The sequence below is a fragment of the Corvus cornix genome, chromosome 1A, assembly GCF_000738735.6.
Source record: "Corvus cornix cornix isolate S_Up_H32 chromosome 1A, ASM73873v5, whole genome shotgun sequence".
NCBI classification, from domain to species: Eukaryota; Metazoa; Chordata; class Aves; order Passeriformes; family Corvidae; genus Corvus; species Corvus cornix.
Window position 1 is genome coordinate 13336481 of NC_047057.1, and position 102483 is coordinate 13438963.

Sequence of the window (102483 nt, forward strand, 5' to 3'; positions counted from 1 at the left end):
AAAGGATTATGGTACATTTTGGGAATATTTTTAAGAATAACTCCAAAATTCCTTTGCTTATGAGAATGTGTATCAAGATACAAGTAAAAATGTCATATAGATCTTTTTAGGAAGGGATATGAAATTAGAGAATTAGAGTCCTCCTTAATCTTTTTTTTCATGTATCTTGAGCTGAGTTGTGAGCAGAGCATGTGTTTGAAAAGTTTTTGTTAATAAAAAGCCTATTTAGTTTAGCTTTTCCCCTATGAATCTCCATTCCCTCACACAGCTTAAATAAAAGCAATAAAATCATGTTTACATTGGGATATTTGCCTTTTTTTTCCTCAAGAGGTAATTTCTTTCACCCTCTTTCTAGCACTGCTATGTATGCAAAGCCTAAGTATAGAGTAAATTTCCAGTTGAAAATGTAACTTCAACTTCAACTTCAACAACAAACAGCAGATAACTGAGACCTTCCCACAGGCATGGCCTTTCAGGAAAAGGATCTTCAGATGCTCTTGTTGAACAGTGAATGTGCCTGTGGCCAGTTTGGGGTGGAAAAAAGATAAATAAAATGAATAAGAAATACGATAACCCCACGGTGTTGCTCCAGTTCTTTGGGAGGTTCCTGATGTTGTTGTTTCACAACAGAAAGGAACAGAGGAGGTGAAATTCTCACAGTGAGTGTCAGGGCTCACACTGCCTTCCTCCAGTCTCATGAGCTTTTTGAATTCTAGGTAAGCCACGTGCCCAGTGCAGACGAGAGGCAAAGAGGGTTCTGATGGGAACAGTTGCTGCTGCTCTCTGGATCTCTGCTCTCAGCACACCTGGACCATGTGTGCTTCAGGCAGCCAAGACAGCACGTGTCACTGGGGGAGCAGGAACAGTGACAGCTACAGCCAGGATTCAACAGAACATGGAGAGCAGAATTTTGGGTACCAAGATGTATATCAAAATAGCCAGCTTTGTAGGAATCCCACCAATGCCAAAGCGGAGTAAATGAGCTCAGTTCAAGCTGCAACACCACAGGCCTGGGCTTGGGAGCAGGAGGTACTGTACCCAGAGAAAACAGGAGCAGCAAGATTCAAAGCTGGAAATTCAAAGCTCACTTCAACCATGTCTTCTTCAGCTCTTGGAAAACAGCCTTGGTAAATCTCTAGTCACATCATCATGACAATTTTCCCAGCTTGTTGGCTAAACAGTACCAGTACTAAATATAGGCCTCTTTGGCATGCCAGCAGGAGCTTGCCAAAGATGAAGGAGAGCAATTTGTCCTTCCTGAGAAGACACATGCCACCCTCAGGCATATGGTACCGAGCCAGAAACAATTCACCCCAGAATGGCAAACAGCCTGCTACTGGCTTTGGCCTGATGTGTTCCCACACTGCCATAGAATCATGCTGGATACTGTAGCATGGAGCATAACCAGGACACTCCAGGGTGGTATTTTTCCCAGGTAAGAGTCACTGTTGTAAGACAATGCACTGAAGCACAAAGTTAAAAAGTAATGTCATCATTAAAAAAACAAACAAACAAAACCAGGGAGTAATCTGATGAATCTTCACACAATGTTTTAAGGTTCTAAACCCACCTATGAGACTGCTCCACCTTCAGCTACTTTTAATGTATAAATTGGTATGTACCAGTAGCTCTGTGACAAACAGACTGTCACAGCTGTCAGAGTGAGTCAGAGAAATCAACTGCATTTGAGAGGAAGTTGGCTTATCCTTTAAAGAACAGGCCTGCAAATAAACAATGGTGGGAGACATATTTAATGTAATATATGAGTTTACTTTGCTCAGAAAATTAGCTAATCTAAAGAAAAAAGAAAAAACCCAATTTATTTGTGAATCTCTTCTGATGGATTATATTCTTGTAAGGTCAGACAGGCCAGTTCAGTTTTTAGTAGCTTAGTCACCAACAAGGTCCAAGAACAGCCTTTGAACTAACACAAAAACATGACATTTCCATTTCTTTGTGACCTCTGATCTTTCCCCCAGAAAGAAACTAATCTGTTGCAGTCTTACACTGGAAATGTATTATTTACAAAAATGCTTCTGAGCAATAAAATGTTAGACCTTCATCCAACAGTGAAAGCTGGCCAGGCACAAAGGTCCATAGGCACACAACTGCTTACGAAAACACAACCAAGAACAACAGAGGAAACCACTGAGATCTGGAGATGGTAAATGCTCTGTTATTCCAAATACAACCATTAAGCTCAGAGACAACCAAAAGTAAGGAAGGAAATCAGCATTGATTAAAAGTAGACCTACCCATACACAGAGAGGAAGACTCTCTACAGAACTTCCCATGTAAGAAGCTATATTAGATCTGTTCAAAGAACCATTTTTTTCCAGTCGAAAAGGTGGAGAAGAAGGAGAATCTAGTGCACTGAGACAACAGAAAGGATTTCTGTATTGTCCATTACTTTCTCCATGAGAGAACCACCAAGATGTGCTAAGCAAAGAACCTTGCACTAGAGAAGTGTTTTCATTTCCAACATACAGCTGGGGAGTGTCTGCCACAAACAACTGAGAAGAAGCAAGTTAGAAAGTGGTTAATTACTCATGGGATCATCATCTCTCAGAGGGAAAATCAGAAAGGTCTTAAAAGGAGAAAAGGGCGATGGGACCAGCAATTGAAAAGTTTAGGTGCCTGTTTGCAGGCTGAGAACTCCTAGCTGAAATTACATTAGTTGAGATGTTTTGAAGAATCAAGAATTATGGATCTTCCACCGTGGTAAATGCCTTTTGCTGCAAATGACTTTGAAACTGTCCAGGTGTGGCAGAGACCTCATGCAGGGTCTGGTCACACCAACTGGACCATCCCAGAATCCTGGAAGTGGGCTGCTGCCATTTCTGGCAAATTTCAGTTGAAGATCAGCACAGAGGTGCTCAGAATCAGAGGAGATGGTGGTCCAGGTAGAAAAGGGCCAGAGAATAGAAGATTTATAGATTTGGGGAATTTTTTTGCCTTTACTTGTTGTAGTGAAAGAAGAGATAGAGTTCTGTGGCCTATTTAATATTCTTTAACCACTCCTGAGCTATGAGTAATGTTCCCCTTTAAAACCTCCTTGACATGTACCCTGGTTCTTAACTGAATGCTCTTTGTTTGGAAAACAGCCATTAGGCACTCACCCTTATCTCAAGAGTCAGAGAAACCATATTGTACTGCCATGATGTGTTCAGTCTCTTCAGGTTTCATATGGACAAGCTGGATTCCTTGGAATAAAAGTGGCTTTTCTGTCCTGCTGTGTCAGAAAATAAAGATATTTCTGACATATAATACTATTTTTCTAAGGATAAGGTCATCTTACTGTGCCAAGGAGACTCTTTTTAAGGCCATACAATGAAGTAACTCCAAAAATGCACTGTTTTTTATTTATGTAAACAAATAGTTTTCAAGCTTTCTGTCTAGCCCAAGGCATTATTAGTAATGACATGAATACATAGTTGGCTTCCAAATAGGCCTGAAATCCCTGTAGCTCATCTATGTTCAATACAAAAACCCTAAAAAGTCCCAGTTGTTGAAACATCCCTGCAGTCTAACAGCTTAGCAGGAGGTTCTCATCTGTTTTCAAAACAGATTTCCAGTGAGTTTCAACCCTGGTTGGTTCTTTAAAACTTACAGATTTGTACAGCCAGGCTCCTTCTGTTTCATCGGAGAGTGAATAATCTTTCCCATGTTTGAGTTATTACCACTTTAGTAGCAGAGCTCAGCCTCATTTTGTAATTTCTGCTGGGTAATTCCTCCTCACCCCAGTAGTGTCATTGAGTTTCCATGTGAGCAAGAACTTGCAAGATCAGGACCTTTCACCCTCAGCACTGTCCCTTTTTTAGAGTGTAACTATTTTTATTCTCCAGCTTCCAGGCATAGAAATGTTGACATCTAAAATGAGGAATGCCAATGGTTGAGACACAGAAAGAAAATAAAAGCCATCAATTAATTTATTTAGAATATTTTCAAGAGATTGCACTATTAAGCAAGGATTTGTTTACACAATGGAGTTATTTTAAAATATCTACATGTTCTAAAAGTCCAAGTCTTAAATGCTGCACGTTTAAAATGAAATGATGTTTCATGCTCTACTAAGTAGTAGATATTTTTAAATAATAGACATTTCAAAATAAATTCTAACACATTAGTCTGTCTCCAATAAAGTATGTTCTTCCATAAACCTTTAAAAGAACTCTTCTTATACATCCATATATTGACCTGCAGAAATTAAAGCCTTCCAGGCACAAAATCCTTCCCTGTTCCTTTAGCTTGGGTACTGTCACCAGTGACATATCCCAGGGGTCACCCTGTGTTAGGATGCAGCTGTGTTAGTGGTCTGGGTGGTGGGACAGAGAGAAGCCTCAGCAGGTTTGCAGAAGATACAAAACTGGGAGGAGTGGTTGACACAGCAGATGGCTGTGCTGCCTTTCGGTGGCACCCTGGCAGGATGAAGGCTCTCCAGTTGTACTGGACATGCACATACCACAGTGAGTCCAGTCAAGGGCCATTGGTTAAGGGCTTGTAATGTCTGGCATACAAGGGGAGGCTTAGAGAGCTGGGACTGCTCATCCTGGAGCCAGGGCCAGACTGTTTAGTGGTGGCCAGTGACAGGGCAAGAGGCAACAGGCAGGACTTGAAACACACAATCATCAGACGTCCCTGCCAGCCTCAGCTGCTCCATGATTCTGTGGTTTTCTCTGTATTTTAAAGACTATGAGACATAGTCTTTTAGACTGGAGACATAGACATTTCTCAACTCTCATTAACTTACCACTTCACAGGAGGACATAATTTGAATCCAGTAGGGCCTGACCCTAACACCATCTGTAGTGGGCAGCAGCTTTCTACCATCTTCAGTGAGCTTTGTACTGGTTCTGTACATGATGCACTGAAACACTGGCAGGACATGAAAGGTTTTAACTGCTTGTAAAATGTAGGCATAATCAAAGCCTACTGTTTTCTGTGAATGCAAATCTTTTTTACTATGATACAGTCAGTATTGGGTCCACACTGTCCTCCATCACTAAGGAGTGTTGTGCCATTTCCATAGCATGAAGGAGTGTGCCCATCTCTGTACCCAAAGCTTCCCCTCACAAAGGGAGGGATGTGGTGGCTGAAGGTTTCCTTGCCAGCTTTCACTGAGACCATCTCCATGGCAGAAAGTTCACTGCTTTCTGGCTATCAAATATGAAAAATTTCAGTTACTAAGAAACTGAAATTTCCTTTGCATCTGGGCACATTAGAGCCCAGGGTATGATTAGTTACAGTTCTCCAGGATGGCCTCTGCTCGGATATGATGTCTTTTTGTCTCAGGAGAGCCAGCACACTGCTGACTGCTTGCCCTTCTCTGCCCTCCCTCCCCATTCCTGTCCTCCTGACCTGCCATCCAGCTGGGCCGATATCAAGCAGGGACACAGTGCTGCCCACACCAGATATGTAACAACACACAGAGGTGCAGACGAAGAAAACGTCTGCAAGGAGTCAGCCCTTCTTCCTGGCGTGTTATGGTGCTCCCTTCTCTCTCCATGTGTGTTGAAAGAGCAAGAAATGGTAGAGATTCACAAAGAACTCTCTCATTTCTGTAAGCACACACCAGATTTGCAGATGAGCCTGATCTGGACATTCCCAGGACAGGCAAGGAGACCAGTGCAACCCCAGCCCAGGTTCCTTCCCTAGCTGCAGTGATGACTGGGCTTCTCCATGTATCTTAATCCATGTGGAATTGATTCCATGGAGAGGACCATAAAACTAGGCTAGCAGTTTATGGATTAAGTAAAAGATCTCAGCCTGGTGAGTATCCCTCTGGAAACTGGCCAGGGCAGTGTTGTGGCACCGATCACACACTGAGAATCTCTCTGTGTTCCCCATAATCATTATCCTATTTTACAAAAAGGATAAGATCAGCTGGACCTTGTTGCCAGTTCCCACAGGACAATCTGGCTGTGTAATGTTAGTAAAGGAGGCTATCTGCTGTCTGCATCTTCCTCTTCTATTTCTGTTCAGGGAATCTCTGAAGTATCCATATTGCAGTCTTTCCAGACGCATCTTGGCATTTTTGAGAAGGATAAAAATTTGAGGACTTACTTTGAAAGATGACTGGTCCTGTCAGGAAAATGACTGGTCAAGGAGAATTTTCTCACCCAAAAATCCCCCTACTTCTGTGTCTGCATTCTTGCTGCATTACTTCATCATCACCTTTCAAAAAAGAACATCAAAACAAGGACCTAGTTTTCACAGACAGCCAGATGGATGCTTCATGAGTGACTCTTACCTTTCAGAGTGACTGCTCTAGGGCAACTACACTTCCCTTTCTTTCTTATGGAAAGGGCAGATCTGCTGTTTTGAAGTTCTGCTGCTGTTTCTACCCTGGTGGCCTGTTACAGGAACCTTTAGAACTTTTACTGTGGGGCTACCAGAGAAACCTGGATTTTAAACGCACATGCTCATGAGAAGGGAACTCAGGAAAGTGAGAGGATATGATTCTGAGAAGCATGCCGATCCATATGGACTTTGTAAGCTGTGCTGTCTGCACAGACCCGTTTCAGCCCAGGGGTCCTAGGATGCCTTAGCTGATTGCTCATAACAGCCTATACAAATTGTGAGAAAGAAAGACTTGTCTTATTCTGAGAATCCAAAACTTCGAAGTATCTGACAGCCCAGAGATGCTACCAAGGACAAGCCTACAGCTCTTGCAGCTCTTGATTATACAGTTGTTTTTTTTTCTTTTTGTTTTGGGAGAAAGAAAGCATTCTGCAATTTATGCCTAACATAGATTTTTTTTTGGTATCATGATCTTGGTAGATGATCTTGGAAAACAGTAATTTTGAAGGCTGATTAGAAGTGCAGCAGTGTCCCTTTCCATGGTGGGAGTCCTTTGCCTTTCACGGAAAGATGTTTTTGTCACAGTGAAGTCTGTGGAAGGACCTGGACTGAGGCTTCTTTTCACACTGCCAGTTTGAGAGGCTCCACTTCCATGCCATTTCACGGAAATTTGGCTCCCCACAGGTGCCCAGTTTCAAAATATTTCTCTCTCCTTCATGAGTTATAGGGCTTTGGCAGGCTATAAGGTTGTCAGACCTTGAGAGGGCTGCTTTTTGCCTGTTGCCTTGCCAATTATAAGGCCTAAGCAGTTTGAGGAGACTTGCTAAGGAAAACGTGTAACATTTGTAACCTCGCAGCCTTTCTTCCTGACTCATTGCCAGCAATGGACCATAGTTTCAAGGTTTAATCATGAGCTCAGACCCATGGAGAACCTTCTCACCTTCCTGCATCTCGGTAGTCCATGTGCCTTGCCAGCTGCTACCAAACCCATCTGCTCCTTGTCCAAGTCCCTGCAGGACAAAGCTGTGCCGTCATCTAGATGGCAGGAGGATGATGGAGAAATCCACAGGGCAAGGGAAGCACCCTGACCCTGGATCCTTGCTCTGTGTGTTACAAGGGGTTACCAACCCTCTCTGCAAGCAGTCAGGCCAAACCTCCAGGAACAAACTCACATTTGAGCTGCCAGGTATAAATTGGGGCAGATACAGCCGAAGTAGGAAGGACTACTGACCTCAGTGCCTGGTCACAAGACCACATTTCTTCCTTTCCCTATTTGTCTGAAGGCTTTATTGGAGAATGCTGTGAGATAAGAGTAGGGCACTTATTTATGCAGATGTTATGGTGCAGGGTCTGTGATGTTGTACTGCAGATAAGTCAGGGTTGGGGCAAGTATTAAAATGTCCTTTAAGCAGCACTGCAAGGGAGTTTTGGAGAGGTCTTCTTCAGTGGTGCCCTATTTAAATGCAAAAGTGTCAGTGGTGCTTTTTAAAGGAGTGGCCTAGAACTGCAACTGTGTCTGAACATGAGAGCCCTTGACCAGGCTTTATGGCAATTATCTAACAGGATGGTTTGTAAGAATGTGAGGACATTGTCAAGTTGATTTCGACACAAAAATGAACCCTTTAAAAAAAGTCTATCAAGTCAAAGTGACCTTAGGACAGAAAATTATGCTGACCCGGAAAGCACCATGCAAATTTTAGTGGACATGTTGACTAAGGACCGTGTCCTCACAGAGGTAAGTTGTCCTTTTGGGGCAGGTTCTACAGCAAAATCTGATCTGTACATCATCATCTCGAACCTCTCCATTGCTCCTCAGGCAATGGTTGTGTTGTGAACCAGGCTGAAGCTTGATCCATTCCGGCTAGTCCCAGCTCCTAGATGGTCCCTAAGGATTAACCTGCTGTGGATTAATCTGTGGATTTAGGCAGCCTCCAAATTGTCCTGCAGGGTAGGCCCAAAGAGAGGGATTTCAGCAGGCCAGCACCATCTCCCCAACAACCGCTGGGCTCTGATACACCCAGCAGAATCTGAACAAAGCAAGAATTCTGCCCCCAGCTCCCTGCATGCAGCCCTTAGGTGGAGCGAACACAATTAATGGGAGACCCCAAAAAAGGAAGGAGAACCAACCACTATGGCCAGCGTGGGAGGTTTCTGCTAGTTTATGTGGCTGCCCTTTCAGGTCCACATATTGTCCTCACCAAATGGGTTCAGTATGAGCAAGGAGCACTTACATGATAAAATGTGAAAAAGTGCTGTTGCAAAAGCACTTGAATCCAAAAAAAGCACACTTTGAAATAAATAAGGGGCATTGGGAAATTACATTCTGGCAACTGCACAAAGTGTGTGCATTTCCCATAGAACTGAATAAAAATAGATTGTGTCGAAAACAACGATAAAAACTCATGGGAATGCATGTCTGGCACAGTTTATATTCCACTCCTGGGGCTAAAGTTGGAATATTGTAAGGGTGGTGCAATTATGAATTGTACTTTAAAAATGTAAATATTTCTGTTCCTTATAAAAGTATAAAAAATAATCACATACTTTCTTTGATGATCCATAAGTCTACATTAAATAGCCAGTTTTAATTCACTGCAAGTCAACTGCATTCATAGATTAATAGGTTGGGGTCTTCATATTCTGCCAAAATAGAAACAGTAAGTCATATACAGACAAATGCATGTGTGTTTATTTATACATCCATACATATACACTTACAGAGAGATAAAAAACAGTCTTTCTGTTCCTGAATCTGTAGAGGTCATTACATTTTGATTATATTTTAATCAAATGCACATCCACAACTTTGTATAAACAAAACACCCTAAGACAAAATGGAGACTTGACACTCCAGTGCACAGCTCCAGCACATCCACATTTGTCCTTTAGGGTCTGCTAGTTTGAATTGAGGTTCTGCTCTCAAAAGTAGCCCTTCCAACTATAGGCACGTCTTCCCTCTCAGACTAGGCAATACCTGAACCCACCTTGCCTGATGCCTTTGGGACACTGAAGTGTCTGTCATACAGTCCAGTGTGTCTACCTACCCAACCCCATCTGTGTGTAGGTGTGCAGAGATGTCCAAACTGAGAAACACGCTAGGGTCAGAGTAGTGCTTTTACTCACTAATGCTATTCTCAGTTTTTCGCCAACAAAAATCTGCAGGAACATTACCACTACATTAGGGTTCAAACCAAAGGAAATATTTCAGCTGGTGCTTATGTGCCCTCTTTAATCAATACTTATGCAGATGCTTTATTCTTCTTGCCAAGAATAACTAATAATTTCCTCAAGAATATAATGAGTAACAATTAAATCTAGCAGGGAAAAAACAAAACAAAAGAAAACAACAAAACAGACAAGCCAAAACAACCCTACAGAATAAAATCCAAACCCACAAAACCAAAAAATAATCCAAACCAAAATGCCAACAGTTAATGTTCTCTGAAAAAGTTGCTTCTTCCCTAGAAGATATCACTTAGAACTACAGACTCCACAGCTCTGACTCCCTCCTTCTGGAAATTAGCTCCCAAGAAACGGAAGTTAATTCTCATAATGACTTTTTTTTCTTAGGAACACTGACAGTTAATAAGAAATGCAAGGCATGGAATTATAGGGTTGTTCTCCATCCAACAGCTATTTCTACTTCTTTGCTCCCTGTTTTTGCCACAAAGTAGATACCTGAATATTTCATATCTAAGCTCAGGACTAATAGAAGAAGATTTGCAGGGAGAAAGTTCATTTTTCAAAAATCATCAGATTCCTCAGCTGCCTCAAGGAAAATGAAGCAAAACTATCCATTCACTAACACTCTTTTTCATTTAAATAAAACCCAAGCATCCATGGTAGTGACTGTAGGTTTTTAAAAGCATATATGTATTATGATTTTTTCACTAGTGCTTCATATTTCAAAAGATCTAAGAATTACTGCATCTTTTGGGATATTTGTGTGTTCCTCTAGTGACATGAAAGAGCTTGACTTTCCAAGAGAAGATGTTGAGCCATCTCTGATAAGAAAGACTGATGTTATTCTTTTCCATAAAGGTGCTACTAGACTATATAGACTGATATTCTTTATCACTTAGATCATATAAGCCTCTTCTACTGAGCATAGCAACAAGTGCTTAGATAAGGCTGAGAGCTCTCCCAGTCTTTTCACCTCAAGACATTTCCTTCAGCTTATGAATAATTTCTATGTCTCTTTTCTGCATGTCACCTACTTCTCCATATTCTTTTGAACATATGAACACTAAATCTGTACCTTTTTTTTTTTACTGGTCTCAGGAGTGCTCGACAGAGGGAAGATCTCCCATTCCTATTTTCTATCTCCCTCTTGAAACAAGCAAGAATCTCGTTAGCCCCTTCCTCTGCAGAATTATAGCAGAAATTGGAGTCAAGCTGTTTCTCCATTCTGATGCCCAAACTCTTTTAGAAGCGCTGCCTTCCATGATAAAGTCCTACCATTCTGTAGAAACATCTTGCACTCTTTCTTCTGAAGTCAATGACTTAATAAGGAGCTTGTAGAGTAAGATTTTCTTTAAATGGACAAGTCATCCAGATCACTCCATGCTTCCCTGAGCTCAGTGACATCACTGCTCTACTGGGTTTTGTGTCATCAGCAACATTTATACTTGCTCCCATGTGATTGCAGGAGGTGTTGAACATAAGCAGCCTACTGTCAATTCCTGGGGAACTTTTCCATCTGATGATGATTTTCTGTTGTCAGCTATTTGGAGAGATGTCTCTGTTAGCCATTTAACAGGTTGTCTTGACAGTATATAATGCCATTTTTATAAAAAGAGTAGGGCATCAAACAAAGTAAGATCCTCAAAATAGATGAAGTCTGCTACATCTACACTGTCATTTTATTTCATTTCTTTTAGGAAGAGAAGGTTTACTTCTAATGACAAATTCAGCACTCACTATATTGACTTTAGAAACTCTAGTCACACTTTTCTGAAATTACAGGTGATTATGAGAGCCCAAATTGAGGCACATAAAAAGGAGCACTTTTCTAAGAGACAGTATCCTGTAGCTCCTGAATATCAAGGACTACAAACAACAGATTTCAATGGAAATCAACAGCTGTGCATTTACTGAATAGTAACACTTGTAAACAGAGCTTGCAGTAAGTCACAAAGCTCATACTCCCTGGAAAATACAGTTTGGGGTTAAAAAGACTAGGGTGAGTGGAAAAGCAAGGGACTTGCGGTTAGAATATGTGATACTCTACAATTCTTTTTGAACATGTTATCTCAGTAGATGAGGTGGATGGAAGACTTGGATTCAGGACCAACGTAAGCCAACTTGAATTTGAATTGCGGATAATCTGATACTCCTCCTCCTGAGCCACCACTTCTGCTCTCTTCTCCCTGACAGCATGATGATTCATCTCAGCACTAATCAGACATTTAGTTTCACTGACTACAGCACTACAAGTGCCAAAAAGGTGATACAAGGGAGACTAAATGAACACTTGTTCTATGGCTAGCAGGTGCCCTTTTGTGGGAGGAAACTCCTCAAACTGTATTTCTAGTTAAACTGATTGTGAATTGGTACTGAAAATGGCAGGGGGTACTTCATGTATACTGCTTTCCCGCTATTCTGTTTCTTCAGGTGGATTCCTTCCATCCAGGTTTTGAACTTGGGCTTTCTGTTTGCTCAGAGAAAACCCTCATTGGCATAAATAACAATTTTACTTCAGTATGTAAATGGCTACTTGGTTCTTGCCATTCTAGATTTACAGTAGGCAGGGGAGGAGTTAAGTTGAATCCACAGAACAACAAGCACAGGTAGAGCAAAGACTATGAGACAGAGGAGATTCAATTGAAGGAAGAATCATGAAGAATGTGTTCAAACTTGATTAAGACATTATAGGCACTAGTTTCTTATATTGTTTATGGAACCAAACATTTTTCTGATAAATAGATTTGGGTATGGTAATGGATTTTGTAATACAATAATGGTGACATCATTCTAATGAGAACAGGAAAGTGTGAAACTATGGATCTGCACAACTGCAGTTTTGTTATTGCTGGCAAATTCATGGCTGAATGATTGCCATTAAAAACAGTTAGTAAAAAAATTCTGTGAGCCAGATTTGCCTAGTAAGCCAGAAGAACTTGAGAAGGACAAAAAGAAAGTCAATACATGTAACATTTTAAAGGTATTTTGGAAGATCAGAAGTTGGTACATGATTATTCTTATGAACTGTGGTTGTTCCAAACTTACAAACCAGCTGTCACTTGATCAAGAGCCAGCTAGAAAAAACATTACCATATAACTGAAGAGATTTTGAAGTAAGTATAAAACATGTAGGGATTTGCAGGTGCCTTCTGAGCAGCAGCTTTTTAGTCATGCAGTATGCAAAGTGCATCTGCATTTAAAATTTCAAAAGCCTGGACAAAAGATTTAAGATAACACAAACCAATGATCTTTTAACCACAGGAAATATAGGGAGCAACATCTCCCGAACACAAGCGTGAGTCTTTTCCTACTATGCTGCATTAGGTAGAGGGCCAGGCTTTGCCCTGTGTTTCTCCAGTACAATTGTCCCAAGACAACAATATGAACTCTTTCCATGGAGAACCACTGTTGGGAATTACTAGGCTGCCAAATTGAGAGAGACTGTTGCAGATGATGAGATCAGGATCTCTTTCTCTGCTAGCTGTGCAGCTGCTCCAAGGACACAGTAATTACAGTCCCTCTTGCCTGCAACACCGTAACAAAGAGCAGGATTTAAAAGCCTGTACTCCACTAGTGCGCTTGCTAAAGTTACTTTCCACAGGGGAGAGAGGGCTTTACCCTGGCTTACACCCCGATGTTCAGTGCACACTTCTGCCCCTCTGCACGGCACCTACGGCATTGCAGGCTTAGCCCGGGCTCATCAGGAGATGGCTGTTCCAGAGCATGTCTTCAGAAGGACTGGAGAAGAGTGTTCCTCTCAGGCAAAACATTGAAAGCTGGCAGAAAAAAAAAAGGCTTATAGTTGGATGTTGGATGGACTTTGACAGGCAAAGTTTACTAAATTTACTAAATTTGCATTTACCCTGGTAAAGACAAGTCTTGAAAGTCTGACTCTTCCCTTTGCACTCTGTTCATTGTTCTCCACATGATCAGAAAAGGTCTCATTCTCTGAGCTCTGGCAAAGTATTCCCAACCACTGTCTGAAGCATGCTGTCTGGAACTGTCCTGTGGGAGGCACAGTGCTTGCTATTTCTCCCCTGTTAGCTCTAATCTCCCCGTTTTTCACTGCTGCAAACCAGGTGAAGGGACAAGAACGACATGCAAAGCAGATGAGCAGTGTGTTATGAAAAGTGCATCTGTTGGCTGGGAGGAGAGGAGACAACAAAGTCTTTAGATTATTTCCTTGGGAATTGTGAGGGGAATATTCTGCCCAATCCTTTTTCAGTACAAAAGGATTTCTGTAGGTTGTATATTCTCTTTCATTTCAAGAAGATATTTACAGCTGAACTAGAATGGCACACAAAAATTAGTAGCAACTAATAAAACTCATTGGAGAGGTGTGAACCAATACTCCATCTAACTGTTCACTCTGCTAGACATATTTTTGACAGCTGTCCTCCTTATGAGGATTTAAAAGCAATTTAAATATCAATACAAGGTCTTTGGAACAGAAAGCATCTGAGGAAACCAGATGACACCAACTTGAACTATAAAGTTTGCTGCCATCCTTTGAGATACACAAAATTCGGGATAAGTTTCACTGGGCACAAACATTTTGGGCTGTTTTGAAATTCTTTTTTAAAAGAAGCATTCTTTAGAGTTCTGCCACCTAGGAATCTCTTATTCAAATTATCCCAGTTTTGCATAGAAACATCAAAGGCTGGATCTTGAGGATGTCCTCAGAGAAGTGATCTCATTTTACATCTGGGAGGATGGGAGTCTCTGACAAACAAGGGGAGTCCTTGATTAGATGGCAAAAGACACTATGCTGCTAGTAAATTCCTAGAAAAAAAGACTGCCTTGTCTGGCTAAGACAAAACCTCAGGGGTGACAACCCTTCTAATCCTGGAAGACTCCATTAAATGGAATATTATATGCTCACAGAACACCTAGTGCCTGGAAGGCACTAATTACTAACACTTCCCTTCCTGGGGGCTTCCTCAAAGCTTAGGTATCTCTCAGCCTGGTCACAACCAGATCAACCCTCTCAGTGGTGTAAGAAGGTTTTTAAGCTCCTAAACTTGTGAATGAGCCAATCTGGCATTTCTAGCCAACCCACCCTCCAGAGAGACTAAGCTATGCAGCTGTCCATGATGTACAGGTGTCAGCTCTCCTGCTGCACTTGATTCTCAGCCATTTTAATGTATGTGGCTCCATGCTGCACCAGCAGTGCTTCCAACAGGCAGCTGTGATCAGGGTGTGCCAAAACTGGGGCATGGCATGAAGTGGGGGTGTGCTGGCAAGGCTGGGAGCCCCCTGGACACTGCAGCAGTTCTTAGAGTCTGATGACAGAGCAATCTTCTGCAGTCCAGAGGGAACTCGTGGTCTGCCCCCTGATGACTTAGCTTGACCTTGAAGAGGTTCCTCCGGCAGGACAGTGCTAAACAACAGTGAATTTAACTTCAATTAAGTACTAGTGGCTAGCTGTAGGCTTTTCCTGCACAGTAAAATGAAGCCACGAGATGTTGCTCGAAGGTATTCCACAGCTTCACTAGCAGAGGTGTCTCCTGCCTGCTACAGGACAGCAATATCACCCACGCAGGCATGGTTTACTCGCTTCACTAATTTGCCTGGTCTATAACACTTTGAAGATACAACTTGTGAACGAAGCTCCATTTGAAAATACACACACAAGGAGAACTGGGTTCCACTTGGAAATTGACTCAATTTAAAACTGGCTTTGAGATCCTTATCTGTGTGAAAACTGTCATAGAGATTGCTGTATTATGCTGTCACATTATTTTTTTGAGGTCAGGTGTTTCAGTATCTTGCTACTACAAACTCAGATTTTGACTGCTGATCTTACCCTACGCCCTTATGAAGCTCATTGCAAGGCCATTTGACTAATGCTGAATGTTTAATGAAATCAATTATCAAACAGCCATGTTGTCCCAGCCTTAGACGTTTTAGCAGTTAATTTGCTTGCAGCACAAAAATAAGACTCCAAGAGATCTTTCTGGAACCCCAAAACGCTGGCCAACATTCAGAGGCGATTACAAACCGGGGGGGATGCAGTTTTCATGCATTCAACAGACCTCACTTTCAAGAAGTGTTTAGTGAAGCATTGAAAAACATGGCACCCGTAATTGCTACTTACTCTACTTAAAACATTTAAGCTTCCTGGTGATGACAAGCAGCACCCACTTACCACTGTGCTAAGTAGTCTCTGCAGCATGGCTTGGAAGAGAGTCTATGCTGAGCGTTGGCACTCAGCAGTGTTTAAATTGGACTTCTCCCCCATTTTTTAACAATTGTTTCTTTCTCCAGCTAAATTTTTTGTGGACCTTAAACAACCAGCTGGCAAACAGGATGTTCTTGCTAGCACCACAGCACCCCTCCCATCCTAAATAATATAGACGAATGTAAGTAGATAGCACATCTATGCGTATGAATGATGTGGAGAAGAGCTTTAAGGTGACGCATGGCCGTGAAAAAGCACAGCAGTAATCGGCTATGAAATGCTACATGCACTGCGGTCCTTCCCTGAGCGGGGACATGTCCGCTCATCAGGAATCCCCGCTGGTCGCCAGCGCGGATGCCTGGACGCCTCCGCAGGGAGAAGGCACTCAAGGCTTGGGTCCCCGGGAGCCCCGGGGTGGCGGGGGGCCGCGATGCCCGGCGAGGCCGCGCCCCGGCAGGGTAGCCCGTGCGGGGGCAGAGATGCCCCGCGCTGCCCCGCCGTCCCCTCCGCGCCGCGCCGCCGGCTCCCGCGCTGTGGCGGGCGGGGCGCGGCGGCCGCAGTCCCCGGCGGGAGGTTGTCATGGTTTCCCGGGTCACATGTGCGCGAGGTTCCCCCGGCGCGGGGGGAGGAGGCGCCGCCGCCGAGGCTGCCAGAGCCGCTGCCCCCCGCGGGCCCGCCCCCCGCCCGCTCCCACCTGCGCCGCCGCCCGCCCCTTCCCGCTGCCCACGGGCGATCCGCCGGGCGCGCCTCGTCCCCCGGGCCGCCGACCCCCGGCCCCGGGCTCTCTCCCCCTTCTCCTCCTCCTCCTTCTCCTCCTTCTCCTCTCCCCTTCCCCTCTCCCTCCCCCTTCCTGGCCGGGCTGTGCCCCCCCGGCCGGCCCCGGCATGAGCATCTCCATCCCGGCGGGGCTGACGGAGCTGCTGCAGGGCTTCACGGTAGAGGTGCTGCGGAGCCAGCCCGGGGACCTGCTGGAGTTCGCCCTCCAGTACTTCGGGCGCCTCAAGGAGGAGGCGGCGACGGCCAAGGCGGCGGCGGAGAAGGAGCCGAGCGGCCGCAGAGCGGGCACCGGCCATGACAGGGGCACCCAGCCGCCGCGCCGGGGCCCCCCCGACGCCCGCGGGGTCAACTTCGCCGAGGAGCCCATGCAGACCGACTCCGAGAGCGGCGAGGACGAGCAGCCGCCGCCGCCGCCGCCGCCGCAGCAGTTCCCGGGTAAGGCTCCCCCGCCTCGCCGGCCCCGGGGGTGGGGGCGGGGGGGCTCCCGCAGCCGCCCGGGCTCAGGTGCGCGGCCGGAGGGATGGGGGTCCCGGCCCGGGCCGCTCGCCGTGTGGGGAGCCTGGGGGTCGCAGGGGTGGCGGGAGCGCGCTGGCCTCGGTACGCGGACACGGGCAGCGGGCAGGGACCGCCTGCGCTGACGCCAAACAGCGGAGCCCGCGGGAGGTTTCCCGTATCCCGCGGCAAACTTTAACCTCCCGGGCTTTCACTTGTTCGGCGGTGCTGGGTATTTGGCATACAGGTAGCACCAGCTGCCTCGCTTGTAGCGTATGAGCCTGTAACAGTCTAGCAAAGATCTGTATGTTTCCGTTTTATAAGAGCAGAAGAGAGCAAATCTGCATTCTGTAATTAGTAGGTATGTCTACCTTAGAAAACACCTCTCATGGGCATGTTGCTGTATTCATGCACTTGATTAAGCATTTTACGTAGATGTACTTATATGTGTTTTAAAAAGTAGAGCACAATTTAAAGATTTCTTCCTGAAAGCCAGGGTGAAATTTTCTGCGTTTAGAAGGGCCTGTGGAACAAGTGTTGCTGTGACAGCAAAGAACATATGCAGTATCTTTGTGTTTGAAGGTAACACCGATCTGCACGCAGCTAATGACACCTTATCTTTGTGTGGCTGACAGGTTTTATTTAGAGACTGTGTCAATCTATCTGCTGGTGTGGGTTATGGGACGGGTAGGAGCTCTCTCTGAAGAGTGCGTAGTGCTTTGCCTTTGTTCCATGAGCAGGCTGACTGAAGGGTCAGTCAATACGGTTAGATGGGGAAGAGGAAAGCATCCAAGCATCTTTATCTTTTTTTTTTTTGAGGATAGCTTGAAGTGGAAGCGTATCTCATCAGATCGTCAAAGCAGTCATCCCTCCGAGTCGTGCTGGAGGTAGATTTACTTAGCAGAGTACAGGAGGCAGTTGTTTGCTTGTTGAATATCAGTGCATCTAAAATGATGTGTTATGTGCATTTTATCAGGAAACGTAGATAAACAAGTAGGCGTTTAAGAACTGGGTAAGTTTTCAAAATGCTTCGTGTTACCCCATAAGACAGTCACCATTCTTTTCATCTGTTCTTTGCAGCTATACCCTCATGTATTTAATGAGAAATCGAATCTGTCAATCAGATTCCGCAGATTTATGTGGCAATTTAAAACTCTAATGCTGATTGTGACATTAGTAGAAGTTTGAAAATTTGGTGTCTTTGAAAACTGAAATGGTTATAGTATGGAAGAAAAAACGTATTTATTATCTTAATTCACTAACACTAGGTGTGTTTTTTCAAACATTAATTATAACACCAAACAATCTCATTGATAAATGGAGAACTGGAATGTTGTATGGAGGGAAGTGCAGAAATGTAGTTTTATTTATTAGTATGTATTTGTTACATACCTGTAACTTTACAAGGTGCTTTAAGAAGCTTTCTAAGCTTTTCTAATGAATACCTGTAATTAAGATTCTTTTGACAGTCTTTTTGTTGTGATTGTGAAGAGGGAAAGCCGTTATTGTCAATATTCTCATTAAGGGACATGCTAGAATCTCTTAGTTTGACTAATTGATTTATTTGCTTGACAAAAACCCTTTAAAATATCACATTTTTAAGCTTAATATATTTTGACTGTTTAATTGTATTATGATTTGTAATTTCTGTCAGTTCAAATAATTATTAATTAAAAGAAACAAAAATGAAAATATTTGTGAAGCCATATGAAGGTTAATAAGAAGTAACTCATAGTAAATGATTACTAATAGTGTGCTTGTGTATGTGTGCATTATGCAGGAGTGTGTATTTTAAATTCAAATTTTATGTCTTCTCTGAATATATTCTTTTAAGGTAACAATGCATCCACTCAGCCTTTTGTTAATAACTGGAGGCATAAAGTATTCAAATATTTGTTTAATGGGTTTAAATACCAATTTAAAAGCATATTTCTTTTATGCTTTTGCTTTCTGTTTCTAGAAGTAGCAATTCTTAAGAACTTAAGTTTGGGGCAAATTTTTTAAATTTAATTTTTCCTTTTGCCTTTATGAATGATTAAACTGCTTCTGTATAGCTGATTTGTCCTGTTTGCATCCTTAGGAGAGGACAAGAAATTTGTAAAGGTGATGAGCAGATGTAAAATGAAAACCCCTGTGAAAGAGGTCAGACCTGGTGGTGGTATCTTTTCTTTGGTAAAGCACTACACTTGAAATGTCAAATTGACAGTGTTCCTCAATTAATTCAAACAGAGCATTGTTGAGCTCTCAGTCTAAATGCTCCAAACCTATTTTTTCCCCACTGAATATTTCTAAATACCTACAAGCACTGCAGTTGAACTCTTTGTCAGTATTAGTTTTGTCCTTGAAATGTATTTTGGAAGGTACATGAGCATTATCCTGTTTCAGAAATGATGAGATGAGGCATAAGCTGTGTTAAAAAGAAAAAAACCCTGTACTGGGGATTAAGAGTTACACGTGAACCTTGAATTAAACTCTATTCAGATCTCTGCTGTGTCCATTACCTCAGGTGCAGAAACCACATAAAGGTAAAAGCAGTTACCTTGTCTGGAGGGACAACTTTTTGTATCGGTGTCATAGTTTTGAATTGGCACCTGGAGTTAAGGTGACCTCAGAAAGGATATTCTTTATGTTCAGAATATTTAGATTATCCCCTTCAGAACTCACAGTTTAATTTGGGCATGTTTTTTAGGGCTTCTATTTGATTTGTTTGTTGGTTTTAAAAAATATATTAATTGTCCTGCATGGGTGTATGTCATAGGTTAGCAAGCATAGTCCCGGAAGGGACGTCCTTGCTAAGGGGTGCTTACAGTTTCCTCTGGGAACTGATAGAACCTATCAGCTGGCCAGTTTGAATATGGACAATTCTCTAAGCCACTTAAAGTTGTGACCACCTCTGTGATCCACATTTAAGAATAGGCAAACTCCCCCTCCAAGCTCTCTCTCGTTTCCGGCGCTGGCACAGGTGGCTGCGGGCCCCGTGTGGGGGCCAGTGGGCCCGGCCAGGCCCTGCTTGGGCCAGGCCGGGCCGGGCCACGGCCATCCTGGAGCCATGGACCTGTTCCAGTCATGGAACCCCCCCACATCCCTGCTGTGGGCAGCCGGAGCGGCTCGGCTCTCCCCCCTCTCCACTTCGATAAGAAAAATTCAACATTCCAGCTGCAAAGCTGCAAGGCCGAGGTGAGATTAACCCTTTTACTGCTGTGAAGAGCTGAAACCCTGAGGGAAGAGAGAGAGGAGATGCTTAAAGCTGAAATTCTGTTGTGAAGCTATGATATATCAGAGTATCCTGTTGTAATTTCATGAAGATCTGGGGGGTGGAGTGTTCAACTTGTAAGCAAAAGCACCTGCGCTGAGATAGGCAGATGCTGACACAGCTGTAATTTCATGAGAAGTTTGGACAGGGAGAGATGGACCAGATGAGGACTTTTGCTCCAGATGGGAAAGGAGAAACCTCAGTTCCTAGAGATGCTCCCAGGGATAGTCCTAAAGATGAAGATGATGAAGACCCTTTGCTCCCAGGGAAGGAGAAGGGCCTCTGTTTTTGTTTCTGAACGGCTCAACCTTAAAATTGTACCCCCAAAAAACTTCAAGAGTGGACCCTCGAAAGCAGTTGCGGGAAAAGCTGCAAGTCGGGGGAAGGGACTCGCAGGCAGAGAGACTCCTCTTCCTAAATGGACTGAACAATATTTGGAAGTGGGCGGCTGTCTCGTTGTGATAATGTTTTCATAGCATGAGCAAGAAGAGACTTCTCTTTCTAAATGGACTGAACAAGGTTATTATGGAAGTGGTAAACAGACTGAACATCTTAAGGGTTGTCTTTTCACATTGTCAGTGGGAGAAGGGAGGAAGGTGGGGGGAGAAGGAGAGTTCTGAAGGTGGTATAATTTTTTTTTCTTTTTTTCCCTCTTTTAGGTCTGTTAATAAACTGCTTTATATTCTTTCAAGTTTGGTGCCTGCTTTGCATTTCTCCTAATTCTTATCTCACAGCAGATAAACAGTAATGAGTATTTCGGACCAAACCACTACACTAAATTGGTGTTTCCGCCCGGTTACAGTGTATTAGCATTAACCAGTTACAACTAATTCCTACTAATACTAATAGCAATTACTAAATTGAATAGGACATACACATAAAAATGAGCCCCATTTTAGAAAATTTGTCTAACTTTTAACAGGTCTAAAGCACATATTAAGATTTATTACACTGTGTCTGCAAAATTTGAAGATGTTCAGTAAAGTATTTGTTCTTTTTACAGTGACTATGCTTTTCTTTTGATGTTACCACTTACATGTTGATTTGCAACTTATTTTGGTGGGTAATAACCCATGTAATTTGTAACAGCTGTTTTAAAATATTTGCTGTAGCTAAAAATTAGTATTTCCTCTAGCCTTAATATGAATTAGTAGAGGAGTTTTTAGAGGTAACATTGCTGTTCTTTAAACTCAAAAATTGCAGTGCTGTATGTATAATTTGGCACTACATAGCCTTTGTTTATTTTTCTTTTGTTTTGTTTTACTTCAGTTTGTTTTGGTGTCTTTCTCAGATAGTGGTGTATTTTAACAGGAAAATACTACAGCTGTCCCTCTCCTCCCCCGTGTGCTTCTGTTGGTGTGTTGGTTGCTTTGAGTTCCTTCTTTGAAAACTTGAGCTAGAAAATGCAAGTGCATATCTCAGCTTAACCCACTGATTGCACCTAAATAATATGAGATCACTGTGTAGGTAAAACATACATATTCTACATTACAATACCAATTTTAAAGGCATGTCTTTATTTTAGTTCATTTATTCAATCTGAAGTGCTTTACAGATGTACTGTTGATAAAAATTTTGAAATAATAGATAAATTGTAGAAACAAGAGCATCAGAAAAAACTTTGCACACAACTACTTTTGTGCCAGCTTTGTGATGTTAAATGGTACTTCACCAGTTCTGTTAAGCTTTTTTATTGTTTTCTTCCTGAAATTAAAGAAAACCAGAAAGCACTGATTAGTTTGTAACTTTCCTGTAAGTCTATTGTGTGTAGATAACGGGTAGATTAGAGCAGTGGAAGGGGTCAGTGAGAGCAAGAGAGCAATATAAAAATACATGTGGTTCATAGTGGGATATCATTAAATCAGGGGCCATATAGAAAAGCATGTGAATTTCTTATAAATGTGTATATTCAAACTGAAATCTGGGGTATGATGCGTAATGGCTGAAAGCACTGCCATCTGATATGTACTTGGCCAACCTTAGAAATGAAGTTTTAATCATTTCTACAGTCACTCTTTTGAAATACAGAAAGAAATAAAACATTATTTGTATTATGAGGACAAACCTGATTAGACCCAGGCTGGAGCAGCCTTACTGTGGATGCAATTTAGAAGAGACAAGTTTCCAGCTGCAGACGTTGTGAGCATGGCATTGTTGGAGCACTCCTTGGCAAGGCTTTGGGCCATATCTCTTTGCAATTTTCTAGACTATGCCTACTGTCATTCAGAGAATAACGTGTGTGAAGAGTAAATAATGTGTGTAAATAACTGTTCAGGATGGGTGTTTGGGAAGAAGACAGATTCTGGGAAGGAGAAGAATTCAGCTGCGTGAATTGGGTGCCTCGCTCATCCAGTAGGCTTTGGTCAGGGGTTGGCTACTGGCTGCTCTTTTCTACTAGTGTACAGAGTCACAAAACCACAAAGCTTTCTATCCTTGCTGTACGTCTTCAGAATAATGCAGATTTTTGAAATAATGGTTTCCAGTGTTTTTGACAGGAGCAAACTAAAATATTTTCTTTGTGCTAACAGTTATTTTAGAAAGTAAACCCAAGCAAGTTGGCTATTGTCTGTGGGTTTTTTGGTTTTTTTTTCAGTTCCTTAATCTGACACAGATGTTTTAGTCAAGTGGAGAGATTTGCCATCAAAAAGCTTAGTTTGACAAAATTATAAGCAACTCGAAATGTGAACTTGTAATATCTACCATTTAGTAGCCTTTGTAGTAAGGAGTATGGTTCCCTCTCAGACATGCATCTACTTGTGATTGTAGATGAAAGGAATACTTTTGACATAACCACTTTTTAAAATAATAAGTATGTTTAAATTAATAACTTAGTTGAAATTATAGCAGCCTCCACTCAAAAGTATTTATGCATCTGTGCTCAAAATTAAGCATGCACGAGTGGAGGTGTCTCTGCTGGCTAATATTTTGTTTAAGTTTGTGTATTGAAGAGAGGCAGGAGAAAATTCCAAAGAGTTATGGACAGAAAAGTAGTAGAACTATACCAAAAATATTTGAATTTGTCTTCAGCTTCTTTTTCGCTAAGGAGACAATGTAGAGGTGATTTTGGCTGACTGTTCAGCTTGGAAAAGGAGAACAGCATTAATTCAGTGCATATAGGAAGACATAAAATTTCGCTGGCATGGGTTTGTAGTGATTGCATTAGGAGTTATAACCTGTAAGCAGTGTCAGTACTAACATTTGCACAGCAACTCTCAGTTTTTTGCTTATATCATGTCTGTTTCAAAGGAAAACTTGCTTCCTCAGGAACTCTCTAGGAGTATTATTTCACTTGCTGACTTCATTTCAGTTTTCCAAAGAAACCTTGTATTTTTCTTTCCCTGTGTTTACTCCTGTTTATACATTTAAGTGAATGGAAAAAACAATTTATTTCCCTGATTGGTGAACAGAATAAAGATTAATCTCTGGACACTAGGAGAGTGTGTGTTTTTAGAATGTACTCCTACAGCATAATGACCTAGTGTTTGTAACCTGCACAGAGGTGCTTCTTGCGTCTGTCAGGAAGTTAAGCTTGGTTTAATACATGTATATCCCAAGTCTGTTATGCAAAAGTATTGCATTATGTTCTCTAGTTCTGTCCAGTTCCCTCAGTCTGCGTGAAATCTACCTAAACAATCAAATCTCTGCAGACTTATTGGCCTTAGCTCCTTCTGTAAATCTGGAACATATGGTTTGGAAAACACACATTTAAGTCACAAGGTACAGATTAGTCAAGGTACAGGCTGCTGCTGCACTTCCGATTTTCAGATATCAAAGATGACCTCTAGATTGGGAAATTTTGTTTGTTGGGACAGTGATGAAAGAAACAAGAAGGCAAGGTGGAAGGCAGGACATAGAGGTAGAAAAGGAGTCCGTGTGTGGCAAGGGAAATACAAAGGTAAAAACAAGAGGAAGGAGGAGATACAGAATTGAAGTAAGGGGTGAAAGATAAAAGAATAGACAGCATATGTGAGGGAGAGAGAGCAGGTTAAATTCTCTGCCCTTATTTTTCTACCCAGATACAGCCCTCGTCGCCCAAATTTATGTCCTGAACTTCCTACTGAAATTCTGTTTGGCTTATAAATATATTTCAGAAGAGCATAAATGTGAACTTAACTAAAATCAGTGGCCAATGCATTGTATGGATGTTAACTTGGTTATCTGATGTTGAGAGATCTTTGAAATGTTTTGACATGGTCATCTCATATTACCATGTCTGGAGCCTCATAACACTTGTATTTTAATGAAAGTTTCAACTCAAGTTTTTATGGAGAATTCAGATTGTTTTCAGACAATTTCTGTTTTAAAATAACAGTAGTGGTCATCATCAAGAAAGTAAACAGGCCTATGGGTACAGCTGCCATCTTCATAGGCAGCTAAGAGGGTGCTGATGAGAAATGAAATATTGAACAGTACATAATAAACATGGTGAAACGTTCCTTCTTTTAATGCTTAATACAAGTCACAGTGGTTATTTCACCAACTGTTATTTTAATGGAAATGCCTTAAAGTCATGCTGCAGTGAAACTATTCCCACCCCAGGTTTGAGCTCCTATTGTGAGCTTTGAGCGAGTGTAATTATACAGAAGTTCTGTGCTTTAAAAAGGTGAGAGATTTTTAAAAAGTGAATGAAGGAGGGAGAAGAGTTTGAGAAAAAGAGCCATTAAAAGTGGCTCAGTGTTCTCTGCTGCTGGAATAGGTCTTGACATTCATAATTAGAGGAAGAAGAGGTGATTTTACTTGGGATGATACATTTATCACATAGTCTGTTTGATACTGTAGGTTGTTTTATGGGTGCATAAAAGATGAAGTCCATGTATACATGAACTACTACATGCTAGATAAAGCTGTAAAAGAAATAAGCTTGTCTATAAGTAGGTATTACTATAAACATCCATCAATTATGGTATTGTTTGAAAGTAGTCTTATGAGAATATTTTCAGGGAAATATACATATTTTTCCTTTTCTTTGGGACAATGGATGATGATACTGGTAAGTCTAGATAGCTTTATATAGGGGTTTTATACTGAAACCCCGTATCCTTTCAGGGAACCTTTTTAGGCTCACCCTTTCATGTGCTGTGTAGGAATGATAACCCATTTACTGCATGGAACTGAACAGGATGTTTTGATCATGACAATTATAAACTTGGGGTTTTATTTAATTTTTTTCATTGATGAATACATTTTTTGGCCTGTAGATCAGTTTTCACTCATAGTACTAAACAAGACTTCGTCGAAGAGGGTGAAATTTGGCTCTGAGTGTGCTTTGTTTTCTCTTCTTTGTTTTACTGTTCTAATTGACTGGTGTTATTACATTTTCCTTGTAGAAAAACATCATGTTTGTCAATATGCTTTTTCATAAAAAATTTTGAGGAGCTCTGTTTCAAGTTTTTGTGCACTTGGTGATAAAAATAGCAGAAATATTCACATAGAATTTCTATTTGCAGTTTCTAGGTGGTGTAATACACAAATCCGGTTTTAAATCAATGCAGCAAGTAGCCTAGAAGACATACAGTTTTGGGGTTACATCAAAAAGATTATGTTAATCAAATGCCCAGTGCCTCATTCAGTATTTCAAGTGATACCATGTCATACAAAAACATGGGAGGTCTGAAATGACAGGGGATGGAGACAGGCAAGGGTCCCTGAAGTACGTAGGAGTAAAATGCAGATTATAGGTACAAGGTATCCTCAGAATGAACTATACAACAACCATGTGACAGTTTGCCATCCTTTCCATAAATGGCATCCTTTTAGCATCCTTTTGCTGCTCAGAAAAGTAATTTGTGGACCACAGATAAAATTATAAAAATAATTCAAAATTATAAAGAATGGAACAACAAAAAAAATCCAAATTTTAGTCAGCCTTGCTTTATTGTGCTATAACACTCTGGATAATGGAAGGTTGAGTAGTAAAAAGCATGCTGTAACAACAGAAAGTGTTTTTCACTTATGTGTTTGACTCTTAAATTACTCTGCTTAATGAGATTAAGAAAAAAATCATCAGAGCAAGAATTTGAAGCTGATAGCTTGACCAGGTAAAGGCTGATAATGAGAATAGCTTCCTTACACATACTGTTCCAGTTATATGACTGAAGTGGTTTTTGTAAAGCTGGGCTAAAAGGGACAATTAGTAAATATTATGAAGGCTTCCTTAATGGAGGGTCTAGAAAATTGCTGTATAAAATAGATTTTGAAAGGAGAAGTAATGTGATCTTTCCGGCTCAGTCGTTCCAGATACCATCCTGCTTGTATAAAGATTTTTATAACAGCATCAATCCCTTCTGAATCCCTGTGATGCAGACGTCAAACATGTTTTTATAAATAGTAGTAGTGTTTTCATATTACAACTTTTCAGCAGACATGTCCATTGTAAAGCATACCAGACAGGAAGAAAAGAAATCCTTGCCCAACACTGGAAAGAAAACATTCCTTGCAAAGCCTCAGTGTAGACTATAAATAAAAGATGTACTGAATTCTCAGTGTTGGGATGAATACAAGGTGGAACCAAGCATAAGCATTCAGATTTGCCTGCCCAGGAACACAGCCTGAAAGGCTTGGTGTGTTTTCCCATTTTGATTTTAATGATAGTTTGTAATGCTAGTGTGAAAACCAAAATTCATTCCCATCAGTTATAAGGCATTTGCAAGTGTTGCAGGATATGGGTTAACTTGAACTCAAACTCTCCATGACAGCTTTGCTATGGCCTTTTTTTGGATGACCTCGCATATGAATATATATTTGTTATATTATCAGACACTGATCTGGTCCTTCTAATCTCTTTCCCATTATTTTTACCTCCGAAATTGTTCCCTTTTAGATCCTCTCTCTGAAGCTGTCACACTTTTCAATTGATGCTGAAGAACTCCATCTTTGGGCCAGTAATTGCCTTTGCTAAAAAATGCAGACTAATACCAAAAGTCCTTGAAATACACGTTGATCAAGAAATTTGCTATTTAACATCTTGGAAATGAATGTCTAAAAGCTGGTAAATGTGTTTCAGTATTCCTCCTGTATTAACAATGGTTAATGGGGCAAAAACATCTAATAGAGGGCTGGAATTGTCCTGAGATTTCTTGTTCTCCTCCAAAACAATGTTTGTGATACTCATCACACTTGCAGTCAGAAACAATTACAATATGTTCTATAGACATATATTAAAATTTTATTCAGGCTTCAAACATAATGTTTTCTACTATTCTTATAAACCCCTTTTTTCCTCATGAATGAGTTTTGAAAATTGTATATTCTTAATAATTGATGATATTAAACATTAAAGGGAGAGGTTTAATTTTTTGTTCCTAGTTATGCCTAATTTCTACTGAAATTGAGAAATTAGGACCCAGTAGCTTTATTGATCTGTTTCATCATGAGTCTCTTTAGTACTAGACCCAGTCATCATTTTATCTTTAGTTCTATTTTGGGGGTTTTTATTTTCCAGTTTTCAATGCACAGTGCTTTTTCTTTCCAGCCATTTTGTTCAGTGCCTTTGTGTAACATTCAGGCATCTTTCTCTAAAAGCCATCTTCTAGCTGATAATTTATCTCTCTCTACTGATTTTTAATAGGTAGTCTAAACAAGAGAAACTTTGATCTAGCCTTCACCACTACAATATTTAAGCATCTGTGAGGTAATTTAAATACAAAGTTAACAGCCTGCCTTCCTTCCTGTTGCTTCAGCCTACAGGAAATACTGTTTAATGCCTAATGCACATATAAAAAATTGGTTTAAAAGAAGATAGATGGTTATATATTCTTAGGTACTAGTAACTTCAATTCTTGTTAAAAATTTTATCTGCAGTATTTTTCTGCACGTCTCCCTTGCTAAGCTGTCAGTTTTCCCCTTCTATTGGAATGTAGCTGCTGCTGGCAGTTGAGGTGGGAGTAGATGTAGATTTATTTCCATTATCCACCTTGCAAAAAGAAGTAATTTGTTCTTCTGGCTTTGCCTTCTTAGTATCAGGAATAAAATGGAGTCACTGATTTAAGTGCACCTTAGTTTGCTGTCTATCTGGAATATATTGTCATATGAACATGGCTCATCAGTAATTATTTCAGTTTATGGCCTCAAAAAAAATTGCAAAAAGAAGAGGAACAATGTCATACTTTCTTCAAGTCCATTCTTCAAATTATTTCATTAAGCACAGATGCAGGGTTTGGAAGGCATAGGGAGACTGGGAAGTCTTGGGATCTTGGGAAGTCTAATCAAAGAACAGTTCGAGCTTGTGAGAGAAAGTTAGGCTTCCCATTCAAATATGTAGGTGTTTGTCCTCTGACTGTTTTTGGAAATTCAAGGTGTTTCTCAACAAGAACTTCTGTGAATACTGCTAGAACGACCCGAGTTTCTTGCTACTGCCAAAATTGGATGTCATTGATCCATTTCCACGAAAGAGGTATTTCCTGGGAAGGTTATATGGAGCACAAAAGTACAGCAATGAGTTGCAACCTACTTCTTCCATCTCAACCTTCTTTTGGCTGAAAGATCTTTCTCATGCACTGGAATAAAAAAACAAAAACCAAAGAAATGACAAACAACAAAAAGAAACAAATGGTAGTAGGAGACAGTAAGAACAATTCCTGTTTTTCACCTTTTGTTGCTGTTAAGAGGGTATCAAGTGTTTCATTTTCCTTCTTTTCTTTTTCTTTTTCTGTTTTTTTTTTTTTTTTTACAGTATGTGAAATTAAGAAGGTTGCTTGACCTGCTCTTTATCCAGAAGCTCAATCATGGGCTAAGATTCATTTCCCTTGTTTTGAGATAAAGTATTATTTGCGTTCTGTTTTACAGTAATGGGAGATAAATCACAGAAATGTGTGTGATCACCCTTCTCAGTCAAAAGGAGTCAGATTGATATTTACAATTCTAGCATGACACTCACTGTCTCCATGGCTGTAACACCACATAACATAAAACCATCTGGGACTGAGCTGATGTCAGGTGCATGTATAGGCCTTTCAGAACAGGAGACAAGTACTCTTGGATCCAGATCAATGTAGCCTTGGTGTCAGCCTGTACCTCATTGGGGCTTACTGAAATATGCTTTTTCCTGTTAGAAAAATGTTTTTGTGTCCAACTCTGAAAGAATTCTGTTACTATAGCATCTGGATCCTTGGCAGAATCAAAACTAAACATGTAAATGAGCTTCAGAAAGACATCCTTAAATCCTACAGGTTAAGAATAGTAGTGCTTCTCCCTAATAAAGCAGGTGATTTATTGCCTCTTCTAGCTTGGAGGTGACAGACCCAAGGTCCCTTTTCTGGGAGCTGGCCTGTGGTCCCACCCCTCAGGAGGGGTCTGTCCCAGAAGGCACTGTTAGGGGCCCCCACTGGCATGGGCACAAGCAGGGCATCATTCCACTGCCATGGGGATATTCAATCTTCAAGCAAAATTATTTTTGTTCTTTTTATGAGCCTACAGTTTTCTGTGCTTGCTAAGATGTGTTTAGCTTCTGAGAAAGCAGTTATCATATGTGGTTGTGGTCAATACATTGCAATCTGATGTCTCACCTTTGCCATCTATTGCAATGTCCTTTTCAGTGAATTTCTTTCTTTTTTCTTTTCTTCTTTTTTTTTAAAGTTTTGATATTTAATTTGCTGAAGTTATTACACAGTTGCTTGTGAAGAACTAATAAAACTGACTGTGCAGCTCTGAACATACACACTGGCACATGCCTTCTTTGTTTCTTTAAATCATAGTGTGAATTTATTCCAGCACTCTGGTTGATTGGTATGGATTCAGTTCAGTTGGAGTGAAAAAAATCCAGCTTGATGGCCTGAAAGGGGCAGTGGGTATATGGCATGGAGTGTGTACTGTACCATTGCAGTGCTGAGTCTGATTCAGGAAGAAGAGGATTCTAAAAGTGCGCTGCAGTGTTCAGGTGGAGGAAGCACCTGACTGGTTCAGAGCCATCTAATACTGATGTTGTGAGTGTCTAGTACTGATCAGCTGGAAGGTCAAGACTGAATCTATGTGACCTATCCTTCATGGTAGGTACTAGTTTGGTATCAGCTTCTATTTTTCACAAATTACTGGAAACTCCTTTCCTTTGAGGCTTTTCTCATTGTTAAATTCAGTTCAAAATTGTAGAGCAAGTTCAGTTTTTTCTTTTGTTAAGGAATTTGTGTATCACTTGAAAATGAAATTGCCCTTGCTTGTTCCAGTGTTTGAATGGCTTGTGCTGAAACCAATTTAAAATTGGCAGACCAGGTTCTGTGGAACAGCACTCTTTCTTCCTAAATATCCAGAATAGAAATGTAATTGCTGCAACACTTGGAGCAGTTACCCAACTGTGGCTGACACTCGGAAAGTAACAGGAGCCTGGTTATTGCTGAAAACTATTACTTAGAAGTTTTTGTTTTGTTTTCATTTGGAAAATGTACAAAGATCAGAATATAAACATGTGCTGTTTTAAAAATGTAAAGGCAGAGCCAATAAGATGTACACATTTATTCTGGAAACCCTACTTTATATTTATTTCTGGCTAAGAACTGACATGGTTTAATTTGTGTTCTGCATTCCAGGACAAAACAGTTTATAGAGCTGTAGAGCTACCTTTTTTTTTTTTTTTTTTTTTTTTTTTTTTTAGATGAAGGGATGAATTTAGCTTTTGTCTTAGCAAGAGCTTTTAATGCAGTACATTTTAAGTAGAATTTTTTCCCCCTGAAACTAGCCTCATGCCTTTCTTGCACAAATTCTGTATTAGAGATTGAATAGCTGCAATGTTTTCTAAGGGTAACTTCTCCAAGTGTAGCTATTGTTTGACGTGGGATTCTGTGTTCCTAGAGTGAGGATTAGATGCATATAACCGACTGTGCCTAAGGGAGTGGAAAGAAGAGTGAAGCTTTGTAGTCTGTAGTTGGAAAGTTACATAAATTCCAGTGAGAACGTGACGTGAAATTTGGCACAGGATACAAAACTGTCACTTTTTTTTCTGTTTGTATCAAAAGAAAGTTTAGTCATAGGTCTCAGTTTTAAAATAGTATTTTTGGTGATCAGTAGTTTTGATATCTAAGATAATACATATTACTTTCATTTGACTGCTGTTTTCTATTGTTCAGATCCTACATATTTTATGGAAGTAGTTTGATTTCTAAGTAACTCTTTGTTTTAAAAGCAAAAAGCAGAATTTTGCACTGGAGGTGTGAAACAAATGAAAGAGGCATGTTAATCAGAATTATTGGCGTGTCTGTAAAACTGGGTAGTGTTCATCTGTAATACTTCCAGAAATTTTAAGGTCATGATACAGGAACACCTACAGTGCCTGTGAATCTATGTGCTTTAGAAAATACATACATGTCTGTTTTTAATAGAATGACCTGATGAAGCTCTTGTAGTACATCAAATTAGTGATAAAAACATCTTAAAATGATTATATATGGTGCAGTATGGCAACTAAGGGTAACTTCCCATATCCCACCAGTCATAAGAGATACTTAAAAACTGTGGGGAAAAAAATCTATTTTAATACCCCGTGGATCTGGATGAAGTCTGGAAAACAAAGAAATTTGGACTGAAGGCTAAGGTTTGGTCTATTCTAATCTCATGCCTTGATAACTATCTTTTAAGGAAGAAGAATTGTCCACAAATTAAAAATAGGGCTCTGAGAGTTAAGACAAATTAGGTTAAATCTTCATGCATGTCACAGGCGTGCTGTGCATCTTTGAGTAGTTTGCACTGGTGCCTGTAACTTGATGAAATGGAATATTTTCCATTCCCAGCTTGCAGCAGTAGCAGTATGTGTGCGAAGGGCGTGAAGGGCTCATGTACCATTGTTTGCCTACAGTACGTGAAAAAACTTTTATATCTTAGAAGCCAGGGCCCAGCTGATGCTAGAAGTTAAGAGATTTTTATCTGGTGCATCATTTTTTTCTGGCCAGATATAGAAAGTAAGGGTCTGTCTTTGAAAAGTGCAGGAATACATGAGCAATCAGCAAAGCCCTTGTAAACAGAGGAGACTTATATGGTTTGGTTAGGCTAGATTGCCCTTCAAAGTGTAACAAACTGAGAAAGCTTTAGAGAATTTTGCCATTGTCCTACGTAGATTATATCTGGGCCAGCTTGACTTCTTCCTGGTTTTCCCACAGAAGAGTACTGGTAAGATTGTTGGTAACCATAGCTGTAGGAACCCAGAGTGCAGAGAATATTTCTCTGCCTGTTTTGAAGGGTTTTTAGCCCCCTGAGCAACACTGTTTTGACCTTTGTCCATGGAAAAATTGCCAACTATCAGACAAGAACTAGAAAATACAGTGGTGTGAATTAGATGATAGACTACTGTGTAAGATTGTCACAGGGTGAAAAATTTAGAGGTTTTGGGCTTCTCTTTGTAGTAAATAGATAAGAGTAAAAACTATCAAAATGGAGGATTGTTGTTGTTCTCCAAACCTTCTTCATCTTCTTCTTCATCTTCATCTTCATCATCTTCTTCTTCTTCTTCTTCTTCTTCTTCTTCTTCTTCTACTACTACTCCATATTCTGCAGTAAAAGTAATTTGGGATGATTGGACAAAAAATTCCACAGTTCCTGGCTGTGTTGCTGAATAATTGGTAGGAAAGTGAAAATAATATACATTTTTAGTAACCATTGGTTAAATTATCTTTAAAAGGCTGTGTAAATCTTGATAATTGGACACTTTTCTCCATTCTCTGCTCTGTGTTATGTTTGGGTCATGCTAGTGACTCTTTTTCTCTGATAAGACTTAATAAACAACTATCTAGCAGCAGTGAAGGCTGAAAGTCTCCGTTTGTCTCTCGAACTAACTCCTGGCAAGGACTTTAAAAACTCTCTCCCATCAGGAGAGATTTGATTTATGCCACGGGCTGTGGCACGTAGCTTTGTGCTCTAGTGGAAAGAAGAGCATGTCCCCAAAAGGGCATGAACCCTCTGCGGAGTGCGGGGCAGAGACACAGGGCACACTGCAGATGGAAGTTCTGCATGAGCCTCAGGGAGCAGCAAAGGCAAAGCTGTTTGCCTGGCCAGCAGCTGCCCCAAATGGGATCAGCCTTTGTAGGGAGTGGGACATGCTGGGGATGGCCTTGGAGAGCTGCATCCCCAACAACCAGTCCTTCTCAACCCAACGGGCACCAGCTCAGCCTTACAGGAAGGAAATGCAGAACGGTCTGGACACCGAAGAGATTGCATTCCTTGATAGTCCTAACTCCTACTGTCGTTTACCAAATTGTTTATACAAAAGGCACTTGTTGTATTTATATGGGATCCTACCATATGACTATTACAGAATCCTGCCTGAAACCATGTGCTCTTTGGGTCACGCTTAACATAAAGGTCATGCATTGACTCAGCTTATAAAAGGTGAATCAATTTTTAGTCTTAAGTCACTGTCTTTTTAAAAAAACAAGAAAAGTTGTCCTTTTTTGTAACTTTATGGGGTTTTTTTTGAATCTACTATTAGGACAAAAAGTAGAATTAATTATCTTTTTCTTGCCCAAAATAATTTTAAACTCCTCATCTTCTCTTGTAGTAACCTAATGTGAATGCTGGGAATGTAAGTGAAAAGTAGTATTTATCCTGGTTTGTGAATTGAGTGTCCTTTAATTTCAGAAACTTCCTAAAGCAGTCTGTGTGGGTTTTGTTTTGTTTTTCTTTTTTTGAGAAAGCAAAGCAAAAATGTTAGAAAATTCCAATTTAATTTACAAAAATGGATTGGGTTTCTTTTCCGCTGAGGGTTTAATGTAAAGCATGCATGTTCCAGTAAGTTAAAAAAGAAACTCTAGCCTATCTTTGTGGACAATTGAATATCCTGATCACTAGGCCAGTCTGATTTTTAGCATGTCTGTTTGCACATTGTCTTGGCTTCAAGAGAAGAATTTTTAGTGCTTGTCCTTGGAATATGGTATAGCCTGGAAAGTAGGGCATTTTTTTTTCAGAGGTGTGGGTTGTTAGTCTGCCATGTACCCAGTCAGGCAGGCTCATCCCTTAGATTTTTGTTTTCCGTTTTTAATGCAGTCTGGACATTTTCTGTTTACCTGCTCTAAAAGAAATAGAATTTCTTGAAAGGCAGTGTAGGTTGGGGGAAGACTGTCAGGACAAGTAGCACTTTGTCAGACACAGATTAAAGCATTTCTGCCATTTCCCAAAGCAGAGAGTCTGAGCAAGATTCCAGATCTTCTGCATCTGCTAGTCTGCCTTTATTCTGGCTCTGTGTATTCCTAATATCCAGAAAAAAAATCTTGGATCATCTTCCCAGGTAGGTAAGTGTAAATAGACAATGTGAAAATGTGTGTGTTGGACTTCTTGGATGGGCCTAGAGGGAAGGCGTCTTTGGGTCATGACCCGTGACATTTGCTGTGGTTGGTTTTAGCTGTATTTCAGGTAATGGTGTCACTGTCATATGTAATTTTGCTATGGAATTCAAAATGGGAGAAAAGTAGGTTTTGGTTGGTTTTGGTTTGTTTTTTGTTTGTTTGTTTTTTAAAGCCCTCTGTTGGAAGACCATTATTTTATGCCAAGAATTATTTCATTGCCTGATGATTAATCAGCCTGCTGGAGAGTTTTGCTGTCAGGAGTCATAGAAAGTTGGCCCCTGGTAGGAATCTCACAGATAGTTACTGAAGAAAGTCAGGACAATGTTCTCAAGCATTCCTAGCCAGGGAAAGAACAAAATGGGTGTGAAAGTGACTGTGAGTCTGAAGTTTACTTACAACAGATGCAACTTTTCAAGTGCTACCCAAACTATTGAGTAAAATGGAGAAGTGCTGAAAAATCCACTACTTGTCATTACTAGACATTTCTGAATGTGATCCACAAGTAATGGAGCTGAAAGACATAATGGGATTTAGTTTGACATTGTAGAGTGCTTTTAATGCTACTGCAGTATCAAGAAAATAAATTGTAAAAGGTGGATCTTTGTATCTGTACTTTGACCACCCCTTTTCTCAGGGAATGTTGTTCAGATGCTGCCAGTACTCTCTGTTTCACATTAACACAGTAGAAAGTAGTGAAATAAATTGGTGTCTGCAGCTTCCTTTGGCACTCCTCAGCTCACTTGTATGAGTCGATTCATTCAGGACAGAAAAGACATGTCATATTAATCTGTCCATAATCTGTCCCTGTTCAGCTGTGGGATCTCTTTGGCCTCTCCATTCGCTTGAAAAAATGAGTTATTTGGCCTCAAAGATTCTATAATTGGGGCACAGGTAAAAAGCCATTTAAGAATAAAGGCGAGGTACATAAAGGGGCTCAGCTGGCAATATTTGGCATGATTATACACAGATTTTACCTTTGGGGCACAAAAATCTCCTCACCAAGCTAGGCACCTGATTCTCTGTAGTCTGAATGTTCTGGGGATGTTCTGTGTTGTTACTGTGGAAGAGAAAAACAGTTTGATATGAGTGTACACCTGGAAAATGATGCTAAATGAAGGCAGTATACCATATATGCACTAAATTACTTGCTGTTTGCCTCTTGGCATTGCGACAGTCACATGCAGCAGCTTGAGTGTTTGTTTGATCGTTGTCATATAAGTGCCAGCACAGCTGTATCATGATTGAGTACAGAACAGAAACTGGGCTGTGCAGCACATTGTGCTGTGAGTTGCAATGTGTTCTGCGTGCCTACATTTGTGAGAAGAGAGCGAGCGACAGTGGGGTACCATGTTTGAGAACTGAGGCCTAGCCATTCACGGGGGAGTTTCAGGATCAGGAAGGTGTGATCATGGAGGTGAGGTTCATGCTCTGCCATTTGTTCAGTTGTTGCCATCACAAGGCAATGGGTCTATGTCCTGCCTGGTCACTTCGCAAGTAGTTACCCCAACTGCCACTATTCTTTACCTGCCCAGTTCAGGGGAAAACAACAGCCAGCTGTTCAGTTTTGGAGATGCCATTTGTAAGATCCTCAGTTCATTGTTGACAGGATGATATGTCGATGTGGTGCCTTTGTGTTGTTCTTTATCAATAGAGAGAACAATATTTTATTGTGAGTCACAGTAGCTCATTGTTGAAGGATTTTTTGTTGTTATTTGCAGTCCTTCAGTTGCCCTGGCAGATCTCACATGTCTTCAGCAGCACCTGATTGCATTGCTGCTGAAGCAACGTCAACAGGTCAGCATGCAGCTAACTCAAGATTAAGCCTGTGAAGATTTGTGGAGTCACTTAGGTGTCACTGTCACCAGGCATTCTTTGGTGGATTTCTCTATGCCCTTCCATGGCTCATACAGACATTCATGAAGGTCAGCCTGAATCACACCTGGGGTCTCTGTAGTTAGGTCATCATCAGTGGTCCTGTGGATGTGGATAGTAGTTCTAGTTGTTGGAAAGGGAGGTAGATGCTTGTATTATTCAAGCTGAATCTGTATCTCACCTTCTCCTTGGACTCATGTTTTCCTACGTGTTCACAAGAGTAGACGAGAGCAGGTATTGCCATGGTCTCCAAGGCCTGTGTTGAAGTGAGTGCAGCTGCCAGCACCAGCTGTGCTTCATTCACTTGCCCCTGAGAACTGCAAAGGCCAAATCGCGAAGGGTGCTTTGGCCAACAGCTTAACAACAAAACAATCCCCAACAGCTGCTTGCAGGAATTTAGCATTGCATGTATGTGGGAAGGGAACAGTGAAATATTTTGGATTTTGTCTTTTGTCTTCCCTCCTCTCTTCTACCTTTGACTCAAGGTCTCAGATCTCTATGCTAGTTTTTTTAGTCTAGGCTTTTGTTGCTGGTGTTGCCCAGGTCTGCAGCCTAAGAGTACAGGCATTAAATAGAAACAGAAGAACAAAACCCAGAAGTATCCCAAACCTGTTCTCAGAAGCCACACTCAGACCTGTGAGGTCTCAGCTTAGGGAAGGCGTCAGCCACCAAGTTAAGTGATTTCAGTAGATGTGTTCCTAGCTGGTGGAAGGACACTGGGACTTGTTCATTTTGTCTTTTCACTAACTGGTTTTGTTGTCTACCAGACATTGAACAGTTTGTTTAATGTGGGAATTATGTTATTTGTTGTTTAACCAGTGGGACGTCTGACTAGGAAACGGGCGATAGGCTTTGCCTGTGGACTGTTAGGTGTTTCATTAGTCAGCATGCTGGAGTCAAGGAAGAACTATCCTGCCATCAGTATCACCCGCAAGCTTCTTTTATGTGGTAGGAGTGAGGACAGAATATTCCTTAAGAGCTTCTCTTTTTGGTCATGACTTTTCTAGTTAGATGCTTGTATTTATTTTGTTTGGTTGGGCTTTTTTTTTTCAATTTTTTTTCCTGTAACTGTCTCAATTCCATTCTTCTCATTATATAAAAGCAGTAACACTTGGGGTTTGGGCTTTAAAATTTTTTTTCCTTTATAGTCACTGTGCTTTCTAATGAGGTACTTCGCTCAGCCTGTCTCTAAAACCAAGTGTGGAAAATGTGCTTTGCCTCATAATCTGAAAGCGAACAAAATTGTCTATTTTAGATCTGAATAGCTGAGAACAAATTATCATGAATGCAAGAGAAACTCCCTTTAAGTACGTAACGTTCTTAAAATATGCAAACTTTAAAATATGCATCAAGTCCAAAATCTTACATTTCACCAGGAAGTGAATAAGCAGGCAATGCAGATTGCAAGTTATACATATTCATATACTTCTTCATCAAGGTATTTTGTACCACGCATTTCTGCCAAAGTAGTCCTAGGAACCAAGCAGTGTCTCTGTATAAAATCTTTGCTTCAGAAAGTTTTAATGGTGTTTGCCCATGTAGTATTTGTTGTAATAACCTAATAGCAAAGTGACAAAAACATGAAACATAGTAGGAAAGCCTGAGTCTTAAAAGGTTTGAGGCTTTAGATTAAACATGGGTAGTATAAATGTGTATGGGAGAAAGAAGTTATGTTCACCATTATCAAATGATATAAAATAGATGAGATAATTATAAACTCTACATAAAGGTGCACTCCCTCAGAGAAGAATACTGACATCTTCTCCAGCCCACTTCCATCAGTGAGATTGCAATGTTATTCCTTTGTAATAAATATATCTTGAAGGTACTGTCAAGAGACAAAAGTCATAGGCCAAAATTTTGCAAAAAATAAACCAATCAAACAAACCAACCCCTTCCTCCCTCCCCCCCCACCTCCCCCCCCCCCCCAAAGGACCTAAAGCACTGTTATCTAATGGTTAAGGGAAGGAAATCAGGAGAACTGGTCATTCATGTAAAATCTTCAGTGCTCTAGTTTTCAGTTTGACAGAAATATTGGTTCAAGGACAGGTACAGTTTTTTTATTTTATGAGATGGTGAACCTGAAGCAATCATGTTTTACAGGATCATGATTTACAGGATCCCAACTGATTTGGGCATTGCTAGTAGAGCTTTGGCAGAATGACCAGTTTTTCTCCTGTTTTGATAGGGAACATGCATACATTAGTATATGTCAGTTCCAGGCAGCAAAATTAGAAAGCAGAAAAGAACGTGAAACGGATCTAAATGCCTATGCAGCAGTGTTAAAAAGCAAATAACCACAATATTCTTAAAATAGCTTATGAAATTTCAAGTGAAAAGAAGCCATTTAGAGATGGTAAGAAGGTAAGCATTACTGACATTTTATGTCAGATTTTTGGTAGCAATTGTAAAGTATGCTCTGGGTATAGCATTATATTATTATATATTATATTATATTACCTTGGAGATGGTAATAACTTAGCAAAGAAGGATGTTACTGCAAGTGATGCTGGGTGTAGTGATCATGTTAAAAAAACCCCAACCTAACAAACGAAAAAAATCTAACCCACTCTGCTGAGGCAGAAATAGGCAGTTCAGCAAATTGTATAAAACAGAATCTGTAGATGGTGACCAGCTGAAGCAGGGCTGCAGGTCTTGGGTCTTGCCTCTGTGGGAAGTATTGGGTCTTTGTAGCTCAGGGTGATTTACCAAAATCTGAACATCGATCTAGTATTGATATCCAACTGAGACGGACAAAACCTCTCTAACAGTTTAAAGTTAGAAAGTGCATGTTTATTGGCACCAGACAGCTGCCTAGAATAGCTTCCTAATACGCAGTGTCGAAGTATGGACAGTTACAGAGTCTATTTATCCACAAAAGTTACGAATATCCAAAATACAAATACATATTTATAACAGTGACCCCTCCTATTCTCTGCTTCGTATGGAAATTAGCTTTAATGTCATTAAGCATGTGTAGTATAGTTTTTAAATTGGGTCGGTGGTCATTATTAATTGAGGAGTGGTCTTGAAGAAATAATATTCTTCCTCACTTGAACTTTCCACCTCTCTGGGTTTTGACAATACAAATGGCCTCTTGGGGAACATCCAGTTTCTTCCTTATGACTTCTGAATAGTATCTAGATAGGAAAAATTAGCAATTGTTTCAGATTTCTTTAGATCTATCTATCAATGTTTCCTGGTTCTCATTTTAAACACAGTTAAGCAAATATAGAAAGACGGTTAATTATCTGCAACTTAAAAGCATGTTTCTAACTTAACTCTTATTAACTCTTAATTAGTCTCAGGTGGACCTACTTCCTCTAACTAATTCTAGCAAAACTTATCTTTAACTAAAATCTTAGAATCTTAATGTTTCCTTCAAAATCTGTGTTTAAAGGGCATGGCCTAGGAAGGCTGATCTCTCTCCTACATTTATTCCGTTTGTATTTTTAGGCTCAGTTTTGCTTTCAAAAGGTATTGTCTGTGGTGGGTAGAATTCTTCTCTCATCCACACTACTACTTTTTGTCATGTATCCTGAGTAATCTGGGGTTGAGGGCAGCAAGTACTCCAAGCCAGGATTTCCACACAGGTACACATCTTCAGCTTGTACCTAGACAAATTCTAACACAAATTCTAACACAAATTAACTTTTTTACCCTCTGGTATAACAGAAGATTAGAAATACTGCTGTAAATTTTATATTTATTTTTTTCCTCTTAACTAGATCACTGATTACTTTTAATGAGATAATAACCAAACATACTGGTCACAAGCAATATCGAGGATGAATTTCTAAGGGCAAACATGCTAAGTAACAGGATGCACATTTAAGATAGTGTCTTGGTTTGAAAGACAGGTGTCTGCCAAGGAAGGCAGGAACCTCCCTTGAAATGAAAAATGCAGCCCCCTTCCCTCTGAATTATTATAATTTTGAAATTAAGGGGCTTTCAGGAAAAGATAGAGGAATAGAAATAACGGTTATTTACTAATATGTGTGTATATATATATATATATATATATATAGAGGTATAACAAGGCAAGCAAACAGCAATAACTATGGCAGTTCCAGCAAACAGAACCACAAACCCAGTCCCAGCCCTCTCGGCTGTCAGGCCCTTTCCCCTCGGGTGCAGTTCCGCTCGCAGCCGGCAGGGGCGCTGGCGGCTCCCGGTGAGCAGGGCAGGTGCGATGGTTCCCCCGCGGCTGCAGGGGGCGCTCCGGAGCGAGCTCGGGGAGCACGCGGCACTGGCGGCCCGGGATCCCGGGAAGGGATGGAACAAAAGCTTCACAAACCCCTGGGCAGCCGATCCCGGTGTCTGCCAGACCCTTGGGAACAGCAGGCTGGAACGGCAGCGACGAGCACAAATCCTGGGTGGCAGATGAGATGTATCAAACTCCCCAGCTGCAGTGGGAACCCCCGGAGGTCTGGGCAGGCAGGGTGTGCGGGGCTACAGAGTAGCGAAGGCTCCAAGCAATGGCGGGGGCAGGGTGGCTGCAGCCCGGCTCCCAGCAGGGCCGGGAAAGGCGGGCTTGGGAATCCCAGGATTTGCCCTGAGGCACCCGAGCAGATGGTGAAAAGGTCCCTCTTTTTTAGTAAGGTGGGGTGTTAGGGTCCCAGTGCAAGCAGCCACTCCAGTGAGCAGGCTCCACTCACGGTAGAAAGAAGGCAGCCAAAAGCAGAATCCTGCAGTGCTGACGAAATCCCTCTACCTTGATGGCAGCCTCTCTCCGTCCAAACACCAAGAACGACAGCCCACAAGCCCCGGTGAAAGAGAGTAGCCAGTTCGACCCCTCCCTCCATGGCCAGGTCTTTTGTTTCTCCCAAGCACTCAGCAATTTGTCACTCTGGCAGCATATACGGGAAAAATTCCTCAAGAGAAAAAGGAAAACAGAAGGGGAACTCCCAAAACCCCTGCAGATAGAAAAACTCATCAACATCTTCCCTTTGTTGTTTTAATATGGGACATTAATCTGAAAGAATAGATATAAAAATTAAAAAAAAAAAATCTTGATCCAACTGCTTTGGTGGGAAAAGATCCGTTTTTGATTTCCAGTAATGGGCTATGACAGCCCATTTCACTGTGTTGGGTCATTGGTCTAACATATCAGGCAGGCATTTAATGCTTTTATTTTCAGTGTTTGTAATTATATACAGCATCAATTATTTGTAAGAGCTGAACTCTCTAACTGATAAAGTAGGAGAGACTTCTTTCCATCTCTTTAAAGGTTTGTGTTCTGACAGGTTAAATGAACAACTTGCAGCATAATTCCAGCCAGTGAGTTGCATTGGGGACCTGACTTCACTGCCCCTGTGCAAGCACACACGGCACACGGGGGGTAAACAAGAGGAATCAGGGACGTGTGCACGCCTGCAGGGCAGTGATTTATGTCCTGGGATGGCTCCTGTGACTGGAGTGTTGGAATGGAAGGACGCAGCTCTTTAGGAAGGACAGGCAGGAGAGATGAGGGGAGGGGGTTACCCTCTATGTCAGTGACCAGCTGGAGTGCATGGAGCAAAGTCTGGAGGGAAAGAGGAGCCAACTGAGAGCCTGTGGGTCAGGATTAAAGCGAGGACAGGGAGAGGTGACATTGTAGTGGGGTCTGCTACAGCTGCCAGGCCAGGGAGCACATGAGCTCCTCTAGGGGCATTCTCACATTCAGAAGTGCTGGTGTTCATGGGGGACTTCATCCCCCCCGATATCTGTTGGAAGGACAGCAGAAGAGAGCATAAGCAATCCAGGAGATTCCTGGAATGCATTGATGGTAACTCCTCCAAGTCATAGAGGAGCCAACAAGGAGAGGTTCTCTGCTGGACCTTATTCTCACCAACAAGTAGGATCTGGTGGGGAATGTTAAGCTCCACGGCAGCCTGGGCTGCAGTAACCATGAAGTGGTGGAGTTTGATAACCTCAGAGTGGTGATTAGGGTGCACAGCAAGCTCAGTACCCTGGGCATCAGCAGAGCAGATTTTGGCCTGTTCAGGGATCTGCTTGATAGAGGGCCATGGGATGTAGCCGTGGAGGGAAGAGAAGCCTGAGAAAGGTGGTTAATATTCAAGAATTATCTCCTCCAAGCTGAGGAGTGATGTATCCTAACAAAGAAGAAGTCAGGTAAAAACACTAGGAGGCCTCTATGGATGAACAAAGAGCCCCTGGACAAACTTAAACACAAAAAGGAAGCCTACAACAGGTGGAAGCAAGGATAGGTGGCCTGGGAGGAATACAGAGGGATTGTCTGAGCAGCCAGGGATCAGGTTAGGCCCTGAAAGAATTAAGTCCGGCCAGATGTCAAGGGCAACGAGGAAAGCTTCTATAGATACGTTTATGATAGAAGAAAGACCAGGGAAAATGTAGGCCCTCTACAGAAGGAAATGGGAGACCTGATTATCTGTATATGAAGAAGGACAAGATACATATCAATTTTTTTGCCTCAGTCTTTGCTGGCAAATGCTCCAGCCACAGCACCCAAGATGCAGAAGGCTTTGAGTCCCAGAAGGAACTGGGAGAATGAAGAACCACCCACTGTAGGAGGTCAGGTTCAATATTGTCTGAGGAACCTGAATGTGCACAAGTTAATGGGACCTGATAAGATGCATCCATGGGCTCCAAGGCCACTGTCCATCGTATTTGAGAATTCGTGGCAGTCAATGAAGTTTCCACTGACTGGAAAAGGGAAAACATAAGCCCCTTTTCTAAAAATGGAAAAGAGAGGAAGACCTGGGGAACTACAGGCCAGTCAGTTGCACTTCAGTATTTGGCAAGATCATGGAGGAGATCCTCCTGGAAACTATGCAAAGGTACATGGAAAATAAGGAGGTGATTGGTGACAGCCACATGGCTTCACTAAGGGCAAATCATTCCTGACAAACTTGGTGACCTTCTACAACAGGGCTACAGTGGTGGATACAGAAAGAGCAACTTTGGATAGATTTGTGCAAAGTATTTGACACTGTCCTGCATCACATCCTTGTCTCTAAACTGGAGAGGCATGGATTTGACTACTCAGTGGATAACAAACGGCTGGATAATAATGGCTGGATGCACTCAAGAGTTGTGACCAACAGCTCGATGTCCAAGAGGAGAGCAGTGAGGGCTGGGGTTCCTCAGGGGTCAGTCTGGGGCCGGTGCTGTTTCACACCTTTGCCAGTGACAGGGATCGAGTGCACCCTCGGCACGTTTGCAACAACACCAAGCTGTGTGGTGTTGTCATGCTGGAGGGAAGGGATCCAGAGGGACCTTAACAGGTTTGAGAGGTGGGTCTGTGAGAACCTCAAGAAGTTCAACACAGCTGAGTGCAAGGTACTGCACCTGTGTCAGGGCAATCTGAAGCACAAGTACAGGCTGGGCAGAGAATGGATTAAAAGCAACCCTGAGAAGGAAGACTTGGGAGTCTTGGTGGATGAGAAACTCAACATGACCCCACAGTATGTGCTGGCAGCCTGGAAATCCAACTGCATTTTAGGACTACAATCTCGTAAATTTAGTTTATTTTGCATATAAAGAAAAATGGGGATACTGAGATATTCTGGTTCCTGTATATTTTAATCCTTTTATAGTTGTATTGATGTCTGCAGAGACAGCAATAATTATGTATGTATTTGTTTTGGTACAGATGGTTATAAAATCTGTAGATGTCATTTTTAATTAAAAAGTAAATAAATTTTAGGGCATCCCATGAGATGAAGCCATTTTTTCTTGCCAACATCTACTCTTCTTGCAACAGCCAAATTATTCTTTCTTTTTCTCCCAGTAGCACATAAATGCTACCACTACAGTGTTGTTTCTCTCTCATCTTTGGCTTCTCAGTCAGTCTACAGGATTCACTGAAAGCCTGCATTGCCTTCATGCCTCACTGCCTGCATTCTGCTTTGTATGTGAATGCACGTGTCCATGTGCACTCTGTCTCGCCAGCTGCAGAGAAGTCTCGACTCCTTAGGGAGCTCTTTCTTCCTTGAAAGTGTGTACTTGCAATGCCTTCCAGCAACGCACCTTTCTTTGGATGGAGCCAGATTCCTCTGTGTGCAGATCTTGCCCTTTGAGGAACTGTGGGTATTCCTCCCAGAGGTAATTCAGAGTTTTGGAGTGGGCTTCAGATATTTTTGAGATACTGAGATTTGTTTATTGGGAAATTTGGTGGCAGTGTTGCTGTCTAACCTGTCAGGTTCCTTGGCTGACTGGTACATACAGCTTGCACCTGTGTGGCTATGATTTACCCTTTCTCTTTATGTAAAGGCCAAGCTTATGTGCTTCTTCAGTTTTGTTTTTAATAAAAAAATCATCTTCTGAGGCTGACTTATTTGGTGAGGGAAATAATAAAACATACCTCACGTATTTCATTGTTAAAATATTACTGTTGCTGTTAAACTTCCAGAAATTGAAAGAGAAATATTTTGAAAACTATGCTCTAACTGCTGTATTGCTAGGACTGTTTGTTTGTCTTCCAAATAATAGCTATGTATTTGCTGTGCACATCCCTTCTTCTCATTCCTCAAGGTTGTCATAGCTTTTCACAGAGAAAAGAACCATTCTCCATAGACCTGACAACTCCCTTCTTTGTCAGAGTCATTTCTTCAAACTGTCAGTGAGTTTGTCATGCTTTCCTTGAGATTTTGTGAGGTTTTATCAGTGTGAAGGTACATTAACATAACTGTATTACCTTGTGTTAGTCTGAGCCTCTGAAATAATCGTTCTACCTGGAATAATCCTGAACTAAAGTGAAAGTTTTCTGTGATGGAGGGAAATTAGAGGGGCTCCAAATTACTGTTATTATCCATGGTGTCCCAGCCTATCACTGTCCTGGGTAATGAGGAGTTAACTGTATTTCCTTCATTTGGCACATAAAAACGTAAGTCTGGCTAAAGCATGTATTTTAGAGAGGCATTCATTTAGATTTGATTTTGCTCTTGTTCTGATTAGGTCATTCTAATTAATAATCTGTTTATGAAAGAAGACAAGTGAATATTAATTAGCGTAATATAGGAATGTGATTGCAATAAGCATAATTCAAAGTTTTTCTGAAAGTTGAGACCTCTGAGAAATAGGTAATCTTGGAACTGAAAAAGTGGAATATATACTGCCCATGATTCTGATCGGTTAAAATTTAGCCTGGGATTTTGAGGTATATGGTGAAAAGACCATAGTTAAATCAGGAATAAATCTACTGAAAACACTAGAGTTAAATGGAATAAAATCAGACAGTGTGTTCAGAGCAGGTTCTCAGTCTATTGTTCAAATTTGGACTAAGTTTGACCCACTGACCTCAGTGAGGTCCTTGAGAGTTTTAACAGTTTTGCCCTCAACAGGATAGAAAAAAATGTATGATTTGGATATGACACTGTTTCCTAACCTCGCCTGGGGCATTTGTGCTTTCCACACAAGGAAGGCACACTATGGTGTGGATGTTTCTCTTCGTCTATCCATTAAGCTACATTAGCAGTATTCCTGCTTTGTAAATAAGAATGGGGTTTGGGGGGCTATGGGTTGCCAAATTTGAAGGTTTTAAACATGTAATAGCTTAGTTTATTTTTAAACTTGTTTTTCTTTTTTTTTAAGGGGGTTTAGTCCTTTGCCATATGAAGAAATTGCAGTGGCTGATTGAAAGTGAGGCTTGTGGAAAGTGTTCTAATTTTTACTAACACTGAAGATTAATCACTAATCCCCTGCCAGCCCTTGTCACTCCAAGCAGGCATTTTGGCTTTGTGTGTTTTTCTCTGAAAGAGCATTACCTTGGGTTGCTGTAAGTGTGGCAGGAGACTGAGCAGTCTCCTGTTGGCCTCTGTCCCCCAGAGCAGCTGCAGGGAGCGGGGTGTGCTCACCCTGGCTTGGGAACACACAGGGTTCTGTGCACTCTGCAGCACACCTGGGGATGTGTCTTTGCTGTGGTTTGCACACCTGCAGGAACCACCCGTTTACAGGTCTGGTTTCACAGTGCTCAGGCATGTCCTCAACAGCCCCTGATATGCAGAACCTCTTGTTAAATCCCTGACTTCTTAGGAAGGCTGCATGTCTAATGTCTATGATGTGTTTAGCTTCTTATTCTAGGTGACATTAATGGCACAAGAATCTCTGGCAGTTTCTGAAGCAAAAGCATTTAAAACGTGAGTTTGCAAAAAGGGACAGCTCAGGCTATTAGAACAGGTTAACCATCTAGAGGATGCCAAGGTAGGGATCCTTTCTTAGCATTATCTTCTTAGTCTTGCTACTCTGCAAACCACCCCACAGACTCCCATTTCCTCCTCTACTTACAAAGTTATGCTGCTCTTGATCATCTACCAATTACTTCTGTTTATTTGCTTGATCTGTATTGCCAAAACATTTTAGAAGCTGTACTTCTGTACAGTTCTCTGAGCAAGGATTTTCAAACATGAATTTCAGTTGCTAACAAGTGACAGATGGTGGAATTCTCTCTTATGTAGTGCTAACAATCAAACTACTGGAATATGTCACATGAGTTTGTGCACTTTCAAATGGTAATTTAATCAAAACTTTATCAGGATACAGACCTCTGTAATTTCTCTCACACACACCCACCCCACCCCCTGATAATTTCCCCCTCTGAAGTTTGTAATGGATTTTGGTTGAAACAAAGTAGAACATGAAGAGTCATGTTCAATATCGGAGTGACACCATGTTTGTAAACAAGATTCTCTGTGCACAGCTGTACATTATTCGTTGTGGTGCAGCACCCTTTCTGATACTGCAAAAAAATATTAAATGTCACTGGACATGTTCTGAATCTATCTGCATATCTGTTTACCTTTTATTGGGAAAAATCCCTGCCTTTTGCAATGGTGAGGTTTTGCAATCCATGAGTTTTGTTCCTTCTACATTTTGCACAGGTTAGTGGGGATGTGTGTGTTCCTGTAAGTTACTGTGGTTTTTTCTAGCAAGTTGTTTGATTGAATCATTTTGAGCAACCAGCCCTCAGCACAATGTCACTATAACTTTTATGTGTATTTTTTCTGTAGAGTTAACTTCAATGGCTACATAGGTATTACCTCATGCCCAGTCCCTTCCCACATTTAGCCCTGCTGGAAAACTGGAGCTGTGAACTGGTGTGCGTCAGCAGTATTGCATCCAGCATGTTATTAGGGATGGAGTGACCCTCCAACAAGGCTGCCTGGGTTTCACATTGTAGGGAGCAGTCCTTGGGCAGCCTGCAGAGCACAGAGCCAGCTGCTTTTTTTCTGTGCCTGCAGGCAGGCACTTAGAGTCCTGAGAACCTGCTTGTGAACATGGCTGGGAGGGGAGCAAAGTGTTGGGGAGCAGCTGAAGCAACAGGGTGGGAATCACAATGCCTAAGCACCACTTCTATGTGTGTGTAGCTTGCAGCTTGAACCTGTGGATTTAAGTGCAATATTCCTGTGTCCTGTGAGTGGGATTTCAAACCTACCTTCATAATTCAACCTGGATGCCAAGACTGTCTCTTGGCATCCCTGTCTCTGTGGGTACCACTTTCACTTGAGCTGTGTGAATCGGGACAGTCATCTCAGTCCAAACCTAAGAGTCAGCCTAACTCAAAACTCAGTAAGGATGGTGGCTAAAAATAGATATCCAGGGAGGATGATAATCACAGGCAGAATAAATAGTGTTTCTTCCCTGGGAATCTCTTTGCTGTTCCTGATGCTGTGTGGCTCCAGGAGGAGCATTTAATATCCCTCATTGAATATTTCTGCCATTGATTTGTCCATTTGTTTCTGAGCCAAGACTTTCCGCTCCTGACATGTTTGCAAGATATTTTAGTATTTGTTTTATGCCTCAAGCAAAATGCATCTTAGAGTTTCTTTTGCCCACATTACTATTCTTATCCTGCCAGACATTGTAGTGACCTGGTTGACCACACATTTACTTTGTGCTGAAAACACCAGCTAAATTCCTGTAGGCCTGATTATTATTTGAGACCTTCTTGTATGCTAATGCTTCCACCTTTCTGGACAACAAAAGTATATTGTGATTTGCTACCAGAAAAAGAAAGAGCAGTCCAACTTGCTCCATAACAAAGAACTGTGGGTTCTGCTTTTACATCTCCCAGTAACATATTTGGATGACCTCCGTGAAATCCCAGTCTGGGCAGGAAGGCTTTGTCTGGTTCCTGCTGAAACACTAATTATTCACATAAGCTCAAAAATAGTTGCTGGTCAAGGTTCTGACATTCTTGCTATTTTTTTCTTTTTTTTCCTAACAGTAAATAATTTGTAAAATCTGTTGCACAATAAGTTAAGCTTATTGCAGCCAAATAAAAGAGTGAATTTAGAATTATCTAGCTGGAAAAAACTTTTTTCTTTGACAATTCCAGTAACTTGTTTCAAATTATGTTAGTTTTGTGCTATATGTTCCTTTTTTTTTTTTTTTTTTTTTTTTTTAAATGTGCTGAGGTAGCTGTCTGGAGGAGTTAAACCTTCATATCTACAGATTATGTACGGAACTGACAGCCAAAGCCCTCCCTGAGTTTGGGGAAAGCTTTTGAATGGGAGTGAAACATTGTTTTATGCTTTCTTGTTAGAAATATGTCAGATTCCATTTTTTTTTATATGAGCACATCTGCTGGGACCTGCTGCAAAGTTACCTGCTTGAGGAAACAACTCAGCCATCTGATGGTGACAGTCATGACTGATGTCCTGAAATGAATTTGGTCCATAAAAATAGTGACAAAATAAACAGTTTTGAGGAATCAAACAGCCCCCATGTTACAAAACGGCGGTTGCATAAAATACGGTGTCTGCTTTGATAAAAAATATGTCTACATTTTTTTGTCTTTTTATTTAAAAGAAAAGTTGTTGGGGGGAATTAGAACTCATGTTTCAAAATAACTTTGCTGGTTATGTTACTCTTGTGCTCATCTATATATATGTTTGGGGTTCATAACAGCTTCTTGACCAGAGGTTTCCTTCCTTGTGACTAGCACTCCAAACCTCTGTAGTCAGGTTTCCCAGTGTATTTTTTTGCCACTTGGACCTGTCACTCCTGTATGTGCTTGCACAAACCATCTGTGACTGTGGTTCAGAAATTGTAGCTTTGCTCTGGTTTTTTGTCCCCAAAGGAATAAAAAGTCATTTTGCATCTGAGGCTGTTGCTACTGTCTCTTCTTTTTTCTCAGCAATTTTTTTCTCTTGTCTTAAGTGTTCAAGACATGATGCATAACTCCCATGTAAAATTTAGTGGGATAAAAAAAAAGTTCAATATTTTTCATTTTTCAGTTCTGTGTAAGCATGAAGAGCAGTTTTTAAGGTTGAATATTAATAAGCACTGTAAGGGCATACATTTTTAATGTAGCTGCTGCCCACATTTGAAATTAGGTCATTCAGATTTTCTTCTTGCTGTTTATTCCAGCAGTTAATACATCACACGAAAGTAGAGTTCAAGACCAGTGTTTTTTACTAATTAGGAGAAAGCTGAAGGTTCTATTTGGAAGGCAAAACATAAAACTATTTATCTATTTTGTCTGTAGTAACTCTTGAAGAAGCCAGTAAACCTAGAAATGAAATGGAGGCAAAGCCATGTGGTTTAAGTTGTATTTTGCAGTCTCTCCCAGTTGGAAACAAGACAGGAGTCTGATTACAAATGTTTGCAGCATGCAGTTGGAGATGTGCCAGGATGGCACTATAAAACATTTGCACTGGGGTTTTGGTGGGGGTTGGCATTGTTATTGACTTACCCAAGGAGTTTTAAAGGTTAGTCAAAGCAAAAGTTGATCTTTTAATGGGATTACAAATTAATCTCTTTCTCTATAGGAATATCTTTAGTTCCAGATTTCCAGTAGGTATATTTTGTAAAAGTAAAGTAAATTTTTTTACATTTTTTTTTTAATCCCTGCTTGCACTATTGTTTGCAAGGTGCCAATTTCTGTGCGCTCAATGAATAATGGAAATGCAGATCTGAATGTTTCACATCCAGTCATGAACAGCAGTAACTCTTAGAAAGCTGAAAATGGTCTTGAAAGCTTTTTAGTTACTATGTGCTATCTGTTGCGAAGATACTTAAGAGTTAAAGTGTATACGAATGGTGTGACAGGTTCCTATAAAGATACAAAAATAATGCTTATCAGGTGTTTATAGTTGTCACACTTTGAATGAAGTATAACATTGTTATGCTTAAAGCAAGTCAAACTACTACAAAAATAATCAAAATGTTGTATTTTCTTTCAGCTCCAGCGGTAAACCGATTCACTAGACGTGCATCAGGTGAGTTGAATGAAGTTTCATTTGTCTACGTAATAGTTGAAACATTATGCTGACAGTGATTGTCATGTAGAACATAATATGACATTAGTCAAACTTCTTTAATGATGATGGACTTGGGCTAACCTCTAATTTGTTACCTGCTTTACTGAATAATGTAGCCAAGGTTTCAGGTCACGGAACTTGCACGAACCTTTCTTGTTGCTGTGGAATTTGTTAAAAACCTGCATGAGGAAATGTACAAGTGTGTTGAAAATCTCACTGTTTTCCAAACCCAAGCTGGTTTGTGTGTATGGTGTATTGTTGTGCTGTGCAGAGCTAGCAGATTGGGTCTGGAAGCATCATTCCCGTGGTCGTGGTGTGTTGTGCTGGGTGTGCATCTGCCTCAACTGGTGCTGGTTTGTGTATTCTTCAAGTTAACTTGGTTCTTGCTGGCTCAGAGGACTCTTTACCTTATTTCCATCACATGTAACAGATCCCTCCAAATTATGTATCATTAAAAGTTAATATTCTTGGGCTTTTCTTATTGTTCTGCTGTGTCATGTCCTTTAGGCTTCATTTTTGAGGTCTTTTTTCTCTTGAAGCATGGGGCTCAGAACCTGAATCTCATTTGTTTAAAGTACTATGAATCTGAAAATGTGGCATAAAGTCACCATGAAATGTAATGAGACTCATGACTGACTCATAAGAGTCAGGCGAGCAGGAGGTGTGAGATGTTCCTAGTCATTTCAGTATGCCAAGTTTAACAACCAAGTATAAAATGCTCTTTGTTTTCAACTTCAGGTCATTTTTAATAAATGTACTTCATAATGCAGTAAGCCTATCCAGACTTGTAGTTTTACTAGTTTCAACCCCAGTCAAGTAGTTCCTTGTCAATGTAAAAATACTAGTGAAAATCCTCAGGATAACTGAGGAACTGTACAGAAAAAAGGAGGTTTGCAGGGTTGGTGCATAGCATATCACAGAATCACACAATGGTTTGGGTTGGAAGGGACCTTAAAGATCATTGAATTCCACCCCCCTGCCATGGGCAGGGATGCCTTCTACTATCCCAGGTTTCTCAAAGCCCCATCCAGCCTGGCCTTGAACACTTCCAGGGATGAGGCATCCACAGCTGCTCTGGGCAGCCTGTGCCAGGGCATCACCACCTTCATATATGTAGCACAAAGTAAGAAAATGTAATTAATTCCAAATATTCTTATGCTTTAAGTAATGATAATACTCCATGACGTACTGTACCTTGAGATGAAAGGAAGGATTCGTTAACTAGTGCTCAGTAACAGTGAGCAGGCCTCTATGCAAATCACATTTCATGTTTTAAGGAGAGTTCTACTGTGACTGATTGATAGCTGACGTTAATGAATGCAGTCCTTCTAACAGCTGTGTGATAAGCTTTTGCATTCAGAGAGTTTGATTGTTTGAAAAGCTAATACTTGCACACAAAACCCACCCAATCAGTTATTCTTAATGTTTCTTTAATATTAAATTAACTTTTATTTTTAAAAGGAAACTAAAACCATGTTATAAGTCTGAAAATTTTGTGCATTTATTGGGGAAATAATTTCTGTGGGGAATTAATATTTCATGTATTTTGGTCTTGTTGTGGAGAGATAAAATAGTTAACTTATTCAGAATAATGAGTCGGGTGGTGTAGTATTGTCCAGATGTAAATCATATGAATACATTTCAAGCTAGAACAAGGTAATACTGCAGTCTATTATGTGTACTATTTTATTAAGGTAATAAAACTTTAGTTTATTAGTAGCTTTAGTAGTTAAAATAACTATTTTTCAAACAAGACAGCCTGTGAAAGGTGATAGTTCTTACTTTTCTTCTCAAATGATAAATGACTATCAGAGAGGTATAGTACGTTTAAGAAACTTGATTGAAAAAATATAAAACTAAAAATATAAATCAGACTATGCTGATAATATAAACATTTCACAGGGATGTTTGCAGTCCTAGCCATATTTTTAAATACTTTTTTTTAATTGAACAATTGTTTGTGTAAACTAAGGCAATCAAGATAGCTTGCAAGTGGAAAAGCTGGTGGATAGTAGCTGTCAGGTTTGGGGTTTTTTTATGCTTTGTAGCTTAATAGCCTTCTGTAGTCAAAGCTGATTCTCATGTTTAGGAAATGCCATATGTATTATGTAGGCAGACCAAATGAAATGTAGGGGTTTTTTTTTTCCTCAAGTATTAATTTATCTTAATTTTAGGCTGTTTGGCTAAGAGTTATTTAAAAATTTGAATGTGCAAGATTGTTGAGGGTTTTTGAAGATTTTCTTCTGGTGGATATTACTCCAAGCTAGTGGTGAATATTCAGAGAGTTAGCTGTAGAGTGTGGTTTCATGTTGCATCTAGTTAATGATGCTGCAGACTGATTCTGGGAGTGTGGGACTTCAGGGTCCCTTTTTGTCATGCCTCCGCCCATAGGTTCTCTCTACTTCTCTTGCCTACAGCCTAGGAGTTGTGCTGCCTGAGGGTGGATTGATTTTAAAAAAAAATTAAATACACGAGGTTCTGATGTGTTGATTTGCATTGAGTTTCCAACATTTTCTCACAGAGAACAATAATTCTCTACAATGAGTATTTTGATGTTTCTGTTATTCTTTGGTAATTCCTCGTATTTTACTTGGTTGCATAAGATGCAGTTATTTTTCCTAACTGAGCTAGAAATTAAGCACCCAGAGTTTAATTGCTGAAGCACCTACTGAAAATAATACAGTACAGCATTTATTATTTAACAGCTGTTCCTGGTAACATGCTGAGAATGTATTAATGAACTGTCATTGGTATGTAGAGGAAAAAAGCAGAAGTAAGCTAGGATAAATTAACTGTTCCTGAATTCCAGTTCTTAAAATTTACCGAGCTACCTAATTTGGTATCTCTGATGTGTGTTTATTCATATGTGTATATATGCAATGTGGGCTCTATACATAAAATATACTTATACCATAGTGCTGGTAACATAGCTACTCACGGGCTAGTTAATAATGCACTCCATTGTTCTAGGCTATGCACAAAGAATAATAGATATCACACTCTTAAAAAGAGGAGTTTAGCAAGAAGAGGAGATTAAAAATACTTTATAGTGCTAGAATGAACGAGACAGCTGCAAGTAGTTAATCCTTAATTTTTCTTTTAAAATCTGGTGGCACTAAGACGAAAAGAAAGGAAAACAACTCTTGAGGTGATCAAGAGACTTGGATGTGGGAAAAAGGGGAGCATGGAGGTAGAAGCAGCATGAAGTGGAAGAGAAAGCTGTGAATATTGTTCATGAGGTGAAGAATTAGTAGAAATTCCTGAACAAGCTGAGGTGGCCAAGAGATGCACTTTCTGAATATAGACAGATGCTTTCTTGCAATGGATAAGGTACTTATCTTGCTATGATAATTTTAATTTCCATTCGACCAGGACCAATAGATAAACAAGTAAACTATCTCATTAAACACTGTCAGGAGCTTAGAATAATGCAACAAAACCAGCACGGGTTTGCTGCATAATGAGCTTAAATTTAGGTGTTTCCTAAACTAAAATACTGTATACACACAGTGAAACACTTCACAAGCAGGTTGGCGAGTACTTTACAGCACCACTATGAATAGTGATTACATCAGTGGTGGGCTGCCTGTCAGACCTCCAGCCTTGTGGTTGCACAGCAAGACAGTGTCACCGTATCCGACCCTGGACACACACCTGCACACTTCATCCCACACAGGCCAGGAGCAGGGTTGTCCCTACGGAGTGACTGGCCCTTCCTGCCCTAGTTGGCTGCACCTTCATCCCACGGCTGTGGAGATGGGTGTTCTCAGTTCTCCCCGTGTCTGACACGCAGGGCTCATGCCTCTGCCTGTCATATGAGAGGTGCCTGCATTTTGTCACCCCTTCAGATAGGACGAGGGAGGTTCTGTGCAGTCTCATTCAGGGTAAAATCTGGGAGCAAGTTTGCCAGAACAGTTTATTATTCTTCTTTGTGTAAGATGCCATTAGGAGGAAAGTGACAAAATAAAAGTTTCGGTCTGCAGTATCCTGAACCATTGTGTGGACTGGATTAGTCATGCCCACAGCAGCATTTATATATATCACTGCTACTTTTCAATTTAATAATTCCTACAGGAAGCATGACAACGTACTTAAGAAACACAGTGAATTTTACTGCATTTAGACTATAGGAGTCCTGTTAGTGAAGGAATGGCTAATTGCTTTCTGAAATTATGGAAGAGCATAGGTGACATTAGATTCAATGGTTACATAGGAAGATCAAATTGACATTGCTGGCCAAGAATAGAAAATGTCCCTAGGAACAATATTTCACTTGTGGTTTTCAATCAACTCAACTATATTGAGTTTTTCTTAAAAAGATTGGCACCCACTTTCCTGTGGCATATTAAAAATTGTCAGAGAAAGGCAGCTTACTGAAATGAAGTACTATTCCCTTTTATAGAGTAAGGCAGAAGCTGGGGTTGTACCAAAAATAATGGTGTGGAATTAAGTAACTGTAAAGTCCCCTTTGAAATGCTTAGGTAGGATGCAGCGTTGTTGTAGAAGCATATCAAGTGACAGAAGAAAGAAAAATAAAGGACTTTATTGATGAACCGGTAATTCCAGTTCTTCAAGAAGAATTCCTGGTTCTGCTTGTTCTGAGTGATAAATAACGCCCAAACTGAATTCAAGTGATGTTGGATTCACCTCTGTTCATAACACACATGTAGTCAGTCTGAAATTTCAAAATGCTCAATATGTCACATTTCTCAAATAAGCAAGGACATAGCTGACATACAGTGGTATCTAATGCTAAAAGTCAATTAAGTGCTAAGGCTGCCATTGTCGTGGTGAGGAAAACCAGAAGAAAAAGTGCTGTCAGAATTTGAGAGTGTATCTACATTGCATGAACAGAGCACCGTAAGGAAGGCATGTTGTGCCTTGTCAGGGTCCTTCTTAAAATTGTCACACTCAAATAATTTGCTGTATAACAATAAGGGTGTGGTGTACCGAGCTGTAGGCACCTTAGAGCCACTTAAACTCCATCAGACTTGGTGCTGTGACCATTTCCCTAGGGAACCTGTTCCAGTGCCCAATCACCCTCTGCGTGAAGAAAGTTTTCCTAATGTCCAACTTAAACCTCCCTGGCACAGCTTCATGCTGTTCCTTTGGGTCCTGTTACTGGTCACCCGAGTGAAGAGATCAATGGCTGCCCCTCCCCTTCCCCTTGTTAGGAAGCTGTAGACAGCTTTGAGGTCTCCCCTCAGTCTCCTGTTCTCCAGGCTGAATAAGTCAAGTGACCTCATCCACTCCTTGGCTTTCTCCTTCAGACCCTTCACCCTTCATAGCCCTCCTTTGGACATTCTATAACAGCTTTAAATCTTCATTGTGTTGAGGCACCCAGAACTGCCCCCAGCACTCAAGGTGAGGTTGCCCCAGAGCAGAGCAGAGCCGGACAATTCCCTCCCTTGCCCGGCTGTCCATGCTGTGCCTGATGCCCCCAGGACACGGGTGGCCCTCCTGGCTGCCAGGGCACACTGCTGACTCTTTAACTCTTGAAGAACTGATTTCAGTGATCTGCCCACAACACTTCTGGGTCTGTGGAAAGTTAGTGATAAAAGCTGTTTCCCATGCAATCCATAATCAAGTGATCCAGCTCCATTTCTTTAGTTTCTCTTGCATAATTATCTGCTGTGCACTTCTGCAAATGAGACAGTCACAGAAACAATTTAATTTGCTCTTGTCTCCTCTTATATTTTCTGGCAATTTGAGAAAAGTTCCTGTAGAAAAATGAAATATTAACATAGGCCTAGAGATGCCTAAAGAACACACACATTTGCCTCCACTCCTAACCACTGTTTTCATTCAGAATGTTTGATAAATAACGTCATGATGTTAAACTTGGGAGTACTTGTTCCTGTCCTGTTGTTACCTTGAGATTTGTTGCTTTTGATGCAGGTCTGAAGAAGAGTGTGTGTGCTCAGAAGCTTTTCTGCTTCCTTCCAGGTTCAGTTGTTTTGGCTGTTCTAGTGACAGATTCTGCCCATGAAACTTTTTCTTCTCTCGATTCCATTGCATGTAAATCAAAACTCTTCCATACTACAGTGTATAGTTGGACAGTAGTATTCTTGTTCAAAAGAAAACAAAGTTTGGGCTATCTCTGCATTACTTCAGGAAGTTTTTAAGTGGTTCATATTCAACATTCATTTATTCCTCTTTTAAAACTCCAAAACCTGAAACAGATTCTAGCAGGTTGTATCAACTTGTTTCCTTGTATGCATGATCAGCAGAGGTTGAATATGAATTTTTCAGAGCCCATTGATGGAGCTGAGTTACAGAAATAGGCAAACTGTTGCAAATTAATGTCATGCCAGGCTTTAGATACAGATATGTTTAAGCTGTTTTGTCATAACACATTAAGCTTAAAAAAAGAAGAAGAGATTTAGTAGATGCATACTATAAGGCAAAATTTGAGGTGGTGGAGGAAGGGAGGAAAGAAGGCAAGAGAAGGGAGAGAGGGAAATGGTAGCAGTAAGTACATAAGCCTTGTGCTCTGCACTAGGTTGCTATAGAGAGGGCTCTCAATATTTGTCCCAAAGAGGTGGCAGGGGATGAAGGAAATAAACAAATAGTGATTAGCCTAATTTTTACACACACAAATATTTGTGCTATGCTTCGGGGAACTCTCTGACTAAATATTTAGTAAAGCAATAGACTAAACTGCACAGGAATGTTGTGTTATCTCAGAAGTTTTCAGGAAAGGTAAGACCTTTTCTTGAAGGAATAGAGGTGTAATTCATACTGCAGCAGTGCATAGATGATTTAGGCAGATGGTTTAGATGATTTATTGAAATTTCATCTGTATTTCTGTGTTTGTTTAGATGTCCTTGCAAACACGTATTTCTTGGCTGCATTTTATAAACTGACTAAAATGTACAGAGTAATCATTTTAAAATTGTACAAGTTGGTAAAGCTAGACAGCAACTGTTTCTTTAGAAAATAAGGGAGTTGTGTTTTGAGCTCACAAATTACTGTGTATCCCCCTTTATGGGAAATTGTAGTTTTTCAGTTTTTCCTGCTGTCTTTGTATTACCTTTGGAAAGCATTCTGCATGTGGTTTTGTATCAATAAAATCAATAATTGTAATTTTTTCAGCTATTTGTCTTGTTTCAGACATATGAAATATAAACCAGAGATTGGTGTTGAAATATGAGTCAAATTTGTCTTAATGGACTGTTGCCCAGCCAGTTTGAGGAAGAGCTCAGATATCCTAGCAAGGTATCAAATTGTTAGACTGACTGACCAATACCTTTAAACTGATTTTATTTGTCTTAACTTGCAAATAAGATGGGTATGGGAAAGTGTCACAGTAGAGCTTGTATTTATATGCCAAGCCCTTCCTGCAGCCAGCAGTGTGGCATCAGCTGTACCAGTGTTTGGGAATGGTCCTGTTTGGGACCATGCTGGAGCCGGGTCTGGGCGAGTAGGTGTGGTGGTGCCGGTTCCGAGCCGGAGGGGTGGTTGGGTACCGCTGGCTCCGAGCTGGAGGGAGTGGTCAGGGTTAATGTGGTCAGGTCGATCTCTGTGGTGAGCATTCTTTGCATGTGATTCACTCCCTCTTTTTTCTGCACTTTTGTTATTAGTGTTGTTGCTGTTACTGTTCTTTCCTTATCTTAGTGCTGTTTCCAGTAAATTGTTCTTATCTCCACCCATGATTTTTACCTTTTGTGCCTCCAGTTCTCCTCTCCAGCTCGATGCAGGGGGAAGGGAGATGAATGAGTGGCAGCATAGTTTGGAGAATCTCAGTGGGAGCACTAAATTCTTAAACCTCAACAGTCATACTGTGTTCTGTTTTAACCCACTTCTAAGTTTGCATTCATTATTGATAATCTCACAGATCCCAATAATAAATGATCACATAAGATAATAATCTTCAAATACTTTTATCAGGATGCTCATAACTCATGATTTTAAAACAAATTAAAAAAAAATTTTTTTTGAATGAGAATGTATCTGTTTTGGTAAAAGAAAGAGGAAGGATTTTAAAATCAATTAGGAGCAGGTGTGTATTGATAGTAATTATTTAATAGTTCTGATCTTTCTTCTCTAAAATATTTCAGTATCTGTGTCTACAATAAGCTCCTCTTTGGTTGCTGTGCTATGTTGCTCTTCCACACTTATGTTAGGTGAGGGAGGTATGCTCCCTCCACTGTAACTGATAGAGCATGAATCTGTAGGCTGTCATTTCTGCTTACCAGTTTTCCAAAACAATTCCATTCCATCTGTGACTTCATGTGGTTTGACTTTCATGCTATAGAAGATTTCTCCTGAAGGATAAAAGATGAGTAAGACAAGGCATGTTATACATAGCAATTTGTTCAAAATGGAATAACAGTATTTGTTGTATTAATGTGAATGCATCCATAATGGGTTAAGGTGAATAATTCCTTTTCTTGTTCTAATAACAATTTGGTATGAAAGTGAGAAAGATGGATTTCTGGTGTCTTCACAATTATTGTGAAGAATTATAATGGGCATGCCAGATTGAAAAATTGCTACAATTTTTCTTTGCTACAATGCCACAATCTACTCGTGAGGAAAATTGTGTGTATTTATTACATAGAATAGGAAACAGAACTCCATGAGAAAATAAAGAAAAATGAACTTGTCAGAGGAAATATTAAATGGAAGTGTTAAAGCCTTGTTTAGTTTTCTTGTTAAACCTGAGATTGCATGGACACACTAACTCTTTTCCCTCTAGATACGCAAGGAAATAACAAAAATGTGGAGATTCAGTTTCAAATAACCTGTCACAGAAGAGGGACCCCTATCAGCCTAAACTCAAAGCTTCAGTCAGTGTTTGAAACCATCTTTCACACTGAACATCAGCTACACACTGCAAGAAAATTGGGAGTTTATATCCTTAACATTGTTTTGCGAGCAGTCTAGTAAGTGATGAGTGCATTTTTTAAGGCACAAATTCAACGCCTACTTGTCAGCCTTTTTCTCTCCTGCTATCACAGCCTGAGTTTTGGAAATACAGCTTCAGATTGGAGCAGTACTGTAGCAAAACTGTGCTCTCTGAGCTGGGGACTTGGAACACTGAAAGGGGGAAGTCCTACATAATAATTACTTTCTAGTCTCTCATATTCTTGCCAGTGAGCAACAGGAAGAGACGTCTTTCTTTCTCCTGCTGGCACTGGTTTGGGGACTACTTTCACACTTATTGGTTGGTCCAGAGCTGAGTACACCTACTCTTTTGTTCATTTTTTTTGTCTATCCCATTATAGTAATATATTATGTATAGTAATATATCATCATAGTAATATACCAATATCAAAGGTAGTCATGCAGGTCACAATTTAATTTTTTTAGGCATTTTCCTTACTGAGAAGATAAGCACTAATCTTAATCTTTATTTTGAAATAACAACCCCATTTATGCTATCCATCTGGGAATAAGTTCCTGGAGGATACCACACATCATGAGTTTGGGGTTTAGGCTCAAACAGATGAAGTCAAAGAATCAGCCAACAGCAGACAAAAATGTGTGTGTATGTATTTATAAAGAACATAGCAGAAATATCTCCCTATATAATGCTTACCTACTGTTCTGTAGGATTTTTAGACATATCACAGAATCAATCACATTTTCTCATGGTTAGTGTGAAGGAATGCTTCAAATTCAAGACAGCTAAGATAGAAAAAGAGAAATACTGACGCCTACTGCGTGGCATAATTACACTGAAAAAGATGAGATCCTAATCTAAAAGATCTTCCTGAGGTGTGCTCCTGGGATCAGTTTGTTCGTGAGTAATTACAGCATAGAATCCAAATTGTCATTGTGGTTCAGTATTGCCTAATGACATGAATATGTTAGTGCATGTTGGTGAAGACTGTACATTTCATTAATTGAATTTCGTAGCTGTACAAGTCAAACTGAGTGGGAAGAACAAGTATGGAGTGCCCCATAGTTCATCCTAATATGTATGGGGCTTATTAGACCGACACAGTTGGCTTCTTTAATATGCCATCCAAGAAAGTGGTCTGTTGCAAGAATGAGGAAGGGAAAGTGGTACAGTTCTTATGGGTCAGTTCAAGAAACGCAGTCCGCATGTGAAAAACACTAAAAGGACTGTTGGAGAACTGGGGGAACACAGCTGTCAAGTAGCAAAGCAGAGGAAGCAGAGGCAGGAGTAACACAGTGTGACAGAAGCTGATACACTGATTAGTAAGGGCCTAGAAGAGAAGAGTAGGAAGCCTATGCTTGATGCAGTCAAAAAGAACAATTAAGTGGGATTTCACATCCTTTGTGGTACGCCTACCACCAAGTGCCCAGCAGCAGTGCTTGTTGGGTGTGAGACACCCTCACTGCCTGCACTGTGCACATTCCCATCTCTGCAGAAAACCTGCCCTGAAAGGGAAGGAAGATTAAAACACATGATGATATAAAATCTGTGCTGCATAAAGGAGACAAAGACTGCCTGCTATTAGAGGCTGGTTTGCTGCAGTCTGACACAAATGTTAGCTGTGTATATTGCCATGCTAATACCCTGTTACCTGCTGATGCAATTGTGCAGCTCATGGTATCCTCACACCTGACACAGGATGCCAATTACTTAAAACCTTCTGCACAGAACTGGACTGTGGAATGACAAAGAAACTGTAGACTTAAAGTTTAAAGTAACAGGAGTAATTTAATTCCTGTAGATGCTCTGGCCCCCACAATGATGAACTATTACTGTCACTTAACATAGAACATAAAGCTGGCCTCAGAAATTTGCATATAAGGCACTTAGTTAAATGTTTTCTAGGTTTTTTAGTTAGGTAAATCTAGCAAAATACAGTGTGTAACTATTGGTGTAGAGAGATGCTTTAAGTGGAACATGATGTTCATGATTTTGTTAAAAAAGGAATTAATTTGGAAAAAATATTTAACAATAGGTGCAACCCACTAAGTAATGGTATTTGCTATATTTGCCTGAAAGTCATAAGCCATTTTGTTACATACTATCATTCATTATGTATTCTAACTTTCCAAGTAAAATTTCTTACACGTTTTCTTTCTGAGTAGACCTTGTGCAGACAAGGTCTCAGGGCTGCCAACTGGCTTTCTTTGTCAGTTGTTGTGGCAATGATTTCCCAAATTATTTTTTAATTTTTATTTTTTATTTTTTATTTTGGTGATCAAATTGGGGTGGAAAACACTTGAAATTGTGATATAGTGCACTGACACTTGTTTGAAATGCTTGGTTTGAATTACAAATTTTTCAAGAATGTGCCAGCTTTACTTTTCACAAAAAAAAAAAAAAAAAAAAGGTAAAGTTTATCAAGTTACAGAATGTTTTTATTCTATTAAAAAACTCTTTTCTCCTGTACTTAGCACTGGCAAGAACACACCAGTGTTCAGTTTCGGGCTCCTCACTACAACAAAGACATGGAGGTGCTGGAGTGTATCCAGAGAAGGGCAATGGAACTGGGGAAGGGTCTGGAGCACAAGTCTGATGAGGAGCAGCTGAGGGAGCTGGGGGTGTTCAGCCTGGAGAAAAGGAGGCTCAGGGGAGACCTTATTGCTTCTACAACTGCTTGAAAGGAGGTTGTGGCCAGGTGGGTGTCAGCCTCTTCTCCCAGGTAACAAGTGACAAGGGGAAATGACCTTCAGTTACACCAGGGCAGGTATACATTGGATATTGGGAAAAATTTATTCACTTAAAGAGTGGTGAGGCATTACAGAATCACAGAATAACGAGGTTGAAAGAGACCTCCAAGATCATTGAGTCCAACCCATGCCCTAACACCTCAACTAGACTATGGCACCAAGTGCCATGTCCAGTCTTTTTTTAAACACATCCAGACATGGTGACTCTCCCACCTCCCTGGGCAGACCATTCCAGTACTTTTATTATTCTTTCCGTGAAGAACTTTTTCCTAATATCCAACCCATACCTTCCTTGACGCAGCTTGAGACAGTGTCCTCTTGTTCTGTCAGTTGCTGCCTGGTGGAAGAGACCATTGGAACAGGCTGCCCAGGGAAGTGGTGGAGGCTCTCTGCCTGTAAGTGTTCAAAAAGTGAATCGATGTGGGACACTGTGATATGTTTAGTGGGTATGGTGGTATTAGGTCAAAGGTTGGACTGATGATCTTGGAGGTCTTTTCCAACCTCAATGATTCTATGATTCTTTAGGTAACTGGACTTACATAATTTTGATTACTGAAAAATGCCAATAATGCCCATAATTCTGGCATATCCATACATTTCTGGCAAATAATAGGATGTAATATTTTGTAGTTCACCTCTCGTCATTCTTGTTTGGTGCTGGAGCAAAGTTCTTTCAATATCTGTGACATTTTCAAGGCTGGAGCAAAATCAGTTTCAATGTTAGGTGACTTTCAGTTTAAGGACTGTATATGTGACAAAATAGCTTTAAAATCTATCATTAAAATCTTTACATTAAGATTGAATTATTAAGTAGAAAAAAAGTACACCAGAAGTTAAAACTGACTGATCACAAGTGACATTTTCTGTCATGAATTTTTAAACCTTTGTATTCAGGACTAGGCCTTATTTTTAAAAAGTACTGAATATGTCCCATTGATTTGAATGAGAAAGAAGGTGCTCGGTTGGGTGGAGGTTGAGGTCGCAAGTGTTTGTATTGTGCAAGAGAGGAAGCGAATTTCAGTGGCATTTCTGTTCATTTCACACTTCTCACACAGGGCTCTTTAATCAAAACACAACATGACTGAGGGATCATTTGCAAAGGCATTATTTATATGAGCAATTGGAATTGTCTCTATTTATAGACTGGTTGCAATCACATCCGACGACTGGGTTTCTTAGTGCATTTATCATTTGAGTGGTGCCAGCAGGAACTCTGCGTTTACATCCCCATGCTGCCATTTTTAATGAATACTTCTTTTTAATGAAATTTCTCAATTTTTCTTCCTGGTGTTGGTTTCATGACTGCAAAGTTAGACCTACCACCGTCCTTCCTTCCTAAGGTAAAATCAGCGCACTTTAATGACTGGGTTATGAAATTGCACATCGATGCAGTGGGTAGAGCATACGTAAGTGACTTAACGGAAGGGAATAATGTAACTCTGGGCTGGCTGGATTAATAGAAGCAATTTGTTACTAGCCACCAGGGATGAGCATGTACACTTCTTCTAACAACCCAATGCTTAGCATCATAACTTCTGGAGGGTTTTAACCCACGTTTTTATTTTGTGTTCTGCACAAAGTGAACTGGGAGTTGCATGACTTCATGTTGTCTTCTTATTTCTGGGGCGGATTGTGTCCAATGAAGACTATTCTGTTCTCCAGTTGAATCATTGATTAGTTGGTACAGACACAGACATGTATTGGGAACTGTCTGCTGTATCTCTTTACCTTCTAACAGAGATACTAGGGGGGACAGATGTACCAGCATGAGGGAGCAAAGTCTCTATCTCTGGTATATCTGCCATTCTCTGTGTCCTACAGGCTACCCGTGCTCTCTGTACAGTGCTTTTATGTGTTGTCTCTAATTCTTACAGAGCCACATAGTCATTACTTGGCTTCACCTTTATGGGTGTATTATGTTAAAAACATTTAACTTCATGAGGGCCTAAAAATATGCTGTGGGCCTTCTGCTGTGCCCACTGAAACCTGTGGTAATGTTTATACTTTTTTTAAATGAAGGTTTGATTGATTTTTAAAAGTTTTTTAATTTTCAAAGGTGAGTGTATTTTGCTTAGAAGTTATGAATGGATTTATATGGTGAGGAAGATCTTGAAATTTCATTACTAGCTCGCTGAATTTTTTTTATCTTCCCTCTTACACTGTGCCTTTTCTTAGATTTTCAGTGGTGACAGCATAATAGCAAATGCTTTATTTTGAACTGTTCTTGAAAAAGAATAAAAGAAAATGCGAAAAGCCTGTTTCTTACAAGGTGTAAGTGTTTCAGTAGGAATTCATGTCTCTATTAGAGAGTTTTGTTATCATCAATAAATTATTGTGTTTTTCTGTGAATGATACTCTACATGAATATTGACAGTGTCATCACTACATCCTCCTCCTTACTGCAGATCACACATTATTTTCCCTTGGCAGTATCTGTAGGGACCTGATACCTGATGCTCCCTCATCCTTGGAAGGAGGAGTGGGTTACAGCGTAAGCTGTAACAAGCTCAGAGATGTGTCAGATCCTTCAGCCACTCTGCAGACATGAACCACTTTCTGCTTAGGCAGATTTTCTTCTGCATGGTGGATCCTGTTTTTTGTTTAAAACAGTAATGTCTTTATAATTTATGTCTATTGCTGTGAGACTTGAGAGGTTTGAATTCCACCTTTGATCCATATAAGAAGTATTTTTATTGTTTAGAAAGCGATGCATTCCTGATGAATGCTATATTTGCTGTTCTCTTAAATTCAGCAAGGGAAGGGATCAGGTGCGTGTGTTGCACAGGAGTAGAGCCATGAAAGCCACCAAGGCCTCACCTGGGTCAGGTGTCTGAGGTTTAAGTGACCCTCTCAGTCACTGCCAGGGGCAAGCACCACTTTGTGCACCTCTGGGACAAAACTGATTGGGATGCCGTTCCTAAGATGACTTCTTAACAAAGTGTCTTTTTCCAGACTTGTCATGATTAAGATGAGACCAGTGGAGCCCATGGATCTTCAAGTCTTGTGATATGGATGAAGCTTCTGTGTTTGACACTTTGTAGCACTGGCTTACCAAGATGTTAAGCATATATCAGCTTTCAGTTTCAGGCCCCTCTCTACAAGGTGCTGGAGCGTGTCCAGAAAAGGGCAACGGAGCTGGGGAAGTGTCTGGAGCACAAGTCTGATGAGGAGCAGCTGAGGGAGCTGGGGGTGTTCAGCCTGGAGAAAAGGAGGTTCAGAGAGACCTTACCAGTCCCTACAACTGCCTGAAAGGAGGCTGTAGCCAGGATACAATCAGCCTCTTCTCTCAGGCAGCTAGCAACAAGGAAAGAGGACATGGCCTCAGGCTGTGCCAGTGGAGGTTTTGGTTGGACATCAGGAGGAATTTCTTCACAGAATGGGTTGTTAAACGCTGGAATGCGCTGCCCAGGGAGGTGGTGGAGTCACCATCCCTGGAGGTGTTCAAGGAAAGACTGAACATGGAACTTGGTCCCATGGTCTAGTTAACAAGGTAGTGACCAGTCACAGGTTGGACTTGATGATCTCAGAGGTCTTTCCCAACCTAGCTGTTTCTGTGAAAATAGTTTCAAATGAGCTACACAGAAGTTTCTTTACCATGAAACAGTAATGAACTCTGGTGCCCCTAATGTTAGAGGCATTGGGGTACAAACACCAATAGCATGCTCAGAGCTACAATCAATAGCATTTTTGTCTATTATGCATTTGGCTGTTTGCAGTTGCTGGAGCTTTTCCATGTTTTGATGATCATTCTCCTGTAAATCCCATTATCCAGACTTTTCAGTTTCTTCATATTATTCATTTCTCTTTGTGCATGTCTAAGATGGAAAATGTTCACCAGACTTGAATGATCTATACACTGGCTTGTGTGTACTGTGCAACTTTGAGAGCTTCAACTAGTTGTAAATAACTTTCCCTTTGCTTTACTGGTTGGCCCACTGAAAGGCCCCTGAGTATAAAAAACCCACACTGATTTATAGGTGTTTATATTAAGTGTAGTACCTCCAAATTCATTTGTCACAATATTCCAAGCCTGGAACTGTTTATTTTCAACACTTGTAGCTTTCAATTTTTATTACTTTTTATTGTTTTCTATGTCTTTATAATTAGAATAGCTTTATTTAGCATACCAGCTAGTGGTACCAGTGGGTACCTCAGCAGCCTGATTCATTCAACTCAGTGTGGTTCATTCAGCTGGAATATTTTTGTTATCTCCTAGCTGTGCTGTTATCTTGGTAACTTTTACACTGAATGATTATTTAATCATTAAACCTGAAATTTCTAGAAGTCTCGAGGGAACTGTATACAAATTAAATCAAGAAGTTCTTTAGCACTGCTGCTTACACACAGGGCATTTATAAAAGAATACAATTTCCTTGGGGTACCTTCATCTTTCTCTATGGCCTTGATTATTCCCTCTAAGTTTGATCTCTAAAAGAACATTCTGTTACAAATAATTGTTTTGGCTGAAGAAGCTAGATGCCACTCTGTCTTACACTAAGGGTTCATTTATTCTTTGATAATTAACAGAGTTGTTGCTGAAAAGCAGCTGTAGGTGTCTCGTTTCCTGGGAGAAACAGATTGAACTATAAGCCAGAATTCTAGCACCTGGCAAAGTGAGATGTTAACTCTTTGTTTAATTTGTGCTGTAATTCTAGGAGCTTTTGTGAAAAGTGGTTACCTGGGATACAGGATTTCTTAGGATATTGGTTTCAGTAAATTCTTCATTATTTTGCCCTTTCAAATTTAAAGGAATTTTATCTTACAGAAGCAACGTGTGTTATTCTCTTCTCTCATGAAATAAAAATAGAAATAAAAATATTTCCTCCCTTCCATTCAGTAAGAATAATTTCATGTGTATATTGTTTTCCTGAAAGTATGGATCTGTTTTGCATGCACAGCACAGTTTCAAGAGGAAACCAAGTTAGAAGCACAAATTTTTAGTTTTCAAAATGGCCAGTCCACTTTTTCAGAGGTTTTCTGATATGGATTCAGTTGCTGAGAAATTCGCTGTATTTGCACTCATGAACTTTTTCCTGTTGTCTGACAGTTTAATTTTCTGCTGAAATGATGTGAGGTCGTGGTTGTGTAGCAGAATGCAAGAGCTGGTCCCAGTGCAGATCCTGTGTATTAAGGCAAGAGACTAGGAGCTGAGGTTTGTGTAAAACAAGGAACTCTGCAGAAAATGGAGAATACTGTAACAGGCACTGGAATACAGAAGCAAAGTATTTGTGAAGATGTGGTCAGCTTTTTCCAAATAATATGATGCAATTATTAAAAACTTGCTGCAGAAGTCAGGAGGCCGTTCATGCAATTTAGTAATTTCTTCTTTACATGGAAAGAGCTCAATCTTTCTTGATCAGCTGCAGGTGGAGAAGGATGCTTTTGTGATCACAGTCATTTAGGTATGGAATAGACTGGGAAGTCCAAACCAACTGTCTTGTCAGTCTGATGCTGTCTGAGGTCATATTGTCAAGTGTTCATTAGTGAACTCCTCCTGCATGCATAGGTTAGTTTTCATGGGTTCATCTTTTCTTCAAGTGCAGTGTGGTTTTAAGTAGGTACTGAGAAAATGGAGTTAAATGATGGTGACCAGCATAAAAGAGTAAAACACCTTGCAGCATCCTATGTGTGCTGATGACACCTCATCCAGCCATTCTGCATCCTCTTATAGTCGTATAAAACAAGAAGGAGTGAAACAGAACTTTGGAATTCTGCAAGATCCATAGATAGAAGAAGAAGAAATAAAACTGGTTTCACAGTATGCAGGAAAAAGATAGATGTGTTTGTGTGTTTACCCATTTAGTCTTTTGAATACAGTAGTCTTTAGCATTATTCATAATGGTACCAAATGTGTATGTGTGGGAGGGTTGGAGGGTGTTTAGAAAGCTGAAAATAAAAAATGCATTTTTTTTAAGTCATCAGAATGCATTGTCTGCATTTAGCATTGACTAAGGACTTTCTGAGAAATATTAGTTTCAAGTAGTGACAGGTCATTAGCTGAATGAGTGGAGGCTTGGGGTTTTCTTCCTCTTAGAAAAAGATTAGTTCTGAGTGGTAAGTAGTCGCACAGTTATGGACAACTTCTCTTATTAGGGAATGTAAGTGTGGTAATCTGTGTTTTCAGAGTGATTATTGTCCCTGTTCTTGGAATGATAATCTTTGTAGCCCATCTTTTGGCTTGTTATGGTTGTCTGCACCATTACAGATGAAGGTGAGCATGTACTGATTGCTATGTGGGACTTGCTTTTTTACCTTGGTGTGTAGTTACCAGTATTGTTTCATAACTACTTTATATTTTGACTGTGAAAAAGTAAAACAGCATATATATTATTTCATAGTTTTGATTTGTCTTCTAAACTTCCTTTGGCTATTTGAAAAGAATCCTGTCAGCAAAACATCTTGAATTTATTTTTTGGAATTGTTGAGAAAACAGATGTTCAAAATCAACCACTTCAAAACTTGGCAGAAATATTTTCCATAATGTTTTTTGTCTACCTGTCTTCCTGTTATATCTGGAACCTGTTTAGTAAGTTTGGTTTGTCATATTTCTTATAGAGGATTATGTGAGCATGACTTAGCCATTCAACCAAAGCCAACATACCTAAAATCAGCATGCTAAAATTCCAGGACACAAGCTCCGTTAGCTTATTCCCTCATTTCATTTTGCCTAGCAGCCTGGGCCTGGGAGGAATGAGGAGCATCTCATTACAGAGTACTTTGGAATGTAGAATGTAGGGCACTTCTGGAAAATGGGAAGGGTGGTTTTAAGCTTCCTTCCCTTGGTCCCACAGGGTGAAAACCAAAGGTAACTTTGCTATAGCAACCATTCTTTCAAAAGGATGATTCTACCTCCTTTTTAGGTGCCTATTCTCAGCATGCTATTCTGAATCCCATATGGATGCAGGGTTTTCTGTGAAGCCTGTTTGAGATGGAATTTTGCACTCCCTTAGCTGCCCAGACCAAATCTTCACTGTGTGTGGGATCACAGGCTTTGACACATGCCTCTGAAGAACTCTTGTATTCATGACTTAGACATCATTCCAAAGGTTCATAGGAGTATTTTAGATTTGGAATTATGTGTACCTTCCCCATTTTGCTGGATGTTAGATTGTACTATATACCGTACTACCAAACTGTAATACCTGCTATTGGCAGGTTTTTCACCTTGTCTTGGTTAAATCAGTTTAATCCCCTGGCAGGACATTAAGACAAGCTTGTCAGAGTCAATAGTTTTGGCTTTGTCTCTACTCTCCCTACAGTCACTTTTTACATGAGTCTTTGTCTTGGAGGTCACCTTCTGTTGTCTCCCCTTAATATAATTTTTTTCTGCTTTCGTGAATCTTTTCATATCTTTAAGTGTCCAGTCATCACAGATTATTTTCTTTGTCACTCCTAACCCTTTTTTTCCCCTCACTACATCCCTCCTATAGCTATCAAGATCTTGTTTTAGTCTTTAAACACTAGCATATAAAATAGCCATAAATATGTGGTTTCATAGAACAACCACCACCTTTTTGTTTCATTAGTCTTTGTAGCTCTTTGCAGGTCTTTAACACAGATTTTCTCATGTATTTTCACTCCTGTCTTCCAGCTGCTGTTACACAGCAGGTTCTTTTCCCTTCTTAAATATGTTATCCAAGAGGTGCTACCATTGTCCCAGACAGTTTTTGTTTTTGACCCTCTTTAAGTGGGTTAACAAAATAGGCAAAGATTAGGTTGCATTGTTCAGAAGGTGTTTTTTAACAGCTGCAGTTTATATTTACTCACATTCTGTGTAAGAGATGACATTTCTAGTGGGAAAATAATGTAGTCTCCCTGACATCATCCTAATGCTGACTTTTCAATAAGAAAAAATATATGTGATTGATGTACTATGTGATCACGTCACTGTATGATTTTATATAAAGTACTAAATATGGCAGGAAGAACTGGGTACAGTTCTGTTTCTATTATGTAGTATTAGCAAATATAAAATTGAAATGTATGCGAAGACCTCTGTGTCTGCTCAGACTTTGTCAGATATTTATGCATATTTTATATATATCCCAAATAACACACTGTAGCACTGTGAACTGCTGGACTTGTATGAGAAAGGGAACAGAAGGTTACACAAGTCAACACCAGAGTACAGTATGTTGCTATATGCTGTGCTACTCTTTATGCTGTACTGGAAAAGCTTATAGAATAAGTACTGTAGTACATGGTATATATTGTCAAACTCTTCTAGTGGAAATACATCCTACTTTTGTGATGACTTTATTGTTTAATAACTACCTGCAATGTTCTGGACACTGTAATGTGTGTTTGTGCTGGTTTTCACTAGCCAGACAAGATGAAATCAAGCATTTCCTGAGACACCAAGCAAAACTGTCTACTACCATGAGCCAGAAGCCTGGCTGGGGTTGTTGTTGTTTTTTTTTTAGCTCCATCTTGATAAATTGCACAATTACTGAAATAGGACTAGAAAGAGGACTGAGTACTGTGGAAGTCCTTAGGGAAATTCAGTTAAAGCTCCCTTCTGGTGCCCTATTTAAAAATAGGGAAGTCTTTCAGCTCCTCATGCTGAAATTTGAATAGATAGTTTCTGTGAAGGGGCCTGCTTAGTGATTCAAACCCCTATGATTTCAGGGAGTAGTGTGCATCTTTGACCCAGCAATGAGTGTGCTAGCTGTGATCCAGAGTGCTTTGAAACAGAGGAAGCTGCTAGGGTCTAACACATCACAATTATCACTTTTGCATACTAGATAATATTAAGGCACTTGTGCAAAGGTGTCCACACATGAATAACTCAACTGGGATAAAGTTATCCAAAAATGTCTCTTGGGGGGCTCTCATGTTTCTTCAAATGTGCTTTCATAGTGATCAGTAGAATCTTGATGAAACTTCTGCTTCGTTGCAAGGATTTTTGAAATATGAATAAACTCCATGTGGACTTTTGAAGAGAATCCTTGCGAGGTTTTATGACTCACTATAGGCATGGACCTCATTCAAGATGCTACATGTTTTATTAGATACTTCATGTTTTTTAGAAATGCTTGAGGAAATAGCTTGTGAAATAGCACATTAGAAATAGCACTGGTAGCAGATGGCCAAGACAAAATGCTGTAGAAAAGTTGATTGTGTGACTCTGATTTCTTGCAAGCATGTAGTGCAGGGTGAGCAAGGTCTTCCTTGCTCTGGCAAAATGAAGGTTTTGCCACTGAGCTGTGTAGCTGAGCACAACCCTGGTATTTGGTAGGTGCTCATGACTATGAAGGCAGTGTTTGGAGAATTGCAGTCTGAGCACTGACAGCAAGAGTAGGTAACTGTCCTTCCCGAGCAGCTGATCCTGAAACAGACTGTATTGGCAGTGCTCCCAAGACTCTGATTCAGTCAGTTCCTGCCTAATGAACTGAAGACCACCTTCCTGATAATTAAGAAGAAACAAGCTGCCTGGATTTTATCCAGCTTTGGATTTTTAAGCTAACGTTCTGAACACTTAGTTATTTGTGTTAGGTAGTCGACTGCTCAAAAGTTGTTATCTCCTAAGTCAGGTGGATTGGAGGGGAAATTTCTTTAATTTTGGTTTGTTGCCTATGAGGAAGTCCCTACAATATGCACGTCCCTCTGATTGCCAGACCATTTTTTCTGAGTATACATACTTTTATTCCAGCTTGGATAGCATCTCTAAGGTAAACATTCTATGTCTAAAAGAGTAATAACACAGAATTGCAAGGTTTCAAGCATTCTGTGTATTCACCTAATTATGCCTAAATAAAGTTTCAGTTTAGTGACTCCCTCAAGAGTAGGCACTTCACAGACTTTTGACAGTATCATGGGAAGTGATAGCCCCAGTGATCGTGCTTTGTTCCAAATTAGCTCATATTTAAAGTAATCTTAACGTCTTGAAATAGTTCCAGGGTTTGGAACAAATTGTGGGTCTCAGCAGCAGAGCCAGTTGGTATTGCCTTATATCATGCATGGAAATCAGATAAATTTTATCTATCTCATCTCATTTTATGCTCAGATGAGAGAGTTGAACAACTTTTCTCTGCACTGTTCTTCAGTCTTATGTTTACTTACAGCTCTTCAGTTGCATCTTCCATGTGGAAGATCTTTCCAGTCAAAACCAGGAAGACAGAAATAATATGGTACTTGATAGTTGTAAGCTATCAGAGACCATGACCAGTTATTTCTCACTGCTACCACCCTCCAAGGATTGCTTTTGTTTAAATAAAAACTACTTATGGAATTGGAGTTTTGGAGTGCAGGGCTGTCTTGCTAGTTCTTTCTGTAGTGGAAGGAACTGGTGAGATGTCACAAAATAGGTTTCCATGTTAGAAACTTTGGAGGTCCAGTAGTATTTGTCTAATCTAGTTTGGAACTACCACCTGCTCTGCAAGGAGTCTCTGTGTACTGTATTTCTCATCCAAGAGAAGTAAATCCTGACAAAACAGGAAAAATCTCACACTGTCATTAAGTCACCTTAGCAATTTTCATACAGTTAAACCCGGGAAGTGACGTTTTTGCTGTATGAGGGAATGGGCATAGCTGCCATAGATCGGGATGTTTATAGGCATGTATGACATGCTGGTGTAGCTACAGCAGCTAGAAATGGTCTGTTTTCATGCTCCAGCCTGATAGTCATGCTGGCCAAACTTTAGTCTTGATTTGAATGGGATGAAAAAATGTTTTCACAGCTCTTCTTCTCTCGAAAAATTCTTTCTAATACAATTTATGACTTGGGGGTTCTGTAGTTTCAAAAGAGTACACACATATTGATTGGTTTTCCTGCCATGTTTTGAGTAAAATACATCATTCAATGATTATATATGAATTTTCATCGATTTCTTTATTGATAGCTTAATTTTCTGATGCATCAAGGGAATGAGAGAGCATGACTAACATGTTTTGTGATCTTACAATGCCAACTGTATGTTAATTTTCATTTTAGAATTCATCCATGGCTGAAGTGACTGTATTGCTGATTTTGAATATAAAGCATATTTACTAGGTGAAAAGCAGAAAATTGATTTTACTTGGAGTGATGAATTAGAAATTATCAAAGCTTACCTCTGTCTTGCTGACAAAGCAATCCATCTAGAGTAGTGTGCAGATTTCAGTGCATGTGTATTTTCATAATACACTGTCTTTTGACAGTTCATTTTTCCTACAAATACTTCGTGTTGATGTATTTGGGTTTGCTCGTGTTTGTGTCCATCTTGGGGAACTATATGTGAAACATAACCCTCAGATGGAAAAACTGAAACAAAAAATAGTTTCACTTAGTTGAGCTTAGCAACTAGCGGAGAAATATATATGGTGTTTGTACCACTATTTTTTAATGCTGTAATTATGTATGGGATGAAATAGGTCCCCAAGAACAGTATTAGGACTGCTTTTTGAACAACGTGAGCATTGCACTCAGCAGTGGCACAGAGCAAAACATGGCAGGGCATCTGAGCATGGTAAAGTCAGCATGCACTGAGTACTGTTGGGATGTGGAATGAACTAGAGAGGTAAAAAAATAAAATACTGAACACTATGAGTATTGCAGCCACCAGCAGTGCAGTCATTCAGAATAATTAATGTCTGTGGTGCCAGTCAAGCCTTAGGCAAAAGAGATGGGGACCACAGAGTGTCTTCTTGGGATACATGAAATGAATACAGGAGGTGTGCTATTGCATGAGCAGCCTGTCATCGTCATCAGATGATGAATTTCTTTGTTTTCCAGGAAATACATACTAAATGGAGAAGTGGGGAAAACCAGGCTTGCAGCTTTTTATAACTACTAGGACTCATCTCAAAAGGGATTGGATTTGCCTCAATGAATAAACCACATTTTTAATTAATCTCATCTTAGTCTGGGCATATAATATAGGTCAGAAGAATCACTTTGTAAAAGGGCTGGTTTCTCTCCATTGACTGTAATCGGAATCCAGATGACTTGTGCAGGTTATGGATGTCTGTGTAAAAGGCATCTCAGTTTTAGATGGTGGGATTCTCATGTGGCAAAATCCAGTGTTCATGTCATAAAATTGAGTGAACCACAGTAATGTCAGAAACGGTATTTTAAGAACCAAAACAAAATGTATCAACTTTTTCCATGAGACATCTAGTGGTATGCACTTAGAAATGAATGTGTTACTGAAATAAGCAATAAATGAAAGGAATTTCCATATTTAAAACAGCAGATTCACAGCATTGGTATTGTCTTTCTGACCCAAATGAAGGCAAAATAAGTACAGATTTGCAACCAGAAGAGTAAGTTTCTCATCACAGATGATAAGAGTAAGTCCTCTTAGAATTTGGGCCTATGGGCACTAGCCAGGAGAAACGGCAGTTCTTAAACATATTGTCCATAACCAGTGATAAAGAAGAAATATATAATGAAGGAACCTGCTGATAGTAGCTACTGAGACTGACTGAAATGAGTTTCTAGCAGAGAAGAGTGATGTTAGAGCAGAGAAACAAGATGACTGAGAATAAATACCTCAGGAAAATACTCTCTTTCTGGACTGGTCCTCCTACATGAAAGGGACTGATAAGGTGATTCAGGATGGGCATGAACGAGAATAAATTCAGTTTCTTTTGTGTGTTCTGGAAGACTGTTGTTCAGCTAGGCTCTCTGAGACCTGTCTGTTCTGGCTTAACAGTATCAAAGCTGTTAAATTTAATTCTTGATTTGTTTTAACTCTTTTCACTTAGAGGTAAGGACAGGATGGACCTGTAGGTCAGGTTGAGACACATTCTTCATACACCCAGCAGCAGCACGCTGTGCTGTAACACAGGTTGTTGGCTCCTGTGTACACATACGTGCACTGGGGCACAGCTGAAACAACACAGAGATTTACATTATGAGGGGTTATATGGTGCTTATTTGGCATGTTATTATTGTTGCTATTTAAATAAAATCCCCCGAAGTTTATTTCTGACAAGATTGTAGTAACTGTAGTACCATTAAACAGTCAGTAGGAACATTTTGTTTATGTAGAGGCAAAATATTATAGTTCAAGAGATTGCAGACTTCCTTTTGTGGGCATTTGTAATTGTTTGGGACCAAATCCAGTTTCCAATAAACTGGATAGGAATCTCAGTCAGTTCCAGAGGGACTTGTGTCAAATTTCATTAAGTTTTTGAAGATGCCAAGTTTTATAAAATCGACGTTTTAGTTATGCGCCTGATAGAGTGGGGACCAAGACTTCCTTTGGGACTCTGCTTAATATGTGCAATGATATGCTTTACCATGAAATCTTTTCAATTGGATGTGGTAGTGAGGAGATTGATGGGTCTACCTGGTCCCTGGTCACTAGTTCATAAGTTGTTTGTATAATAACAGAGGAAGTATGGAGAATAAACCAGAGGACACCAAATCTTAATCCATGGGCAACACTGTGACTGAACTGGCATAGCACAGACCTGGTGAGAGGACAGGGAGGAGGAAGAGGCTGTTGTATATTTTGATTCCAATATCTGTGCTGTGATCCAGCTGTTCAGGGAGTTGGATATACAGATGCTCTATGAGTAACAATAATAGGAAAAAGCTCATGGGCTCCATTGTTATGCAGGCATTGCACAGACCACCAAACAGATCAGGTAGGTGGGGATTTTTATTGTCAGGGTAGAGGTGATGGTGAGAATGAGGGATTTTAATAAATCAGTCACCTGCTGGAAGCCAGTGAAGGAGACTACCAACATGCTTTGCAATGCACTTACAACCAAATTTTGAGACAGTGGGAAAAGAATTCTAAAGGGAAGCTATATTTGATACCAGCTTAAGGGAGAAACTGTTAAAGAATAGGGAGAGAAAAGGCAGGTTGGGTGAGAATTACCCTGCAATGACAGGACTCACAGATTTCAGGAAAGGAAAGAGGTAAAAGAATTAGAACAACAGGTTTCAAGGGGATATGAGAGGACTGTGGGCATAACCTCTTCAGAAAGGAGTCTGGAGAAAAGAAGTTAAAGAATTGTTTGTTCCCCAAAGAAAAATTACAGATAAAGAGAAAAAAATGCAAATTGAGACAGCATAGAAGGAAAAAATGCATAGTAAAATAAATCTGTCTAAAATATAAGCAGCTCATTTATGTCAAGCACAAGAAGGAACCATGTACAAAATTAAAACTAGTTTGGATTATTCAGAGCAAATACAAAAGAATAGCAAAAGATGTAGAGAAAAAAATCCCAAAACACATCAAAGAAGCCAAGACCAAAAAATGTGTACAAGAAAAGATTGTGTACAATAAGTGTACATGAGGAGTAACAGAAATTGTTCTGGAAGTATATTTTTGGTAAGAGCATGTTCCAGGAAAGTGCTGCTCTACTGCTTAACAGAAGCACATTGGTCTTCACTGGTGTTATTTTGAGTATATGGAAAACAGCCTAGAACAGAGAAAGGACAAATCATGCAGTACTTAGTGTGTTAGGTGTTCCCAGGTTAGCTGTGCCTCAGATTTGCTATACTTGGAAACTGGAAGAATTTTCTAAATTAGTCTCAGTCCTGTTAGCAGTTACCATTGAGAATCTGAAGAAGAAAAATGAGTGTGAAAAAAAATCCAGAAAAATAGAAAAACACATCCTTAAAAGGAGGGGGAAGCTATGGATGGAAGAGTCCTGTCACAGATTTGCAGATCATTTTTGTTCCTAGAAAAATTACAGAAAAATATTCATTTTGTAAATACCTGGAGGAAAATAACAAACAGCAATCAGCATGGATTTGTTGGAACTATCTAATACCCTGTAACAAGAGATTAAAACTTGTGGATAAAAGAAAAGGAGCAGATGCCCTACATTTTCATTTTAAGAAACTTCTGAATGCTGTCTTACAAGACTCCCCTATAAACGAGCTAGGGAACATCAAGCAGTGTTTATATGCAAGTTGCATGGGATATAGTTGCAGAACTGGTTGGATAAGGTAAACCCCAAGCAACTACTGCTGTTTAACTTGTGTATTCCACAAGAGTTTATTTTAGACACTAATCTGTTTTTTCAGCAATAATCTGGATTATGTTTTAGAGAATATGCTTCTTAAATTTGCAGTTGTCACAAAGTTGAGAATGAATTGGAAGGATGCCAGAGAACGGGATTAGAATTGAAAATTATCTTGAAATGGCTTTGAAAATAAAGATACTTAGCAGGTGTAAGTGTATGGTACTGTACTTGGGCAGAATAGCCATATACAGGCACAGGACAGATGGTTAAGCAGTGGGTTTTGAAAATGATATATGTCATAAATATTACATGAATAAACATAGTCAAGCTGTTGTAAAGAAGGCATGGATAGATGTATGAAAAAGACATATAGCCTGTAAAATATATGGAGTAATTAATCTGATGTATTCAGTACTCTGCTCAGTTCAAATACTGGGATCAGTTTTGAGCATCACATTTCAATAAAAATATAGCTAATTAGAGGGAGTTTAGGGAATGGCAATAAAGATAGTTAGCTGAAAAACATGACTTGTAAGGAAAAAAAAATGAAGAACCAAAATTACTTAGCTTCGAAAGTAAAGGGTAGGTAGGAGCGAAAAGTTTTCAAGTATGCAAAAAAAACCCCAGCAAAACAGCTTGAGACAACCAACCAACCAATCAAAGAAACACACCCTAAACCACCTTGAACCTACACAGATGAAGGGAATTATCCAATATCTGCATCCTGTATGGATAGCTTAAATTCTAAGAGAAAGAATTAATTTAGACATCAGAAAAAAATGACAGTAAGGTAAGATACTTAGAACAAGTAAGGTGAGAATTTGGGAAGTGTATTAGCAGTCTTTCAAAATAGGGAAAACATATCCAAAAATGATACAAGTGTAGCTTTGTTTTGTCTGCAGTTTGGAGTTGACCTGCTCTGGACCCTCTAAGCAGTGTCTTCTCGATTGAGTGTGTGGCATTACTGTGTATTATTGCTGTGCCACACAATGAGTTTTCTGTTCTGTAAATCTTGTGAAACACTACTGTAATTTGAATTAAGATTATCCTTTTTCTTTTATTTCAGTGTGTGCAGAAGCTTACAATCCTGATGAGGAGGAGGACGACGCAGAATCCAGGGTACTTCATGCTTAGAGTCAAATACTTTTTCAATTCTCAGGCATTAAATTTAGGAGGAAAAATGTAACCAGCTTTACCATTCCTTTCCAAAAACATCCTTATTATAATATACTTTAGTAATCTCTTGGGGTTTTGTGTTAAAGAAACATTTAAAAATTCTCTGTAATAGTCACCCATGCAGGATTTGATGTATTATTCTTAATTACCAAACCTGTGGTACATGGTTAAGAAAACATTTTTGTGCAATTATATTTACCCAGAGAGCACCTGCTTCTAAAAACCCTTACTTGATGTCCTCATAATCTTGCAGTAGTTTCCTTTTTCATAAGGCAGAAAAAAGGTAAACTACAAAATTGCTAAGATTTTTCAATGTACAATGCAATAAATAATGAACTGTATTTATTTCTCTTATTTATGTCACCCTTTTAAAGACATTTACTTAGCTTTTAAGATGAAATAGCATGACTTTCAAGAGAAATTTAATTGTTTATTCTCCGTAATTTTATGGCTTGTAACACTGTCCAAAAGGTTACCCTATGGTATTACAGCTATACATAGCATATCTTTTGAAGCATATGAGTTGAACAACTTGATTGATACTCAGACGAACCAGATACTGGTAATTTAGTAAATCTCTGGCTCACTCAGATAGTGTCAAGTCTGTTGTTTACTCTGTGAAATTTCTGATACAAATTTAACACAGATACTATTTACCAAAATATTCTTTAGGAAGTAGTGATGGCAAATGGCTGAATGTAACAGTGGTGCCTTTTATAAAACATGCATGTCCCAAACATGATTAGAGAATAGTAATGTTTATGTAGCAATAGTGTAGATAAAGGTGTCCAGAATGGCTTGCAGAAATGAAATGGATTCTACAGGTGTAAAGATCTTGTGATCTTAAATATAGCAGTGTTCCATTTGCTAATGCTATGGTGATACCATTTTATCACTGAGTGTTTATTCAAATCCTGAAGGTTTTGAAATGAAAGAGTTATGAATCATGGCCAAAATATTGTGTAAAATGCTTAGTTGAATTAACTCAGTCCTTCAGCTGGTGCTACTATATGATAATCACTCTAAGAGCTTTTGTATTATATCCCTCAGATTATTCATCCCAAAACAGATGATCAAAGAAACAGACTGCAAGAGGCGTGCAAGGACATCCTTCTTTTTAAGAACCTAGACCCGGTAAGAAATTCTTGGTAATGAGCAGCGTTTGCCAGTGCTGCTAAGAATTATTTCTCTTGAACTTTTGAGCAGAAGTTTACAGATTTGACTTTTGTAACCTCTTATGTATGCTTTCTTGACCATTTAATAAATTCCAGAAATGCCATTTTTTTAAACTGATACATCATGTATAGATGGTGGTAAGTGGTAATATTGAAACACATTAATATGAATCTATACATTAATAAAATGGATACATGAATAATATTAATTCTTGTATTTTCTTATTTAAATCTTCCTGTACACTGATGTCTATAAACACATCAGTTAACTGGAATGTTTAAGTTTTTTCTATTAGTTACTTTTTAGCATCCAAAAGGTGCTGAGTGCTCCATCAAAAGAGAAAATTACCCCCAAAGCCTTCAGTTTAGCTATAGATGTAGCTGAACAAGTGAATTATGAAATAGAGGGAAAAAGAAAGGTATTAATGATGTGTTTACATTATTATTTCACTTAATGCAGATAGCATAAAAAAGCTTCAGGTAATTTTCTTCCATGCAAATAATTTCCTTCTGTTTAGTATAAAAACAACGATGAGCTTTTAAGAAAGCTTAAGTGCACTGAATGAATGATCTGGATCAGACAAAGGTGATAACGCTACCAAAAAAGCACACAGAATTGTTTAAGGGGAAAGGTGAGTGTATCAATCAGAACATGCATACTGAGGTTGGGATGACTCACAGCATCCCAAATGCTTTCTCAAGAGAATTGATTCAGTGCTGTCAAGGGAGGGAGCATGAGGGAAAGAGAAACAATTATGTAGATTTTGAAGTATAAGAACAGAAAGTTTAAAATTTGATTCAAGAGGGAGCTAATGGAAGGACCAGCCTGCAGCTCTGTTTGGAAGTCAGGTGCTATTACAGAGAATGCACATTAATTTGTGCTGCAGGTTTCCAGCTCCTGCTTATGTCTGGCACAAAGACTGAGTCCTGACCCTGGGTACTTGTTCCCAGAGCAGCCCTGAGGAGCAGTGAGCCACAAAGCCCCAGCTTAGCAGAAACCTGGAGTTATTGTTATGGAAGGGCATCAAAAGTCTCAACGTGGGTGCTAATGTATGTGCATTCTTGGGACAGTAGGGGTCCTGACACAGGTCTCCTAACTCCCTCGTGCTGTATGTTTAATGGGTAGTTAATCAGCTGTTCCACTGTACTTGTTCAAGCTAAAGCCATGCAAACCTTTACCCTTCTGCTCCTGAATTATTTTTCTAAATAGCTTCAGGGAATCAAAATCACTTGTGGGCGTCTGCTCTGGATGTGAAATTGTTTTATTATATATTTTCCTTATTGTTGCTGTGCCCTGGCTTCCACTTGGCTGGACCATCATTACCTTACCCTGCCAATGGCATTTTGGCAGACCCCTCTTAATTAAGCTCTGAATCTTTCTCTTATGAGCCCTGCAATACGATGGATTATTGTGTACTCCTAGAACCTGCTGTGATATTAATAGTGCTTACAGTGTCAGTCCTCTGGATGGGATCTGCTTTGCCTTACAGTCAGAGCTAGATAGTCTGTCTAAATACTCATCAGCCACTTGGTCTGCAGGATAGGGGTCTGTTGGCATCTTATCAGCTGTATTGTACTGTTGTGTAGACATAGAGCATTAAACTGTTCCAGTGTGGGCACTTGGTGGACTTTTTCCAAGGATAAATTCTTCAAAGGAATACTGAGGGATTACTTCCTCTCTTTGTGCTGCTCTTCTCAGGACTGTGCTTGCTGTCTCGATACTGATGTTTTGAAGTATTTTTTTCAATTCTTCTTCTGAATCAGTTACTTGTAATTGCTAACAGTTCCCACAGTCTGTTCCAGGTGTTTAGCAGAAGACTTCTCAGCAGAGCTCTCCCTTTGTGGAGGTTTGCAGTCCAAAGTCTCAAAATGGGCTCTGGGGATCTCCCAAGTCTTGTTCACCCTCCCTTTGCTCAGATTGTTCAGTGGATTAAGAACACTTCCTCCTGCTTGAAATCCTTTACAGGCAGCATCCTGGAAAGTTGAATAAGATAATTTTTGTAAAGGAGTTTTTCATTACAATAATTTTATTCATAAAAGACACTGGAAAACTACTGAGCTCTGAAGGGAGCAAAGATATTAAAATGTAGCCTTCTTAAGTCTGGCTTGTTCCTTCTGTGGAGCCAGGATCTATAGTCCCTAGGGGCTTCTCCCACTCCTCCTTCTTGTTCTGCTTCTGAGCAGCAACTCAAGGGCTCTGCCACTGTAGTTGCAGTAATTAAATGTTCCTGTGCCAGCTCTCTTCCTCACCTCTGCCTCTACATGAGAGCTGCTGCAGTTTACAGTGTGCTGTATTAGCAAAAACATTATTCATCTTGAAGAGAGATAATATCTTCTGCTGCTAAAGCTCAAGTCTCTGGAACAAAAGTCAAGCTTTGTATTGATAGCATATGCCACTCCCACTGCTGTGTTTTTTGGTTGGGTTTCTTCTTGTACTGAACTTCAGCTTCTTTCTGCTGTAGTTCTGTGTGTGAAAGTCACCATTTCAAAGGTCAGTTAGAGGGGAACAGATGATGTAAAGGGCTTAATGGCTTTTCCCCGATGGCCTTTTAGCAGGGTGTCAAACACCATTTTCAAATACAGGAAAACATGTCTTACAGTGTGATCAGAATTAAATTCAGTAGATGATGCTCAGTGAAGTACACCTTTTCTTAACACTTTATCCCACCCTCACACACTGTATTTTAATTTGAATGGAAGGATAAGATAAGGCTATCATTAAAGCCAAAGGAGAAGTTGCAGTAGTTGGGAGTGACTTACAGTTCTGCTCAGCATGTTAATTAAGTCCATTTGAAAAGACAAGAGCCATCACATAAAATTAAAACCCAGCAGAACCATTTGAATATTAGGCTGAGAGAGGAGAAAAAGATAACCTTCAGACTTTGAGACAACTTAGGACTTGCTATACACACACAACACTCTCTTGAGCCGTCATTTAACTGTAGTAGTATTTGAATATCAGGTAAACTTGCACATATATATTTATAAATATCAATATTTCACATATTGTCTGTGATTAAAAATATAATAGTGTAAAGGAACACCAGTTCTCATACATTTCCCTGGGCAACATTCTTATGTTTTAAAGGCCAACTCTTATAAATTTCCTGAAGTCTGTGAAGTTACTTGAATTTTATGGAAATTTTCTTTAACTTTGTAGATTGATGAGGATGTGACCTGTCAGTGAATGTGAGTTCAGCAACGTATTCCTTAGGTAACTCCCTTAAATGCAAAATACTTTTAAAGAATTGACATGTTAGCAATATTTTTGCCTTTCTGGATGCTTAATCATTTGCCATCTAGTTGCTGTCACTCAATATCAGTTTTACCTAGCACATCACAGTTTTGAAAAAATTACTTCAAGAGAAGAATATGAATTGAAACATGCATGTGCAACAAGATGAATGAAAGAGGTTTTGCAGAGGTGCTTGGTTATTTTTAGAGGACCAGGTCAGGACAGAATCAGGAGACAAATATATTCAGATGTTTGTTTTCTTCTCCCCATGCTATATTAGGTTAACTCATTCCTCTTCTAAAGCATCTCTTCCTGTTCTTCCCAGGAAAACGTCTTTCTCTTAGAATACTGTTTATTGTCCTTCTCGGTTGCCTGCCTCCCCATTGCCAGAAACCATAATAAAACTTTTTTGCTTCCAGGATTGTCATGGTGTGCCAGGCTAGTTACTCTACCTGCATGCACAAAGACTGTTACCAGACCCTCTCCTTCGTGCTCCAGGAGCTGGAGGTTACTACAGAGGGCTCTGAAGCTGTCTGCTTTTCCTTCCACTTTCACTTTGCGTAAGCCAGCAAGGAGAAAACCAAGATGATGACCAAATGTTTTCAGCCCTTACAGAGGATAAGCCTGAAGCTGCTATCACTGAAATTTCTCTCTGTTCAGCCTAACGGTTTTACAATCACCAGGAAGAATAGCAGCAGCAGCTCATCTAGTGGCACATGAAGCCTTCTACACTTCCTTTTCACAATGCAATTCAGAGTTGTTCTTTTGGTTTTGTCTCTTAAGAGGAAAATTTTCTGGGGTGATTAACAACAGGCTATTTGGTTTGGCAGCTACGGCCCATAGGGCAGCAGTTAAAAAACCTGATGAACCTTTAATCAGAGCAAGAGGTTGGCTCAAGGGACTGGTACCATCAAAGCTGAGCCGTGCCTTTGCACTTAAAGTCTGAATCCTTTCTTTGGCAAAAATTCACAAGCAGTGTTACATCATCTATTCTCTTTCAGAGAAGCTGAATATTGGAGAGCTTTGCCCCGCTAATGCTTGTACAGAATACATAAAATAGGTCTTGACCTTTTTCTAAAAAGTAATAAATTATACATATTGTTCATAAATATGCAAGAGCAATTTCTGGCCATATTGCCACTCATGTACCTGGAGAATTAGTATAAGAGAGCACAAATATTGATTAATCAATTAGAATTGATTAACTTGAAGGAAGATGAAAGAGAGCATAATGTAACTGTTTTATGAACAGTGGAATCTTATACTTAAGGCCAAATCATTCCTTGAAACTAACTGAAGATTCTCATGGTGCTTTTAGGTTCTTAAGAATTTTGGTGAAGAATTAGAACTACTGATTTTAGAGCAATTAATGGGAATATACCCCCCAACCCCACCCCCCATACATACATACATATATATATATACACACACTCAAATGCATAATAATATATACACACATATATACATATATAAAATGTATGTATTATATATATATATATGTATATGTATATATTATATATATATATAATACTGAACCCAGAATGCCTGAACATATTAATACTCTGCTCTCTTAGATAACACAGAGGTGATGACATTGAGGTGCTCTTCCAGAAAAAGGGCAGTGGAGCTGGGGAAGGGTCTGGAGCACAAGTCTGATGAGGAGCAGCTGAGGGACCTGGGGATGTTTAGCCTGGAGAAAAGGAGGCTGAGGGGAGACCTTATTGGTCTCTGCAACTGCTTGAAAGGAGGCTGTGGCCAGGTGGGGGTCAGTGTCTTTTCCTAGGTAACAGGACCAGAGGAAATGGTCTCAAATTGACCCAGGGGAGGTTTAGATTGGATATTAGGAAAAATTTCTTCACTGAAAGAGTTGTCAAGCATTGGAAGAGACTGCTCAGGAAAATGTTTTGGTCACCATCCCTGGAGGTATGTAAAAGATGTGTAGTTGTGGCGCTTGGGGTAGTTACAAAGTATGAAATGTGTTACTGAGCCTGTCTGATGGGCGTATGCACGATATTCCAGAGGCAGAGTACTAATTTAGCATGTAACTGTGTGGAAGACGGTTAAGGTATATTCTCAAGGAAAATAGTATTGCTTGAAAATATTGATTGTACATTGAAATACAAATTAGATTCTTTGAGAGTGAAGAAATAAATACCTTTTCATTAGTTTAAAAGTGGATATTACACAAGGGAATTAAATATGTTGAATTGGATCAATATTGCTGCTAACATTTTTATCAGAGTTCCGCTGGAGTATATGTGCATGGTTTTGTTTTGAAAAACAAATGCGGAGAGGTGTAGACATGAATTCTGTAATTTATCTTCCTCTACAAGTTTCTGAGTTGATAATTTAAGAAGTCCTTTACTTCCCATGGTTTTCTTGCTTGTGTTTTGCTAACATTTGCTACCTCTCCCCCCCTCCCCATCCCCAGTCCCCTTCCTTTTCTGGTATTGTCTGCTTCATTGACTTCTTAATACCATGTTGAATATTAATTTGTTGATATTTCAAATTACACAAAGTGAGGAAAAGGTGGCCAGCAGGATGCCATTTTAACTGGGGCTCATTTTATGAACTCAGGGACAATAGGAGAACTGTCGATTCACTTTGTTCACATGATAATCTTACAGCTGTGTCTCAGAATGTTTTTACATATGAGACAAGCAAGTCTTGTTGCTACTATTTTGCTAAAGTGCAAGGAAGTCTTCTGCCCACTGGATTGTGCAGGCTGTCTTGGATCTAAAAAGGAAATTAACTGAGGTTTCCTGTCTACCAGGGAGCACTCCAGCAGCACGCTCATTCTTTTGTGGGATTCCCAAGCATATATAATCCCAACATACCATCCATTACTTTAGAGATTTAATGCACACAGCTTGATAGCTGGATTTTACCAGCTCCTGTCAAATGCCAGATTAGGATTGGCTCAGTTTGCTGTTAGATGCCACATCATTTTAATTGTAAAAATGTAGCTATGCCTTCTGTCCTCTGAATACCTTTTCTAAAAGTCAGGAAAGAAAATTTTCAGAAGTTACTTTCTGCATTTGTCATTGTCATGACTGCCAGTGATGATCACGCCCTACTTTCCATTTTATCTACAGTGCCTTGATTGATTCAGGTAGTACTTTGTCAAACAACAAACATTTATATCAGCAGTTTAAACATTGATGCTTCTTGGAAACCCCAGTGTTTGAGTTTAGTATGGAGAACTTTATCCTTTTTCCTTTTACAAAACAGCTCACAGTAAATTTATAAACTGATATTAAGAAGACACGTACCTGGCACAGCAGTAGGAAAGCACTTGGTAGTTTGGCAGTTAAAAGAGCCTTTGGCATTTGGGAAGGACATGCCATGGTCTACCAGCTCTCTTGAATAAAAGCTGTCTTGCAAGGACATACAACTGACTGGATTTTTAATCTGTGTGAGATGTGTACTAAATATAATCTCAATTATACTTAACATCTGTTACCTAATTGTTGACAAGGAATTGTGTTGAGCTGGGATTGCCATGTTTGTTTTGTTGACTTGAGAGAAATTGACGTTAACATACTGTTTTCAAACACAGCAACATGCATCTGGAGGACAGTACTTTGTGATACAAAGTCTATGAGAGGAGAGTTGTGAGTGTTTAGTTGTAGCTTTTCACTTGACCTGGCAAGAGGGATGGAATCACACACTGTGTCAGGGGAATGTCCTTGGTAAACCATTTATCATTCCTGTCTGGGGCTTTTTTCTTCTAAATCCCATCCTGCCTTTTGTAAGCAATTGTAAATGTGTACAAAATTCTGTGCATTTCCAATATGGAATGGCAATGCAACAGGCTTGCACACACCTTACTAATGCAGGACTTACTGGCATCACAGGAGCATGGTGGGACAATTCCCATGACTCCACTGAGATGGAAGGATACAGGATCTTTAGGAAGGACAGGAAGAGGAGACAAGTAGGTGGTGTTGCCCTCTACATCAATGACCAGCTGGAGTGCATGTAGTTCCACCTGGGGATGGATGAGGAGCTGACAGAGAGCCTATGGGTCAGCATTAAAGGGAGGGCAGGGACAGGTGACATTATAGTGGGGGTCTTCTACAGCTGCCCAACCAGGAAAACTGAGCAGGAGGTTCTCTACAGACAGATTGGAGCAGCCTCACATTCACAGCTCCTGGTCCTCATGGGGGCCCTTCAACCACTCCCAACATCTGTCAGAGGGAAAATACAGCAGGGCACGGGCAATCTTGGAATACATTGATGTTAATGTCCTTCTCCAAGCGACAGAGGAGGCAGCAGGAAGAGATGTTATGTGGACTGTTAGGAAGTTAATTAAAGCATGGACAGAAGTAAATCTCGCCAAGGACATCAAGGGTAATAAAAAAAGCTTCTTTAGATATGTCAGTGATAAAAAACAGACTAGGAAAAATGTGGGTCCTCTCAGGAAGGGTGTGGGAGACCTGGTTACTCAGGACATGGAGAAGGCTCGGGTACTCTACAACTTTTTTGCCTCAGTGTTCACCAGCAAGTGCTGCAGCCACACTGCCCAAGCTGCAGAAGGTGAAAGCAGGCATGGGGAGAATGAAGAGCCACCACTGTAGAACAACCCCAGCTGAGTTCAAGAACATCTCAGGTGACTGAAGGAGCACAGGTCCATGGGACCTGACGAGATATGCCCATGGGTCTTGAGGGAACTTTCTAAGGATGTGGCTAAGCCACTACCCATCTTATTTGAGAAGTCATGGCAGTCCAGTGATTTGAAAAAGGGAAATATAATTCCCATTTTTTAAAAAGGAAGTGAAAAGGACCCAGGGAACTACAGGCCAGTCAGTCACAAAAACCCCCCATCCTATTTTCATTTTACATGTATTTTTGAAGGTAGAACTGCTTTAAGGAAAAAAAGCATTTAGACTGCACCATTTTACAAAATACTAGAATTAATTCTGTTTATAAAACAGATCTGCTTTTTAATTCTAAAATTACCTATCTTTATCTTTTCAAAGTAACGACAGAGGGTGCCAGTAAATTGAGCCTCAGTCTGGCAGAGATTCAAGAGGATTCACATAGAGCAAACTGGGCAAGCAAGTTATGTAATTCTCATTGTAAAAGCAAAAACCATGTTCCTGGTTTGGTTACTGCAGTCTGCTCTGTCTTAATTTAAAGTGGAAAATTTTAGGAAAGGGACCACTTGCCTTTAAGTTAGTTGCAGTTTATTTAGGAAGTTAAAATTCATATGCAATGCTTCAGCAGTTACTAGACTGCTCTCAGATGTATTAAATATCTTCATGTGTTTTAAACATTTTTAAAAGGGAATTGGATTTGCAAATTCTACTCAGTTGCATTAAAAAATTGTAGATTTACATACTGGAAAAGTTGTGGTTTGGTGAGCTGGATTCATAGTTATGAGATTGAAAATGTTTTAACCAGAAATCCAAGATGAAGCACACTGAATAAAGATTTTAACTATATGTGTTATTCCTCCATTGCTGGAAATAACTGTCTTTTTGGTTTAACCTTTTTTCCCAAGGTATCTTGGAAGTATTTTAATTTCTAGGGTTCAATGCCCATATAATCCATTTTTCTTGCATTGCTTGCACTTAGATGATAACGTGGCCTCTAGCCTCCCATGAAGTGTGGAGTATTCTGTATGTTCTCACTTGTCAAAAGGCAGACAAGGGCTGTTGGTTGGGGAGCCACTTTGCCAATTCAGATGTAAAGCCAGAGGAAGGGAAGGTGCTGCTTCAAGTGCTTCAGACAACAAGCTGACATTGGGTCAGTTTTGCAGATTCTGTAGGAATTTCTTCTTGTTTACATAGAGAGGACTGAAAAGAATGAAGTAATGTTACCTATTCATTTAAGCATGGAAGTTTTTAAAAGGCAACTCCTGTACATGATTTTCAGTCTCTCCCAATGGCACCCACTCACACTTTTCTTTCTCTGAAATGAACTATAACACATTCACTGATATCTGAAATGATCCATCTTTTTTCAAATACATACCTGTCTATACTAACAAAGGTACTGAACAGAGACATAGTTAAATGATCCTTTGCTGGCCTGCTGGCCAGGAGGGCTGCCTGATGTCTCCCTGTACTTTACCATGATCAACTGCACTAAAGATGGATACTGCCATTCTGTTGTTCTTTGTGCCCACACACAGCCAACTCTGTGAAGGAAAACTTGTATTCAGCTTCCATTTTTCAAAAAGGCTTGGGTAACATGGTACTGCTGGTATTTTTAAAAGCTTTCAGTAAGTAAAAAATTCAACAGCATAAGGATGGAATTCATTACACCTAATTTATCTGTCTAAAAATTGTGTGTAACTGGGAGGTACAGTAGATCTCTCTATCCTCAGAGGAAAGAAAGGGAAATTTCTAGAGAAGTATTCTGAACTATCTTGTATGGTTATCTCTGTCCAGGGGCTGCAGGAGGATTCTAGAGGACTGACTTAGGCTGGTGTTCTTTGGAAAGGCAAATGCCATCCATCTTTCAGTGGCTGGAAATGCTGTGAACCAAACCTCTGCAAAATGCAAATTTACGGGCTTTTTCTACCATGGTTTTCACTAGAATCTGCCTATTTCAGTATGATACATACTTAATAAGTTTCAAGAAGTAGAGTATAGAATTCTAGGCATATTACAGAATAAACCAAAAATAAAATTTAAATTTTTAATTTATCTTTTTAGGATTCTTAATCCACAATGAGCTGTGTTTGTTTTTTCTAGATGTGAATAGTCAAGTTTTAGGAGATTTACATTAAATAAGACAAATTAAGTAATTAATGCTTTGTTTTTGTTATTAGACAGTCATAATTAAAATGATCACATTTGGTTAGTCTGTTAACATTTCTCTCTCAACAAAGTAGTTTTGTAGCTGTGTGTAAATTCCTACTTCCCAATGAGTCCAGCATTTACTTACTCAGCCAAAGCACTGCAGACCTTTATAGTTGCATCTGGCCCAACATTCTGCAGGCATTGTAAACTTAGACTTTCAAAATACTTCACAATTATTTTGAAACTAAATTCTATAAGGAAGTTCTAAAGACAAAATCGGGTAAATGTATCATTTAGAATAATGGATACAGGTTTTTTTTCAAGGGTATAACGTTACTCACTTGTGAAGGGTGAAATTCTGTCTTTGGATGGTCATGAGCAATTTACGTTGCAAGGAAGATCTATTTTATCATTTGCAGTGACAAGTGGGAAGCTGTGCTCTGAACACTGGAAGAGGAAAACCTAACACTGAATACTAAATAGAGCTGTCTTTCTATTATTGATCCACGCATTTCTGTAGCATGAATATTTTCCACCATTAACATTTTTTATCTGCATATTGGGAAGCTGGCCAGTTAGTTAATTTGAAGAGTAAAATTTTAAAAGCAGATAATTTCTTGTCTTTGTGTTCTTTTAAACAGGAACAGATGTCTCAGGTGTTGGATGCAATGTTTGAAAAGATGGTTGAAGGAGGGGAACATGTAATTGATCAAGGGGATGATGGTGACAACTTCTACGTCATTGACAGGTGAATTGCTGTGTCTTATTATAACACAAAATATTATGCAAAATTCCATTGAGAAAAGTCTGTATTCTATAAAGTTGTATTTAACACTTACATTACAGCTTTCCTCTTGGTATCCAGTGACAGGACTCATGGGAATGGTTCAAAGCTGTGCCAGGAGAAGTTTAGATTTGACATTAGGAAGCATTTCTTCACCAAATGAGGTCAAGCACTGGAAAAAGCCTCCTAGAGAGGAGGTCGATGCCCCAAGCCTGTCAGTGTTTAAGGGGCATTGGGACAATTCTTTTAATAACAGTGTTTAATTTTTGGGCAGTCCTGAAGTGGTCAGGTAGGTGGACAAAATTATTGTTGTAGGACCCTTCTAACTGAAATATTAAATCAGATGATCATAAAAGTGTGTCAGGATTCTGTGCTGGAAAGACAATATTTTTCAGCCTTCTGAGGTTACAGTTTGTCATCTCTTACCCAAAAGGCTGCAGGGACTTTACAATATTCTGTCAGCCTTGTGATTTTTAGGTGTAGGGTTATCACCTCTGTGTCCCCTATCAATGAAATAAGTACACAGATTTTTGCATTACATTCACAGGATTTATCAGTGCATACCATACAAATATTCACCACTGAAGAAAATGATGGCTCAGCGTCAATGGGCATGGCAACTTGATGTTTTACAAGATATCAGATTTTTCTGCATTCCCAAAGCAAAAAAAAAAAATAAAGCTATTAAATTAACGATGGCGAGAAGAAATGCACAATATATTAGAAAAATGCATATATTTATTTCATGATCTTATGTTGCTCCTCAGATACATTCCTTCTGTTTCCTACATCTGTGTTGTTTGTTTCATTAGAAATTACTACTTTAAAATATTTAAAATATGAAATAACTTGTATAATTATTTCAGTGATCCTATCATAGCAATTTTTGCAAAGACTTGTGACATTTGTATTTAGTGTGGTTAAAATGAAATTAAGAAACAGATACTAAGTTAGATCTTAATTTTTAATAAGTTCTAGTGATAGATCACTGTACATCCATTCTATCTTTAAACTGAGTTAATGTAAAAACTAATAACCCTTTCCTTCCCCATAAAGAGGATTATTTATATTATTTATTCTTTATAGAATTCATTGAGATGTCTTTACAAGGTATTTAATATCATTTAAGCCAGCAAACGTATATATTTCAAATGCTTTATCTTTGGAATTCACAGTATAAAAAATACCGTGAGAGGCTGCTTAGCAAAGGCCAGGCTGGATTCAACTCATGGTATTTATATATTTTATTAACAGAGGTACATATGATATTTATGTAAAGTGTGATGGTGTTGGGAGGTGTGTCGGAACCTATGATAATCGAGGATGTTTTGGTGAGTTGGCCTTAATGTACAATACACCCAGAGCAGCTACAATTATAGCTACCTCTCCTGGTTCCATCTGGGGTTTGGTAAGTAGAGTGCTTCTTTTAAGCTATCTTTTAAAAAATATATTCTATATAGATTTCACTGGCATGCTATATAAGCAGTAAAAAAAAAAAAAAAAAAATTATAATTTCAGAAAGTTTAATTCTAGAAATCCTGAGAAATCCCAACAAAATGCTATCTTTTTCCAGAATCCACAGATGCAAATCTGAGGATTAATAAAATACTGACTTTAAAAAAAAAAAAAAAAAAAAAAAAAATTAATTATAATTTCCCAAATTGAAAACCACTTGATAATTGCATATTAATTTTTTTCCCCACGTCTTGATTGGAAATGCCTTTGTTTCCAGAGTAAAATTCCAATATGAGGTTATTTACTAGTGTTATACTACCTGGATCTTTGACAAGAGTAAGCTAATTTACCACAAAAGTAGAACTGGGATGGCCATCATCTTCAAGATATACGTATTGATCCAATGACTGACCTCAGGATTGAAATGAAACATGTTTTTTCACCAGCTTAATCCATGTGACTTTTGGGATTGTTTAGGAAACTGTAAGAATGGCTTTAAATTGGATTGGATTGTGTTAGCCAGTAAGTGCCCACTGTAGCAGTGAAGGCTTGCAATGCATTTCCCCTCTGCCTGTCACCAGGGCACAGCCACACAAAGTTAAGAGAAGAAAACACAATGTGTGTAGTTTTTCCATCTGTCTGGTTCACTTGCATGGCCAAATCCTAAGGAATGTTCAGTTGGCTGTTTAGGGCAGCAGTGAGTCTTGTTGTGCTGAAATAGCAGAAAGTGGACTGTGACCTAAGACCCAGATTCATGTATTTTGGTTTTGTTTATATAAAAACCTAAAAGCCTCTTTGAGTACATACCAATTTGTGATTGTATGGGACCTCAGGATAATGAATTAACTTTGTAAATTAAACATCTAAATATTGAGGATTTCTTAAATATCCTAAATTGCCCACTCAGTGTTCACTGCTGTAAACTCTATCCTCTGTACGTGAACTCAGTATGTACTCTCGGCAGAGATTTTCATAGTGTGATCACATCAGGAGCTTAACTTTAGCAGCTCTTGATTGACCTCTAGAGGAATCTTTCTCAACTGACTGTAGGGAGAGACCAGTCAGGTTGACAGCTACACTGTATGACTAAAACTGGGTAATTTGATCATATTCAGCCAGGTCTAAAGTATTTTCTAGCACATATTTTCAGTTAGTAAACTCTCTTTTTCTCTTTGTGTTTACAGGATAGGGTAACATTCCGAAGAATCATTGTAAAAAATAATGCCAAAAAGAGAAGAATGTATGAAAGTTTTATTGAGTCATTGCCATTCCTTAAATCTTTAGAAGTAAGATTTTTATTGCATTATTTTAATGGTTGTATTGGACCTACCTGATAAGATTCTGCTTTTGAAGACTTTAAATTTGGCATTGGAAGTGTCTGCACGTTAAAAGTTTGCATACTTTTTTTTGGAAAAGGACATTTAAATTTTTTTTTTAATTTAGGATAAATAATTATTATTCGTATTGTATTTTAAAACCTAAATAAACTTTACTTTCAGTTTCCCTAAACTTAGTTTTACGAGATATTAGCCAATAAAATTAAACAATGACTTGGGGAATTTAAAAATATTTTATCAGCTATATTTTTACATATATTTTTACATGCATGCTTTTCTGAACATAATTTTTGAAGGCTTCTTACAAAAATAGAAGCATATCAGAATAGCTGTTAAATATGTAATATACCCTCTGGAACACTATTCAGCAGTTCTTTTTTTAATTGTAATCAAACCAGGAAAATAAAGATACACTATTCTGTGCAAAGATTCATGGAAAGAAATACGAAAGGGCTTTCTAAATATATGCTATCATAATGTTAACCAAATATTTCTTACATTTTCTTTTTTTAAATGAAGGTATCTGAGCGTTTAAAAGTGGTTGATGTGATCGGTACCAAAGTGTACAAAGATGGAGAACAAATCATTGCTCAGGTACAGTTTCTTCCCAGTTTTAGTTTTTCTTTCATAATAGTTAACAATAATCATGTTATTTATAGACAATGCATACTTTCAAACCCTATTTTTCTTTCTCACATTAAATCAATGAATCTTAAATGTAAGAGGTGGCTATTTTGTTTCAAAAGCTCACTTTTCACTTACGATACTTTCAAGAACAACCCTCTTTGTTGGCATAAATAAAGGAGTCAACATTTTTAGTATACTTAGAAATTCAAACTTTGTAAGTATGCTTCCAATGAGGAGCACTGAAGACTCACCTTGGTCTTGTTGTTAAAATATGGTAACCTTTTCAAGAAGAAACTCTTCAGGATAGGCAACTGTGATTGTCTTGCCCCAGAATATTTAGTGGATATCACACAGCCCCTGAGGCTTTTTATATTGGAAACTTGGTAAGGAAAATAATTTGGAAGGAACACAGAAGTGGATAAATAGTCGTAAGGATCCTAAAAATCTTCCACAACGTTGGTTTTCTCTGCTTTTTGTGTAAGGCACAGTCAGCTATGTCTTTTCATAAAAAGGCCTTGCTGACAGTTCTGTATAGATGTTTTGATTGCTATGTGTCTAGAGTATCGTTTTCAATTTAAAAGTGGTTTCTTTTGCAACAGGTATCAAAAAGAGGAGCTTCAAGGCACTGGTTGCAAATATTATGATGCTACCATGAAACTAAAAGGAAATTTTACACTTTTTTTACTCACTTTATTTTTTTTCTTGTGCAGGGTGACTTGGCTGATTCTTTCTTTATTGTGGAATCTGGAGAAGTAAGGATTATAATGACAAGGAAGGTAAGCATCCCTAAAACAACCTTTTTTTTTTACCATTGTCACTAAAATCCTGAGTTCGGCAAATTTCTCCTCTCATCCTCTTTCTTTCTCTTTCTTTTTTTACATGGTATTTCAGGGTAAACAAGATCTAGAAGAGAATGGAGCAGTAGAAATAGCTCGATGCTCAAGGGGACAGTATTTTGGAGAACTTGCTCTTGTAACCAACAAACCCCGAGCTGCTTCTGCTTTTGCTCTTGGCACTGTCAAATGTTTAGGTATTATTCAATATTATTTTATATATAATATAAAATGACACATAATCTGTTTGGTTGTTTCTATTGTGACTCTGTCTTTCTCCAGAATATAAGATTTAAGGTTGTTTCAGTAATCACCTATTATTGTGCATTACTATTTGCATTACTTACCTGCAAAACTTACTTGCAATTGATAAATACTATTACACAACATTTCTCTAACATTTCTCTAATTGTATGGAAGTAAACATTGTTTTAGGACAGTACAGAGTATTGCTGCAAACCACTTATAACTATCAGATAAATGTCTAATACTCTGCAGAAAGGTGAGGTGTTTCTTTTCTCAGTAGACTGACTCATCTAAGAAATAATTCTGTTAAAAATCCTGTGCCTTTTTATCCCCATGACTTAAGCTTTTAACAAATTCTTTTGTCTTCACCAGCTGTTAATTTAGTCATCCCATCACACTGTAGTCTCAGGCACAGGAAGAGTGAAGACTGTAGGAGTTGTGTTCATAGACAACCCTTTGCATCCATTGTTTTTCATGGTCGGATGTTTAGCTCCTAATTATGGGAAAACTGTAAACTGCAAAATAGATTTGGCATTCCTGCATAACAATTTGATGACCAAGCCAGTGACCAAAAAGTTTCTCTATTTTTTTAAAATTCTTAACTCCAAACACACTGAGATGATCAGGCAATAGAGATCAAAGATAAGACACGTGGGAAAGAATAAGAGGCAGTGGTGAGGAAGAATGTTATTATCCATTATGGATGAATAACAAAGATCTCCGGTACTTCCCAAACAGCAGACATCTTGAACATTTCTCGGGAGACAAGAGATTACAGGCCAGCAGGTTGGAAGTATATGAAGTTTCCTCCCTGGCCTATTGGCTGGAACTATAGAGGATCACATTATGTGATCAGATAAAGAAAATACTCTGGTTGGCCATGCACTGACAGTGCATGTGAATTACTGTTTTCAACTTTTTGCTCATTTGCTGGGAAAATGAGTATTCATTACCATTTTTACTTTGGGTGGAAGCAAATAAAAAGAGCAAGGAAATAGGCTGTTAGAACCCAAATAGAGCCAACAACATCACATAAGGACGTGGCTTTTTGAAATCTCATGGGTTTTAAAACTTTATTCTGTGGAGGAATCCAGGCCCCTTCAGACTTCTTCACCAGCTTTTGGGTAACATAAATCTTACTATGAAAATATTTTCAAAACAAGGAACAGAGAAAGTTCAAGTTTATTTATGAAGTTTCAAGACAGCAATGTGGTGGTTGATCTTGGTTTTGCTAAGGTAAGTGGTTCCTTTTTGTGCAAACAATGTATATGCCTCAGTAGTATATGTTGTCATTTAAAATCTTAAATTGGAATATCATAAATACTAGGATTAGTGTCTGTAACTGATGAGCACATCATATTCTTTCTCTTTCTCTCCCTTTTTATCTTAGTTATGGATGTTCAGGCATTTGAAAGGCTTTTGGGACCTTGTATGGAAATTCTGAAAAGAAACATTGCAAACTATGAAGAGCAGCTAGTTGCTCTGTTTGGAACAAACATGGACATTGCCGATACCAGTGCATGAACTAAACATTGGAGCAACAAGATCTGTTATGAGAATATAGCACAGTAGTGGTTAGTCCACTGAGAAATTGTCTCTCTTCCTATAGATGCCAAGCATTTTCTGTGATTTTAAGAATGGGATTGGGGTTTTTTGGTTTGGTTTGGTTTTGGTTGGGTCGTTCTTTTGGTTTTGTTTGTTTGTTTTTTTACTTATTACAGTGGAGAAATAGTAAAGAAAATAACAATTCAATAAATGGAGGGCTTGATTTTTAAAAGTGCTTAGAATTGATGGTTCCATCTGATATAAGGGCGACCTGTAGTAGCACAGCACCTTTGAAAATCAAGTCCTTTAACACAGCATTTCCTTAAAGAATAGATTTTAAAAAAAAACCCCACATGTGATGAACTTGTTAAACCAGCTTCTGTTCTTCAAAAAGGTTACATCTTTTCTGGAAAGACTGTTAGTTTGAATGTGATATGTTGAAAGTATTAGTGCACACAAAGTGTTTATATGTATTAATACAGAAGATATACAGTAGATATTACTTTTTGACTATTGCAGTTGTCATGATTTTATGTTGCATTTATCACAGATGTAGTGAATCACAAGATTAATCATAAGATAAAGCATGACAATGCGTTTTGTGTAACGCTCATGACCCAAATCTGATTTTTAACATTTTGTAATTTGTTTTAAAGTCCTCTTTGTTTAATATGTCATGTTTCAGCACGACATTGTAATATCTTATGCAATTTAGAGGACTTGTATATTTTTGCAATAAACTGCATTTTTATTAGTTACATGAATTCTGTACATGAGTGAGGACAGCTGACAAATTAACCTTAATGCTTTCAAAGCAAAGGCATGGGTCATTGTCATGTTCTACCTAATCATACATAATCTATATTGTTTTCCTTCTCCCTTGTTTTATATTTATGCATTTTGTCTTCTCTATTTATGCTTGTTCTCTAGTTAATTTTTTTTTGCATCTCACCTTTTTTATTGTTAAATCTGTTTCAAGTGAAATGATCTCTGTATATCTCTCTTCTTGCAGTCTAATCTTAGCTATCAGAGTCAATTACTGAAGTGATTGATATCAAAAGCCATGCTAAACTAAGCTTGTCCTTGAAAATCCTTAACAGGAAGTGCAAAAATATTTTTAATTTGAAAGATCAGTACTTCCAAAGCTTTGCACACATCTGTCATTGTTAAAGCTAACATGTCTTGCTTTCAAAAACCTGTAGGTCATCATGAAATAACATGTTCAGCCATAATAGCATGGGATACCTTCTGAGACTGAGGAGAGAGAGTATCATCTTAATTAGGAGCACAGGGCTCATTGCTTACGAGGTTCTGTGACTGGGAATTTCAGGCACAGTCCAGTTCAATCCTGCTTACTGACCTGTCTGTTGATGTTCATGGACAGCCAGTGCACATACTGGCGATGGGCAGTGCTGCCAAAATGACACTGCAAGAGTTGTAGGAAGGCTGCTTGTGCCCTGGTTCAAACACCTGAACTATAACATCTTTCCTTCTTAGATAATGACTTTTCTAATGCCATATATTTGTGTATGTTGATGTAATCATTATGCTACAGTTAGTGATACGTTCTGACAATTTATATAATCATACCTGTATATGAAATCATGATTATATAATATAATAACAGTATATAATTTATATCATATAGTATGGTATAAATTATAAGTCAGATTCCTAACAAAATAAAATCTGAGCAAAATTTATAAATGTAATTTTTTTTTACCTAGAAACCTGGTATGAATAATTACACATATGATAACTTGCCTTTGTACTTTTGATTTATGGAAAAAAGAGAAGCCTGTTATACTAGAAGGAAATATCAGGTAACCAAAATCTACACTCTTGTCATTCTGTACGCTAATCTCTAAAAGCTACCTATATTTTGCACTGGCTTGATGTGATTAAGAAAAATGCTAGAAATTACTTGTATGGCAGTAAACTACAATCAAGGCCATAAATGCCAGTCATGATATTTTCAATATTGCTGGTTATATTTAAAGTTTCCTTACAATAAACAACACTTTTATATATAAAAATCTATGTTTATTGATATTGTTGTTGTCTTTTAATTCTATTACCATAAAGTTACAAGTGACCTATTTATATTAGTTTATTAAAAAATTCATAATTCTTAACACTTTCATGCTGATTTTCATAAATGACATTGTGAATGCTCTGTCTACTCAGAACAGGCAACATGTTGATGCAGTAATTGTCATAACTATTTGATGATTTGCATGTAGTTTATAGCTGGGAAAAAGCTGTGGAGTAACAAATCTAGGACAATCAGAGACTTTGGATTTTCTGATTCCCAAAATACAGCTTTATTGTGTTGCTCTTGGGCACTGGATGATTTCTGGAGCTTTCTTTGTTGGTAAATTCAGGGGAGCTTAACCAACAGTAACAAGTTATCACTTTTTACGTTTCATCCAAATCATTATATCCTTCATTATATCAATCATTATATCCAGGATTTCTCCTGGATCTCTTCATATGTACATTTCAAATGTGCCAGGCTTCATGTCATGAATGTGGTGAGTGTTCATCCCAAGAATGAAATCATACCAAGTTACTGATTTTTTTTTTTTCAGACCTTTCAATAAAAAGTAAACAATTCTAATAATTTTAAACAACACAGTATCAGATTTACCTTATTAGACTCTGTGTCCATGCTTAAGTTACCTGAGGCTTCTGTTATTAAAGATTTTTGTTGAGTTTGTTGAAAATATGCTCCACTGAGTGAGGACAGAAAATCCTGAGAGAAATCCTGTATGAGAGGCATTCACGGGTTCACACGTTTTACTAACCAGAAGAGAATCGACATGGCAGTAAATGGTTGTTTATAAATGCCTTAACCATGGGGAAAAAAAATCTGATTGCAGCCCTGAATTTGATCACAAGACACCCTGAGGTGAGCAAGATTCCTTGATCCTACTGCTGATGACTTTTTAAATGTCAAATGACATTGTGCTCCATGAGATTTAATGCAAATTAATCTGAAATAAACACATATGAAGTCATTCCCTTCTGGATCTCCTGTTTAAGGACCAGAAGTGACCAACTGTGGAAGTCTTGAGGCAAACCTCTGAAGAGTATTGTGAAACCATTTACAGCCTAAACCACTATCGCTCCATCTTCTTCCCTTGTGTTGTCTTTTCTATTCAATAAAGACTATTCTGCTCCTTGCTGGATGGAATGGTGGGTTTAGTTTTGTTTTGGTTTTGGTGATTCGGTTTTGTTTTGCTTGAAATGTTTGGTGCTTCAAGCTTTCTGTAAGGTGACTCTGTGATAAGTTGTCATGATTGTGCCATTTTGTAGTCCATAGCACACTTGCCACGACAAAAATTATTGTTTACTCAATATCAGAGTTACCAGATGTGCAAAATCAGTGTCTTCTGGCCATCCTCCACAGACCTGGCAATTCTTAGTCGTCTTTTTTTTCAGATGTTTTCTGCATCTGATAGCGTTTGCTGAACAAAGTGCTTTGCTGGAAGTCAATTTGCCACAGGATGGACATTCTTACATCTTCTTGCCAAAGTTTTTATGTTAGTTCAAAGCTCTTTTTATCCAAACATACATGTGATGATTACAGGTGTGTATTTTTTAAGTTTCTAAAATACTTTCCTGTGTCTATAGTTCTCAGCTATTACTGCAGGGAGGAATTGCCTCTTTGTATGCTGAGTATGTACAGATCTGTGCTGTTGACTGTCTTACAAAATTTAGAATCATTTTCAAATCGTTCTGAGAGTTGTATTTCCTTCAGATATATACCAAGGCTGTTTCCAAGTCCTTAATCTACTTTTTGGCTCAGAAAGATGCTTAGCAGGCTGGATACTCTCACTTCATGGACTAAAAGGAAGCTGAATAATCTTGGTAGGGTATAAAAAACCCAAAGAAAATTAGATTTTAACATTGTCTCTTCCTTCACACCATTTCTCTCTTTCCCTCTAAATGATCTTTATCCTGGCAGCCAGGTGAAGAGCCAATAGCAGTAGGGGGATATAAGGCAAGTGGAGTGACCGGCTGGGTCTGTGCTGGGACACAGTGGCCTCGTTGACTGGGCAGCCACTTGCCCTTCCTCATCCCCTTTGTCCCACCCCTGTCCCTTCTCTGATGGCAAATCAAAAGGAGTTGGAGTGCAGTTCTGGCATTGCCATGGCTGTGTGAATACAATGGCCAGGGCTGTGTTTCTTCAGAGAACTGGTAGATGCCTATGTGTGTAGGGGGGAACAGGGAAAAGACAAGGACCAAACTACTGCATAAAAGAAGCTGCTCAATCAAGACTATATGAAAAACTAACATTAGGTTTTACCAGATCATTGTGACAGTATCTGCTGACTCGACCTTTTCTTACTGAAGTAAATAAGAACAGCCTAAAAATAACATCATTCATTATATGAATACTTTGTCCTTTCTTCTTTGAAGGTATTGAATTATTTCAACTGAGCAACTATGAAGTCTTGGGAGAGGATACTGCTCTGTGCAGGTTTCTGTGGATCACTAATTTCCTGGCAGCAAAGTGAGCCTTTGGGACCTGCTCCCTCACATCTCTGAAGATGCTGGAAACTCAGTTCTGATAAATGTCTTATCTAGAAAAATCCATCCAACTTACCAAGCAGCTCTATTATTATAGCAGAAATATTTCTCTGCATTCTAGGTTCCCACACTCTATATTATTTTTTTTGCTTTGTCCTTTTGGGGTCAGGTGGTAGGACTATCTCAAGCAACCTTAGCTTCACTGTACCATTAGTTTTTGGCTGCATCTGTATGACTATATCTATCAGAGGAAAGTTTACGTGCCTGAGACTATTCGCTAGTACTGAGGCACTGAATGACCAACACTCATATCGTTTTCCAGTATTTCTCTGGGTTAATTTATAAGCTGTCTTGGAAGCTTTTTTCCAGCTTTCCATATGGGGTGGCCATATACAGATGGCCAGCTGAGAATAGTTCTTGGGCTATGGTAGTTCCTAAACCATATCTGAAAATTATTAGCTATTGGCTTGTGGAAAAATTGTACAAGGGCTATTCTAAAATGAATCATATGCAGTACAGATGATTGTATTCCAGTGCCCAGAAACACTCACTGGCATTTTAATTTACCAATCAGCATAGAGGAAACCTACAGTTCTTCTGTAATCTCTTCTTGACTTGTTTTTCTGCAAGCTTTGAGCTGGGATGGAGGAGTTTTTTATTTATCATTCTTCTGGGGTTTTTTGTGATATATGAAGCCTTTATTTTTTTCCTAATACTATTGTGAATTTTAGTCTTGCTCTATCCTTGTAGGTGAAAAAAGTTTATCTAAAACTGGAATCTGTGCCATAATGACAGGAAATAAAATTCTCATTAATTCCTGACCTGTCTTGGAAGGGAAAAAAATAATCTCTGGCCTGTGTTTATTCTATTTCTCCTCAGTTTGAGTCACTGCAGGAGGCAAATGAAATTTCTCTTTTAGCACTCAAGAGAAAACTTCTTTCCTGGGGGCAAAAAGTTTTCTGTTCCTTTGCTCTTCATTCCCAAGAGCATCTTCTGTGAGGAGATTAAGGACATGAAGTGCAGAGGTAGGATGTTATTAGGAACGTGGACAGTCAGCCACCATTGCAGCTAGCCACAAATGGCCATTGGAAGCGGGAATGATTAAATAGCTTTAGGAGATACACAGGTCATTGTGAGAGGAGACAACTTATGTGAGAGGGTCTGGCAGAATGGCTGCAGAACAGAGGCTGCCACCCTGGGTAGGAGTAGAAGCTCTGGTGAGCGGGTTCTTCTGATGTTTGGGGGAGTATTTAGTTAATTACTGAGGGTGAATGTCTACATGCTGATGTGAAAGCTCTTGTAGCAGAATTAAAATAATGGTATGCTGTATTTCAGAGAGTCAGCAGTAACAGCCGTGACATAAGGGTAGGATTGACTTAGGACAGGAGGGATTAAAGGTGGAGATAAGCACAAACCCAATACGTAACATGTATTTTACTAATACAACTTTGACTGAAACATTACTGATTTTTAAAATCTACTTTGTGGCTTCTTAACTTTGTGGCTGGCAATTTTAAGAGGTAAGTATCTAAGATGCAAATAAATCAGTATTTTCTAATTGTAGTCTCTCCTGTTTGTTTTGTGCGTCTTGGTAGGCACCTGTAATGTGACGGTAACTCAAGACTAACACTTCCCAATCTCCCACCCTATTTTCTACCTCTTACAACAGCAGAAGCAACTGAATCAGCAAAGCTACCAAGAGTGCCTGTGTTACACAGTATTGATTCATTCTCTGA

The 102483-nt window shown here is 39.4% G+C and overlaps 1 protein-coding gene across 1 annotated transcript; it reads left to right on the forward strand.

Moving 5' to 3' along the window:
* The first annotated feature begins 16353 nt into the window (after positions 1 to 16353).
* Positions 16354 to 99402, forward strand: PRKAR2B (protein kinase cAMP-dependent type II regulatory subunit beta). The gene is made up of 11 exons (XM_039571010.1): positions 16354 to 16876; positions 50464 to 50499; positions 78113 to 78165; positions 79273 to 79356; positions 90026 to 90132; positions 91423 to 91576; positions 92808 to 92909; positions 93480 to 93554; positions 94298 to 94363; positions 94479 to 94617; positions 96057 to 99402. The coding sequence occupies exons 1-11, from the start codon at positions 16549 to 16551 to the stop codon at positions 96188 to 96190; spliced, it is 1278 nt and encodes a 425-aa protein (XP_039426944.1). The 5' UTR covers positions 16354 to 16548; the 3' UTR covers positions 96191 to 99402.
* Positions 99403 to 102483: the final 3081 nt, after the last annotated feature.

Coding starts and splice junctions, on each gene's coding strand:
- PRKAR2B (XM_039571010.1), top strand. CDS start 16,549: ATGAGCATCTCCATCCCGGCGGGGCTGACGGAGCTGCTGCAGGGCTTC. Junction 90,133..91,422: donor AACTTCTACGTCATTGACAG/GTGAATTGCTGT, acceptor TTTTATTAACAG/AGGTACATATGATATTTATG. Junction 94,364..94,478: donor GGATTATAATGACAAGGAAG/GTAAGCATCCCT, acceptor ATGGTATTTCAG/GGTAAACAAGATCTAGAAGA.